This window comes from Artibeus jamaicensis, unplaced genomic scaffold, assembly GCF_021234435.1.
Source record: "Artibeus jamaicensis isolate MK-2021 breed Jamaican fruit bat unplaced genomic scaffold, CSHL_Jam_final contig_465, whole genome shotgun sequence".
Taxonomy (NCBI): Eukaryota; Metazoa; Chordata; class Mammalia; order Chiroptera; family Phyllostomidae; genus Artibeus; species Artibeus jamaicensis.
The window spans coordinates 7,212,409-7,356,587 of NW_026521843.1; the positions used below are offsets into that span (position 1 = coordinate 7,212,409).

The 144,179-nt window shown below is 44.8% G+C and overlaps 1 protein-coding gene across 3 annotated transcripts; it reads right to left on the reverse strand.

Moving 5' to 3' along the window:
* Window positions 1–23,919: 23,919 nt before the first annotated feature.
* CYRIA (CYFIP related Rac1 interactor A) lies at window positions 23,920–116,951 on the reverse strand. 3 transcript variants are annotated; one of them, XM_053666940.1, is made up of 12 exons: window positions 116,868–116,951; window positions 72,708–72,861; window positions 48,684–48,763; window positions 39,207–39,328; window positions 37,864–37,969; window positions 35,903–36,039; window positions 35,348–35,425; window positions 35,052–35,168; window positions 34,882–34,961; window positions 33,335–33,461; window positions 29,059–29,129; window positions 23,920–26,958 (listed from the first exon to the last, which is right to left on the reverse strand). In XM_053666940.1, exons 3-12 carry the CDS (start codon window positions 48,751–48,753, stop codon window positions 26,895–26,897), a joined length of 972 nt encoding a protein of 323 aa, XP_053522915.1. In that variant the 5' UTR covers window positions 48,754–48,763; window positions 72,708–72,861; window positions 116,868–116,951; the 3' UTR covers window positions 23,920–26,894. The 3 variants fall into 3 exon arrangements, with proteins under 3 accessions (XP_053522915.1, XP_037007626.1, XP_037007625.1); XM_037151731.2 differs by lacking the exon at window positions 116,868–116,951 and adding an exon at window positions 75,096–75,236; XM_037151730.2 differs by lacking the exon at window positions 116,868–116,951 and adding an exon at window positions 74,497–74,538.
* Between the last annotated feature and the right edge of the window lie 27,228 nt (window positions 116,952–144,179).

Consider the following 144,179-nt stretch of genomic DNA (forward strand, 5'->3'; position numbering starts at 1 on the left):
TGACTCTATTTCTCACCACTCATGATTCTTCAAACCAAAATGTCCTATCAGTTCCCAGAAGCTAGTAAACATTTCACTTCTTCGCCTCTGCCACTTGATGCCAGGTGCACAGCCTGTGTCCCTGCCATGACTGCTAGTACCTGTATCTAGGCCTGTGGTTCAATGTGAGCCCTGAGGTGTGAAGCTTCCTCTGGGTGTGAAGCTTTGGTCCCAGCAGACACAGAGCACAGACTGGCATTGCTCTTGTGTGACTTTTCACTGGACATAGAGCCTCTTCATTCTGGCTGCCAAGCAGTGGACTGGGCCTTCATTAATTTAGCAGATCTAAAACCACATTAGTCTTTCCTGTAGGGCAACCCCATTGGTCCAAACTTAAGCTGATTGCTCAGCAATAAAGACCAGCATTTTCCTATGGCTGCAGTTGCTGCCATTGGTCCTAAGGACCTTCTAGACTGGGATCTACCTGGAGACCATCCCCAAGCTGGCTCACTCAGTGAGAGGTCACTTGTCACTCACAGACTGCCTTTTATTTTAATGCTGTTTTTCAGACCTGCATCAGTACAAGAGTTGAGGCTGTGCAGACTGACAATTAAGAGGTCTAAGGCAAATGGGTAAGAAGACCTATACTTAGCTTGACGAAGAAAGGCAGAGTGAAGCGAAGAAGTAAAGAACTACCAGTGAGTGACAGATGAAGTGCACGATAGTTATTTGTTCTTAACCTTGCACTGTAAAGTATCTCCATAAATAAGAGGCTTTAAATGTTATACTTAGCAGATTTTAAAATTCTACTTTTTCAAAGAAGACAGATAAGCTAGGCACTAAAGTTAATTACAGAAATGTCACTAGCTTGTTTATTAAACATCTTCAAATATAGTTTTCAATGAGGCTAGAAGGCAGACTGCACTGTATATGAACTACACAGGCAGGGCATATCCCATGCCAGGGCATCAGGAATCAGAGAAGAGTAATTTGTGAAGTCATTTATTGAGACTTTAGTCATGTTCCTTTGGGGAAGGCTCATCCTTTCTTGACTCAAGTAGGAGAGCTGATGTCTTGATCTTAGGTGGCTCTCCCAGCAAGTCTTGGCCAAGCCTTGCTCCCACTTGAGCAAGGCAGGATGTGTGAACTTCAAATATACATGTGCCCTGTCATCTTAGTCCCTCTATTGACTGTCCAGAAGTGAGTTTAATGAAGACAGAATGTCTCCTGTAAACAAATCATTATCCCTGATCAAGGAAGTGTAAACAGAACCTGGCCTGGGAAGCAGGTTCTTTGTCTCTCTCTACCACACACATGTAAAACGCCCAGCTCTGGGGATTTGCCTGAGTCTGGAGTCAATAATGCAACTTCCTGATTTTAGGGGGAAGACCCAAAACCAGACGCACCGAGGTCTCCCAGAGTGCCTTCCACGTCAGATCTTACTGGAAAGATTGAATATAATCAGGAATAGGTGAGCCTTACTAAAAATAACTTAAATGCTCTTAAATGAAAATGCTGATATATAAAGGAATGAAAATATATCACAGAAGCATTTGCTACAAGAATACTTATGAATTACAGGACTTGGAATGGGATTCAATTTACTTAATCTTACTTAAATCAACACTTTACTTTCTCTATGGCCTTAGACAAATCATTAGAATCTTTTGATTCTTCATTTATATCAGACATGGTTTACATTTCTAATTACTGTATAAACCTTATTTAGTTTCTTTTTTTATGATGACAAAGCTGCTTAGACTATTATAAAGTGCCAGGTAAATGTAAGGGGCTATTTACATCGTCTAGAACATCAGCTCTTAACAGGTGGTTGCTCTCATCACATTATTTTAATTATCACAATCACCATCACTCTCACCGTTTAATTACCTCTGTGTAAAGTGAAGGACATAAGTATGTTCTAACTAATAAGGTAACAGTGGGTGACTCTTGTGGATTACAAACTACAAATCAAGCCATACTTGGTGCTTCACATGCAGACTAACATTTTAGTTACCCCAACAACTGGAAGAGAACATTGGAGTCATGATGTTATGGAGACTCAGAGAAGTAGACAGCCCTCGGGGTCGGTCTGGGAGAATCTCTGGTTCAAAGCCAGGTCTGTCGGACTCCACACACCTTTCTCTTTCCACCGCCCCGCACTGCTGCTTTGGAGAGACTGCCCGTGTATTTTAGAATTATTTTAGGTTGTTCCTCCCGCCCCCTCTAAATGCACATCATTCACACCCAACTCTCAAACTATCTGAAATACGGAATAAGCCTCCTGTCTGAGAGGCAGGAGCCTAGAAAAGTCCCTTAGAAAGTTCCAGATCTTTCTTCCCTTTTCATCACCCCCATTGTCGTTCAGACTGTTGCCATTCTCATAAGTGTTGGCTCCATCTTTGTTTCCTGAGCATGGTCCCTGTGTCAGCTGTTTGTGGGCATTTACATTACAAACCTGCCTTCACCTAGACCCATCCACCAGCTGCCTGAGGGGGTCCAGTGGCTCCGGGCTCCCCTGCAGTCCTAAATAGCCAGTGCCCCGGGAGGGGAAGAGCAGAGATGCCCTGTTCCACACTTCCTCTCCAAACTCAGGAGATGGCTGCATCTCAGTTCCCACTCAGCAAAGTTCTCTTTAGATATACTTGAATTCCTCTACTAAAGAGAAGCTCCCTACCAGCAAGGTAGCCTATTTGGTGATTTTAAAGTTCTGGTGGTTTGGAAGTTTGATACAGACATGTCTATAGAAAAATTAAGGGAACGCAAATTCGTACACATTCTCGGGAAGGTAATTTATTAATATATATCAAGAGCTTTAAAATTATTATTTCTTCTCAATCAGCTGAGTCTAATTAGTTCAGGTAATTCTATTCCAGGAAATTTATGCTACCAAAAGAATCCAAACTAGTAAGAAAACTGTTATATTTATAGATGTTAAAATTACATTTTTCTAATAGCTTACATATTAATGATGTAATTAATATTTGTAGATGTTAAAATTACATTTTGTAATATTTGTAGGTGTTATATTTGTTGATGTTAAAATTACATTTTTTCTAATAGCTTACATATTAATGACATAAGCATAATTAAGGATTTTAGTTATCTTAATTCTTGCTCAGACTACATAGTATGTAGCTCCCCAGAGGAGTCTTCCTAGTGTTTTCTCACTGTGACTCCACACTAGCATGTCCAAGACCAATTAAACGAAAAACTAAGAATAAGCCCAGGAATCGGTATATTTTTCAAGTTGCCTGAGTGATTCTCACTGTGTAGCCAAGGTTAAAAGCCATTTTTCTAGAAGTTCGCAGTCATCAAAACAGCTTACATCTAACGCCTATTTTTAGATCCCCCCAAATGGATCTAACACCTGTTTTTCAGAAAAGGAAGCAGGCAACAATGCATGTCACCTGCTTTCTACAGAGCTGTGCAACAGGGAATCACAGTTTGACACCGGTACCCCAGCGGCTGAGGGTTTCAGCTGTAGGATCTTCACATTACATCATATTCCCACCCAAGTCCCTTCATTAGGCCATACGGACATGAGTCCCCTGGCCCTGCTGGGAGGTCCAGGTCATTTGGAAGAGAGGCGGCTTGGTGGCACAGGCAGGCTGAGTCTCTTTATCTTGCAGTACGATCCTGAGAACGTCACTTCCAAACCCTGGGCCTTTGTTACTTTTGTAATGAGGAATAATGAAGAAGATAATAATTCCTGCCTCACCAGGTGCTGCAGTGTTAGAAGCAGACGGTGTGGATGGAGCCATCTGCGTTTAGTACTGAATAAAGTGCCCACATGCCCTGCCGGTCGGCTCTGTGGGGCAGGAGAGAGGGTGGGAAGCCGAAATGATGGAGTGAGGAGACCAGGGTATGGGTGGGCTTTACTGACATCAGCCCCTAATCCCCTCGACCAGCGCCTGCCCATTTCCTCCGTGGAGCCTGGCCACACCGCAGCCTCCCTCCTGTGGTTTCTGTGCCAACCGGCCAGGTTCCTGGGCCCTCACTGCCATCCGCATCTCTTTCAGGTACTGGCCTCTCTCTTCAATTCCATTCAGGGGGGTCAAAATTCCCACCTTTATTTTCTCTGGTGAGTTCTCGTGTACAGCTTGGAAAAAGCATCAAAAAATGAAGTCACCCAGCTTTTTTTCCTTCTTCAAACACAGCCCTGCTTGTCTCACACCACTAGGGACATAATTCAGTTTCTTTTGGTCTGTATGTCCCTCTAAGAGGCAGGTTAAAGCCAAAGTGGGATATTTGAGAGTATGTTTCTGAGAACCAGCATCTAGATCCTCCAGAGCTGGTGCATCTGTTCATTTGTTCGTTCATTCATTTGTAATAGAAAATGTTTTCTCCCTACTGTGCAGTTTCGGGTGAAGAGCAGCATCTTGGAGGGGCACCTGCCTGGAGTCAGAGGACAGACAACTGGGACAAAGGCAACATGCATCCGGGATCCCTCCATTTCTCAGAGCTCCCACCATGCGCACTTGGGTCCAAGCCCCCAACCCCTTCCCTGCATGACCGTGGTAGTCTCCTAACCCCTCTCTTCACATCCCTTCTTCTCTCCTGCCCCCAGGCCAGTCTCAGGGGAGAAGACAGTGTTCTTCTAAAATGTGATGCATACTATATTGCTCCTTTGCTGAAGACTCTACAATGACTCATGGTAGAAGAAGTCCACATTCTTACTACGTCAAATAAGGCCACGGGGTTGTCCCCTGCCCAGGGTATGGCTCTTAGCTCTCTGATCACTTGTCCTCACATTCCAGGCACTTGGCTCTTCTCACCCCCCAGCACGAGGATGGCACCCTCCTGAGGGGCATGGGGACAGGGGTGGGGATGTGTGCTACCTCTACCCGCCCTCCCTGTCACTCATTTCTCGCAATGCCATCCAGGGCACTCCTTTGTGCAGCGGTTTAAGAATGTTGAATTCCCTGCAGCTTCGCACAGGAGACAGCCGGGCAGTCTGGGGGTTGGACACGTTAAGAAACACTAGTCTGTTCATTAAGGATTTCCTAGTCTGCTTCTACCTGAAGCCAAACATCTGGATGGAATATGCAAAAGCCAGACCACATATTTGGGTGTTCTTCACATGTGAGTGTTTGCTAGCACAATGCAGACCATCTGGTGACTTGCCGCTTCACTCTTTATCCTTGGGTAAGGTTCAGTTACTTTAAATTCAACAAACACTTGTTTACACCAGCTTTTTGCTAGACCCCCCTGGTGGCATGGGATACAGAGGTGAATGATCCTCACCATGGAGGCACTGACAGGCTGGAGGAGTGGGTAACAGGGTCACAGTTAATTCAGCCCAAGGCAAAAGAGCCATGTGAAGGATCCAGATGCGAATTCAGTCACTTCATGGAGGCGTTCCTGACAGCCAGTCACAGACAATCGGTGAACTGGGGCTTTGGAAGTCTTAGTCCATCAAGGTTGTAAGATGGAGCCCAGAGCTCAATTGTTTCACCTGCAGAATGGGAAGAAGATTGTGGGATTGTCCAAGGTCAGGGTGGATGGTGAGGGAAATAATTTCAAGTCCATGGTGCAGGGGCACTGCTATCCTTCTCAGCAAATGGGGCTGGATGCATGTAATTTAAAAAATCCTCTTTGTGTTTGAAAATATGGCCTAACATGAGTGCCAATCAAATACAGGTATTTGTCCTCTTTTGATAGTAAGTCCTTCTACTGCTCTATTTATTGGGCGGGCACTTGCTTACCACTTAAGACACAGCATGATTGCCCCCACCCCCCTGGCAAGCCTCCTCTGATTGTGAGTTTATTAGCCACTTTCATGAGGCTGCAGCTGCCTCTCACCTGGCTCAGCTCTGCCATGGTTTCCATCCCACCGTGTTCTCATGGTCTGCCCAGGATCTGACACATGCAGATTGAATGTGCAGCATCCTTCATACTCCAGCATAGTGCCTTCTGCAGACACTCTAAGGAGCAAGCCCTGAGCAGACCATGGGGAAGGGACATAAGGACCCAGAATGGGTAGGATGGGGCATGGCCAGGGGTGGAGGACAACAGTGGCATTGTCTGAGGGCAAATAGTGCCAAGCCCTTTGGCCTCCTTTTTCTTTATTTCTCATTTACTTTCACCCTGCCTTTCTTTTTACTTTTCTTTCTACCTACCCATTTTACTCCTGTGTGTTAGGAAGGCCTGGGCTACTATGGCTGAGGGGGCTGAGGAAGAAGAGGGGGCAGCCCAATTGAGCTTCCTATGGGCTCAGCATAAACTGCAACAATGCTAAATGTCACTCCATTGGGCAGATTTTCTTGTCTCCACTTTGCAGATGAGAAACATAAGGCTGGAGGGATCAGAGGCTGTTTGCAAAGTCACATGCCCAGTGAGAGATCATCGGGCCATTCTTTGAGTGCCAGTTGCATCCTCGCTCCTGTGCCAGCTCTGGAGTACAAGGCTAAATACAACACCTGCTGTTAAGGCCTACAGACCAGCAGCAGCAGAGCCCTGTGACTCACAGTTGGGGGAGGGACATTGCAGGTAAAAGCGAATGGAAGTTACAGGTGAAGCAAGAATGGGAAAATATTAGTCATTGTTGAAGCTGAGTGATGGGTGCCTGGGTACTCATTATACTACTTCCTACACCTAGTTAATGTTTGAAAAACCCCATGTCAGTGGCTCATACTTGTGTGCTCTCAGTATCAGAAACTCCCAAGTTCAAAATGGAACATCTCTCCTCAGAAATGAATACTTCTAGAAACTGAGCCCCCCACTATAGATTTGATTTCATAAGCCGTGCTCTGTCGCTGTGGTTTATATAGGGTCCTACCAGTAAATGTGATCCTGGGAAAGGAGACCAAATGTCATGAGCAACCTACCCCTGTGGTCAAAGACAGGAGAGCCATGTGGACTGAGAAGGCTCTTATCCAACCAGGACATTGTGGCACTCTATCCTCTGTTTCCAAGTCTTCATGATATATGCATTATCTATGACGATTGTTTTAGAAGACACAGGAAAAAATAGAACAGTCCCAGACACACAGATCATTGTTCTTTGGTCTTGCAGGAAGTCATTCTCCCCAATATCAGAGTACCCATTTCTGAGAAGGCAATAGCATCATTGATTTCCTACAAGGTTGTTTTGCACAGGAAAGAGTTTCATTAAAAACCAAAACACTAATTCTACCTCCTAGCTGCTCTGAACAAGCTTTTTTTTTCCTGGTCCTTTGAACCCTTTGGCCATGATGTAGCATGGGTCCATCTCTTCCCTGGGTACAACAAGAGACAGTCCTTGGCCAATTTCACGTCTATTTCCACCCAGAATGTGGCCATGTATCTGTCTCAGAAAGCCGCCCCTCTGGTTCTGTCTGGATTTGGAAACTGGTTTCAGCTGCTGAGATGGTGCTTCTCCTGCCTGCAGAATCTGGTTGCTGAGTGTGGTCAAGCCCAGCTCTGTCAGTGGGTCAGGACTGTTAGGCCACAGAAGGTGGTGTGATTGTACTAACCTGTCATTCTAGTGCTTTTCCCTGAGCACATTCTACACTCTGAGGCTTGTGCCAGAAGCCTATGGAAATAGAGAACTATGATGGTGTCCGTCCATGTGGGAGCCAGGAGACAGAAGTACCTTAACTCAAGCTGAATACGTTCAAAAACCACTCACTCGTATTGCTCACAAACTCACTCTTATTTCTGTGAATGGTCCACAACCTCCACCGCCCTGTGTCTCTAGTCACTTGCACAGAGACATGGGATTCATCGTGGATTGTTGTCCCCTACAGCCCACCTCCAACCTTCTAAGCCCACATCACAACCAGCCACCAAGCTGGCTGGATTATCCTGCTCCTGCTTTACCATCTCCTGGGCTCTACCCTCATCTGGCCACCTCTCCTGCTCTCCTTCCCTGAGTTTCTGATGCTACCCTTTCTCAGATGAGAACTCATGGTGCTTTACTTTTTAAAACTTGACAATAACTTTCTATGTCCTTCCGAGTCAAGCTTGCCCAGTCATCTGAAAATCAGTTGTTGTCCATAACACAGACTCAGGGGACACTTCCCTTACTTCCTACTCTTCTCCTTTGGGAGTCAGACCAGGCTCTTTACTCCTTCCAGGGTCCAATCCACATTGCCCTGATGTGTCCTCTTTCCTCCTGACTTTCGTTCTGTCTGGAACGTATCTCCCTTTGCCCACATGCTGCCTGTTTCATACTTAGCTCAAATGCCAACTCCTACGTAAAGCCTTCTCTGATTTTCCAGTAAAAAGGCATCTTTCTTTTCTCCAAATCCCTTGAAGTTTTTCTTTTGTAGGAACACTGTGGCTACAGTGGAGATCTGGGGCAAAATGGGTTTGGGCTTGAAATCTGATGAAGCCACTGAATAGCCGGGGTGCTCTTAGAGAGTAGGTTTCTGTGAGCCTTAGTTTTTGCATCCATGAAATGGGGCATTATCATACTTCATGTATCTGTTGTGAGGGTGAGAGAGAATATACCCCAAGCCCTTAGCACGATGCCAATGGTAGGTGAGCACTAAGGGAGAGTCACTGCTATCATTGATGGCTATTATTCCGCACCATCTATAAGATATGGGGGTGTTGTCCAAGCCTTGCCCCAGAGACCAAAGTCCTTTCCACAGAGTGGCTGCCCTGGGGCCTGGCCCTCGAGGGCGATGGGGAATGACTGAATTTAATACAGGGCCGGAGGTGGGCCCTGCTCTGGGACGGCTGTGGGCACAGAGCAGCCACAGAGAGCAGCAGGCCAAGGGCCCACACTATCAAAGGCCTGAGGCCCCACAACAACTAACTTCTTGCATCAAAACAAAGGCAAGGGTTCCCTTGAAAATCCCACTTCTCCCCAGATTTCCCTCTTGGCTGCTTCTGTGGCCACACATGTTTCCGATGAATCCACATTCAAATGAATTTCGGCTGACAAATAACTCGATACAGCTCTTTGGTGGGAGAGAATTCCTTCAGGATGAGGTCATGGTTTGGCTACAGTAAAATTAAAAATAACCCAGAACCCCCCCACCGCCCAGCCTGGCATCCACCCAGGACAGTGCATTTGGGAACCATTATTGGGTTTATCGGGGTAACGTATCGCAGAAAACCTGCTTCTGTTTATAGACCGTTTTATTATTCTGTTTTGACATTTCCCTTTTTTCTTCAACCTTTTTTTCCCCCTTAAGCAAATATCTATTAGACTGAGTTGAAATGTGATCCAACCAAATATACTCTTTTTCAACTTCAGGCTAAAGCAGGTCTGACTGAAAGCAGAAATGCTTAAGTGAGAAGTTATGATTTACTTTCTTTCTAAAGGGAAATGGTGTCAGAAGGAGAATTTTATGTGAGAAGGGCCCCCTGGGAGCACAGACAGGGGCTGGCGGCTTACCCAGACCTGCGTGGGAAAGAGTGGTACCTCGAAGGCTGGGCACAACCTTGCCCAGCACTACACCCCTAGAGCCCCACCGCCTGCCAGATAAACCCTGAATCAACAGCACCAGAGTCAGTTCCAAAATGGCCAAGTCCACAGATTAGATTGTAAGCATGTGGATGGTTGAATCAGGAAAAGAACTTAGAGATTGTACATTCCACTCCATTCCCATTATTTCACTATTAACCAAGGCCCAGAAGGATGCAGTGACTTGCCCAAGGTAACTACACTGAAATATGGTACTAGAGGGAGTAGGCCTTAGACTGGAGTTCAGAAGGCATGAGTAGGAGAACAACTCTGCCATGTGATCTTAGGCAAGAGACTTGACTTTGTTGTATCTTGTGTCCATCATCTATACAATGGGATAATCATCTGTGTCTTGCCTACACACAGTGACGAAAGGGCCCAGTGAAGAGCAGATGTTTACTCAGTGCTCTGTATGTGCTATGCACTGTTCTACATGCAACCCATCTGCTGCTCACAGCAGCCCCACCAGTTAGATACCAAAACAACCCAATCCTGAGGATGGAGAAGCTGAGTGAGGCTCAGGGACCTCTGTAACATGACCAAATTTACATAGATGGAGGAGGGTAGAGGCCTGTGTCCGAGGCCAGCGTCCGTGCTCCCAACTATGACACGATTGGGTCTTTGTGACCAATTAAATCAGAACCCAGACGTGAAGGGAAAATGTGAAATCTGGGCTTGAGCTGGAAGAGAGACCCAGGTCTCCTGCTTTTGCTCTCCTGTTCTTTTCCAGGACCCCGGACTGCCCCAACTCCTAGACGGGGGAGGCGGTCAGGCTGCCTTCCTGCCCTTTCTGTCCACCCTGGAGCAACAGGCTGAATTATGAAACAGAAGGATGGTTTGAATTCTCTTTAGTTGCATCAAAGTAAAGCCCTGAAAGGAATGCATGCGAGCGAGGGTGGGGATTTGTGAGGCAGGCCTTCCCTGAGGGTTGACACATACGACAGAGTTTCCAGGGCAGGGTTAGGAGGCTGTGAGGTCCCCAGGTCACTGAGCTCTGCCCCTGCGTTTGCTCCCCTCCCCCACCTCCTTCCCTTCCCCTTGGAGGGGTCACAGCCAGGGCTCCCTCTGCAGTCCCTTCACAAGCTCCCGGGTGATCTGAGGACCTGGTTCCAGCTTCCTCTTTAATCTCCACGTTTGCCTCCCATTTGTGCCCATGCCCCAGCTCCACTGGCGTGAGTGTGACTGCATATATGTGAGTGTGTGTCAGTGCCTGTGTGTGCATACATGTGTATGCGATTGTGTGAATGTGTGTTTATGTGTGTGAGTGTACATTGTGTGTGTATCTGTGAATGTGAGTGTGTGTGTGAGTGTGGCCCGGGTTCAGAATGCTCTGTCCTCCACTCTTTGCCCAGCTCATCCTTCAGGTCCCAGTCCAAATGCCCTTCCTCAGACACAACCTCCCTCGGTCCTCATTACTCTCCCCGACAGACATCTCCTTACCTCTCCCCAGGAACATTTCTTTTCCTTTGGCCCTTCTTACACTTTGTACTCACATGTGTATTTATTCTTCATCTCTCTTTATCTAGACCAGAGATCACCAAACTTCCTATTAAGGTTATAAACTGTTTACTACAACCTACACAGCCTGAGTTTAAATGATATTTACATCGTAAATGGCTATATAAGCACCTTTGCAATGTCCTTGATTTTGTTTCTTCATCCTGAAAAATATAAAATATTATTTTTGAATGTCTCTTCTAAGATAAGGTTCACCAACCCTGTTCTACATCATCAACTCCAGGAGAGCAAAGTGTTTCTTTCCCTGCTCTGCAAACCAGGACCGGACTCAGCACCTGTCATACGCATGCCTTCAACAAGCATCTGTCTGCTGCCAGTGTCAACGGACTCTCCCTTTCTTCTAGTCCTGCCAGGGGAAGGTGGCAAGGTCAGTAGGAAGAATTCAGGTTGCCCCCAGAAATCTCACTTGAACTCCAACTCTGCTTTTTACTAGCTGTGAGACTCCAGGTTAAAGTCAACATCTGTGAACCTCAAATGCCTTATCCTTTAAGTGAATAATTGAAAGGATGAAATAAGGTGATTTAACAACATGTAAAGATGATGTAAAATGCTAACTGTTATCAAAATACACTGATGAATTGTGCCAAATATCAGTTTATGGTCTCTCAGCTCCCAATCCACCTTTCACTGCCTGCTCCGGGGCCCTGCCATCACTGGCAGGAGATGGATGCTGGTTGAAGGCACACACATGCCAGGTGCTGAGTCGGGTCCCAGGTTTGCGGACCAGGGAAGGAAACACTCTCTCTGCTCTCATGGAGCTGATGATCTAGAACAGGGTAGGCGAACCTTATCTTAAAAGAGAAATATAAAAATAACATTTTATATTTGGGGGGATGAAGAAACAAAATCAAGGACATTACAAAGGTGCTCTGTGATAATTTAGGACCTTGTAAATAATTTTGCCAGCTCATGCAGTGTTTAGCTCTCTCTGTAGAGGGTGCTGGAGGGGACGGTTCAGAGGAAAGAGCTTCTCTTCTTGGTTCTGTTGCGCTGTTTTGTGCTCTCATCACTCTGCTACCAATGGCACACTGGGGGACACCCACTGGTGTTCATCCCCATCAAGTTTGGGTGGCATCCCTGTGGACAATGTTCCCTTGATTTTCAGTGGCACTTCTGTGGGCAAATTCCCACTGAGTCTCACAAGCATTTCAGGGGCCAGCTTCCCAGCCTTGCCTGCTCCGTGGTAGGTTTCCAGCTTGTCAGTCATGGCTTCAGGTCCCTGCACAGTGGTCTCCCTGTACCCAGAAGAATACTTCCTGTTTGCTGTTTTTAGCTGCAGTTCCCTGCCCACCAACCTCAGCCTGGTGTCTGTGGACCAGCTCCGACCTGGGGCAAGAGAGTTTTCCTGCCATTCAACAGAGCACAGATCACGCCTTCTCAATGAGGTGGATTCCACCCTTGGAGAGGGCCCTCTGCCTTTCCCATTTATTTTTTCCTTAGTTGCTTTCCATTACCCTTAGAGATTTCTTTAGAGTACTCTTTACTCTTTATAGATTAACTATGACTGTTAGAGTTAATAATTCCTTACATTAAATCTTCTCTTTTCAAATAACTGTATTTGTCTATCTACTGATTTGCCCCTGACTGATACAGAGTTGTTACTGAAAGTTGCTTCAAGAGATGGACACACAAAGATGGATTTAGGGATTGGTTTGGTTGTGTCTTTGAACTTGAATGTAGAGTTTTAGATTTTTTTTCCCAATGAAACATAAGGTCCTGGTAACCCACAGCATGCAATGGGATTATGGCTGGCCAAGCTACCACCTGGGACTAAATGTGATGAGGTGCCAACCAAGGACATGCCCCAGAAGCCCAAGTGGCTACTGCACATGACCCTTACGAAGGCAATGATGACGTTAGGGACTGTGGTCTGGAAAGATTCTTCTGAGGGTCCTTGAGAAACTATAGAAAGAAAATGGCAAACTCTAGTCTTTTATGAGCCCAAGACACAGGCAGGAAAGCACAGAGAACTCCCAAGGTAGCTCTAAAATATGCTCTTATTTCCTATAGCTGCAGGGCTAATGTTGCAAAAATCAACAAGATAATTCATTGTGCAAGTTGCTGAATTACAGTAACAGTTGAATTCAGAGTCTTGCCAAGTTTTTCCTTTAAAAGTTAGGACACTCATTGGGAAAGATTAGGGGACTGAAACTTGGAATGAGAACATCTGGTTGGACCCAGATGAAACTGACCATTGCGAGCTTGCAAGTCTCTTTGCAGTCCCCTGCCACTGGACTGATCTTGTTCTTCCTCTATGCTGAAGTTAGACTCACCTTCTTATACCCGAAAACCTTATTATAACTTTATTTGTGGTGGTAGGTGCCTTACTAGATCAGCAATTTTCATCTCATGGCACACATAAATGAATTACTAAAAGTCTGCAACACACCAAAAATGTATTTTTTGCTGATCTGATAAAAAAATAAGCATAATTTTGATTAATTCACACTGGACAGCTATTGTGTTGGCTGTTGTCATTTTTTTTAAATTTGACATTCTAAGGGAAAAGAGGTCAGTGCCCCTTACTAAACAGTCAGGGATTGCATGTTTTAAAAGTTCTTCTGGCACGCTGGCTAAAAATAGCTGTAGTAGATGAACAAACCCTTCAAAATCCACCACACTGTTTCCAGTAAACCCAGAGCAAGTCACATCACTTCATGCTCTGGAAATATATGTACACACTAAGGGCAGGTAGAAATTATGTACAACAGGAATGATGGGAATTGTGCCAATATATGACTACATTGGCAGAAACGTGGGGAACATGAGTGTTCGTGGAACGTGGGGGACTTGGGTGTTAGAGTAAGTAAGAATTTAGCAATAGACTGGGCCAAATCCATTCATATTGCTAGATATCCCAGGTAAGGTGCTAGCTCACACATCTAGAGGTGCTCTGATAGCTTATGTTGGAACTATAAGCCTATAGGAGGGCGGTGGGTTGTACAGTGAAGACATACATCGAATTTCAGGCCTCTTCCCCACCCTCCTAAAGACCATAGCTGTGCTGGAGAGAAACACAGAAATCCACATGAAAGGTGAGTTTGGAAGGCAGCCCCCATGGAACAGCAGAAAAGTAAGCAGCCAGGGCTGTGGTACTCAGGTGAGAGAAACTCTGATGGGCTGGGGGAGCCTGAAACTGCTCCTTGGAAGGGATTGGAAAGGTTTTCATTAGAGCTGGGGGGACACCTGGGCTTAGGAGGCCAAGGCACTGGAGTGGGGGGAGTTGAAAAGGCAAGGCATGCTTCAGAACAAGAGTGAAAACATAGCTACAGATCAGAGGTCCTGAGGTCAATGGAGCTTGACAAACGTCCCACAGATGCTCTGGATAAGTCAAGGTCCCAACAGGGCACAGAGAGCCAATATGTAGAGTAGACCCTGTGACCTCAGCATCTTCAGCCTGTGCCCAGGGCTATGGCACTTCTTTTCCAGATCCTTCCTGCCACTGGAGTGTGCAGACATCAGCAGAATGACCTTCTCCTAGGAATGTCATAGAGGGGCATTTCTGAATGTCACAGAACCCAGGAAACACAGCCAGACTGTCACCATGTGAATTTATGCTGATTAAGCTATGAGATATATGTGTGTGCTGGTGACTAGGGGTTGCCTTTCTCCACCTATCACAGCAGGGAAAGGAGGACTCCCTTTGTTCATGGGTCCATCTGTGGATTTCATGGATATTATAACTCTGATATATCAGCACTTCAAGCTCTTTTCTTAGGTAAAGCACAGTCTTATAAGAAGAAATAAGAGACAGAAATCTCAGTGGCTGCACTAGGCTAAATTGGATAATAGTAAAAGAAAGATAAAATATGCCTTATTATTTGCAAATTTTAACTAAATCTATTAGAAACACTTAATTATAGCTATAAAAGTTGTCATCAAAGTGACCTAGCTTAATGTGAACATTGAAAGAGTAGACAATGAAATCTTCATTAGTTAATTAAAATTTCTTAATTTAATGAAGTGTCATTTTGATGATTAAGTGAAATAAATCACATGCACTGTAGTTTACAAATGAAACCCTGAAAATAAACACGGTTCAAAAGAATAACATTATGCTTTGTTTTGTTCATTCATTTGCTGCCCTCAATATAGTTTACTACAGTAAGTTGAATATCGGAGCTGGCAGGATCCAGGACAATGGTTGGAACTCAGTGACCATTTCTGCATGCACACACTATCCTCTACCTGGGTACCCAACTATCACACACCCAGAGGAAGAAGCACTTGGTGCCAAAAGCACTTGCATTTTACTGAGGATAAAAGGCCTCATTTCAAAGGAGATTGTTGTAATGGGGACATTGTAGACGTTATCTGACATCTGTGAATGAATTGCTCAGTGGAGATGCCAGAGACTGCACTAGGTTGAGGCTGGGATGAAAGAATGAGGCTGATGGGATGCCTGCCCCTCCCACTACTGCATGGAAGCCATCCTTCATAGATGGCAAAGTGAGTTTAGAAGCTTCATTAACCGATAAAAGTCCCAGAACAGGGCTTCCTGCAAGTCAATGCAGTAACACTGGCTCTTGTAGGAAAATGGGCTGACCCCAGGAACCCAACAGGAGGCATTATTTTGACCTTGGGATGTGTGCTGCATTAACTAGCTAGCATGTCCAGATCCACCTGGCGAAGGAGTCTGTTCCTCTTCCCACACACACCTGTGCTTTGAGTGGTAGTTGTACGTACGCACCACTTGAGCTGAAATCTATCCTGGATATCATTGTGCAATGATTAGAGATTGAAGTCACAATTCCCAGTCCTCCATTAGTATCTCCTCACTACCTTATGGAGCTGTGTCAGATTAATCTATAGGTAGTGGAGTTCCCAAGCCCTGAGATCCAACTCTTAGTTTCTTAGGGCTGTTGCAGCTGCCCCCAACTGTCACGTTGAGAAGAATCCCAGGAGATGTGTGATGGGAACCATGCAGGTGGAGAGAGAAACAATCCCTCACTTCCCTTTGACACCACGGTGATCTGCCACTGAGCCTGGCTGACTGATGGGCACTTCAATCTTTAAACCTTCATATGTATGAGTTGTGCAGATACCTGTGTTCAAAATATTGCCCATGTTTCCAGTCCCAGTTTGTGAATCATGGCAGTAGGAACTATATCCTCACATCATCTACCTTCTCACTCTTTAGGCAGTTGGACCTCAGAGCTGCTAGGAAGCTTCCATAAGTTCTGGACCAGTAGTTTCTAATGTATGAACTTCAATAATTTTGTTCTTTAGTGTTGCATGCAGATCAGGCAGTGAGCAGCTAGGTATGCAGACCCATCATCTCCATGCCTCCACCTGCTTGTGCGTGTTTCACCTGCTGGGATTCCAGGCAAGCTTTGGTTTGACCAAAGGGATTTTTAGGCTAACGTGTAGAAAACTGAAGGTCCAAACCAGTGTTTCTTAAAAGAAATCTTGTAGGTGCATATAAAAAATGAAGATTTCCTAGCTCCCTGCAAAGAAATTCTGGTTCAGTAGGTCTTGAGTAGGGTCCAGAAAACTGTGTTGTAGAAAGCTGTGCAGGGGGTGTTGACACAGACATTTCAGAGGCCAGGAAACTTGCCGTTCCTTCAATAGAGCATTTTGCCATGACAAGAGTGTTCCCTATCTGTGTTGTCCACTACAGTGGCCACTATATGAGGCTACTGGGGTTTTGAAATGTGACTGGTAAGACTTAGAAACTGCACTCCAAATTTTGCTTATTTTCGCCAAATTTAAATTTAAGTAGTCACATCTGATTAATGGCTGCTATCTGGAAAGTGCAATAGCAATGCTTCCCTTGTGACAGTCTTCCCTGTAGCACCTTAACAGGCAAACATACGTCCTTTGTTCAAAGACTTGTTTGCCTATGCTGGAATAGTCCCAGGTTAAGTAGCATTAATTAGTATATCTGGGACTATACAAATTAGGGTCCCTTTTCTCAAAAAGGTCAGAAATGAGTAAGAAATATTTCAAAAATGAACAAGCCCAGTCATATCAAAGGATGTAAAGAGATTCTGATCTTGGCACTTATTTTAATCCATTCTGCATCCTTCAGCTCCTAATGCCCATGATGCCTTTCTATTAAGTAGGTTTCTGCTTTGGTAATAGTTAGAGCAACTGTGGAATTACAGCAAGCTCTTCCTGAGGGGGAAAACCACAGTGACTGAAGCATAAGCTCTGGAATGAAAGAGCGTGGCTCCTAATCCACGGTCTGGCCTTTATTAGCATTGTGCCCTTGGCGAACCTATCCAACCTCAGTTTCCTCATTAATAAAATGGGGATAATACTTTTACCTACCTATAGCCATTGCTGTGCAGAGAAATTGGGATAATGTCAGCTAAGTGCCTAACATCATGCCTAAATGAAGTGAGTGCCCATAGTCAAGGTTTTCAAGTTTCTATAGACCAGTGATTGAAAATGAGCTGAGGTTCAAAGGCCTGGCTTAGAATCCTAGACCTGCCACTCACAGCTCTGAAAACTTAGAGCATTTACTTAACATCTTTGTGCCTCAGTTTTTCCCTCTGCAAAAATGGGGTTCTTTTAAATGGTTGGATATCACATACAAAGGTTAATATGTATAGTTCACTTAGTCTAGCTCTTGGTAAGTGCTAATATAAGCATTTATACTTATTGGTACACTTACTACTTAATTGCTGGTTTCCTCTCTAAACTCTACTTTTCTAAGTCACCCTTTCTCCCAGTGGTCAGAATAACCTCTGGGAGGCATACAAGGGGGACAAAAAAATCTTGAATTTATTTATTAAAAATTTGTATTTATTCTTACATGGTTAAACTTTAGTCACCTTCAAAGCACTCTCTAGTTGATGCAATACATCTACTGAGACTTCCCCCCCACTGCTCAACGATTTTGAATTTGTGGACTTTGATGCCTTTTAGTGCCCCTGCTGTTTTTTGTTTCACCTCTTCCATATTGGCAAAATGTTTCCCTTTGAGAACTTTATTTATCCTGGGAAACAACAAAAAAGTTGTTTGGGGCAAGCTTAGGTGATTAAAAAAGGTGGGGACACAGGGTTCAGGCCATTTTTGTTCAAAAACTGATGAACATTCAGCACAGTGTGGGTAGGTGTGCTTGTAAATCACTTACTGTGAAATGAACAAATGCATTGAAGAGTCTTCAAAGAAATTCACTGAAGCGGAACACAGCCTCTCACAACAACGCCAGTTGGTACACTGATACAGATGGGTTCCTAGAACACTCACCTTGTGGGAAAGTCTGTGCAAAAAAGGGGTCTGCCCTCCAGAAGATAATTTCAGTTTTTTGGGTCCCCCCCATATATATGGCCACGTTCTTTCTCAGTTTAAAGAGTTCCCATAATTTGCTACCACCATCATATCTTTTCACTTTCTCTCTTTGCAGTTCCATCTGCTATTTTCTCTCTCCCCACTCTCCCTAACCTCCCCTGCGCTGCAGCCATCTAACTCCCAGATGGTGTCATGCCTTCTTGCCTTTGCGCATGCTTCTGCTTCTAACTGAGTCACCTTTTCGACCTTGCTCCTACGGATGCACCCCTCCAGTCTTCAAAGCTCAGCTGCTGTCACCTGGATGACCTCCTTGCTGTACTCAACCCAACCAAACTAGATTAGGTTTCCCATGTCCTTTATCACGTGACACTGTGTTTATCTCCATCATAAAAATTGTCAAGTTGAATCAAATGTTATGCCCCCCACTACAATGTGAACTCTCTGACTTTCATACCTATATTCTTGATCATTAGTACATGGCCTTACTTATATACAATATAAATGACTCAGTAACTGAGAAATAAAAAAAAGCAGTGACTGAGTTTCAGAGAAGACACGCAAGATGTTTTCACTGAGAACTTCCTTCTTCTATCCCTGAGTCAATGGTCCTCATTTGTCGCCACAGGAATGCAGAGTTGTTAATTTGACAATCCTTTGGGGAAAATGTGCAAGAGAAGCTATATGCCACAGGTACAACCTCATTATCATGAGGTGACAAAATGAGTTAATAATAGGTAGTTTAAGTCAACATGCCGAATATTTCTGCTTCTCAAACAACCCAACTCTAAAGCTAGAATGGGACATTTATTAAAAACACTAGCAAAGACTGTCAAAGTGAGACCTTTCATATCCATAATTCCTACCATCTGTAACATCTTATGTTACATAAGATCCCCAATTACCAGTAGCGGTGTTAATCCATCATCTGTCCTAAATATTTTTAGATGTTCTCTATGTACTTTCTTTAGCTCCCCTTTTGTTTCTGTGAATGTATGTTCTTTACTTGCCACAATTAATTTTATGCTGACTTTATCATATCAGGGATCTATCCAAAATCCTTTGGGAATAATTTTTCAGAAGTAGTATAGGATACAATAACAAGGTATATTGAAACCAAAGAAAAAATTACAAATCTCTTAATTAAGGAGAGGCAATCAAGTTTTCATCTCCCATCATATAATATTACATACTTTCTTACACAATTATTATTTCTACCTAGATAAGAAGTAACTATAAGTCTGTTATTATTTGTAATAATAGAAAACAATATGTGTTCAGGAAATCACTAATGCTAATTTTTTCAGAATGAATCTATTCTATCAATTCTTAATCAGTACTATGGTACTGATTTATTCAAAGGCTTATTTACTCTCTAAGTTCCAGTTGGAATACAGAAACTGTGAGCCAAGAAAACATGAGCAATTATTTGCCATTTGTTAGATAAGAAGGTATAGAACTGTATCTCCCTTTCTTTTCAAATCGTAATACTATCATTTATCTCTATACAGAACTGTATGCCTTAAGAGGTATTGAGCTCTCCATGATACAAATTTAGAAGCAAAGACTAAATATCATATACCAAAGAGCCTTAACAAATAAAATCTTACTGGTGGCCCATTTTATAAATGAAGACAGTTTTATGTGTAACACATATGGTGGGTCCCCACGCAGATCTCCTTGGCCTGCCCAGAATGATACTGGCAGCAGTTGCCCAGGATGGGCAGTTACCATGGCAATGTCAGTGTTCAACCTAGGGACCAGCTCTGTCCACTTTTCTGTCCCTGGCATGCATGTTTGTACTCACACACACAAACAGATAGATCACGTATTTGTCTAATCAAGGTACAAAAAAAAATACGTTCAAAAGGAATTCCTTCCAAAGAAATGGATACACCCATACATTTAAAAATATTGAGAATTAAAATACAATAATATATAAAAGTTTTGCTAAAATTTATAAGTGTGGATAAGATGTATGAAAATGCAAGGTACTAAAATAAAAATGTATAGAGTACATAAACAAGTCTCACAAATATTGAAGAAATTGAGCATACTGACAGCATATTTTTGAATGGCTTTCAAAAATGTGGATTGAAATGGTTTCTTAAACAATTGTTTTAGATCTTTAAACAACATATAATTCATCAGTTTAAAAACAATTAAATCCATTCTCACCACTTCCACTTAACATTGTGCTAGAGGTTTTAGTTAGTGTTATAGGGCAAGAAAAAAAAAATAAAAGGAATTCTGATTGATAAAAAAAAATTATTCAATAAGGAAATGAAATGGAAATAGCCAAGGCTAGTTTGATAAAGAACAAACAAATTTTTAATGGAACAGCAGTAAAAAATCTCGGAGCACATATTTCAGAAAACTTCCTAGGATCAATCGTTTGGCACTGCCATTGTCAATACATGTCATAAATATGCTCATTGGCTGCACAGAGAATGCATTAGAAGAGAGACAGAGTAAAGTCTGGGAGATTTAAGGGGCAGATGATGAGGCTTGGAGTGTAGAAAGCCAAAGGAACCAGGGAAAATTTGATAGTTTTTGAGAACTCTTTAGAAAGAGTATTTGTTAGGTCTCAATAATCAGCTAGAAGAGTAGGGGGTAAAGAGAAAAAACAGTCATACCTATGAATTTGGCTTGAATCTGAAGACACTGTGGCAATGACAACTCAAGACGATACCCGGGGGGCCTTTCCAAACTACTTTTGGTTCATCTTATGTGATATTCAGAAGCCTCAGGAAAACGAAAAATGCTTTTTACAGCCATCTAGTGACTTCATTTTTAGAATGAATGTATCACCTTTGCTATCCAGAGCTCTGGAGACAAAGTTGAACCAACTAATAGTGCTTAGAGATTCTAGGATGAATGGCTGTGGACTGTTCAGACACTTCTAGATTGCTATCCAAGGTGCTGAATCAATTTGTCTGGTTTTTGAAAACTGCTTCTGTTGCCTTTCTGCCCCTCGCTTTGATGGAATAGCTGCTTGTCCATGCCTGCCCTTGCAAGAGTACTAGCTTGTTCTGATTTTTTTGATCAAGATGTCAGCCTGATTTCTCAGCTGGACTCCTAGCAGATCAATAGCTAGCTGCAAGCTGTCTCTACATCCATGGAAGTTAAAACTATCCTGACAGGTAGGTAAATATTTACTTTAGGAACAAAGTCAACCAGCCAGCAGAGTAGATGACTTGTTACTGTGGATGGTTGTGAGCTGTAAAAATTAATTCTCAAGGATTCATTTCAGCGCACTCGGGTTTCAGGACCCTGAGGTTTCCAGTTTGCAGGCAGCTTCTATTGGTCACTAGCATGTGTTGAACCTGACCCTCTAGGGGACATTTTTTCTGTCCTCAAGAACTTAGAATACAGTGGAAAAAGCAAACACATAAATTTAAAGTACTGTGCGTGGTGACCTATCTTTAGCATTAAATGCATTAGGGACCAAGAAGAGAGAGGATTAGCATGGACTGGGGTAGTTGGGGAAAGCTTCTTGGAGGAGGTGGAGTATGACCTGAGCCTTTATGTAATGGCAGACTTCAGGTAGACAGCGAGGAAGAGGGTGTGCATGAATGACAACCTGATCAAATGGGAATCCCCAGGGTGCATTTTGGAGACAGTAAATACTCACCTGATTCAACCTAAATCTCCCTATCCTTTCATCCCCTCCACCTGTATTCACATTAATATCACTTTTCCACCACTCCCCATCATGATTGCATTATATTTTTATATAAGAGGAAGAAAATTCTTTCAAATATATTGACTTTTGGAATGAAAAAATTTCATAGCTGCCCCCAAGTACTTTTGATATGCTCTAGAGACATGTGTCTTTGAGGTATAAGGGGCCTTTTAAAACCACTGGTCCTCAAGCCCCAACATTGAAGACTTTAGCTTTGGGGTGGCTTAGGAATGGTTAATAAAATATAGCTCCTGACTTGAAACAAAGTTTGTCATGGTGCAAAAAGGACAAATTTAAAGTGAACAGGAAGCACAGGTGAAGAGGAGGGATCTGGGAATGTGCTATTTAATGGGGAAAAACTGGAAGATTTCATTGAGAAGAGACTTTCTTAAGTGAGTTTACAGGAACTTTCAGTCTAAAAGACTCTTCCTAAACTAAATTCTAGGATGTCTAAAATCTTACCACAATTTTAAATAGTATTTTGATGGAGGCATTTTACAGAAGGCACACAGTTTCAGGATATCCGCCTCCAACATTTCCCAAATATCTGCACTTTGTTTAAGAGAACATAGGCAAGAAAAGAGCTACAGAAGTAAAAATACAGTCCCAGAAACTTGATTTAACCAGGGCAGAAAACCTCCCTCCTTTGGAGTTTGACTTGTGAGTTGAAACAAGCAGAACAGCCAAGACCTCTCGTTATTTAGATACCACATAGATATGATCAGGGTGTGGGGTGAGGGGAGTTCTACTAATGGACATCAGGATTTGGGCATTGGATAAATTAGTGTACTTAAGAAATGTAACTAGTTTAAATAAATTGAACAATTATTTAGTATTATTTAATCAATCACTTAGTTTGTGATGAGTAACTACAGTACAGACTCTGCAAACGGAAAACATTTAGAAATTCTATCTACTTACTGATAACCTAAAGCACAAAATCATGTGTAAATACAAATTGAAATATTCACCAGGTTTCATGAATGTAGCCAGCTAAACTCCTTTCATCCCATTTTCCCAAGAGAACCCTGATTAACAATCAATTTTCTGGTTGCTATGAAGGGCGTTCAATTCCTCACTACTGGTATTCTTTTTGATAATCACACATTTACTCTATTCATTTTTTCTTACACTCATTTAATTAGGATCTCTCTGTCTCTCTCTCTTCCAGCTTTTGCCCACTTATAACGTGTCCATATGTCAGTTTATAGAAAATGTCCCATTTCTATTCATTTCTCTTTGCTTTTTGTACAGGACACCATAGGCTCCTCTTGGAAACTCTGACCTATGATTATGACACATAACTAGGTCTCAGGTGATCAGCTTAAAAGGTACAGGCATTAAAAGTAATGCTTTAGGACAGTTTCAATGTTCAATATTCAAGAGGATCTCCTTAGAGTTAAAGTTGCCTGAAAAAACTGTACTTACAAGCAATAGGTTACTAACTGACTTTGCCAAATTCATCAAGTGCTACAGTACTTCAAAGAGTGACTGAAAGAGCATTTATCAGGGTTTCTTAGCCTCCTTGGATAAGTATGTCTCATGCATTTCTAGACATCCATCAAGTCTCTATTTTATGTTTTTTCCTTAATGAGTCTTTGCTGAAATGAGTAAGATATAGCTAATACCAAGAGCAATAACATTTTGGGTGTGTCATGTTGTATATAAAGAAACTGAGGCAGAGAGAAGTCAAGGGCAGATGGCGTGGTTTTCTGGTGCCCGGAACAGACATTTAGCAAACATCTGTTTGGCACGTGCCTCTGATCATGTGCTTTCGCCCACTCGACCTTGAACGTCATGTAAAAGGTATGTTTTTAAATATATGTACCAAACTTTAATTTTCATCTCACACCCAAAACTTCTGTATAAAAAGAGGCAAAGCAGACCAAAAAAAATTACAGTGACTTTAGCAAATAATACATGACAACTTTAAAACAGCTTTGTGTATGCAACGACCTTTACAGATATAGTGGGGAAACTGAGCTTCGAAGTGTTTGTTTCTTGAAGATAAAGTTCCCACATTTATTATTAACATCTATAAAAGCTCACAGCTCTCTAGAATACAGGATTGAATGAGAGGTCTCTAAGTTCTACTAGATAATTGGATTCCAAAATGGAGTAAGTTTTATTTTCCTTTTGAGGAAGCACAAAATTATTTTTTACTTCAATGTGATGATGTATCAAATGGTAAACGCAGCTTACCATTAATATCTCAACAGAATGATGATGTCTATTAACCAATATTGTTTAAGCATGATATTAACTAATAGGCGAAAGATAGTATCCAAGACTTTTTCTGTTTGATAATGAATCTGTCAGCCTGAATGGATCACCACAATTCAAACATTTATTGCCACTTCTTTTTTTTCTCTTTTACTACCAATTCCTTGTGGCACATGAAAGATTTCCGAGAACAAAGTTATAATGCGAAAACAGCAGTGGTTCTAAGAGATGTCATTTTCATTTTGTTGCTTGCCCCCCAAATAAATAGCTGAGTAATGAAAAATGCTGCTTATCTGAAAATGGCGAGACATCAAATATGAAATATCATTGACATTGACATGGACACTGTCACCAGCACTTTTCCCCTAAACCACCCACAGGTCTTGGATGCCCGTGCAGGCAGCACAGAAGCAGGATTGATCAAGGGCCCCTGGTGCCTGCAGGACAGTCTGTTAAAAGAATTTGTCTCCCACAATAGCCTGGAGTGGACCCAAGGCCCACCACCTGTTAGTGATCACAGACACTCAGTTAACTTGTCCTGATATTCCGAGGCACCAGTTCAGACCCTGGGCTTTTGAGAATCCATACACTGGTGACTGCGTCTTGGCTTTGAGATAAGATGACCTGGCTCAGTTGGGGCAGGCCAGCAGCCCCTCCCTTATATTTGGTCCCATTGGATAGAAAGTCTGATTAAAAATTATAAACGTGCTCAGCGATTTACTCCCCAAGTCCATTCCTCTTTCCAAGCCTTAATCTTCTTTCCTGATAAAGGAGGAAAATGGACCCACTGATGATAAACATTCACTGCCTCTGTATTTCTAGTCTGGACAGTTGTCGCCCAAGGATAACATGTGGCTGCCAGAAATAAGAATTTTCTTAAGCCGAATGTTTATTTCAACAATAAGTTTGTTCACCCACTGGTGCCTAGGGATTTTAGGATCCCTACACTTGAAAAGGTTCTGAAGGCCACCCAGCACATTTCTGTTCTGGAGAACATCGCATCCAAGCAGCTGCTCTGGTTCAGTTTGAAAAGTTTTAGGGACCAGGGTCTTCCCTTCCTCTGTTGACTGACATTTTGATGTAGACCACAGAATCTGTTCTTCCACTTGGCTGGGTTTCTTTGTTGTAAATAAAACAAAACAAATGCATGTCTCTCCCTTTCTTGGAGGACTCAAGGGAATGCCAGCTGGCCACTAAATTTAGAAAGCAATGGCGTGACAGCTCACTCATTTCTTGGGACGTTTGTGAATGACGTTGAGCTCTAATGTACTCAAACCTGACTTCTGGAATGATCGTTCACTGGGCAAGCCTTCCCATCTATCAGAAGTAGGTAAGTAATCACACCAGCCAGACTGAGGACTTATTTTAAAGCATCCGGCCCCATCCCATCATAGGTAAGCACAGGCGATGTTGTGAAACAGAAGGCGTGGCGTTGGGAGTGAGGCATCCTGGGTTTCAGTCCTACACTGGGGCAGGGGTCTCGAACTGACTTTGCTCATCACCTCATTTGTTCCACTGGAGAGTCTATTTCCACGATTTCATTCTAAGCTCTGATCTTCAGACAGAGTGACTCTAGGCCTGGTCATATTGTAAATCATCAGGATGAGGTGGGACTCTACCCGCTAAGGAAGGATGTAGGAGCCGGTCATTTTAATGATTCACAGCCCTGGAGGGCTCTTGGAAACTGTCTGTTTCCAATGTTCATTTTACAGGGGAGAAAGGTGAGACACAGAGCTTGCGTGAATTTCCCAAGATCACACTGGGAATCAATAGGGCTGGAATGAAACCCAGAATCTAGGACCAGGCTTTACACATTGCAACAAACTAGCAGTGGGCTCAGGGAGGAGTTGCATTTTAAAGACCAGGTAACCAGAAAATGATGCTTTCCCCTCCAAATTCCTCGGATTTTCTGATGATTAGTGAAGTACCCCAGACCTCTGTTGTTGCAGGAATGGTCCACAGAACAAAGCTCCTATTAGGAGGGGCTGGGTGACCCACACCACTTGAACTGCTGGGATGTCCACAAACTTACCCAGTTTCAAAACCAGAGCTCCATTTCCTTGTCCCTGTGGACAGAGGCTTGAAGCAGAGAGATGACTGTCCTATTGCTTGGGTGTCCTTCCTCCCAACTTGTCCCCCACTTCCAAGACAGCCACCTTCCTCAGCCCACCTACGACAGCACACCTATCCTTGTTTCTCTCCACTAACTGATTGAAACAGAGGCCATGTTCCTCTGGAAACATTGAAGTGGAACTTCAGAGGAATCCAAATCCAGACAGAAAGGGACTATGCTTGACGGACAAAACACCTGCAGGCAGAAAGGTCGCACGCGGGCCGTGCAGTCTCGGGAAGGAGGGGGGCCTGCCGAGTTCCACAGGCTTGGGCTGGAATCACCGCACACGTTTTTCCTTTTCTGAATCCCTCTCTCCCTCTGTCCGGACACCAGTCCTGTTTCTTGCAGCTGAGCCGACACAGGAAATCAAATACTTCATGTTTCTACAGCTATGCTTCCCAGAGAGCTTACACATTTAGAATTTAAACACTACCACAAACTATCAGCAATTTCTGATGGTTACAGGTCTGGTTACAGGACTCCAGTGGCAAAGTTCAGAGTCTCCACGTTTTGCCTTTGCAGGAGGGGGTTTGTTTTAGACATCAAAGGTAAGGCTCTCAAGTCAATTTATGCTCTGCTGGGTTGAGTCAGTCAGGCTACAAATTCAGGTCCATATATTTCAGTGACAAGAAGGAAACGGTTATGTAAATACACAAGTATTAACATCAATCTGTATTAAATTATGTAAACATATACATCTTCTGAGGTCAGTACATAGATCCTCTTCTTGGAGCAGACCTTTACTGGAGCATTGCTCGAATCTGTTTGGAAGTCGATTCATCGTTCAAGTGCTTTGTAGTGAACCTGGATGGAGAGAAACCGATGGAGTTCACTGGACAAATAGTGCTCTCTGAGCGCATCAGTAATGACTCACCAGCCCATCTTTACCTCGGGAGACACGGGTAGTACTTATAAATCAAACTTAGGCTTGGTTCTTTTGACAGAGAGCCACATTCCAAAGCCCAGAGTAGTCTCATATGGATTGAGTATTTGGTTCTTCCTTCCCAAGGAATGTTGTCTTATGGTTATTAAACAAGTAGATCAAATAATCACATAATTTCAGAGGACATATTAAGCAATCACATTTTTCTGGGGAGCTAGACTTCACATGCTTGAATGCAGAACCTTGGCCATCCAGGCTATAGCCCTGTTAAGTCATGAATTTCAAAATACAGATTTGCATAGAGACACAGAAGTACTAGCAACACGTAGTTTTTTCCCCTTCCAGGCAACACCTGTTCTCATTGCCACCACCAGGGGGCATACGTGCAGGAAAACAAAGTGATGCAATCTGCAACCTCACATTACTCTGGTGCAGAAACGGTTTAGGAAGAGGAAAGAGAGGAGAAGGAATGTTTCATAAAGTCTTGACCACGTGTTAGGCTCCCCATGCTAGTTTCCCCTTCACTCACACTCTTCAGAGTAGAGGTTATTTGCCTCCATTTCACAGATGTCAAAACAGAGGTTTAGAGAGGTTAAGTGAGCCATTCCAGATCACAATGGGGGCGATGAAGGATTTGTGAACCATTGGGATCCAGCTCCAGCTGCCTCAGAAGCCTGTGCTGTGCCACTTTATCAAAGTGCCTACAGGACATGCATACGCCAGCCCTCGGAGGGGACCACAGCCCACCACAGTGCCCTGTCTAGAAGTCTTGCTTGACTGAATGAAGCTGAAGCCTCCTTTCTGAGACAGAAAGCCTTCTGTGAAATGGGCACCTTGGGCGAAAACCTTGGTTGACCCACAGAGTGTGGAAGGCTCTTGTATTCACTCTACAACTGCTTGAACAAGGATGGCTTAGGAGCAGCACAAAACAGAACCAATGTCAGTATCTCGTTTACTCATCTCATGTGCAGACTTGTGTGTGTGTGTTTATTCTGAGGTTCCCTAGGTGTCCCATGTGCAGCTGCTATAACATTTCACATATCTGGCATTTGGGGGCAAAGACTTGAACATTTGACCTTCTTGTCTTACACTCAGTTTCTTTGTTTACGGACACAGTTTCTTCCTTTGCTCAATGAGACAATGGGACTGGGAGCGGGGCATAAAGCTTAAGTGTTCTGTGTGGGCAGAAAATCACGGATCCATCCCACTTACACCTATTGAACACATACAGTATACACAGTGTTTGGTGGAACCGAGGGAAGTCAAAGATGGAGAAGCCAGCAGAGACTGCACACCTCCCAGACTGCGATCCAGTTTCAGAATGACTTAACACAATGTATGATTTGACACATTGCTATAGCTGTGTCACAGCTTAAAAAAAGAAAGAATCTGTTTCCTGAAGGTGCTTTGGCATTGCTCATTAGCAGTGAGGAGCCATTACGAACCACAGCTGCCAGTATACTGGAGCATACAGAGACTGTGGAATGGGGTCCCCGATTATAGCAGCTGCACATGGGATACCTAGGGAGCCTCAGAATAAACACACACACACAAGTGGATGCCTGAGCCCCACCCCATCCTCATTCACCTGGTCTGGGCAGGATGCTGAGCATCATTGAGCATCAGTATTTTCTAAAGCTACCCACATAGATGTTACATGCAGCCAGTTTTGGGAGCCACTGGTGAAGGTGGAAGTGATACCTGGGAAGCTGCTCCATCTAATGCGTCCCTGCCAACCACAGCCACAAAGCAGTGTATGGCCCATGGGGTCACCCAGACCCCACGTTGAGGTCCTATCTTGGCCATCTGCTGTGTGGCTTTTGGCAAGTTATTTGACTTCTGTAAATTTCATTTTTTTACCTTCTGTTAAAAGGAGATGATAAATGACCTGAATAGGTTGTTGGGAAGAAAAGGGGTTAAGCCTGGTGCCCCAGCCCTCAGTCCCTAACAGCATCTAAATTGGCCAAGGGTCAGAAGGATTGGCTGCCCCCGGCAAGTCTCCCCCGGGGGCAGAAGCTCACCTGAGGGCATTCAGCAGCCCCTCCACACTGTCCGGGGCCTGTTCCTTCAAAACCTTTATGCAGCCTTTCATCTGAAAGGAGAAAGCACAGCATTCCATTAATACCCCAGTCATTCTGTCCATGATACGATATGTCCATTATAATATTTGCCCACAATAACATCACATTATTCCTGCTCACAGAAATAAAACACAGTAATAAGCAACAGACCCTTCCCCCCCTCCTTTACACCCCTGCCTCCAGGGCCAGTGAGTTGCTCCTCTGGGGTTCTAGAAGGTTCCACATCAGTTGTTATACTCTACTACAACTGAACATTTCACATATCTGGCATTTGGGGGCAAAGACTTGAACATTTGACCTTCTTGTCTTACACTCCAAAGCCAAGTGCAAGGTCTTCCCTCCAGGTGGTGCTCAGTGGAGACTGAATGGATTATAAACCCGATCACTCCATCCATCCCTCTGCCCAGAATGCTTTTCCTTCTTTGGCTGTTTGGGAAACTCCAAACAAGTTCTCTTCCAAGCAGCTGAACAGCTGAACTTCCAAACAGCCGAAGATCGCTCACACCAGGAAGCCTCTTCTGATGGCATTATGCTCACCAGGTACAAATCACCACCACCTTTCTGCATTCGCAACAGGATGCTGGTATTTAGAGAACCTTGGAGAGTTTAGTGCCCAGATTAATGCATCCCCCTCACTAGACCAGGACAGGACTGGGGAAGAACAGCAGTTGGGAATGTAAACCACACGGAGGCAGAAGAACTGGGTTTAATCGGTGCCTGCTTATACATATTATGCATATCCTGGCTTTTTTTTTTGACAAAGGGAAAATCTTTCTGCAAAGAATAAAATCACTCATTTTAAACTCGAATGTTCACGCACTACATTACATTTCAGTACACCACGGGCATCTTGTATAATGGTCACTTATAAACACTTTCTGTGGGTTATCTCTAGTACACTGAAAGTTTTCCTTAAAAGCCTGATAAACCCTGATAGATTGATGGAGGCAGCCAAAGCACAGGGTTGAAAATCCTTTGGGGGCCTTGTAGAGGCTCATCGAGAAAGAATGTCATGGTCAATCAGAGATGTCAATCATGAGTGCAGGGTGGGATCAAGCTGAGGGATGCAGAGATTTAGTCCCCCTCTCAACAGAGCTCATAGTCTAGTGGGAGGACAGAGACAAATAGCTCATTATCCTAGTGAGATATGTGTTGTCGTAAAAAATGCCAAAGGAGCATTGGAAACATAGATTATAACACGGCTGTAAGAGCAGTGGGTACCCTCTGGGAATGTCTAGTTCTATTTCAGGCTGATCGAAGTTGTGGGCATGAGTAACAAGATGCAGTTGGGGATGTAGACCAGGCCAGTTTCAGTGTGGGTTTCATAGCATGTTTGGAAGTTAGGGGCATTTACCTATAGAAAACACCCTTGATAGGTATTACACAATCTAGCACTGTGACTCCTGTGGAAATGGATCAGAAGAAGCAAGACTGGAAACACGAGGACCTGTGAGAACTCCTAAGGGAGTGGACTGTGAGAGCGGCCGGGGGCATGGAGAATCAGGGGCAGCGTGGAGGATGGATCTGAGGTCCAGTCCACAGGGCTTGGTGACTGGCGAAGGTATGGGGGTGAAAACGAGGGAAGAAGACAATTCCTAGGTTCTGAGACAATGACAGCTTCCGGTGTAGAGACTGGGTTGGAAGGTGAAATACCTGAGACAATAACCCAGGAGGAGGAACAGCATTGTGGGTAAAGGGTTGCCTTTGATTTGAGGATGGCCATGTTTCAGGTATCCAGAGGAGGTGAAGTCTGGAATGCTGAGTGTAAGTTGAGCTAGAGGTGGGGTTATGGATCATTCCATACAACTCTAGGGAAATCAGTTGAAAACGCCATCTCATTTAGCTGGGCTTTCCTTGCGGCCAAGAGTAGCATCTGTTCTGTAAATGATACATACCCCTCACCCTCACTGTGGGTCTTGGTGACTTTGCTCTGATGATTCCTTTTGCCTGGAAATTTCCCTTCTCTGTGTCCATCTGATAAAATTCTACCCCTTCTTCAAGCTCTACTTCAAAAGTTGATGGCCCACCATGACCCTCTGTTTCTACCTTTAAGCAGAATGAGTATCTCCCTCACCTGGGTTTCTAGCACTCACCAAACATGTGTTTTGCACTCCAGGGCATACTGTCTGGAAGTGAAGGTAGGAGTTCCTATGTCATGGCCCTACAGGTAAATATTTGTTCTTTCACAGCTGAAGCCGACTCAGAAGGATTCATAAACCCAGGGCATGTAACTGCTGGCTTACAAGCAGACTGGAAGAGATCGTCTACGTCATCAAGCCAAATGGCCCACCAAATCCATGTTGTATTTAGGGAGGCCAAAACTTTCTTAAAAGATACATGCAAACTCCAATATGAAAACTTTTCTTAGTGAGACCTACCTGAACAAATAAACTTCCTCAGGATGATGTATAGTTAGAGTTAACATTATATAATGCTTTCAACCTCAACAAAAAGACTCAGTAAATAACAAGCAAGGACAAGACTTTTTTAAAGGTTAGGAATACAAGACATAATTGTACCTTGTGTATTTTTAATTATTGACTCTGTGACAAGTTAGCAAATGGCTATGGAAAATGAGAGTGTCCTGTGAGTACCAGGTAATAAACTCAACCCATATTCAAATAATACTCATGGAGTTGTTAATAGAATTATTTATACTCTATAGTATAAAATGTTAAGCTTCACAAAGAACACAGTAAAATATTTATTGCCATGAAAATTTGAATAATATACTGTCATATATGTTAAATGGTTTAAAAATAGCAATTATCCAGGGGTGTCAATTTGTGAAGTATGTACACACATACACACAAACATCGACATAAACAGAAAGGAACTATGTATATGGACAGTGGTCATCAATTTGTTAGGAGGATACTACAGATAAATCAAACTTTCTGTATTCCGATTTCCTCTATTTCCCAAAAGCCTTCATACTAAATGTTTATTTTGGGGTTAGACAGAAATAATTACATTGAAAATAATGAAGACTCTGTGAAGAGCCATGTGTAGATATGGTAGGAAGCTGGAACCTCAAAAGGACTAATCCAGGTCTCATTTTTAATTGATAAACTTTCTTACAGACTCGTGGCCACTCTGGGCTTGTAGACTTTCTGTGTCTCCAGGACTAAAGCATCAAAGATTCTGCTCTGTGAGAGGAAGAAGGATAGAAGGTACTGCCACACTCAGCATGTCAGAATGTTAGCACGAAGAGGTCCTATTCAATGCGTGGGATACACTCCTGAGTGATGCTTGAAGCAAGTGCTGGGCTTTATCTCACTACCAATCAGAAATCCCCTGCACACCAAAATCATTTGTTTTCCAGTTATATTCATACTTCGAGCAAAAACCCTATGGAGCACCTATTAAGTCCCCTGCTCTGGGTGCCAAGGATGCTGCTAGGCAGCAAAGGAGACATTAGGTATTCAGATCAATAGAGGTCCCTGCTCTTGTCAATGGACTAAATCTGCAAGGGAGTCAGAAAGTCCAAATAGTAAGTGCTCTGGGAGTCAGTGAAGTGCTCAGAAGGCAGGCCCTGAGCCATGCAGGGACAGGATGTGTGCGACAGGTCTTAAAAGAACCTGCCCATCAGAGAAGAGCAGGGGCACTCTGGGCTGGGAAAAAGGGTTCAGGCATGGGAACCTGGTGGAGCTCCTGGAAAGCACGGTAGGAGAGGAAAGTGGAATGCTGTTTGGTATTTGAGTGTGGTGTCTTATAATCCAGAATCTCCCAGTGCTTTTCCCATAGACACTCATAAAACATATTAAAAATATACAGGGTCTGGCACAAATAACATCCCACTGTTATTACAAAATTACAAAGCATATAATTCTATAACATCACAATATCACACTCAAGCACACCATATGGCATCTTAAGTGAAATGTTCACATTAAAGCTATAAATAGTTGCACCCATATTATTACCCTGTTGACCACACCGAAGCAGGTGTTCCTTCGGCTGGACCCTGCATTTATATAGCACTGCAGGTAACCTGAAGGGGCGGCTTGCAGCTGAGTGATTCTTCGTCTGTTCAGCCCCCCTACAGGCGGAGGGAATCAGCACCTGAACATTCCTGCTACACCCCTGAGGTCGGATGTTCTGTTGTGAGCCATAAAAAAGTGGGAGCGAAAGGCCGTAGGAAGACCTAGGGGGGAGGAAAGGGCAACACTCATGCTCTCTCTCATTGGAAAACACATTTTATAACTATTCTTACATCGATCTTGGATGTCTTGCAGAAAGCACCCACAGGGTGGACGTGGTCATAGAGGATGATGACCCCCACCATCACTCTCATGCAGAACATCAGGGTTTCCTCGCTTGTGAACCTGCTCCTGTACTCCCTGGGAGAGAGAAGAAACAGCAGCAGGGTTACTTCCAGGCTGAGCGTGCTCATTTCCAGCCCCACGCTGGCTCCCTTGGACTTCCCGTCCTCTCCTGAGAACAATCTCAGACCTGCACCCCCAGGTTAATATGCTCTTCTCGAAACCCACAATGATAATTCTCCTTGAATCCAGCCAACCAGCAATTCAGTGTGAAAATAAGGTAAATTAGAGGGCAGTCAATTCTCTTCTCTCCTGCCCTTCAGCGAGCCAGCTCACCGCGTACATCACTCCCCACCCATCAATCTCGAATATTTTATAGCAGTTCCCTCTGGCTGTCCAAGATTATAGAGAATAATGGCTTCATTATAGAGAAAAAGAATCAAGCTCATTTCCACAGGGCAGCTTTTGTGTCTCCAGTCAGGGTAACTTGCTTTGTTAAGATACGCGCTACAGATTGAATTAAACTCTGGGAGATACCTAAACAAAACGATGTACCATTCACTGGGCTGAGAGCACTTGTGAAGTCTGAATTTTGTTCACCTCCCCCGTCAGGGTGATGATTCAGATAATGCAGGCCAGTACTAGAGGCTTTCTTAATATCTGTTTTATTATGAACTGGCCCCACAATGAAGATGATTACTGTTTTTGTCCTGGAATAAAGCTTAACTTTGATATAAGCAAAATATTTGAACTGAATATTCAAATGCTCAACAGATGGTATTTGAACAGATGTTCAAGTGCCATCTGACACTTGAACAGAACATCAAATTTTATAAGGCGTCCTTGAGGCCTTCAGGCCTCCCCAACACTCTGCAATTTGGATGGCTGTGTGAAAATGTCATCGTGTGACGAAATGCGAGCCCAGGCAGTTCAGACCACTTGTCTGCAGGCCCAGAGGGGGCCACAGATGTCAGGGGAATCCTGGCGTTTGGGTGTGGATTTCCTCATTTCTGTGCAGCCTCATCCTCAACAACCTCAACCTCTTTTTAAATCTAGTAACCAGTTCAAATACAAAAAAACTGCTGAGAGGGAGAGAGGGAGGGAGAGAGAAGAGATCTTCATCATCACCCTTGTAACTTCTCTTAGTTCTAAATCTTCTGTCAAATCTTTTTTCCAATACATGTACAATCATACCCAGTTACCTCACCCAATCCTCCACTTGATTCTTACACAACCTCTGTAGCACCTTTGATGTGCGTCTTGGTCCTGCCACCTGGCAAGCTATGCAGTCTTTGGAAAGCCAGCCTTGGCTTCATCAGCTCTAAAATGGGACAACAACCCCTATCGCCCAGAGTTCTTTATGAAATCAATTCAGATAATAGACGTGTAAAGGATAGTGTGCTGACCCGGGGGTTAGGTGTCATCATCACTGTGTCAACAGGCTCTGCCTGGGTGAGGCCCCCTCCCCCCACACATGGACACTTCTGGTGGAACTTACGGTGTTTCCAGCATGACCTTACAGACGCTCGTCATCGTGCTGAGGCAGTCTGTGGTGTTCTCTATCGGCAGGGTTTTGTTCTGAATGGGGGACACAAACAGAGGTCAGCCCTGCTAGCAGCTTTCACGTGCAATTAAGAGAAAGGCACCTCATTGCTCAATGCCACTTACTTCGGAGACAAAGTGCATTGTGGCATTGCTAAGGGTTTTCAGCATGGGAGTGGCTTCCGCGTAGAAGAGGGACATTCGATTGGCCATCTCATTATTAACTTCATTCTCAATGTCTAGCTGATGAAAATAAGAAGAGAAGATGCAATTGATAAAGAGATGGTCAAAGTTCCCCAAAGACGTCCTCTGGAAATTGAATTGCAGACAAGACTCTGTCTTCTCCCAGCCCCCTGCCTGATGCAGACATCAAGAGAGACGTGGAGATAGGGTATCTAGAGGCAGGAGACCTGGGGACTCACGTGCATGTTGTTAATGCGATTGCGACTTATTGTCCTTCTGTAGTAGCTGAAGTCATTCTGAATGGCCGGGTTCCTCATCTGAAATTCAGAATAGAGGGAAGAAGGTCATCTCTCAGCAGAAGATGGGGAATGTGCACAGGGAGCCCAGCACTAGCTTTGTAAATACACCAGGACTCGTCTTTGTTACACAAGAGTCAAAGCAACTTCTGGTTAAAGAGGAATGCTCAGAGTTTCATGATTTAGAAATATGCCCTGTTTTTCCCTGCAGACTAGACTTCAGAATATTTGTTCTCAATGAGGAGCAGACACTCAAAAAGGTTTTCCTTTACTGCATTAGTCAGATACTGAATTTTCACATAAAAAACGCTATCTTGTCACTTACATGACAATGAGTGCAAATTCCCACCACATGCTATGTCTCTCGAAGGAAGAAGCTACGCCTCCCTCATCTCTCTACCCCACGCCCCCACCCCACAGCTCTGCAGAGAACCTCTACATAGCAGGGCCTCAGTGCCTTTTGTTCCATTGTCCCATTGTCAGAATGTGTGGTCTAACCTTCAGCTCATCGAATCGCAGGGTGAAATGCAGAATTTCCGCAAACTCCTTTGCCAGGGCCTGCTCCCGCTCCAGGTGTTGGGTTGGCGTGTAGGGTGGGCAGGTCAGAGATTCTAGTAAACTCTGAAGAGCTTTTTCTGGAAGTCAGAGGGGTAAACACATATTTGAGGTGGCCTACAGAGATCCTTCCAAAAGCATCCTTTGCAGCCCCAACGGACATTCACAGGGAGAACCTGCTGGGGTCCTTCCTCTCTCTGTCCTTCCCTGTAACTGTGTGCAATGTGAGGTGTGTAGATGAGGAAGAGGAGGAGCTTGTGCTGAGCAGGCTGTGTCCACTGCAGACCACCCCCAACCACACAGTTATACAAATGCCTCTCAAAGCTCAGCTGTACCTTCACCTGTTGAAGTGCTAATGGTGTTAGAAAACCATGAATACATGTTTTGGATTAAGGGCATGAGATAACCACTCATGATCCAGGATGAGACGAGGTGACCTGAACAGGTGGGTTAGGTAACCTGCTCTGCAGAAAGAGACCTCAGGTCCCCTTTCAGCTCTTCTCTGCATCTAGTCTCACCTAATCCCAGCAATATTTTTTTTATAAACCCATTGCTGCATCTATGCAATAACGTCCATTATTGCCCCTGAAACAGTCTCATTACTCCCACTTGTCTGTTTCTAAACATTCCTTCCACTTTTTACTTAGATATATTTCTAACAACACAGTCATTTCATCAATCCTTTATATAAGGGGTTGGTAAACTATGGTTCCCAGGCCAAATCTGGCCTGCTTTTATTTAAAAGTTTTAAATAAAATAAAGTTTTATTTAAAAGTAGCCACACTCCTTCTTGTATGCATTGCCTATGGTTAGCTTTGTGTGGCAATGGCAGAGTTGGCTAGTTGCAACAAAGACAGAATGCCCCACAGGCCTCAAATGTATATTATCTTGCTCTTTACAGAAATGTTTGCTAGCACCTGCTCTATTGTCCTTAAATGTCCTTCACGGCATCTGTGCAAGGGCATTTCCAGCCTTTTCCATCTCTGGGAATGCCCTGTCTTCTGAGGCAGTTAGTTCTACCTTGTCCTGCTCTGGCAGGTAGATCTGTTTCCTGCTGTTGAGCTGAAATGTGGCTCCTTAGGGTTTCAGTCCATTGGGTCTAGATATAGACTTTGAGGAAACAGAGAAGTTGATCCTCCATCAACCTGAGAGTCTTCAAAAACTGGTCCAGTTCATTCAACTACTCCCTTTGGGTCTTAGCTTCCAGTTCCCTCAATATCATGGCTGGTATTTTCAGTTTCTCTGTTTTCCTCCTAAAATCTTCCATTCACTAATGGCAAAAGTAGAGAAGAATAAGACTAGCCCCTCCCTCACTCTAGGTAGCTAATGAAACCTCAGATATATTAGCTAATGAAACCTCAGATAGCTTTACTGGTGAGGGGAACGGTTACATCATATTGGTGGTCAAGTTGAGCCTATTATCAAACAGACTTGACTATACTCTTACTTCTGCAAAGCCATCCTGTACCTGTATAGGGGTGTTCTATTGTTTTGTTTGGTCTAAAGCTTAAGGGCAGAGCATTTTGTTTGTATTAAATTTATCACATAAGTCCACACAACCAATTCTTCCCTGGTTAGTGGTAACCTGTATCTCCCAACTTCTCTATCATGCAAAAATAGGGTCAGACCACAGTGCAACCATAAAGAGTCATGCTTAGCTGAGAACAAGAGCATAGGAACCACCAACAGAGACACTCTACATGTGCCAAGAAATTCAGATGAAGAGACGTTGAGGTGAGTTGAAAGAAACGAAAACAACATGTACAGTTGTCCACGAATGGCCTCTGGTGACACAGAGGATGGATGTGGGACATTTCCTAAGGCACCAAGTACTTCCCATGATTTTCACAAACACCCAGTAGAACTTCACACGTGGGACTTGAAAACTACAAACGCAAACTTACCTAGCCTTATGGAAAACTCATAAAATCTCTTTAGCCTCACAACCAGAGGACACACTGCATTCCAAGCTTTTTCTTGAAGCTGGATATCATTGGGATTTTGAATTGCCTATGAAAAGAAACCACAGAACTGTTTAGGAAGAAGGAATAAGCTCCACATCAAAATGACTTAAGACTGAGAGAGGATTTAAAATTTAAAAAGCACAACTTCTGATGTAATTTGCTAACATGTACTTCTTAAATGCAGCATCAGTTCATTGGACTGTCCTTCAAGATATCAGTTAGAACTTGAATATAATGCAAATGACTCTACAATTAGATCCTGTGTCCAATTACTTGTTTCTCTTATCTTAAATGTAAAGAAATGCACATCTAATTGGAAGCAATGCAATGCTCCTCCATCACCATTCATTCTTTTAAAGCAGAGCTGGTGCTCATTATGAATGGAAAATTCTGTACATCTTTCCTTTCTCTGTCATATGTATTACAGCTCTGCAAGTCTGTGATGTTGCCTAAATTGCCAAAGTCAAGGTGACTCCCTAAGTAGAAAAACGACCTTTTAACAGGCTGCTCCTTTCTTAGAAATGCTGTTTTGTCTGGGTTTCAGCAGCTGGAGAATTGTGATCTTAGCTGTGTGGGTTTTTTTCCCCCAGAATGAATTTGGCAGGGGCCACAGGTGTGTGTGAGTGTGTGCGCACATGTACACATGCATGTATGTGTTGATACCTCCACAAAACTATTTCAAATAAGAAGAGTGAGAAGTTTCTTGCCCTAAGGTATTTTGATGTTTCAAAAGACACACTGACAATTTCCCTTTTTTGTTTTGGTTGTTGTTTTGTTTTTCATGTACTTATTTATTTTTAATCACATAAGTCAGTTCAAAATGACAGACTTGCAGGCTACTAAAACTGAGATTGTTTATGACTGTTGTTTGTGGCACCGGTGGAACCTGCCCAAGTTATTACAAAATGTTGGAACGTTCATGTAATCCCAACCTCGTGACTCGTATTTTCAGCTGCTGCCCATAGACTTTATATGTACATTTCCCTTGAATGAAGCAATACACTGGCAAATTATTGTTTCAACGGGAGTCCTGCAACATCATATGTATGTCTGAGAAGAGAATGGCTAATGTTTGACATGGTCCACAGCGGTGTGTGCTCAGATTAATGTACTAGAATAAAGGGGGCCGTTCATACATTTTTTAAGGACACATTACCATCCTTGTTCTTCCTAGCACACTAGGTCTATTACTTAATGTTGTTGTTGTTGTTGTGTGTGTATGTGTATGTGGGTGTCCCTTCTCCTCCAGGGGTGCTGTCAGTTCAGTGGTATCACTGGCGTACATCTCGGATCTCCGGCCCTGCGCCCTTGTAAGCCTGCAGGTCTGCGAGGATGCTCTCCGAGTCCTGGAGGACGGCGCTGATCTGGTTCCATACTTCCCTCTCTCCTTCTGTGGGCTGGGCATCTAAGCAGAAGGAAAACCAAAAGACACAAAGCGCTTGTGTTTACAAATATCTGGGGAAGAGGACTGGCATGCAGTTCTACCTGTTAGACAATCTTATTTTATTCCTGCAGGGTCGGCATTTACTCTTCAGTATAACAAGTACTGGGAAGGGAAAATGAACCCACCTTCTGCCCATTACTGGGTGCAAACCAGTCATCAGTCATTCTGCATGCATGAAACCGAGCATGCTGGACTCAGGGCGGGTGCTCCTTTACTCGTTGAACACACCGCTTACACATCTACAATGTGTCCAGTGGTGCACGGGGTGTTAGAAGCTATAATCATTGTATTTTTGAGTCCACTTAAAATAAAACCCAAGGATATGTCTATTGATTCTGTTTTTGAAGAGAGAGACACTGATATGAGAGAGAAACATCAATGGGTTGCCTCCTGTATGCTTCCCAAACAGGGATCAAACACACAACCTAGGTATGTGCCTTGACCGGGAGTTGAACCCACAATGTTATGGTGTAGGGGACAGCGCTCCACCAACTGAGCCACCTGGCCAGGGCTGAGTCCACTTTTAATAGGAGAAGCTACTGAATTTAATTAGGATTAAAAATCTGTGAATCTGAGTATAGGTGAGAAAAACCACCTTCCTCATATTTCCATATAAAAATCAGCTTAAAAGATTAGATAATTACCCTTCAGAACCATGACAGAGCTGTATCTTTGCAGAGCACAGAACAACAAAGCACTGAGATTTCTCATTGAACATGAACTCAAGAAGTGTGGGAGTTCGCTTTAGAGACAGACACCTACCTGTACTGTTTTGACCGTGAATATTACCCACAAAAAACAAGTGGCATATTCAGGTTTACCTAAATGAAGAACATACTGTAACAGTCACGGAAGCATCCCCTTAGCAATTCGGTGAATTTTCACTTGGTTACACCCCTGCAGTCGATATATGCTCTTGTCCCAGGAGTGGCTTATGCAGGCTGGTGGTTGAAAGCTGAGTGGAATTCAAGACTGGGCTTTTCTTATCTCACAATACATATACAATGGTTACTTGCCTATGCTAGTAAGAACACTAATCTCCATCTAAAACAAAGGCACTGCTAATGAAGAACAGAGATGTAATTTCCCAAAACTCTGTTTCCAAAAAGCTAAGTCCCAAGGCACTAAATTCTTTCAGAAGACCTCATTGATGAAAGCGCTAGACAGAGTCACTCCTGGTCTAGCGCTGCCCATATCAAATCCCAGTTTTGCTACTCTTGCTGGAAGCACAAAGGGTTGGTCCTGCAAAATGTAATAATTCATGGTGTTACTCTGGGTGTATGAGACAGAATTCACAAGACAGGCGATAGCTAAGCCAGGCACTGACCAGGCTGACCAGGCCCTTTGGAACGGCTGTGCAGCAGAACGGGGTTGAGGCCAGCCATGGCTGCTCCGGCTCAGGGACCATCTGCCGGTCCTGCACTCACCCAAGGCCAGACCCCTTAGCAGCAGTGTCCACGGGGGAATTTTAGACCATTTATTGACCAGGTCCTGCTAAGACCCAAGGGATTGGTAGGGTCATCTGGGAAATGAAGGGTGTAATAATTCTCTTAGAGAAACAACAACAACAAAAAGACCCTGTAGATTCTCCAGAAACTTTATAAACTATACCTTCCTGGAATGAGATGGATTTCGATGAGGGAATGAGGAAGGATTAAAGAAACCACACCCCAGGGTTCAGAGAATAAGAAGGCAAGTGTGGGCTGGGAGGAAGGGAATCTATTTCATGGAAGGGATGGGACCTGAGTAGGGCAGGAGGAAGGTGAGGGGAGTGTGTTTGTGGACAGCATGGGCAGGCTGGCCGTTGGGAGAGCAAGGCTGGTCATGGAGTGAGGAAGAGACCCACCAGACTAGAGACCTGGCTGCAGCTCAGAAACAGGCGGGAGAAGGGATGTGTTGCCCTTTTACATTTTTGTGACTGTCCATGGCTTCCCACAAGCACTTGCTAAATTTTCTTGGTACCGTGTTATCTACAATATTAACCACTTTATATCTGAGCTTTCCCTGCATTTCCAAAACTTTCTCTACGAGCTTGGGGTGTCTTAAAACAGAAATCTAAAACCTACCAACTAGAAAGCCCCCAATTGAAGAAAGCATTTCTGCGGAACAGAATTCCAGGGTAATGCTGGCAATTTTCAAGTAAGAAGAAAATTGGGGAAAAGAACACAGACAAAAATGCAAAGCAGATATACTGGAAAACAAATAAAAATCAAATCCTTTCCCTCTGATGAATGTATTGAAAAAAATCACAAGCTAAACAAAGGCAATTCTCTTAAAGAGATATATCTTTGAAGAAGTGAGAAGAAAAATGGGTCCTTGACCAAGATTCTGAGGGGTAAGTCTATTTGACTATAATGATAAAGTAGATATAAAAGGAGAAGACTCTGGGGAACCAGAAGGTGGAGCCTTCTAATCTTGGCTGTCCCACGGCTCTAGCGTAGCAAGCCACCACTCGGTAAGTTTTAAACAAAACAGAATTAAAGCTGAGCGGACTGGAAGAGGGGTGCTGGGAAATAGAACCTCAAAACCCATCCTTTTGATGATTACTGAAACACAAAAGGAGAAAGATTTCAAAGTTAGTTTTTAAAAATAGAGTTCTTAAGTACTTCCCAAATAAGACAGCTTCTGATAGAGCAGAGTAAAAGTAGCACCGGCTGTAGTTAAGTGGGCTTTTTTCTCCAAGCCAGGTGAAGGGACACTTTATGAGACCACAAGGAGTCAGACAAGGAGTGGTCAGGGTGGTGTCCCTTCTCTCCCAGAGAGGGCAGAGTGGAGGACTGTGGGTGTACTTCCCACCACATAGCACTCTCTCCTGGCAATGGGAATGATCTGAGAAACAGGGCCCTCCATCCCCAGCCAACGTCTCTGGGAAAACATTTCTCTTGGCAGATGTCCTCATGTCCTGTTTCAAACGTTTCTCATACAGCCCATTTCCCAGGGGCGGGGTGGGAGAAATCCATCCACCTTTCTTTCTTTCTGAGTTAGAAGTGAGCTGGCTCATTTTCTTCCATACTTTGCGGGGGTCATTGCACACCCTGTTTTTCCTCCTCCCCCTGTTACGGGCCTGAAGTTACCTCTTCTTCCAGTTAATAATTAGGCCCTCGATGCCATAAACATGGTCACTGCCTTCTGGGACAGGGTCAGGGTTTGTAAGAGTTTCAGGGGACCCAAGTCCCAAGTGGCATCAGTTTTCAAGGTAAAAAAGTGCTGACTGGGAGAAGCTGTAATCTGTTTCTCTGTTTCTCCTTCCAATTGGGAAAAGGACTGGTAACCTTAAGTGACATTTGGCGTTGGCCCATGTCCCTGTGCAAGTCCATAATTCATCCTACTTTGATCCTCCAGGGAAATGATCGGTCGGGACTAAATAATGAGAATGTCATCCGTTAGGACGTAGGACGCTGTCCTTGCTTCATTTCACGTTGAGTCTCCCAGGTCTAGCAAGTACTTGGCACATAGTAGATACTCAAGGAAGATTTTGCTGAAGGAATAGCTGAATGAGTGATTTAAATACATTTCTCACAGTATGTTCTCGTGATGATTTTCCTGCTTGTCTTTGAATGAATTCTGCGATCTTTGGAGACGAAGTTGGTATTCTTGTCCTCAGAGCCCCCACATGTGCTACCGATCAGAGACTCTCAATAAACACATTATGAATCAATGAACAGTGAGGCAACTGACCAGGTGGCAGAGAATGTGGCTGTTGGGAAGCAGTGAAAAAAAGTCCTGTTACTTCTAGGTGCTGCCCTCTGTCTCTTCTCCTCAAAGGTCTGTCGTACCTCTCAGTTACCATTAAGATACATGCATTTGCTACAATCGGATCAGCTGTTCTCATTTGCCTTATGCTGTGTTTTTAAATCATCCACCATTTATCTGCGGCCTCAATGTCTCCTTGGTTGAGTTAACAGGATATTTGTTGAGTGAAAAATTGCAATTACATTTACTTTCCCAATCTGAAGGCTCTTATCCTTTTACTTTCTGGAATATTCCTTTGAGAGACTTTGGGGCTTATACTTTTTGAATACCCCATATTGGTAACCATATTTTAAAAAATGTACTGTGTCTGCAGTTGACAAGGAGAGACATCTTGAAAAAGACCTTTATGAATTACTGATTAAAAAGGTTACTATATTTAACCTATCAGCAACCTGACAAAGCATTTGCTGAGTGGACATGAACTCTGAATGACAGGTATTGTTTTTTTTATTTTAACACAAAGACTGACATTTAATCAAAAGTACTCATACACGCACAATGTCCACCGATAATATTACTGATGGAAATGGGTCTTTATTTCCCGTTGCAGCCAGTGAACTGTTGTTGTGATGTCTCATCTAAGAATCACATTCTAAACTTGTAATCATCTCCCATGATTTCATTGAAATTGAGGAGAATGGTTACATAAAGCTGGGCCGCTGCTGCTAACAATGAAGCTGTTACAAATCGCCATGATTTACACAGGCAATTTCAGGAACCAATACTTTCAGGAGCCTTGGAACCAGCCCATCCAGGCCATTCCCGAAGCAATGATTTAAACCCCTGTCCTGTACTTGCTATTGTGGAAGGTGTGAAAATGTATCATGTGCTCTGTGACCTTGAATACATGCATTCATTCTCAAGAACTTACTGGATGCCAAGCACCTTGAATTTGTAATGGAAAAGAATTCCCCCATCAATTAAGAGAGTGAAACCGGTATTCATTTGGTTTGCAGGGGAGCTGTTTATCCCTCTTTGGCTCAATTTGCTAGTGACGGTGGATAGTAACTGTCAGCATTTTGGTGTCACCGGGGTCAGGTGGAAGACTGGGGTATTTACTGGAAGCAGAATGCTTGGCATTCCACTGTGGGGCGGGAGAGGAAAGTGGCTATGTGTTTTGTTTGTCAGGAATGAACATCTTAGGTGAACATACCCCGGGGGGGGGGGGAAGCAGGGCTCAACCCAGAGCAGGCCTGTCACATCAAAAGGTTCTTATCTTTGTGAATCAGCCAAGGATGCCATCTGTCTTCACAAGCAGCAGGAGCTCACATACCTTCGCCTCACAACCTACTCGGGACTGTATAGATGATTTGACAGAGAATCAAACAAATTCACCAAAGATAACATGAGGGGACAACACAATTTATTTGGAGATGTCTTTGGCTTTGAAGGAATCCCTGGCATTTCATCAACGGGATATATCACTATCTCTTTGCACCACCAGCTGTTGTATAAACACCAGGAAAGGTATAGCAAAAAGGATTTGCCAGAGCCATAAATTAAACCTATAGCACTTTTTCCCAACCCACTTCCTCACTCCTCCACCCCTCTCTCTTTCAGGGGAAATGAAGAAACATAAATAACTATCTATCATTAACATTTGGGGATGTTAAAATGGCAATGATTTACAGCACCATACTGCAAGTGCTTACAGAAACAACACGAAACTGCACAGGTCCATTGGAAAATGTAAGTGTGGCTGGAGTGACACATTTATTTGTACAGGGACATCAGTCATCCCACACCCGAGCCCAGAGCCCTTTCCCATGGAACAACCCATGAGGCACTGCAAAGAGCAGTGACATGAGAGGTGGCTGAAGGCTTGTCTGCTTCGCTCACATGCCATGGGATCCCTGTGATGTCATGGGGGGAGGGGGAACTCCAAGAATGGAGTGTTTTGAGACCCAGATCCTATTGCCCATTTTGCCGTTCACTATTAGACCCCAGGGCAAACCAATTCATCTCTCTGGGCCTCAGATTAATCCTTGATGTAGAGAGAAGCTAACAAGAACTCCCTAGTAAAGAGGCCCTGTCTCCTCCCTGTATGGTCCTTTAGGGTCGTAATAAAGATGTGGATGTAGATGAAAAGCACTTAAGAAGTGAAAAGTACTAGAAATTTAAAGAATCTGCAAAAGCAGATTCTGAGGACTAGACCACTGAATCAGAACCTGGAGGTAAGGCTCAGACAACTACATGCCGATGTCTTGCTACGTGTTTCTAATGATTATTTCAGTCTGGGAATCACTGGCAAGATTTCACTGGAAGGCTAATGGCTGCTGCCCACTGGGCGGACCGTAATGGGTGCATTCAACTGAACGACTGTCAGCAGGTCTGCAGGCACACATCTTTCAGTACACTGTCACCCCAAAACCAACACTCATGAAAGATTAGGTTGCATTTCACTCCCCCTCTGTCTCTCAGCCTTCAAAGAGGAAACGTAGACATGACAAGTAGAGAGAAAAGAAAAAAAAGTAGTGAGATGAAAAAACGACAATGAAAAAGACGTTAAGTGGTTGTATAGAAACGTGAGCATAAAGTATGGACCTCACTACAAAGGTCAAACAAGAATTTAAATCAGATCTACACAACGGGAAACCTAGGGACAGATGTGTCTAATTTTGTATTACATTTTGACCCAGCTTAATTATATCTATTTGACCTGGTTCAATTATATTCCATCACTGACTTCAAAAAGAATACTCAGCACTCAAAGCAGAGGTGCCAAATTCATTTAAGCTATTGCTACATGCTGTTCAGCCTTGCATCCTCCCTCCGCTGCTTGCTCCTTAACTCTTTGCAATCCAGCCTCTGTACTCAAAGTGATCAATCTTAAATCTGTTCTGCCAGTGGCTACCAGAAGTGGGGCAGCTCCCTGCCAACTCATCATCCCCCTTTCAAGTGTGTCCTTCTTGACCATGCTGCATTTGAATCCACTTATACTTCCTTGCTCTTGAATGTCTGTGCTCTCTTGGATCTAGCCTGTTCCATTCTGTTCCTTCACATGGCCAACATCTGTTACTAAGTTGTACTCAGTGATCAATGTTCCATGCTCAACACGAGCTAAGTTCTGGGTCACAAAAATGAGTAGGGCCCAGATTCAGCCCCCGAGATTCAGTAAGATACCTTTCTTCCTCTACTATGTGGCCTCTTTCCTGGATCTTCTAACTAATCAACACCTCTTTAGGAAGGCTGGAGTTGACTGGGTTTGACTGGGTTTCATTGGATTTGGTTAGGCTTGGTTGGGATGAGTTAAATTTGCTGGGGTTTGGTGGGGTTTGGTTGGATTTGGTTGGGTTTGGCTGGGTTTAGTTGGGTTTGACCTGGTGTAACTGGTAAGCCTTTTTCAAATCTAATTTTAAAAGCTGTTAAAGTGATAAAAAATAAAATCTACAGGGATTTAAAGTGGTGGTGGTTTCCAACCAGTGTTCTCTGGAGCACCAGAGTTTTGAAGTTATGTCTACAGCCATCATTCCATCCCTGACCAGAGTGGACATCTTAGTCACCTACAAAGTAACATATTTTGTGAAAAAAAAATAGTAATTTTGGTTTTTTGATTCTGCAAATCCTATTTCCTAAAGTTGGTTTTTAAGAACCATCATGGCCTAGAAGGGCAGGGAAGGAAGGTTGTAGTTATGATTCTCTTTGAGACTATAGATTTCAGCTCAATAGTAACAGTATGTTGACTGTGTTGAGCATCCAGGTCAACCAGGCAACATTACGGAGACACAGGTGACCAAGAACGGTCACTGCCTAATGAAGTCTTAGGTTAATGTGGGAGACAATATGTGCAAGCAGGTCAACACAAAAGATAAAATAAAGGGCTTAAGAGAAGCACAGTGTGGCCTGAGAATAAAGATGGGGGAAGAGCATACCCCCAGCTTTGGGAAATTGAAGATCATGGAAGGAATTGAAGCAGTCTCCTAGTAAGAGGTGGTGTTTGGAATGGGCTTTAAGAATGAGTGTTTTTTCTCATAGATCGGGAGAGGAGATTTCCAACAAATGGAAGTGAGCACAGAAATAGGAAGGACATGTTTGAAGACGAGCAGGAGGCCCAGTTTTAGAGCACCAGGTGTTTATTGAAAGGAAATGGGCAGTGAATGGAAAGGTTGGCTTGGGTTAGACCATGAAAAGTACAGCAGCCAAGGGCGGGAGGTCTACAATCATGGTTCCTCTCCAAAGAAAATAGCTGGTATCACTGGGGGGAAACTAGAGAGCAGACAAGATCTGAGCAGAAGGGAACTTAAGGTGCATTTATGTTTAAACAGGGGTTGGTTAGTTAGTGGATCCAGGAAGGAGGCTCCACTGTAGAGGAAGAAGGATATCCAACCAAACAAGAACAAAAACAACAGCAGCAGCAGCAGCAAAATGAGTTAAATTAGAAGTGGGGTGTCTTTCACTGAATGTAATCTAGATGAAATACTTTTTCTTTTCAGAATACTTGAGTTTTGGGATAACTTTTCCTGATTTTCAACTAGTTATCTTAGGCCCAGCAGAGATCCTGAAAGGATCTATCCAGGAGCTTTGACCTTTTCGGTTATTGCACTCTGACAGAGTCTTCCAGCATTTACCTAGAAAATGTCTGTTAGGAAATTTAATCTATAGGTAAGGAAGTTTTCATTGATTTTTAGTGTAGGTAAAATTTTTGAACAATTAAAGTTTAAAACAGAGTAAAATCTGCAATAGACAGTGAATACTGGCAAAAAGGCTTGCTCTTATAGAATTGTAATTCAGAAAATGGGGACACAGGAGGAAAGATAGAAACATAAGCTTAGTTAATTAGACATGAATGTGTCACTAAGTTGTAAATATATTCAATCAAGAAAATAAACAAGATGAAGAAAGAACCTCTGTGTTTATTTAGTTGTGATTCACTAACTACTTTATCTTAGAAAAATATTTACAGTTTTTGATAAAAGGAACATAACCTTTCAAATAAAAGGACTATACCTCAAAATTCTGAAATAGTGGTGTATTATGAAATAATATATAAAGGAGAGACAGATGATTAAAAAATATATCATCTGTAAGCCTTATTCCTAGTTTGATCCCTTTTTCTTTCATGTCTGGTGATAATTTGCTGTACATCAATCAATCTGTGCAAATTACTGTGCACACTATTTTTCTTTGGTATATAACATAGAAATTCATGAATATTATTAGGAAAAATACATGATGATGATTTATGCAAAGCCTACAGAAGCTACGCACTTCTAAAATCAAAGAAAACAATGTACATATTTTTAAAAGATGTTTCATTTAATTTTTAAAAATATGTTATTTATCTATTTTTAGAGAGAAGGGAAAGGAGGAAGAGAGGGAGAGAAACATTTATCACTTGCCTCTCACACACACCTGACTCAGGACCCAGCCCACAAAAAGATGTTTCATTTAGTTTATTTTTAATAAAAAAAAGAAAGAAGGAAAATGATGTTTGAAGACAGAGAAATTCACGATGACATCTGAATGCTTAAGTATCATGTAACATTTTCATGTTATAACTTCCTTATCAGCACACAGCAAGGTGAAAACTTTTCATGATTATCTTTTAATTTTTAAAACTTACTTTCAAAATCCAGGAAAAAATGTGGGTAGTTTTCAATTTCTCTGGTGAGGACTTTGAGCAGGTTTCCCATGCCAGCAAACCTAGGGAAGGCAGCAAAACCAAGCACCATTAGCCATGTGGAAAAAAAAACTTCTAAAGGGTCAACCATATCTGACTAACTTGCACAAATACCACTGGACCCCTATAGCTATACCGTCACACTGTATAAAAAACATCTTCCTACTGGGAGATGAGTAATAACATAGCCACTGTTCCCGTGAAGAATCAGGTATTTTAGTTACAGGCGGCAGAGTTTAGGTATATTCTACGAAGTGTTTCCTTTTCCCCCTCCACTAACTCTCTGAATCCTCAAGGTTAATATTTCAGCTCTGCTCCATTTCTGTTCCATTGACATGAAGACCTACCATGGCAAAGGACAAGCAAGGGGAAGTTTCTTAAAGTTCCTGAGGAAGAGTTTAGAAAATACAGATGTGCCGCCAGAGACCCTTCCTAGCCTCCACAGAAGGCCATGTTTCCCAGAGGCACAACTTCCAGGAAACTTAGAGGCTGTCAAGCTTTGACAGTTCAGTGTTGACTAGATGGGGTATTCATGAAATGTAAAAAATAAAAAGGTATAATATCCAAAATGTATTCTCAATGAAATTGCAGCCTAAGGCATTTGCAAAAATAAATCAAATCTTCAGAGAAATACAAATTTGTTACCTATCTGCAATCTCAACCTAAAAAAAAAATCAGGCCAAATGTAGTTATTATTTAAGAACACAGCAAAATTTCTACAGTTCTAGGCTCTAGACATTAAACCATGTTCCTCGGGAGGCCACCCATTTCTTCATTCAGAACATAGTGGTAGAGCTGCAGTTCAATGCTGCGGGCTGTGCCCTTTGCAAGGCATTTCTCTAAGTCATGACTCACACACCTCAGGTTGGGAAAGATCAACTTGAAAAACCCCTGGACTTTAAACAAGCAGTTCCCCTGGTTTCAGGATGTGGTGTAATCTGGTGTCCATAATCCACCCCCACCCCCAAGAAAACACCCCTCTACTTGCAGCCTCCATCTGTGGAATAAGTCACTAGTATGAAGCCTGAAAAGAGACCATTTAGGGAGGCCTGCTTGCAATCCTAGCTGCCTCCTGCTAGTTCTGTTGTTATCCAGGGCAAACTACGTCACACTCTAAACCTCGGTTTTCTCGTCTATGAAATGAATTGTTAAATGTAGCTATTTTATCCAATTGTGAGGATTAATGAGACAAAATATAAAATGCTTAGCATAGCACTTATAGGAAGTGTCAAAAAGTGTAATGTGCTATTACTATTGATGATGATGATGATAAATACCACTGCCATCATCATCCTCATTATCACAACCACCTTCAAATAATTATTACTGATTGTCCTATGAAATGTAAGTTAGACTGGTTGTATGTGGTTTTAGGGAAGAGGAAATAATGAGGAAGACCTTGTTCAAGGTCATAAAGGTCATAAAAACTTCTAGCTATTACAGTTGTCTGAATTTTAAATCATTTGCCTTGTGAAATAGTGAGCTTCTTGTCACTGGTGGTGTTTCAGTAGAAATGTACTATATCAACCCTTTAAAGTATTGTAAAAATGAGTTGTGTTGGGCAGATACTTCTTAGAACTCTCTCATCTTGAAGTACATACATACCTGGGCACTCAAGCACGGGGGCACACACACACACAATGACAGCCAATCACCATGCTTCTGTTTTACAAAAAATCTTCCCTACTCTTGCTGTCGTTCTCCTTTTCCTCCCTTGCTTTTACGCACATCTTCTTTTAAGACACTTTTGAGTGGAGCCCTGTGTGGAGAAATTTCCACCAAAATAAAATTTGGGGCCGTTCCAGTCCTTCCCTGCCGCTGGGCAGTTTCACACACCCTGGGGGTCTCGAGGAAGGAATCATTTTCCTACTTAATGAACGATTCCAATCCAGACCTGGAGGCACTTCCTGTAGGAAGATGATTCTACTGTTTAGTACCAGCTGGCATTCAGATAAAATGCCTCCATGGAAGTTAAATGTTCTTAATTTCCCTCGTTTTGTGCTATTAACGTGTCGCAGGAGACCTGAGTGGATTTCACTTTCTCCTATGATTCTGTCCTGTGCATGATTTTACTGTCAGAGGGCGTAGGAGAGAAACATGTCAAGGCTTTAAAACAGTAACAGACTGAAAGGAACACACATGGACATGTACCCAAAGAGTAGCTGGCTAGAGAATTCTGTCTATCTGCAGGTCATTTAATCTGGTTGGCTGGTAGGGTCAAATATTTTAGAACATGTATCTTGTATCTTACATCGACCCAGGTCAATTAAGGAATTCTCACTATGCTAGATGTTTGATATCAGTGATTGTGGGGCATGATGTAGTATCAGTTTTATGCAACACAGCTCTTTGTATCAGTACAGAAACATGTTATCTCCTTCATGGCGAAGGTCTGATGCATCCTGCTTCCCTCCGAGGTTGACAAGAATTCATGCAAGTATATTTTGGTTTCAGGTGGACACAGTGAGTTAATATCACACAAACGGTCACCTGAGTAGAACACTTGTTTTTGTTTTTTTTTAATTGTACCCAGGGCTCCATTTGGAAAGACCTCTTGTCCATGGGACTTCCACTACAGCCCCAGACACATTCCTTATGACAGGTGCTCTCCAGTCTTTTCAAACAGCTGCTTAGTGTGGGAAAACTGCATTGCCATGCACCACACTCCTAGTGAGACAGCTTAGTTAATTCATATGGAGACTATTTTTCAATGTTTTATCTTGTTCAAGAAAAAAATTTAAAAAACTTTTATACCACACAGAGTGCACATACTTGGATAAGAAAAATGGGGGAAAGAGAAAAGTAAAATAGGGAGAGAAAGGTAAAGAGGCAAGTCGTGAGGTCCTCACATTCGCTGGCAATGGTATCCGTTTACAGGTGTTCAGAAAATAAAACAAACAGATTACACTACAGAAGCACAGCTTTTTATGATTAAAAAGAAAAAGAAAAGTATCATATGGCTCGGAGATAGTTGGAGAAAGGAGAAATCTCCAGGAGAGAGCAGTCATACACAGAAGAGGTCGATCAATAACACATAGAGCATGTTTATTATTTAAAACTAGTGTGTTGTAGATATGGTGAAGTTGAGATTTGTTCTAAACACATACACACACACACACACACACACGCACACCTCCCTGGGCATCTGTGGAAGTCACTGTCAGGTGGCGTCTCCCTGGGCCGGGATCTAGTAACTGTGCTGCAACTGAGCGTTGCGATGTCTGAGTTCACTCCCGTGAGGAGGGTCTGGTCGGGGCACAGTAAGGGAGAGTCTGAGCCACACCAGCCAGGGTGGGACACACGTCTGTAGGAATTCAGAGAAGAGAGGAAACTGTGTGGCATGGGGTCTTTCAGAAAAGCTGGCTTATAGGAGAAGTGGGGTGCCTCCAGGGAAGGGTGCTGGGAATCTGGATTGGCCCAGAGAAGCCCTCCAGCTGGGGTTGGGGGTGCGGGGAGGAGAACAGAATACACAAGTTGGGTGATTCTACAAATCTTCCAAACACAGAATATGTACTCTTCAAGGTTCATTTACTGTGAGATAATTTTGAAATGGGCCCTTTCCCATTATTTTCCAAGTAGGCTAGAAAGAGGGTGTTTCCCTATTCCCTGCAGGAGGGCTACCAGAGCCAGTTAAGACTGCCCGCATGTCCCCGCCGAGGGCGGCACTTGTCCCCCAGGGGTGACAATTTGGGATGTACACATGGTATTTTCTATGACGACTTTCTTGGCTCTGATTCCAAAACCACTTCCAAGTAGTTGTTTTCCTCCAAGGCTCCCTGGCGGAAAACAACTACTCTCTTAAAGAAATAGTTTGCTGCTAATATTTCCAGTTCTAAAACAAAGGAGAGAATTAAAGCACGTGTGTACAATACACACGCACACACACACACACACACACATGCTCACGCTCTTCCCTGCTCCCCCCATTCCAAATTCTGTTTTCTTTTGGGAGAAAGACATTCAATAACAGCATTCATTGTATTCCCAGAGTGTAAAACCAAATAGAATCAACCAGGGCTTGTGTTAAAAAGAGGTGGCCCCAGTTCCCTGGGGAATTTGTCTGCTTTGTGTAAACGTGAGGAAACAAAGGACTTGGGCCCAGAGTGCGGGCACCGTGAGTGCTGGCCTTTGCCTGCAGACACCAGAACGTCAATGCTTGACTTTTATGAATAGAGATCAAACACAAAAAGACCTTTCCTGTAGCTCTGACTGTTGGAATGGAGAATCCCTAGCCAATACCACCTCTGTCAAGAGAAAACAGAAGATGAGGAAATAAATAAGTCAATAAATACAACAGCAGCCCTACAGAGTTTAACTTTCTGATATTTTCCTTAAGGTCTAAGATGATAAATAAGCAATGCCAGAAGGCATGGGATTTGTTAGCACTTTGAATGAGCCATGCCCCCCAGAATCCACAAAATTTGGCATCCCTGGTGAAAAGACTTTAACGAATTAAAGTCTTAGGTTCTCCACCCATAACTCAGTATTTTGGGGATTAAGAAATCCTGGCTGGTACAAACATTTTTTGTCAACTTAGTCACCATATAAACCACAGACCAATCACAACTATGACAGTGACATATGTTTATAGAACATCTCATTTTTGACAAAGATCAGTCTGGCCATATTTGTCCTCAACCTGAGTGAGAGTCAACGGTGGGGAAGGTATTACTGAGCCCATTTTACAGATCAGAACTGGTGGGTCAGGTATTGCAAGGGTCCTTCCCAAAGTCTTAGGACGGACTCTGAACATCCTGACTTGTATGTAGTCCCACTGCACTGCCACACGTCATCAGAATTCATGGTGCATAGAACCGGGATTCACTTTTTAAAACCCTTATTTTACAAAAAAGCACTTGCCCAAGGACCCACAATACATTAAAGCCAAGGGAAAGGGCTAGAATGGGGATGTCAGGTCTGTCGGCTACTAGAGAAAGTAAATACAACACCAATTTCATTTTTTAAGACATAAAAGCATCACACACCGTGCATTGCTGCCATTAGAGTTTCTGCTTTGTGCTAGTAGCGTCTCACCAGGACAGGCGAACAAGGACAGCCTCCTGGTCATTCACAAAATCATGTGCACTCCCTCCATCCCCACCTGGACTCTCCCCATTCAGCCCCCCAGTAGACTGTGCTTGTGTCCTGGAAACTGCCTCCACACAATCTTCCTGACCCCAGTTTCGTCTCTCTCCCACTCATTTCCATACTTGAAACACAAATCTGATGATGTTAGTTCCTTGCTTAACATGCTTCTGTGCCTCTCAGGTGCCAGCAGGGTATAATGGATTCAAGTGCATGTATCGGGTACAGGACACCAGGCCTCTGGCCTCTGCTTGTCTCCTCTGTTCCCTCTCTTCCACCATTCCCCTGTGTCCTATACCCGAGCCTCATCCTGCACGGGCCAAAGGAGCCCTGCTCTTTATTGACTCGGGGCCTTTGTATGTGTTGCTCCTTTCCTTCATAGTTTATTGACAGCTAGCTTTTAAAAAAATGATCCACAGGACATAACAGCGAGCACTTTTCATGTATATATTATTTTAACTTTCTCAACAACCATATGAACTAGGAATTCTTAATATCCCAATTTGGGAGAAAAAAAACATAATCTTCGAGATTTAGAAACTTGTTCAAGCTCATGAGTGGCTGAACAGGTCTGGAATCCAGTTGCACCCGACCTCTAAGCCTGGGTACTTGGCAACAGCCTCCCCCGAATTCCCCTTCAAGTGCAAGTGTGAAAATCAGGTCCTTCAGAAGGAACCCTGAGTCCTTCCTAGTCTCTGACTCTTCCTCAGAGAGAACAACGCCCAGCCCCTGGGGGGCGAGCTCTGCTTCCCTCTTCCGGCTAACACGCCACATTGACCGTGCTACAAGGCCCATCAGTGTGGACCATAATTACGTGCTTTCATATCTCTGTGGACGGCGGGTCTTCATGGGCAGGGCTGTTTCCACACCTCGTGGTATCCCCAACAGTTAGCACAGGGCCAGCACACGGCCCTGGAGAAACAGTCCTCAAGACGTCTCTGTCTGGTGGCTCCATGGCAAACCGAGAAAAACAGGAGCCAGGTCACAACACGCCTTGCAGAAAGCTAGTCCAATGGTTTTATGGTACAGTGGTTTTATTTTACAAAATGAAGGAGAGAGTTACATCCGGAATCCTTAAAGTTCACTTTGAAATTTTACTGCTTTATGAAATTCAAAAGTCCCGGAGCTACTCACAGAGTCAGTGACTTGCCCGGGCCTGGGAGCAGAGCTAAAGAGGGACCCGGTCCCTGTCTCAGGCCAGTGCCTCCGGCTGTGCCCTGCTACATGCTGTGTTCTTAGTCTTCCCAAAAGTATGCCTTCCTTACGGCAACAGTGCCCGGCACAGTGGGGGAAAGCAGTCCCGTTCTGGTGTAGGATCGTTTCTGGGGGCTGGCTGGGATTTTAGGAGGGCTATTAGGTCAATCTACCTTTTAACTCGATCAACAAGGTTCAGAGTGGGAGAAACCGTGCTGATGACCCTGAGGTTTGCATGGTCCCCGCACTGCCCTGCAAAGCAAGCGGCACCTCTGGCTTGCCTCCCATGACCACTGGCAGTGTCCACAGCACAGCCCTAATATACCAGCGTTCACACAGCTCGGAGATTCTCTCCCGATAACCAATGAACCCCCTCATACGACATTTACACTACTTACTTGTTTTGAATTATAAGCAAAACCAGTTAGCTGTAAGCTGGTGATATGTCAGATATAAAACATGCCACTTTGTAAAGGCATATTTCTTACAAGACATGAAGCACCTGCTTTTTCTGCCAGGGGGAAATGCACCCCTGTAATGAAGTTGCTCAGCTTATAAATCCTGGGAGAGTGAATTTGCCAAGCCAGGTTAGGGCTGTTAGGTGACTGGGCCAGGCCAGGAGTCCCTTCCCATCTGCCACTTCTGCAATGAAGTCATAAGGTTTTCTGTTCTGTTGCTGAATGAGTTGCCAAGAATCCAACAGATGATTTCATTCCAAGATGAAGGAGGAAAACTGAAGTAGAGTGAGTCTATTAAGCACTTTCATCTGACAATAAAAATGAGTTAATGGCTAAAATGTGTTTTCAAAACGTTTTAACACTACAAGTAATGGCACTCAAATGGGAAAATGCTTTGAATATTCTCATCCATCATTAATACCATGGTGTCCCTCAAAAGGACTCAGCGTCCCTGTGGAATGCAAGTCGTCAGAGTCCAGTGGGAAGGCAGTCCATGGGAATTCTCAAAAAAGACAACGGTATCACTGGGAGACCATTATGGAGCTGAACAATTAAGGGCAGGTTGAAAATAGCCCTATCGATATCTGAGTTCAGTTTCTAAAATAAACTATTATCTCATCATAGCTAATTTCCCCCATAAACATTCATATTATAGCAGCAAAAAGTCTCCAAGACATGAGGGCAATGTTAGACTCATTTTTAGGGAATGCAAGTCAATGGCCCCCCAATTTCAAACGCTGGTGAACATGAAAACGATCAACCGAGGGCTGGGTCCTGGACCAACCCATGGCTGGGGAGTCATTAGTGAATTTGCTCCCTCTCCCTTGTGAAATCAAGAACATAGTTGGGAGGAAACTGCTTGGTAAGTCTGTCCCATACTGAGGAGGACTAACATCGTCATCCCACCCAGGCCAGTTCTGCCTGATTTCAAAGGGAAAGAGACCTGCAGAGCCAGCAGCCCCAGGCACCCCAGTGCTGGTCTTGGAAGTGCCACAGGCTTACTGAGTGCTGGTGGGCAAGTCATTTATTTCACCTTTCTTGTATGGCCTCACTTCAGTCTAGAAAATGGAAGGAAACACTGAAAAGTGATCTAGTTTGGGTTGTTCTCTCCATCAGTGATTTAGATTAAACAGACTGCCAGCTCTCCTGGATTACAAACCTCCTTTTTCCAGAACTCCTGCTGAGGTGTTTAAATGAACAAGAGCCAGACCCCTCTCCACGGAGCGTGGAAGTGCAGGGGAGGCTGCCATGAGCACTGTTGGCCAAACCCTCCTCCCCGAGACACTGGACAACTTCCGTCTTCTCTGTCTTCTCTTATCTCTCTGTCTGCTTCTTCTTAAGTTCCCACTTCCCTCATCTGACCTTTAAATGTCGGTCTCCAATCGTCTTTTTTCCCAGGTAAGACCTTCTGGACTCCAGTTTTTATCCATATGCTGAGGACTTCTCAACCTCTAGCCTCAAATCAGAACACCCCCTCCCAATTCCAGGTCCATACATTAAGTGAATTTCCTGCAAGCTTAGCAATCTTGGGGGGCAGGGGGTGGTTAATACCCTTCAGTGCTGCCCCCATGGTTCTCCTCCCCACTCCTTCAGTGCAAAGCATCATTACCTACCTAAGTGCATAAGCCAGAAACCTGAGATTTCTGCATCTGCCGCAGCCCTCAGATCCACTCTCTCACCAAACTCTATCCACTTAATTTTCCACGTTGTCCTCAGACGAGCCTCTTCTGTAGGCCCTCCCCTTGCTGCAGTCTGTCCTTAGGGTCTCTGGCCACTATCCTCACCTCTCTCTCACCTCCCACCAACCTGACACCAGATAACTAAGTGCCTCAGATCGTGTCATGTCACATGTGACATGAATGCTGGTGAATGAAATCTTTTGCACTGCTGTTATCTTACAATATAACCTTAAAAAGGGGAAGAAAGGCTCTCCCCTTGTCTCTGCTTGCCCTCCGTGCCCTGGGCAGATGTATCACGCATTTGTGCTTGAAGTTCCTCTGTGTCCATAGTTCACTGTCAAGTGGTGAAATAGGCCCAGTAGATCAAGGCCCAGGGAGGCATATGCTATTGGAGGGAGTCCTTCTAGGGAGGGAAAGCCCCCTGAGGAACCACACCTGCCTCAGTGTTGTGGATTGACTTGATTTGCAAAGCTCCCCTCTGTCCACCATGTACAAAAGAGCTTTGGGAATTGATGAATCAAAGCATAGGGGTATTACTTCCCAGGTCAGATTTATTTTGGGAAGTGTGGCTTGTCAAAAATTATATAAGCACAGAAACACCAAGAGATACCAGTTTGCACACGCAAATGATGAAGAATTTGAGCTCAAAGGAGACGGGCAACTCCATTACAATCTCAGGACCCGGGCATCCAGAGCGCCAGAACCACCCTTGAAATCCCCACCAAAGCAGGAGTGTTTCTGGGTTTGTTTCCAGTTTCTGAAAGGAGCAATTGGCTTGATTTCAAAGCACTCTTCACTGCAAACCAAACTTAATGTTTTAAAATAAATTCCCTGGCTTGACCTTCAAGCAAGTTATAAAGACCATCAAAACAGACATTGGGTCAGGCATGGTGGGCAAGGTGAGTTTGCTCAGGGCTGGGAGAGCTGCTTCCCAGACAGACTCCGTGGCCGAGTGTGATGCGGAGTTAGCTGGGTAGAAGGAACTGTGTTTTAGGGCAAATAGGTTCCAAGCTGGCAATCAGATAAAGAACATACATTCTTTACAAGGCATTCAGGGCCATAAAATATGCCCTGCTCTCTCACCTGAGCTTCAGCTCCTCTGAACGTTCTGTACTTTGGTCACAGAGCAGAGATAGTGCCAAGGTCTCTAGCCTCTTTTGTTCTGCTCCTGGGTTGTTGTTTTTTTTGCTCACGCTTTTCCCTTTGGATGGAATGCCCTTCTCTTCTCCTCTGCCTTTGGGTGTCCTGTCCATCTTTCAAGGTCCATATCAAATAGTATTTCCTCCCAGAAACCTCCTACCCCTTCCCCAGCTTGCACTAATAACCTTTCTTGCTATGAATTCTTTCAAGGGCTATGTCTTCCTCATTTTTGGAATGCCACCCATTTCCACCCCCTATCCCGCACCCCAAACACCAAGCACAGACCCAACATACACCCTCATCCTGTATGTCCCCCGAAATGGCTTGGAAGCATTAGATCAGTAGTCACTGCACAGCAACAATGACAAGATGCCAACTGCAACCAAATGGAGCAGAGAAAGCAGTCATTGGTAAGAAGAGCAGGTCAGGGAGAATCAGTATTTCCCCAGATAGAAATATCTAGGGGTACATGATTCTGTTGTTTTACAATCATGGATGACTTTGAGAACCTGATGGGAATCAGCCTTCTTAGAAAAAAATGCACATATGCATAGACTCACATATTTTTGCATCTAATTCTGGGAGGTACAACAAGCACCCAGAGGCCCAGGAATGAAAATTCCTCATCAATTTTCAAATCACCAACACTGGGCAGGATGAGAAAGGTGTTTCCAAGTGTGTGGACCACAGTGAAAGGGTCAGAAAGTCACTGATTAGAAATAGTGGGAGCTGAGGAGACCTTGAGCGAGTCATTCCACTCTTGTGAGATTTCCTCATGTGTAAATGTAAATCATAATACTTCCTTTGCAGTGTTTTTATTGAGTAAAGAAGGTAATGCAGGCAAAGCATGTAGTGTCCTACCTGGCATCCATTCAGCTAATTTATTGCACCTCCTGTCCTGCATATAAAAAATTGCAACCACAACGCAAACAAGTCGTTTCCCTTTTACAATAAATTCTGCACCACTGCTTTGGAGTGAGGGAAGAAAGGCCTTGCTCAGACCACCACCCCTGTGAAGCTGAGGGCTGAATGGCTGCTGCGGGCTCGTTCGCATGGCTATTAATCATACAAGAGCCCATTTATGACAAACGCAGGTCACTCCCTTTGCATGACAAGGCATATGGGTCCACAGAGCCCCATTATCCAAGAAAACAGAGCATTGTGGGCGACGCAGGCGAAGCCGAGTGCATACACACAAGCGGACATTGTAAGGCTGTTTGCACAACCCCGCAGTGCTCCTCGCGGATTTCCTGCCAAGGAGACATTTAGATCTCACGGAGTCTGCTGCAGACATTTGCTCATTCAACATGGCTTCAGGTCGCGGGCCGGAGAAGCCCGGGTGCGCGACGCCCTCTGCTGGCGGTCCCAGAACTGCAAGCTGGGATACTTCAATGAGAAAGCAGACAAGGTGCTCTCAGGACCCCAGCCTCTTCTTTCCCTTTCTGAGGAGTACAGTGCAATGGACATGAGCTTCGGGGTCTGGAAAACCTAGCTCAAACCCGAACTGTAACATGGGCTAGCTGTGGGACCTTGGACTTGTCCCATGCCTCAGATCTTATTTTTCTAGAGGGTGTTCCCTGCACTCATTTCGCTGAGGCAGGAGTAATGGAAATCACCCAGCAGCCCAAGGCCTGCCACCACTTGGCCAGAGTGGAAGAACACCTGCACTGCCCCTTCTCCACCTGCCTCCACAGGGCAGGCACTGTCGAAACTGGCAAAGGAAATCAATAAGCGCCCTGTGGTGATATTTCTGCTGAAACTGCAGCCAGTGTATAAAGCAGAAATGTGACTTTATCTTCCTAAGGTCTCATCTCTCTAACCTCCTTTCAAACTGCCCTCCCTTGCTTTACATCGTGTGTTTGTGAGGGCTGGGGCAGCACCTACGCACAATGTCACCTGGCACCTGAAATGCCCGGCCTCCAGGGCAGGCTCAGTGGGAAGGTGGGGTGTGAGCTGGCAGAAAGTCTCAGCTAAGTTGTATCTCTCAAAGATGAAGGAAAAGGCACTCCACTGAACTTCCTAAACTGAGCTGTGGTCTGGGTCCTGTGGGTCAGTGTAGCACCAAGAACATGAACTTGGATTTGAATCCCAGCTCAGCCATTTATTAGCTGGATAGTCTTACTCAATGTTTTTAGTAATATTTACCTCACCTCCCCTGGAGTCTGAGCTTCAATATGAGTAACACAGGGATTATTTCAACCTCTTCAACAGTGGTTCTTAGAAATAATGAGACAACTTATGTCAACAACATAAGTGGTAGTTGCTACAGTCACGATTGCTATTGTAATTTTTATTGTTCTACCCACTGGCCTTAGTTCTGTTCCCCTGGCCAGGAAGAAGAATCCCCCTTTCTATGTAATATGAATACCTGTGAGGGCTTTAAATACCCTCCTAGAGTACGTATGCTGATGACTTCCAAATTTATAACTGTCACCTGACTCATATAACCAATTGACTACTTGACTTCTAATAGACACTTCGACCATAACACATGCAAAATTTAAGTTTTGGTTTCTCCCCTTAAAATCTGCCCCTTCCCAGGTCTTTCCTGTCTGAGTCAACAGCAATTACAGCCAATCCATACTTCTAGACGCTCCAAAAGGACTGGCATTACCCGTGCCTCCTCTCTTCCTTCCAAATGCCATATCCAAGTAACAAATCCCGTCAGCTCCACTTTTAGCATATATCTTGCATTCCATCATTTTCACACCCTCCCTCATTGGCGCCTTACATCAAGCAATAAGCCATCACCATTTTTTGCCCAGAATATCATACTTGCCTCCTAGACAGATCTCCTAGCTCATAACCACTCCCAACACTTGGTCAATGATGATGTTACCATGATGCTTTAAAAACTTCATTACATCACTCCTCTGCTTCACTCCTTTCAAGGACTTCCTGTTTCACTCAGTAAAATGGACGATCCTTTTCATAACCAACAAGGTCCATGGGTGATGCTATCCCAAGGCAGCCCATCCCCGACATCTCTCCCTCCTTCACTATGCTAGTCACTGCTTCTGGTCTCCTCACTTCTTCTTTCTTGAACTTGTCACATGTTTCTGCCACAGGACCTCTGCCCTTGCTAGTCCTTCTGCCTGAAACATACCCCCACCCCATATATCTGCATGGTTTTTCTTTAGGTCTCTGTTCAGGGTTTATTTTTCACTGGAGCCCAACTTAACCACTCTGTCCAAAACAGTATTTCACCCCACACCCCAGTCACTGTCTTTATTGTTGTAAACCTCCAGCTCCATCAACTTATGTACCCCTGACTCTTAGACTAGGGCTCGGCCCATAGCAGGAACGCCTGTATGTGGAACAAATGAAGTTATTCATTTGGAAACACAACTCCCATGATCCTTTAGAGTTTCTCTTTCAACAAGTGTATGCTTCTTCCTCCTTATCCCCTGGGAGGAGGGGCTCTCGGGACACTTGATATTTTGGTCACACACTCTCACCTGGATAAGAACGAAAGAGATGTCATCCTACCAGGGGATGGGGAAATGCATGGTTGGTGAGCATGGTCTTCAGGAGGGGCACTGCGGGACCATAAAAGACAAAGTGCCATTGTGGGGGGCAGTAGAAGGTGGGATGGCCAGGAGCATTCAGCTAAGGACTGATTAGGTAGTAATTCTGAAACTGGAAAGCAGAAGCAGTACCTTCCTGGGCAGACTGCAGCTTGGCCCCTGAGGTGGGTCAGACAGTTCATGTGTAACCCTGGGCCTGAAGAACAAGGGAGATACCAAGACTGGTGTGTCTGTGATGCCACCGACTGCATAGGGAGTCACAGGCTCTGTGTCCTAATCTCATTTCAGTCACCTATTTGCTACAGAACCTTGGGGAAGGTCATTTTTCTCCTTCTCTGAGTCTCATCCTTGTCACCTCTTAACTTCCTGGTTAAATGATCTGGAACATGCCTCTTTGTTCTGAGAGACTCCAGTTTTATGCAATGAGAATGTTCAACATGACCAAATACATATGCAGGTAACCTAATGCCAAACCACGAGCTAAGTTAACAGAAATGGGATGCAACCTCCACTTAGGAAACAGAACTGCCCCTGCACAGCATGCTTGCAGAGCATCTCTGGTGTTGCTCCTTGAAGCCCTTGGATTTCAGGGTCTCTGGGAAAGACGGTGATGACGGGGTCCCAGCACTTTCAAATGCTTCATACTCTATAAAAACTGACCACCACTACGGTCAAGGAGCGCTACCGAGTTTATCTCTGCGAGTAAGCGGGGATTCTGAAGTCAGGGAGAATGTTTAAACCACTACACAGAAATTGCTCTCAAGCCTCTGGTATTGGAAGCATCAAATGCCATGAAATGCACAAATATGCCAACTACAAATAACTTTCACATATTTAATAAAGGGGCCCTGTATTAGGCAACATTTGGACAGCTTGGTTTAATCTATCATGTGTATTCAAAGGTCTAATTTGATGTCTCTAATTCAGACTCTTTTCTTCTGGAATTTGAGAAGCCATAGAGGACCCGCCATGGTCCCAGCCCTGGAAGCCCAAATCAGGTCTCACTGCAATTATAATAATAGTGAGATTGTAACATTAAGGCACCAGGTTGGGGATGCCCATTGGCTTGTACAACATTCCCTGAGATGATGGAACAATACTATTAATACAGACCCTAGGGATTCGGACGTCTATTTACATGGCCCAGGGAATGGCTGCATTTAGATGGAATGAGTAATAAGCTTTTTCAACATTTCTAGAAATTACTAGTCTAACAAAAATTCTGTTTAATTGGAAAATTTCTGTTGGCTACCCACCCCCTTCACCCTTGCGTTTGCTCTTGAGTTAGCACTGACCTGTGTCTTCCTATGGCTCTGATGTACAGGAGTGGGCCAAGGTAGGTTCACAGCTGTGAGTGACAGTCCTTTGAGCTAATAAAGCTACTGTAATCATCGTGACCTGCGTGTCTTTTTCCACACGTACAACTGTAAACCTATTTTTGCTTACTTCAGCCACCTCTTCTAATACCTTTAAGAGCTGGCCCGGAGGGCCCTGAACCCGAAATCCTGAAAACTCAAAAGATTACTCCATGCCCTGGCTTGTGTGGCTCAGTGCGCTGAGTGTCCATGCGTGAAGAAAACAGTTGCGGGTTGGACTCTGGTCAGGGCACATGCCTGGGTTGTGGGACAGGACCCCGGTCGGGGGTGCTCGGAAGGTGACCAATCCATGTGTCTCTTGCACATTGACTTTTCTGTCCTTCTCTTTCTCTCTCCCTTCCCCCTCTCTTAAAAATAAATAAAATCTTTTAAAAAGAGAGATTCCTTCACTCAGTGCCCTGCTTCCAAAAATCCTCATTATCAAATAACCCTGTAATTTTAAGTGCTTCCCACAAATTGTCTCAATGAATTGTCACAGTAGCTCAAAAGCAGATAAGTAGTTTAGTTTTGAGAGTTACTAAAGCCATATACTACTCTGTTAAAACAGCTTTTCTTTGCGCAAATTCAAGAGCTTGCAGTTAAGTACTTTCTCCACTGAGAGGCAATATGATCTCATATTAAAAACTCCAGGCCCAGTCTGGGTAGGCACTTAGGACAAAAACAGAAGTTGGTAAAAAAAAAAAAAAAAAAAAAAAAAAAAAAAAAGGAAAAGCAGAGGGATCAGTTTCAGCATCCTGAATATTTTCTGAATGTTATTCCTCTTAGTTGTAAAATTTGTAAAAATCCCACAGCTGCAGCCCCAGTGCAGTAACTCAACTCCTGTTCAAGGTCATTTCAAGAGGACTGCTCGTGACCAGTTTGCCAGAAAAGGAGCCATGACATTTGGAAATGAAAAGTTAATAGATCCAGTCATGCGGCTTAGTAAATGTCCTCCCCGGCCCCTTCCGCTAATTTCTTAAATCATGTTTTCTACCGAGGGAAACATCTGTCTTGTGGCTGAATCTATTTGACTTGGCTTGCAAAGAGTAAAGATTTTTTTTTAACATTAAAATCCTATTCCAACCTTATCAAGATGTGTTTCTATCACTCACTTTGAAGAAACACGCACTTACAGTTGTATTATAGACCTGGAAACTAATCTGAAATGCAAACTAAGAAAGTAGGAGATCATCTATTGGGGAGCTGTACTACTACCCCTGGGCTGATGACAGGGGACAGAGGGACATTTCTGTCAGGGGCAACTCCTGCAGGAAACTCACGATACACAGAGCAGGCAGCAAAGCCACTGAGGGACTTCCCTGTTTGGACTGAACAACCCAGACCACAATTGAACCAAACAAACAAACTCACCAAGTTTATCTCCAAATTTATGTTTGAGCCCAGCCCTGTTCTTGATGACTAAACCATGTGTTGTCCTGGTTTCAACTTGACCCTGCAGCCCGGGTTCCCAGGCTGGTGTCTGCGGCCACAAATGACTACATTGGAAAGCTTTGCCCTTCACTCGCTGTAGGGTCCACAGGCCCCACAGGCAGATCAAATCCTGTTTAGGCTACTTCTCAATTCCACTGGAGGATAGTGAGTTGTTACACAAACTTGAGGTCTGGGGCCGCTCCTCAGTTCATACCATCTGAGAACCCAGCTAAACAAAATGACCTCAGCTCATTTGGTGTCCAGTGGAGTGTGGTAAGAACACTGAAGACACGGTGGAGATGCCAGCTCATCTTTCAATTCCTAGCCTAGGACCTTGGCCGTAAGTTTGAGAACCACTACACTAGACTACACACTTGAAGTTTCAATGTCAAATTCCCTGTTCATCCTGTATCTATAACTAGATGACTGTTTTAGAACTCGTTGGTTTAGGATGAAGAAAACCAGAAGTCCCCGTTTTGTGCTGGCTTCGTAGACACTTTTGTTTTATGACTCAGCTCATTTATTGATTAGCACAAAGGAAAGTTCATAAAGGAACCAGGAACAGCATTTACTGAGCCCCCACCGAGGGCCAGGTCCGTGCTAAGTGCTTGACAAACATGCCCCAGTCCTGAGGTTGAGATTATATGGCCCTAAATTCTTCACTCTCCATTTTCAGCAAAGCCTTCTACTCTCCTAGACTCGGTTTACTCACCTGAAGGAAGGATCAGACAGAAGCTAGACTAGACAATCTCACAGATCACTCTAAACAGGAAGCTTTTATGAAATTTCCAAGGCAAAACTCTCTCTCTAAGTCTTTGCTAAAACAGAAAATCCAGGTGTTTAAATACAATAGTTGCTTACTTAAACAATCAACCCACTGTATGCAGCAACTACTTAATCTGACCCTTGAACACACTGTCCATTACTGACCAGACAGCTAGCATCTCTCAGAACCAATACCAGTGGCTTCTGCTTCACTCCCACCAGAAGCTCAGCAGCGTGGGACCATCCTGGGTGTGGCCTGGCAAGTATGCACGTGCCCATGGCAGGCGCCATCTTCCTGCCCTTCACTCTGGTTGGCATGGCGACGCCTGAGCCAGCCTCCACTCAGGCCTCCCTTCCCTTTCACTCCATTATCCCTGTGTGAGATCTTTCCCCAGAAGGACAGAGAAATCCTGAGGGCAAGGTCTGATGTCAGGGGAGAACAAGCAAGCCTTTGTGGGGCCTTCAAGGGGCTGTGCCTGGGCCAGGCTCTCAGCAGCACACAGACGGGCCTGTGCTCACTCTGGGGTGGGGCACAGCTCTGTCCTGACAGTTGGGGCCCCCACATCCATGCCCTGAGCCTTCCTCCCCACCCCCACCCGACACTAGAGCTGGGCCAAGTGGCAGGATCTCAACCTGGAGCCTTTAGGCATTTTACATCAAAAAGGCTTAAAGCAGAGCTTACCCTCTGCACCCAAACCAAAAAATCACTATCAAGCAACTTCTCTCTCCTTTGCCATTCTCCTGCCCCCCTTTCGGAATGGCACTCCAATCCCTAAGTCACCCACAGTCAACTCCACCACCATCTCTCAATGCACCCCCATCTTCTGCCTCTAGCGTTCCTCACTCCACCCCTGCTCCGCTGAGAAGTCCCCGGGCTCCTAAAATGCTTCAGTTGTTCACATGGCGCAGCACACTGGTGATGTCTGTGTTCATCAGAGTTGCTGACTTCAGCTTTGAACCTTCATCTAAGACTAATTCTGCACAGAGAACATGCTTAATAAACAACCATGAAATGACTGAACTCACACCACATCCCAGAAACTTATTTGTAATAGGAAATTCAACTGAGGCTTCAGGACAAAGTAAAAATGGCTAACACTTACTGTGTCCTTTCTACGTGCTAGGCACCACTCCGAGTGCTCACGCATGTTAACTCATTGAATGATCAGAGTGCCTTGTGTGGCAGGCTCAAATGACCGTGTCACTTTACAGACGAGGAAACTGGTGAGTGGGAGGTGAGATGACCACTGAGCACGCCAGAGTATGTGGCAGAGGAGGATTCAGCCCAAGAAGTGTGGTTTCATCTGCATTCCTAACTATATCATACAGCATGTCATGAAGACTGCAGTTAAACCAACGTCACCTAAGTTCCACTCTCGGCCACAATATTTGGTATATGGCATTCCTTCAGACTGGGGACACGTGCCTTTGCAAATGTCACCACATTTCCAGGCTCCTTGTGTCCCACACTATGACAACTGAAGATGATCAAGATGGCTATTTCCAGCTTTCCTTGACCAGCAGCAGAGTCAGGAAAAGAGAAATAAGGGGATCTTCTGGGGGACACTGATGGCCAAGCTGAGGTCCTCAGAGGAAGCACTTTCTGGGTCTGCTCTCAGCATTAAGAACTCTAAGAATTCCCCCGCTGGTTGGCAGCCCGGTCCTGACCCCTGGGTTCTTCCTGCTTTCCAGGTCACGCAAAGTGTCTACCCTGGGACTCCTAGGCTAGTCACTTACAAGACCCAGCCAGAGAAAGGCAGGCTCGATGTCAGGGGCAAACACTCCACACTGATTGTCCTATTTTCCAACCCAGAGAAAAGGCAAAGACAGAGCGGCAAGGAAGCCAGAGACCAGAACAAGAGAACAAACCAAGGCCATTAGCTACACCAGGGCTCACAGCACAGGCTGGACAGGGTGGGGTGTAGGCTGAGCCCCCTTTTACTCTGTGAACCAGATCAGCTGTTCTGTACCCCGGGACTGATGGAGGCCCCCCTTCCATGAAGAGATGAAGGGTCTCTTTTCTCACCTTCCAAAGTACTTCCTAGCAGTGGTGATACAACACTGAGTCCCGCACTAGGGTCCTGCTGGACCACCTAGGAATTCAGTGGGATTCAAAGACTGTCCTTGAGGACCAGTTTGGAAATGGAAGCACCTGGATGATCAAGGCTAAGTCCCTTATAGTGACGATGGAGAAGGGAAGAGGGTGTCCCAGGTCACGTGGCGGGCCAGTGTGAGAGTGTGGCCTAGAAGCCAGCCTAACACTAAGGCTACAGGCACTTCTCTTTCCTTCATTACTCCCCTTCTTGTCTTTCTTTATTTTCACTTTCTTCCTTTTCATTGATTTTTCTTCTTATTATTATTTTTTTTAAATTTTACTTTATGTCTGCTAAAGGCATTCAAAAGAAATGCTTACTTTAGGCGTAAAGCCAGAGTTCTAGACAGAAGGAGGCAACAGGAAGTTCATGTTGAGGCCTTTCTTTAGAGGGAGAAGAGAAGAAATCGGATTCTGTGTCTTCTACTCAGCCACACCAATCAGGAAGAGCTAGCAGGTCCTCCAAGAACAAGAGACCAGAAAACCCCTGCTCTGGCGAGGGCAACTGGTCTCTGAAAGGAGAACTGGAGAGCCTCCAATCAAAGCAAAGCACCTGCTCTTACGGCCATGGATGTTGAGATGTTTAAGCCAAGCAGAAATGAGACATGGTTAGGTTTGAAGATGGATCTGTGAAGAGGGAAGGGTGGTGACCAGTGCCTGGAATTGGAACTAGCTGCCCTGTTAAGTAGTGAGCTCCCCATCTCTGGAAGCATGTTGAGAGTTTGCCAGCACCAGAGGAATCTGGAGAGGACTTTACAGCACATGCATCTCTGACTCCACGACAGGATGTCACTGGTCTGACCAGGACTGAATTTAGAGCTCTAGGCCAGGACAATGTCCAAGGGAGGCTCTCAATTGCTTCTCAATGGTTTATCAGAAGCTTCACGTATTTATCTGAGGGTTACATGGAACATACTATGGAAGGGAAGACAATTAGAAGAGGGTGTGACTCCTGACCACCTGTAGCTGTGAGCCTTGGACTAGCTCCCTCATCTCTTCTGTAACCGGCTCCAAAACTCCCTCCCACTGTGCTTGTGAATGACCAATACCACGAAGTGCACTGACCTGGGCACATCTAGGAATGTGTGATCTCTGCTTGGAAGGTCAGTAAGGTCAGTTCTAACCCTTCCATTCATCTCCCAGACAACAAGTGTGCCTGGAAGTCATCAGCCCCAGGTTCTCCTCTGGGTTAAAATAAATTCTATATAACATATGCATATGTGTGTATATGTACATATACACACATGTAGCATACACATATGTACATGCCCATAAAATATACATTTTTTTCTAAGAGGAAGAAAGAAGGACAGACAGTTTTTTAAAAATCTCTCAGTTTTCATTGGGAAGAAGTAGACCCAGTTCTCAGAGAAGTTGACTTGCCACCAGAGAGCTCTTATGCAATCCATGCTGCTGACTCAGGGTTTGGGGGTGATGGGGATGGATCCCCTCTCCTCTCCTCTCTACTTCTTGTTCCCCCTTATCTTATTCTGCTCATTCACACCTCCATAGGGTCAGAGAAGAGATCAACTCAAATTAGTCTGTTTAATTATTTTCAGTCACTGTTGGGAACAAGGTGGGAGGGTGAGGAGGAGGCTCCTACTGGGTTTTAAAAGGCAGGGTTGAGGCCTTCTCTGTGCCCGACACTCACTCTGCTATTCCCTCCCCGCCATCATCACAGGGCATCAGTATCTTCCCTTATTCACTGAGTGCCGTTCAGCACCAGGAGTGCCTCTCTCCCAGATCCCAACTCGTACTCATCCTTCAAGGCCCAGCTCATATGGCCGCTCTTGGAAGCCTTCCCTGTCTTCCCTGGGCAGGGATGATCCTTCTCCACATCCACATCACTTTGATCAGGCCCAAACTCTTACTCGCTGTCTGCTCCTGTGACTGTTGCCTCCTTTTTTCCCCCACAAGCTTTTCCACACCTGATGGAAAAGCTTCAGTCCATCTGGAGTGACCTCCTTTATAGCTGAGGGAACTGTGGTCTCAGAACATTACAAGAAATGGGTGTAAAATAAGTGTTTTAAAGAACTGGGCGGGAGACAAATACAGTTTGACCCTTTGCTTCCTAAAACTCCAATCTTATCAGACCATTGATCTCTGCTTAAAGAACTGTTCCTAGCTCCGTGCTGTCCTCAGGACACACTCAACCCTCCTGGACTGACATTCAAGGCTCCAGCCTCTCACTGTGAAGGAGTCCCTTGGTCTCTAAGTCACTTCCCGTCACATTCCACAGCCGTGGTGAATGGCACTGCACACGCTCCTCCAAGGGGCAGCCCTTTGTGCTTTTTCTCTGCCTAAAAACTCTGACACCCTCTCCCAAGAGTGTCCCACCCTCCACGCTGTTCACCGGCCTCACGACCCTTCATCTCTAGGACCAGGTGGAGACAGCATGTCTCCAGGCGACTTACTTTAGCATGGGTCGGGGGCCCCTGCTCTGGGCTCCCCCACACCCACTCTTGCACAGCACTAATAGATGTATGTTGTCTAGTTCCTAATAGGTCTGCCAGTGAAACCACAGATAACTTGAGGACAGGGGCTGAATCTAATCACGATTTACTCCTGGTGTCTAATACCATCGCTGACATAACAGGCACTCAAATGTTTGCTGAGTGAATGGATCTTTCCTTTCTTCTGAAGCCAAGACTTGGCAACAGCCTAGGCGAACAAATTTCAAGAGAATTGGTAGAAATGACCTGTGGGTGGTTCCCGTGGAAAATTCCCACTCTGGCAAATTGGTTCCACAATGACCAAATTAGGACAACTGTTCGCTTCAATCTAATTTATTGATGCAACTTCCCCAAGCAACCTTGAATGAGAGCCAGTCCATGGGCCCCTGTGGCATTCACTTCCAGAGTCTCAGTACCTGCTGCCAGGATGGGTCTTTAAGTGAATAACTAAAACTCTCCCAGACAAGAGCATCCATCCTTATTTCTGCTTAGGATGCTTTATGCAGGGGGCCTTTAAGATGCCTCCCTCCCTCACTTCATTCAGGTCCTGCTCCAATAATGCCAGACCAGGGAGGCCTTCCCTTGTACCCTATAGAACAGTAATGTCTGTTCTCCCAACTTCCTAGCTCTCTATCTTGGATATATTATTTTTTAACATAACATTTAATAAACACTTAGTGCTGCCTGATACAATGTATGTATGTCCATTTACCTGTTAACAACCCTCCAACCAACTAGAATGCAAGCTCCATGAGAATAGGAACACTGTGTTGCTCTGTGCTGTACCCCTAACACCAAGAAGGACACCTGCCACGCGGTCCATGCTCAATAAACATTTGTGGAATGAATGGATGCCTGCATGAATGAATGCCCCCACAGAGCAACAGACAAGAAAGAAAGAAGACCAATGTCATGGTCCTGGATGAACATGTACTTGAAGCTAACTCTTTCTGAGGGCCAGGCCAGGACACTTGCCCCAGATTAATTGATCCCAGCTGTCAGAATATTCCCCTGGGTCTTGAGACTCTGCTCATGTAGAGGAAACAGAGCCCCTGGAATGGAGTTAGTTTTCACTGAGCACTTCCTGTGACAAAGGATGGAGTCAAGGGTGGACCCTGAAGTCAGCTCTAACAGAGCAAGCAGTCCAGAGGGCTGGGCTGCAAAGGGGACCCTGGCCAGGGCTGAGGCAAGGGAAGGCTGCTATTGAAATCAAGAGCCTGGTAACAGCTCCTCTCTTCTGTAACTGGTTGGGACTTAGGTTGCATGGACACAAGGCCCGTCCCTGGATTTCAGGCCCAAGACTCAAATGGATCCCAATGGAGGATAAAAGCCATATGTAAATAGCTCTAAATAAGGCTGGACAGGGAGAAAACTTAACATTTGTTGAATAATAACATTTGTTGTCGGATATAAGCAAGAAACTACCCTAATGCATTATCTCCTTCAATTCTCACCACAAGCCTACAAATTAGAGTGTCCTGTCCCCACCCTACAGATGGGGAGACAGAAGATCAGGAATCCAAAATGATCCAGGTAAACTCACTCAGCTAATCAACAGCAGAACTGAGATTTGAAGTCAGGTCTGTCTAATTCTGAAACTCATCTCTTCCTTCTGAATGAGGCGACAACACAGGGAACCACACTAGGAAGAGAAAGAAGAAGGGGAGCCCAAGGTACACCCCATTCTCCAGTGAATAAGGACCTGGTATGAGGAACAAATCTGGGATAAAAAGATCTTGGAACACAGGACTGGAAAATACCTTAGGAACCACCTGATCTCACCTTCTACACTGTGCTCAGCTTTCTAAAAGGTTCTGGCTATAGTTTTCGAGGAAACTCAAGATATCTCAATGAGAAAGGACTTTAGAAAGGAGGACAGCAGAGGGTGACACCGGCGACTGGTGAAGGGTAAGAGGTGTGTGGCCAGCCCGGTGTATAGGTGTGTCCTTCCTGACTCCTGATCACAGGCCAGCTGAGAGGACTTGTGTTAATAATACAACATAGTCTAGGAGTGAAATTCTCAGTAGCTCTCTAGTCTTCAGGAAGGAATGTCATCTCACATCAGGTCCAAGTTCAATGCAGAAGTTCAAGTACATGTGACTCTTGCTTTGTAGATAACAAGAAAAGTGTCCATAACCAACTGGGGGAACGTGAGAGAGGAGGGAGGTCATGAGAGAGCCAGCGCATTGGCAGTGAGGGGAGAGGGCAAGGGGAATGCTGACCGGCAGCTCGTGCCCTGCAAGCGCTCTTGGATGACAAGTTCATGAACTCAATTTGTCTCTAAAAATGTTACAGTGAAAGAGACTCCAGCAAGACTTCTCCCCCTGCTTGGCTAAATCTGGATGGACAGAAAGAAACCCCAAGTGTTTAATCCAAAACGGATTCTGCAAAAACAATGACAACAACAACAAAAAAGCCCAACCTAAAACAGCTCTAACAAGCTCTCATCCTGCACATAGTTCTAAACTCCTCTGTTTCATGCCCAAATGCTCAACAGTCTCAAGGCAGCTCCCACTCAGAATGCACTTACAGAACCCAGGGACCTTTAATCACTTCCTAATGACAGCTACCTTGAAATGCACATCAGTTATTAATTAGGTCCTTTTTTCCCCTCTTACATGTTTGTGGTGTTAGGAGGCATGGTTTCCAGTCGGATGACAAATCTGGTGAAACCGCCATCCCTAACACTTCTACGTACTCTCTAAGCGTGCCTATCATGCGTTCCCCACCCTAACAGTGCTGGTGAGGACTGTGGGGCCTGCCACCACCTACCCCCCTTGTTTCTTACCTGGAGATAGCTCTTGTGACTCAGATGCACCAATCCAGGCCAGTGGAATGAACCAGCTGAGCTGCCTTCAGGCCAAGACAAGCCTGGCTCCCCCAAATCAGGGCTGTGGCCCCCTTGAGTCCTGTGGTTTTTCGGTCCTGAACGGAGTGATAATCTGTGAAAAGGGAATTGAAGTCTTGTTACTGTGAGAAGCCATTTCCTGTTCTCCTCTAATAACAATACATTTTTTAAAAAGGAGAGCAGAGTCCCAGAATCATAGATTCCCGGGGCTGAAAGACATCGATGCGATAACCTTATCTCACACTTCCCTTTTGCGGTTGAGGAAACTGAGGCTCAGAGAAGAAAACGGCCTCCGTGAAGGTCTGGACACTTGGAAGAGGAATCCAGATGCGAGTGTGTCTCTGGCCTTTGGAATTTTTTAAAGAGCAGCCACATGGTCTGGCCGAATTCTCAAACAATTGGTCACTGACCCTGAGTGGGAAATCTTTCTTTCTTTTTTTTTTAAACAGATTTTCAAAAAAGGGAGGTGGCACTTTTTCCAGATTGCTGTTTTTGTCATTTTTACAGTTTTACCCCTGGGAGCTGAATTAGTAAAACAGTCCACCTCGGGCATGTGGTCGGGACGGTTCTCCCTGTTTCCCTCAGAAAAACATTGTTGTGGAACAACGTGACCTGTGAACACAGAGGGGGGTGGGCTTTGCTTCCCAGAGAGAGGCGTGTTTGTGGCCAGCGGGTAGGTGTCTTATTCAGCCTTTCCCGCTCCATCTCTCCCTGGCTCCATCTCTCCCCACATTTCAGGAAAACACAACAACAGACAAGGGCTCTCCTCCCCCGGAGATTGTTAATTAGGTGATTTTTCTGGCTACTGTACATTTGAAGAGTCATTCCTCTGTACAGAAAACCAAAACCAAAAGAGGGATCTTCCATTTGTTAAGCAAATGATATCTGCCAAGCACACCACGTGACCCTGCTACACGTATTTCCCTAATTTGCCTCCTAACACCATGAACTTCATTTTCCCAAAGGGTTAGGGACCCAGACTTCAGAGAGCTAGAATGGTCTGCAGAGTCGTAAAGAGAATATGGTGCAGAATCATGAATAAACTCGTATCTCACTGACAAATCCAGGTTTTGTCCATCTAAACCAGACTACATGTACTCAGAGAAAACACTAGGAGTTTCGCGGTGTTTTCGTTCAACTGCAACAGAACGTTCTTTGGAAGTTATAAATTGTTGGAAGGGCATGAAGGGTTATTCTTCTGAGATTCTCTCTCTGACAGGGGCTTGTAAAGGCCACGGCTTCCTGCCCTGCTCCCAGCCAGGGCTCACGTGCCCCAGAGAAGCCCGGGCTCTGGCTGCAGCCCACAGCAGCTCCGAGGGGGCCAGTCAGTCAGGAAGTCATGATGTTCAATGCTCCACACTTGTTCCTGTTCTCAGACAACAGGGACAGGGCTGAGAGATGGGCTGGGGGTGGAGAAAGAGGAAGAAAAAACAGGAAGTGAAGCAGGGAGGGAAGGAAATGATAGAGAAAACACAGCAACTCTGAGAAGTCCTTGGCCTGATGAGAAAGTGATTTCTGAGCTGATGTTTGTGGGGCTGGCTCTGCAGTTTGGGAAAGCTGGTCACGGTGGTAGCAGGGAGAGACTTGGGGTGCACACCCCTACTCGGCCCCCCCAGCACAGTCCCAGGAAAGGAGCCTGACACAGGGACTATTTCCCACCAGCACTTGGGGGTGGGCAGAGAATAGAACAAATTCCCAAAGAATCCTGCGGTGGGGCCGTGTCTCTCACCTTTTGGCCGTGGCTGAGAGGCCAGGTGTGCCCCACAAGGACCTGGAGACGACAGAGAAGGTGTTGAAGTGACAGTATCTCAGGGGGTGTTATCCTACCCTGCTGCCCTTCTCAAATGTTCTTTAAATTGTAACCTGCTTTCAGTCTCTATGATTAGGACCTGGTCTGGCCACTGGGCCCAGCAAAAATCCCACTTTCTTCTACCACAAAACTAAGAGGACCAGGCCCGTAGAAAGGTGAGTCTCCTCCAGACCACGATTCTAAGGTACTTCCACAGTATTTTGTCCACTTTACTCGTTTATGGACTCTCATAAAAATCTCCAAACTCCCAATGGGCATCATGAAGGCTGACAATCACCTGGCAAGTTGAACAACCACACAAATAGACACCCCTAATAATAATCAACTAATCATCCTGCAGCACTAATACTAATAATAGTTAGGGCCCCCTGATGGGTACCAGGAGGGGGCAGTGAATGCACAGGCCCAAGAGGTCACCTTTGTAACACTCCCTCTCCAAGCAGTTATATTAAAAAGAAAAAATAAATAAAAGGATGGGCCTTAAGAAAGGCAAATTAGTGGAAAGAAATAAGGAATACCGTAACAACACTGTGGACAGATGACACCTTCATTCATCTGTAGAGGTAGAGGAAGGTGGCCAGTCTCCAGGTGGGAATATTGAGAGGTGCTGAGCAGGCAGGACTGGGAGTTTGGTCCCCAGCCTCCCTTTGGTGGCAGCCAGCCCACCCTCCGAGTCAGCCAGCAGCAGTGAATGACATCTGGCCTTGGCGTTTACACAGCATAGCTTGGTGGGAGGGAGGAGGAAGTAGGCTAGGCTGGGGAGGGGACGGAAGGAGGGCCCAAGAAGGCAGAGTCCTCAGGGTCTCTTAGGAATCCAGAAGGGAAAGGACCCACTGGTGGGCGAGCAAGATGCTGTCCAAAGTCCCCACTTCAAACACTGCAATACTCACAGGGACCCTAGGGTCTGGTTTCGGCTTCATAAAGACCTGGGGAGCAGGGCAGGACAGGGGTCATCTCTCCCCACTTCAGACATGGGGAGATTAAAGCCAGAAGAATAATAGTGATAGAATAATAATAATATTATTAATAATAATGCCATTTTTGGCAATTGATTACATGTCAGGAAATAAGCTAGTATATTACATGGGTTATTTAGTAATTACACCAACTCTGTGAGGGTTGTGTGGTTTTCCTAATTTACAGCTGAGCTACACTAAGCCATTTCTCAAAGGTCTAAGAGCTAGTCGGTCAGGAGAAAGGATCTGAAGTGTGGTCTCTGTGACATTTTGTCCCAATGACGTCGCCACCTGTAACCCACACGCGCAGTGAAACGGGGACATGCCTTACCCTGGACTCCGCAATGGTGCTAACCCATGGCCAACTCGTGAGCTGTCAAAACGTGTGGTGATGGAAGAAGGCTTGACTTGGGGTTGTCAACACACAATACAACATACAGATCATGTATTATAGAATGGTAGACCTCAATGTAATTTTATTGATCAATAGATTCAATAAAATGAAAAAAACCCACAGTACAGGTTTTTACTAACATGTATTATCCACATTGCATGTACACTCAGTGCATGTCCACAGTCCTGTGCGATCAAGGAAATAGTGTAATTAATCGTCTAAACCTGGATACTTATGGGAGTGCAAAGGGAACTATTAATGCCACGGGGACAACAGGCATGAATTGGGACTGTCCCAAGCACACAGGCATGTGGTCCCCCTAATATAATCCCCAGTCGCATGGACCCGTTACTTTCATGCCTCTCTGTTGGTAGAGAGCCGTCCTGGACAACCCCCTGCTTTCCAACCCACACAGGTATTCATTCCTTTGCAATGCTTCACTGTTTGCTCACTTGGCTCCCCAGAAAGTCCTCCAAAACTGCTGGGTTTCTAGGCTGATGCAGCTTGGTTATAAAGCAGTCATGCCACGATGTTAGCAGCGGGGTGTGACTCGTTTTAGCAACGCATTTTAAAAGGACTGTTGGGGTTCCTGTGCCCTGACACCCAGAAGCTGAATGTGTAGCTGTTCCAATAACCAGCCAGGCCCTCAACATGAGGGTGCCCGGCTGGCTGGGGGCTCTCCAGTCTCACACCACCTCAGGCAGCTGGAGGGACAACCTGTGTGGGAAGCGGCTGCTGCTGCTCCGACCCCCTGGAGACCCAATAGGCCACCTACGGGACACAGGACTCCATGTCCTCAAGGGACGGCATGTTGCTAATGCAGGCCAGGCCTTTCCCCTCTGCCAGCAGGTACTGAGCCTGCCTGGTGGGTGCAGAGCTGGGCCCTTTGGCCTGGGGTCTCCTCTTCCACTCCACTAGTTCGGGGAGGACAGAGGCAGCAGCTCAAGCCAGCTTTGGTTTTTCCCTAAGAATCTGCCTTCTTAAGAATCTCTGCCCAAGAGGAGAAAAAAATCAGCTGTTCTTTTGAAACCAGGACATAGTCTTGACTCAAACTCATCCAGCAATACAGGCAAAGTAAATGCAAATAAGAAAGCAACAGCCTTGGCCCATTCTCTGAAGAGGGCACCCCCACGGTCACTGAATCACGAGGCATCACAGGACATGAGTGTAGAAATTTTGTAACAGTTCCACGGAAGCTCCCAGGACAGAGGGGACCCAAGATGCCCAGAGGGCTTGGTGGTGGGGCTATGGGCCCTCCTCCTGCCTGAGCACAAACAGCCAGGCTCCTTATCTGTTTTGTGCAGGACCTTCTGCAAACAGTCATATCTGGTAAATAGATTAGACCCTTATTCCAAACAGGACCACGTCCACAGGTGGTTGTGGCTTAGCACATGGACTCAGCTTTGGTGGGGCCAGGGGGACACCATTCAACCCATAGCTACTATTACCATTAATTACAATTACAATGACCATTTCCACTGCTATTAATATTATTAATGTTATTCCAGAGATACCTCTGTCCTAGAGAAAGGGAGAAACTCGTCTAATGCCACTCGGCGGGCAGGTGGAGAAGCCAGGACCAGAACCCAGTTCTCCCCACCGACTCACTTCCCTCCAGCCTGCTGGGAACCCAGGGTGGAGAGCCTGCCATGGGAGCAGCCCAGAGACCTGGTGGTGACCGACCAGAGCGGCCTGGCTCAGGCAGTCCTGGACTGTCAGAGGCCAAGGAGTGGGCGACGGCGCTGGGACGGAAGACGATCCCTCTGTCTCACCTCGCACGGACTATCCCCAAGGCCCTGTGCTGCAGGCACGGGGCATGACTATTTCTCGGCCCTCCCTTCGATCTGTGGACTCCCATCAGCCACACCTTGCAGATAAGGCACTGGAGGGTGACTCGGAGAGGCTGAGTGACCAGCCCACAGTTAACAGCAACACATTCATAACAGTTGGTAGTGAAGTGCACATCTGAACCAAGTTCAATCTCAAGGCCTTCACTCCAACCACTGTGCAGCACAGCCAAGGAGGAGCCTGTCTGTCAGTCCAGATGGGGTATCTGGCACAGGGTGGGAGGGAGGGCAGGGGAAGTGGTCAGGCATAGCAGAGCCGCAGACCTGGGGCAGGAGCCCAGGTCTCGGCTCCGAAGTGCCGTTTGCTCCATTTCGCAGGGTTGCAGTTCACCATCTCTTCTGACTTTGTCCCACCTGCACAGCCATTAGGGTCAGTGTCTCCATGTGAATGGTGGGAGGACACTGGTCAAACCGGCTGGTGAATTCAGAAAACCCCACCTGGTTTTTCAACTGGACAAAACCACCAAGGTTGAGGCCTTCTCTGTGACAAAATTTCACATCAGGCCCTCCTCTGGGGTGGGGAGTGGGAGGCTCGTCAGAAACCGCACAAGATCAGTGTCCTCCTCTCTCCTGACAATGGACAGCTGCGAACATTGCAGTTGTACAATCAAATCTCAGATGGCCTGGGGCAGTTCACGGCCCCTCCCCCCTCCCTAGGGCAGCAACCGAAGGAGTGTCGGCTTAATGACTTAACAGGTGGAGGCACCAGCAGCTGACACTGCCTGGTCTCCAACAGGCAGGCAGCAAAACGATGGAGATGAAGACATACAAATTGCCAGTTACAGTAATGGCCACGGGGATGTAAAGGACAGCACAGGGAATGTACTAACTATGGGAGGTGTTCGATGGGTAAGTAGACTTATCTGGGGATCACTTTGTAATGTATATACATGTCTAATCACTATGGTGTACACCTGAAATTAAAATAATATGACATGTTAACTGTAACTGAAAAATACATTTGCAAATTTCCTCAAAGACAGAAATAAGCAGCTCAGGCTGCAGAAGCTGTGCCTGACCACAAGACAGGATGATGTCTTGTTGTAGCAGCAGTGAATGCCTTATGGTGAGGCAAGGCGACTGGGCTCTACCCCCAACTTGGCCTTGGGTGAGCCATGTGACCTTTAGTCCCTCATTTCTTCTCTCTGATCTTCAGATGCAAAGCCTGTCAAATGCAGATCTTAACAAAGAATGCTCTGCACCAGCTGGCCTCTCTGGGCTCCTCTGAAGACCCAATGAGCTTTCTCTTCTAAAGTACCATAGCTATTCATGTTTATATTTTATCTCTGCCACCAACGGAAAGTTTCTTGACAGGAGGGGAATGTCTTACTTACCCGGAGCCCTGTACAAATGACAAATGTTGAGGATTGAATCTGCAAACTTTGGCTTCCTGGAGGACAGTGGGAAGCTCAGTGTGGCCAGGGAGGCAGCAGACAGGTGGCAGGGGCACAGTTGAAAAAGAGGCTGGTGTCAGTCTGGGCAGGACTTCACGTGCCCCAACGTTGCCTGTGATGCCCAACAGTGAGCTGGTGTACGAAATGCTTTTGGAAGTATCAGTGGAAGGACGGGGCCGTGGAAAGAGGGTGGGCTCTCCAGCCCAACACTGTAACTTCTCTGAGCCTTGGCTGCCCCGTCTCTATGATGAAAACAATAGCTCCTCTTCAGGGTTATTAGGATTACCCAGTGGTGAAAGTGGTCAGTGCGGTACTGGGAACCTTTCCGAACTTCAGCAAACACAAACTGCCCCTAAGTAAGTGGGGCAAAGCTGACCTAGACTATCAGCGTAAATAACTGTATGGAAGTCCAAGGCCAGTGCTGCCGAAGAGGAAGAAACTAAGAACTGGTGGCATGGCCAGACTGCACTGCGTACGACCCGAGAGCCAGTCTGGCTGGAGCCATTTGTTTCCCACGTTCCTGAGGACTGTAGGCTGCCACAAAGATCTGCAAACACTAGCAGCACCCAAAACCATATGGGTCGTACACGGCCAACATCACCAAGTGCCACAAACCACCTGTGAGCTCCCCGGGGGCCCCTGGCCTAGAATGCCACCAACAAAAGCCTCCCCTCTGGGTGGCTTACACTGGTAGGTGGCAGAACACTGTGGGTTGAGGAGCAGGTGATCTGGGCTCCCGTTTCCGCTCTGACCCTAAATCTCTCCACAACACTGGGCAAGCCACCCAATGAAGTGGGCTTTGCAACCTGGGACCCTCATGGCCTAGAACAGCCCTTCAAGCACGTGTTCCTGTAAGAGCTGAGCTGATGGTACACCCTGCCCTCTGAGAAAGTAATTTTCTACAAGGCAGCCTTCTGCTAAAACCCCATGAAAAGGAGCCTGTCCCACAGAGGGCCCCCGCCAGATCCAACAGGAATGCACTGAAGTCAGCAGGTAGCTGGTTTCTAGTCTTCACCCCACCAGTTCTTGGCTGTGCGACCTTGGGTGAGTCACTTCACTCCTCTGAGCCTCAGTTTTCTCATGGGAAACTCAGAGGTAATGATGTCTGGCTTGTCCCACTTCCCTGCAAACTCTGCTTTACTTCACAGACAGTACCAATCTCCTTTTCCTCAAACCGGACAAGGCTAACCATCCCTCCCCTCTGTGGACAGACCCACATACCCTCTCACGGGGCAGGCATGGGAGACAACTGGCAATATGCATTGTTCTCAGTAAGGGGAGAGAGTCAGAGCTGACGTAGGGGAGAATGATTGAGAAGGTACCTGGGACACCTGGGAGCCGGCTTATCTACATGGCCTGCAGACAAACAGTCACCCTGGCCTAGGCAGGCAAACACTGGCGGGTGACTGAGATAATAGCACAGCTGCTCCCGACACCTGGGCCCTGCTGCGAGGCAAATCAGGAGTCATATGATCAGCATTCAGGTCTCACTCATCCTCAAGACTCAAGGCAATTCTGCCTTCCCCAGAGCACAGGGCTACAGGACTTCAGGGGCGGAGGGTGGGAAGAGGGTGCGTCATAAACCCCACACCAGGGTCAGGGTCCCAAGAACCCTGCATTTGACCACTGGAAAAACAGAGGTGGGAGCCGAGAACAGGAAAATGCTGGGGAGAAACTCCCCACAGAAATCAACAAAGCTCATATTCCTAAGCCTAGTGTTCAAGTCCGTACAAAGGAAGAACCACCCTTTATATAATCTCTCACTGAAGCCCTATATGATTTACTGCAGCCTTGTTTCCTTGCCCTGATGTGCATACACGCTTACACCTCCATACGCCCCCGTTCTTTCTGTCATCCGTCAGGGCCTGTGGCAGCCTCACTTCCTCCATGTCTCCTCTGACACCGCTGACCCCCCACTTCACCATGTCCCCTCCTTCTCTGAACTCTCAGCACTTTCCATCCACATGCACCACTCAGCCTTGAGCGCCCATGGGTCACCTCATCACTTTTTGACTGAACTGTTGCACCAACCTCCTAATTGTTTCCAACTTGCCTGGGCTCTGGCCCAGGGCCCTACAGAAAGAACTTTCTAAAGTCACCTCTGATGATACGTCTCCTATTCTTAAAACCCCTCAAGTACTTTCCACTCCCTCCAAGATCACATCCAAACGCCATAGCGTGTCCCCCACCCCTCCTCTGGGGCTACCCACATCCAGTCACAGCAAACTGCTCCCTAAAGTTATGTGATGAGGTGGGCACCAAAGGTGGGATGAGAAACCAGGTCTCCTGCTAATTAGAGGAGGGTTCTTCCCACAGTCCCAGGTTCCCCCGGGTCTAATGCTAGAATGTGGAGAAGATGCCTAGGAGCCTATGGCACAGAACCATGGCCAAGGTCAAAAACACAAGACCAGCTAAGCCCTTAGGCTTGATGAGTTTTCAGTATTATGACAATCAGCCAATCCACCAAACAGCCAACTGGAAGAGTAGGCATCTGAAGCTCAGACATTAGATAGTGCATTTGCTCTTTACATTAACAGTGAGGAGAAGGTATCATTTTCCTTTTCACTTGTGTGGATACTGAGGCTTAGGGAATTCACAGCTCCTACCTGGACTGAAACTCCAGCCAAACACCCTTCTCCCATACTCCATCCCGCTCAGTACATCCAACAGCCCGCTAGCCCTCAGTACATGGTACCTCCAGGTGCTGCACACTTGACATATCCAATGCTGATCAACCACCCTCAGTTTCTGCCCAGGGATTCATTCGGTCCAGGAGATCCCACTGATGAGCTCCCCAGGGGAGTCTGCTCTGAGACCAGGACTGTACTGCTTTTGCAACCCTTAGATAGAAAGATTATGAAAAGAAATGTTCACTCAACAAAAAAGGGAGGAAAAATATTCCATTCTAACAGCTGTATATTTATCCAGACAATCAAAAAAACCCTTATGGGGCTAATGCTTCCCTATCACACCTCACAGAAATAACTGTGTATGATTATCAGAGAAGGGGGCAGGTGGAGGGACAAGGTCCAGAGGATGCAAGATGAACATCTGAGCAAAGTGCCCGTGGATTCAGTGTGTCCTGGAGCCCAGGGACACTGGCTTAGCAGAGCCAATTATACGTACCTCCTCCCAACTTCATGTTCACTGAGGTCCGATAAGCAGAAACCAGCAATGGTGGGAGCACTTATACCCCAGCTGGCAAACACTCCTACTCAAGTGAACCTTGTCTTTGTTTTTCCCAGGGCATCAGGTACGAGACATTTACCAGCCCACCACTAAATGGGTCCACGAGAAGGACACTGGGTTGGGGAGACAGGACTTTCACATTGTAGCTATAGCTCTGCTTCCGACTCACTGTTTGATGGGCAACTTTCTTCTCTCTCTGGTCCTCAATTACTTTACTAAAGGGGAACAGGAACCCTTGCTTTCCATACACATACCTTTATAAACCAAGACAGGAGACAGAAGGACATTATGGTCCATGCGAAGTCACAAGGACATATTTGGCAAAGTCCGCAGACATTTTTGGTTGTCCCAGCTGAACTGGGCGGTGCCTGCTGGCACCCAGAGATACTGCCACCATCCAACAATGCAGGTGGCAGTCCCCACAGCTGAGCCTTATTCTGCCCAAGATGTCAGGGGTGATGAGGTTGAGAAACCTTGACCTGAAGAGATTCAAACCCAGTGGCCGATTCAAGTTCCTTGAACACATCAGCATCCAGGAGAAAACTAAAGGGAACTGGTCAGTTCTCAGGAACCCTGGAGGTCAAAGGCAGAACACTGTGAGGTTTGCTACAGGTGACAGAACAAGAATAAGCCACAGCTCTTCCCTAACACGGTGCCGGACACACAGCAGGTGCTCAATTCTGGTTTATAGGAAAACCAAATGGGTTCAGTTGAAACCATAACAGGCTCTGTCTAGCAGGCCCACACTCCAGGGAGGACAGATGACCCCACACCCCAAATGACAACAGGCAGAAGAAACCGACAAGTGCCATGTCCCCTCTTCTGTGAGGAACAGGGACAAAAACAGTGTGACATTCCAGGCCTAGGTCCTCCTCCACTTAGACAAATAATCACCAGCCTGGCAGTCACCACAGCAGTGGTCAGAGAGCAATTTCGTTTAAGTCACTTTCTAATACGAGTGGAAACATCTTGAAAGGTGAGGGTTTCAAACCCTTCTCTGGGGAGGCAGTTGCTAAAAAACACACCCTGGGCAGCCCTTGTTCTGACACAGCCTCTTTTTTTGCAGACAATCCTTTTATCCCTTGTACTGCTCAAGACTGAAAATACATTTAGCACAAACCACCCGAAACGGAAACAGCACTGGGTTAGAAACACTCCAGGCGCCGTGGAGACCACGGGGAACCGTAGCACAGTCGGACTGGGCCGACAGCTCAGATGCTCACCAGGAAACATGTGTGGAACACACGGACTGGCCCTGGGGGTTGGAGTCGGGGTCTGAGAGGGAAGCTTGACCACAAGCCTCCGGAAGAAGTCCCCTGCAGGGCTCCCCAGCTCCCATCCTCCCACGGAGAGTAGCAGCCGATTTCTCAAGGAGTAGACAATGATGACGGGACAGAGGACCGCCCTTGGTGTCTCCCTGAAGATCTGAATCGCCCCATAAACCATCTGACTCACAAAGCCCTTTAATTAAAAGCCCAAGGGTTCAGAGCTAATTCTAGACGTGGCAGGATATCCAGTGGCTTCCCAGGCACCAGAACTACGAGCAGAATAATGAGATGATTTGCCCTTTCTGGTCTGTGAATGACAGCTCACTCAGCTCTAATAAATGAGATGCACAGAATGCCAGAGCTGGAAGCCACCTGAGCACCTGTCCGCCAGCCCCTGTGCTTTCTGAATGCGGGGCTGCAGCCCAGGGGAGGAGGAAGCTGCCCCAGGGCCGCTGAAGCTCCTCACAGACTCCCAGTCCAACGCAGGTGTTGCACCTGGAGAATGTGTTTGTTCAGGTGTCTGACAGCTAAGCTCTGAGACTTACTTGGAGGCTCAGGAATAAGCTGGTTACAGTCCTGGTAGAGCACGGGGACACAAGGTGGAAGCAAGAGACATTCAGAGAGATATATTTCACAACAACCACTTTGTCACCACCAGCTCCATTCTTGGCCGGGCTTGGCCTCTCATGCACTACGGCCCCCAAGACCGTGCAGCAGGGGCCTTCATCATGCCCTTGATAATGCAGAGGGGAGAGCCTGTGACCAGAAAAGCTAAAGAAACGCCCCGAAGGCTGAACAGCTAATGAATCCCTTTGTTTCTGATGCTTGTGCCTTAAACAAATCCTTTTCTTTTTTATGTAAACAAATCCAAAGGAACAACATGATAACTCTTTCAGTCATGGCAACATAATTTTGCTATCTATTAAAAATTTCCTGATTTATTAGATTGCAAGCTTTACTTTTTTCATGTCTACAATGGCCAATATTTCTGAATAGCCTTCATGAGCCAAATTTTTACAAAATAATTTCTCGTTGTTTAGAAAAGCTTCACACAACCTGCATCCCCCCTCATTTTACTGATTCAGACACAAAGACTCAGAGTGTTTCGGTGAATCTCCTGAGATCACACAGCCCACCAATGGCAGAGCCTCTTGAATTTGGTGGTCCTTCAACCCTAGGGACTTGCTTGGCCCCTGTGGCGTGTTGACTCAGTGCTGGATCAAACACCACAGAGTTGGGAGAGCAACCTCCTTCTTACATGTGTCCGCTGGGCACGACGATGCCCAGGGCTGGGTCTGTGGACATGATGCATGGGACAGCGGGTGCGACTTCATCTTGGAGTCTGCATGCACCACACACCTGAACAGCATGCAGGGCTGTCACCGAAATCTACCTGGCGGGTTGAGTCCTTGTTTGGGGTACACTCGAAGGGACAAAAATAAGGAGGAAGAGTCCCACCAAGGACCACCCTGCAGCATATCACTAGCTTCCTGTGTTTCTTCTACTCTGCAGATGAAGATACTGAGTGTCCCCTCACTGGTGTTCGCTAATGGCTCACGTGCTACCAGAAAAAATACACATGTAAAACAGCAATTAAAATATAGACACCCCATGACTTACGATGGAGTTGCATCCTGATAAACTCATTGAAACGTGAAAATACAGTTAAGTCAAAAATGTATTTAGTATACCACATCTACCAAGTATCGTAGCTTAGCCTAGCCTGTCTTAAATGTGGTCAGGGCACTTACATTAGCTTACAGTGGGCAAAACCATCTAACACAAAGCCTGTTTTATGCCCTGGCTGGTGTAGCTCAGTGGACTGAGCGCAGGCCTGCAAACCAAACACCCATGGTTCGATTCCCAGTCAGGGCATGTGCCTCAGTTCCAGGCCAGATCTCAGCAGGGAACGCATGAGGGACAACCATACATTGATATATCTCTCTTTTCCTTCCCCTCTAAAGATAAATAAATAAAAATTTTTTTAAAAAGCTCATTTTATAATCAAGGGTTGAACATCTCATGGACTTTATTAAGCGTGTTGCCTTTGCACCACAGGAAAGCTAAACTCTGGTCTGGAGCCACCCCTAGCCAGGGACCACACGTGCAGGGCAACAGCCGCTGTGGCGTATGCACGCCAGGGCTCGGGTATGGCTAGAGCGTGAGTGTGGGGGGAGAGAAGACCAGACTGAAACGGGAGGCCAAACCACTGGGCCAAGCCTCGTGGAGGAATCTACAGTCTAAATGGGGGCAGGAGGCTGGATCATAGGGTTTTCCCTCTGATTAATTGACAGTAACAATGTTCTTCCATATCATATACATACTCTAGTGGTAGTAACCTTTGTCCAGTGACTGCTCTCCTCTGGCTTTGATTATTTTATCTCTAAAATGAGAAAAACACAATGTTCCCTCTGTATCCCAAAAGCATGATAGTAAAGTGGGATGGTGAATAAAGGGGCTATTAGAGATGAGAGACATCTATGGTGAATTATCCCTGATTTCTCAAGACTGCATGAAGGAGAGGTCCGCACTGTGAAATAGCCACCCCAAGAGTGGGCGCATGAGCTCAGACCACTTCCTGCCCCTGCAGGTGTCCTGTCCAGAGGGCCCCAGCCAGGGCTGTGCCCGGGGCCTGCCTTGTCCTGGGAGCCTGTGCTCTGGGCTAACTTTCTGACCCATGCAACAGCTATAAGGCAGCAAAATACCAAACACCAAGAACCCACCTTTCTGATTTACTGAGCTAGTGTTTCCATTTTCAGTCACAAGAATTCTTTTCACAAAGCCCTTCTTGAATCCTAGTGAATGCATAGGTGAGTAAAGCACAGCTGGTATAGAGGGAATGAGGAGATCTTGGCCCTGGCGGTGAGCACAGAAATGCCAGGTTGGCCCCAATTCCCCCCTCCGTCAGTCTGGCTCCGTGGCTGCCTGGCTCATGCCGAACAAGACCAAGCCTCCCCGGCAGTCTGCCTGCCCAAGTACTTGGAGCGCAGGCCAGCGTCGGGGATGAGAACTCCTTTCCGAGGGACCTTGTCAACTCTGACAACCATCGCGCAACTGCCATTGTTAGCATAATGCCTCCTCCTGCATTTTGTAAAATGCTCCTTCTCCATCTCGGGAAGAATGCAAAGACAGAAGTTGCTGCCACTGAAGCAAGGGTGGGGGTGGATGCGGAAATGTCTACAAAATTTAAACCATGGGGCATTTGTTCAAGACTCCTGGGTAATGATGTCTCTTGATATATAATTCATGATAGCCTTAAAGCTTGGCCTACTTTGACAGAGAGATCATATATTTTTGGAGACGTCAGGAAGGGGGAGGGAGAAAAATCACTTTTAAATGGATCTTCTGTATTTGCCTTTTGGGTAAAGCCAGACAATATTTTGGACCATGCTTTTGTACCATAAGGTCTTCCCTTAAAGCCTTTTTATTTTTTTTCCTTAAATTGAAGAGGCAGCACATCCTGCAGTTTCAGTTTTATCTGCTGTAACACTAGATAAAAGATGAGGTTGAATCCATCTGTTCGCACATACAGGCTGCAAACTGTGTGAAAACGGGGACACACACACACACACACACACACACTCCCTACAAAAAGGGGAAAAAAATATCCACACTTTAAAAAAATTTGTCATCAGCAAGCCTACCCAATGCCGACCAGATAGCAGCACTTTCATCCTTTTATGGGCAAATTCAGGAGGAAGCCAGCCTTGCCACAAAGGCTGTTCCCCCAGCGCCACATGAAGCTGGATGCTGAGACTGGCCACAGGCCAGGCCCTTCCCCCACAGCCTGGGGTTCCAGTCTGACCAAAATCATCGATGATCCCCCTCTGTGCCATTACCTGCCACATCTCAGCTTACCCGAACTGATACTGAGAGAATCCGAGAGCAGCTAGAAGGGCTTCCATCCTCTGGTACAGAGGCCATGCTCCTGAGGGTGCATTTCAGGGGAGGGGGGCAAATGAGCAGCCAGGCTGCCTGGGCACCATCTGAGTTCCTTGGCATTTCCTGTGGCCTGCTGGTTGGGGTGGCACCATGAAGTGCCCCTCTGGGCTTTGAGAACTGCTTTTGCTCAACGATGCCTGAGAACGCGAGTATGCAATCGATCAACTCAGTTGCCAGCTGATCGGCTCAGATGCAACTGATGATCAGAGACTGGAGGTTGGGGGTGACTTGGATGGGCCCTGGCCAGCATTCACCATGACCTCTTTAAAGTGGGCGCGGTGCAGGTGGATAGTCCTGAAATGCTCAGGGTTCCTTTGTTTCTGAAATGCAAGAGTCATGTGAATCACAGAGTTCTAAAAATAAGCAGCTTCAGTTCATTGCTCAGGTGAAGCTTAAACATGCCCGGTTTGGGAGAAGATGGGGGTGGAGGAGACCAGTGACCACCTAAGCCACTGCACTTGGAGAGGCTCATGTGGTTTTCAGGGAGGGCTCAGAGCCAAAGCCAGAGCCGAAGCTTCAGCCCCCACAGCCCATTCTCTGGAGTGCTCTGTCCTGCAGATTCCACTCCTGTGGTGCCTCGTGGCCCCTCCTCTTTCCTCCCACGGCTGCTGGCCTAACTTAGGCCTTATTATCTTTGCCCAGGATGGCTTTGCACACGCAGCCAGACCACTCTTCCTGAAGGGGCACAGCTATCACTGCGCCTCTCCATGGCTCAAAAGGCATGATTTTTCCACTGGCTAAGAAATAAAGCCCAGCCCTAGAGGCCTGCGTCATCAGGCCCTGGCCAAAATTCTAGCCTCATCCTCTGGCTCCTTCCCACAGCCCCCGCTCCAGCTCAGGGCCGCCTTTCCCACAGGCCCACCTGCATGGCCTTGCTCTTCCAGTTCCCTCTACCTCAAAAAGTTCTCTCTCCATTCCATCTCCTTAATTTCCAATCCTCTTCATCCTTCAAGACCAAATTCAAAGGCCACTTCAGCCATGGACTCAAACTTGACCCCCTGGGAAAATGTCCCTGTCCTTCGAACTCTTAACATTTTATTATAATATATCTCAATCAATTTCTTTTGCTATCATGGATTCTACAGACCTTGTTCTTCTCCTTCCACTGCAAGGTATCCAAAGGCAGAGGAGTTCCCAGTTGACCTTGGCACATTCATTCAAGACAGGTCCTGATACAAATAGGGTCTCTTACACAAAGTTCATGAGGATGGCTCCAGGGTCACAGACATACAGCTATTTTGTGGGAGGCAAAGCTACCCACATAGACCGTATCACTGCGGGTGGGAAAGTACCACTGCAGGAGCAGGCGAGATGCTAAATCCAGCAGTCGGTTCTCAGTCTTCATCTTCACAAGGCCATCAGCACTTTTGACACCATTGAGTCATCATCCCTTCTAGAAAACCTTACTTAAAACGTATCTGACTTCTAGGAAAACGCAGTGTCTTGTTTTTCACCCTGGTTAATGCCTGCTCCTGCTTAGTCTGCTCAATTTTTCCTTCTTTTTCCCAAAACACTTAATATTAGTCTTCCCTAGGACCCATGCCTTCAGTCTCTCCCCTCTCTGTCAGGGCTTGCTCTTGGGGTGACCTCCCCCAGTTCCATGGCTTTAAGTACCATCCACATTTTGATAAATCTCAAATGCACATTTCCGGCTTTGACCTCGCCTATGCTTGCAATAACCAACAGCCGTACTCGAAATCTATGCTTGGATGCCTAACGCAAACTGGACGTGGCCTCAGTCTGAACTTGTCTCCCCTCCCAGCCCTGCTCCATCCACAGTGTTTCTCATCTCAGCTAATGGCAATTCCATCCTTCCAGTTTCTTAGGACAAAACACTGAGTCATCTTAGCCTCCTCTTTATTTTACATCCCACATCCAACCCTTCGGGGAGTTTTTCTGGCTTTATCTTTAAAATATAGTCAGCAAAGATCAAAAGATAACCCGTTTTCTCGCTTCATTTTTTTCCCCATTTCTCTTTTGACCTTCCAATGTACTAAATAGCAATAAATACCATTTTGTTACACATACTTGAGTTATGCTCAGTTATTATTATTATTAATTTATTCATTATCTAATTTCTTTCCACTGATATGTCCCTTGTGCCTAGAACTATGCAGGGCACAAAGTTGGCCATGCCAACTTTTTAATATATATTTGTTGAATGCTCGATAAATGACTTTATCTGATGATCTCTGAATTGTAGTTTAAAAATTAAACAGCATTTAGCCACAGAGAAAGGCAGCTGAGAGGCATGTGTAGGTGGGAGAAATGCAAGAAGCAAGGCCCTGGAGATACAACGTTCTCCAACGTCTTAAGGTGCAGCAACATCCCTAAAGTCTACCTGAGTTTTACCAACCCACTAAAGAAGGAGAGTTGAAGCAGTTTCAACTTGACCAGACCAGCCTAGGAAAGTTTCAAGGACTTCAATGGACTATCTTTTTGTAAGAAAGACATATAGTCAATATGGTAATGAAACACACTCAAGTTGGTAAATAACTGTATATAAACATTCTTCTACAAAGGTATTTCACATTTTCATATGTTTTTCCTAAAATATGATGAAGATAATAGCCTTAGTTCTATCCATATTCCCCCACAGGACCAGGCCAGGTCAGTCCTAGTCCCTGGCTACCTTCAGTGGCTGCCTAGACACAGTGTTTTAAAATTATTTGTTCAATGAATGAAGAAATGAGTAAATGCCTTCTGACTGTCTCCTGCCAGGACCAGTTGCAAGATGTAAGAAAAGAATCCGAGAAACAACCCAGCACTAAACTTGTTTTTGAGGCAGAAAGTGCATTCCCTCCCTTCAATCCTAGCATCTAGCGAGCGCCATGCCTGGATTCCAGCAGACATTCAATGAGGCTTTAATGCTGACAAGTCAAGTTCCCCCCTGCAGGCCTGGGGTTGATAAAGGACGCTAATGTCCACCCCTCTCTTGACTCCCTGTGTCAGGGTCTCAGCATTCTCTACTCTGATGCCGGTATCTGATCCGAACCCAAGCTGTCGTGGGGCCCAGTGGAACACCCCACTTAGTTACAGGGTCCACCTGGGCATACAGAGAGGCTATGACTGCAATCAGAAGGGCTCTCCTTTAAGATCAGTCCCATTAGTGGATGGACTGAGTCATGGAAGCCTCAGTATTTGCATCCATGAAAAGGGATCTGCAGGCCCCTTTGAAGACTGACCTCATGGAGGGCTAGCCCTGGATAACTATTTCCTCTGCAGGCCCTCCTCCGCCATGTCCCCCAATGAACTGGAGCTCACCAAGCTATTCAAGAGGCATGTGTCAGGCGGGTGCTGTGTCTTAACTACTGCTGTCTATCTCAAGCTTCCTCTAGGCGTGTTTTCTTGGCAGATGCATGTGGAGAGACTGGCCATTACCCAACTCAGAAGCATGATTAGGGGCTTGTGAGCTCTGATTAGAGTCAGGAATGAACTGGGCTTGAGAACTAACTTCCTCAGAGGCCACACTTAGATAATCACGCAGCAGATGCATTTGGTATCGCTGTGCATGTTCCTTCTACCTTTGGGGGCTCGTTTACATGGAAGGGGGTCAATTATTGCTATGGGAAATAAGAAGAAAGTAGAGCAGAAAACTAAAGCAGGATGTTCACAGCACTGCCACACATGCACGCACACACATACACACAAAGCCATAGCCACTAAGCCTTCCACTGGAGAGCAGCTGATTGGCTTTACCTGAGAAATGCAAGACTTATCAAGGAAACTGATGGATTTAAATATGAAAATGTATAGATCCCAGTTTTTATTGTGGTGGAATTCAGGGGAGCAAGTCTTGGGACAGTTAAAGCATTCTTTCATCTGCAAGTCATATTCCAGATGAACTTGCAGACATTCCAGGGGGCAACTGGCAGAAGACAGAACACATCCCTGAGAACCAACATTCTTCTCATTTTTTCCAACACGAGGGCACTTTCAGAACTACTAATAAAAATCATACATGAGTTACGTCCAGCATTTATTAGCTGCTAAATTAATTAACTCCTCTCTTCGTGGCTTGCATGTTTATTCAACAAGCATTAGATAAAGGGAGCAAGGATGTACCCTGGGCTGGTACAAAAGGTACAGGGTTTGCAGTCAGAGGTCTTGGCTTCCACGAAGAGTCCCGAATAGGTACTGTCCCTCTTGGAGCCTCAGTTTCCTCACAGAACAAAATGAAGCTCGTATGTGGATGCCATGCCCACCTCCCATGGCTGCTGAAGACGCAGTGAACTGCAGGCCTAGTGCAGCATCTGATGTGCCCTAGGTCCTCAAAGATGCTGGTCTGAATGGAATGCCTGTTGAGTCAATGCCACTCTGAGAGGTGAACGACACCTAGTGCTGCTTCCAAAGCAGTCATGTTACTGGAAGGGAGGTGGACTACATTCACCTATGACTCTAACATAATAAGGCAGAAAGTAGTAAACAGCTCTAAGATATCACAGAGAAAATGCTCTGGAGGATAAGGCAAAGCAGAGGTTATTTAAAGCCAGGGACATCAGGGAAGGCTTTCTGGAAGAAGGGACATGATGTAGAAAAATGCCACAGTTTATTTTAAAGGATAGGGATGGATGATTATTCATTGATATACATAGAAAAGTCCAAGCTATTGTGCTTGCTAGTGTGAAAGGTTTAAGAAGAGAAAGACAACATGGCAAAGACTCTGCATAGATAATTTATAACCTAGTTGGAAAGAAGTAATGTGCGTACACACGTGCACACACACACACAAGTCAGCTGCCCCTGCCAATGTGTGACAAATGACTGATGAACATCAGAGTGGCTAAAATGGTAAGGCAGGGCAGGTCATGCAGTTCAACAAGGAGTGCGCAGGAGAGTCTCAAATAGGGACCAGATAGCTCTAGTTTCTCCCTCACTGACCCTCAGTATTCCCATCTGGAAAATACATGGCTTGATCTAAATCAGATGTTTCCAACTACGTGGCAAAGATGTGCCACTTTATGCCTCAGTCTAGGGGGACAGCTGGTGGTGCCAGGGTGGCCAGAGCCCTGCTGGCCACACCCCCTGGCCACAAGCAGCTCCACCCACTTCTTACATGTATGCTGTACAAGCATGATATTTTCCATGTGGCCATGACAGAGAACAGTTTTTAAACCTTTAGTCTAAAAGAATCTAGTGATCTCTTAAGAGCATCTGCCTGTTGGGCAAACCTATAGAGTGGAGCTGGAGCATGACCTGAAATGAAGAGGGTTTGAACTGGCAAACAGCAGAGCCTTGGGGAGGTGCCAGTCCATGCAAGGGGAGGCAGGGACCCGGGCACTGTCCTGGCAAGTGAGCTCAGGTCTCCCTGCAAGACCAAAGAAGGCACACTGTCTGATGTTGAAGCCTCCTCACTGTACTTTCTGCTTTCTTTAATCATATTTATATTTATAAAAACGGTCTCCATGATGGTTAGTCTTACCGTCAACTTGTGCTGGGTCATGGGGTGTCCAACTATCTGGTTACACATTATTCTGGTTGTGTCTTTGAGGATGTTTTCGGATGAGTTTAACATTCACGTAAAGCTCGCCAGTGTGAGTGGGCCTCATCCAATCAGTTGGAAGCTCGAATAGAACAAATTCATTCCCTTTGTCTAACAGTCTTCGAGCTATCACATTGGTCTTTTAACTGGAACCATTGGCTTTCCTGGTTCTCAGGCCTTTGAACTTGGACTAACACTATACCATTGGCTATCTTGGGCCTCTGGCTTGCAGACTTTCGGAGCCTTGGACTCTTGGGTGTATATATCTCTCCCAAGAGTTCTGTTTCTTGGGTTCTGTTTCTCTGGCAAACCCACACTGACACATACCAGGTAACGGGATGCATTAGTTTGCTCAAGCAATGAAACCACACCTGGTACTATAAAAACATCAAAAAGATGTTTTTATAGCCAATTGCTGTATTAATGCAAATCAGCAAGTAAAAATTGAGTTTTCCTGTATCATCAGTTTCTATGAAGCAAAAAATAAATGAAAAAGCATATTCAAATACTGACAAGTTAACAAATGTTTAAAATTGATGCAGGTCTGGGATATGCTCTAAAATCAAAGACCTTGTCTAAATGTTGGCTGTGCCACCTGTGAGCTGCGTGAGCGCAGGTAAGCACCTCAGCTTTCCCACCTGTACCACCCGTGGCAGCTACTCCTGCAGAATTATTAAAAAGATTACAGCCTGCCCAGAGCTTGGAGCATACTTGGTGCTTGGTAAATATTCCCCTCCTACGGTTAGAAACCCGTTCCCTAAGGCCTTGCAAATCTGTCTGGCCTCCACCTGGCCCCTTGCCTCTCTGGCTTCATTTACTCCTGAGACAGACCACTGGCTGGCCTTCTTTGCCTGCATTTGCACCAGCACAGCACTCTCCCCTCGAGTCCCCCGCTTTCTTTTCCTTCTGCCTGTGCAATGCACACTGTTCCTGCAGACATGGGCAGGGCTCATCCCCTCCTTCTCTGAGTGTCTGTTCCTCAGGCTGCTTTCTCTGAGCCACTCACACAAAAGCGAACCTCCTTCACTCTCTGCCCTATGACCCAGCTTTACCTCTTTTCACAGCACTCACCACTGCCTGGCATTGTGTGCGTGCATGCGCATACGTGCAAAAGATTAAAGCCAGAGCTGTGTTTTGTTTGGTATCAGGAACATAGTAGATGCTCAAGAGATATTTGTGAACAGAGTAAGGGAAGGAATGAATGACTGAACCAGGCCCAGTCATCACATCCCTGTTGCCCCGGCACATGCTCAGAGGTACAAAGGGTAGGTGCAGATGTTTAGTCTCGGGTAGAAGCTGACAACAGGATATAGGGGAGAAGAGTTCACCTACCAGGCACCTCAGGCTGGATCTACCCTAAACTCTCCCCACTCTCCACCCCACTGCAGGGTCGGGAGGGAGGTGGACTCTACAGGGGATCATTTCTCCTGACCACTAGGCACCCCCTCCCATAAACGCTTTGAGCCACACTGTAAAGGTTCCCACGAACGCCAATCATCACCCTCTCTGATCCTCAGAAAGCTCGATCTGACCATCAGCCCACTGAGCACTGTCCTATGCAATGCCAGGGACACATGCTCTGGGTCAGACATGCTTGTGGTTCAGTTCCCGGGCCCTCCTTTCACCAGCTCTTGTAACCCGGGCCCAGTGCTGGTGTGCCTGAGCCTCTTCATCCCTCTTCCATCAAATGGGCCTTACTAACGTGCAGTTTCCAGGACTGGTGTGAAGAGTAAGAGAGAGGGTAGGTGGGAACCCGCCTGAAAACCAGTGTCCTCGGGCCCTTGAACACATCTCTGGAGCTGTACAGGAAACGCTTTAGCCCACTAAGCTGGCAGAAGGGAAAATGATTAACATGTCAATAAGGCCTAGATTGTCCTCGTTGTTACTAAAACACAGCATTTTAGATGAGTTGTTTTGTCTTGCTAAAACCTGTTAATCCTGGTGACAAAAGCCTTAGATGTTGAGATGGATTTTGAAATGTCTGGGTGCTCAGGATGAAATTACTCAAATGTGTTAGTGAAAAGGAAAACTGCAATTACAGAATAAAAGGCAGCGTGACGTCGTATTATTGCATGTTCATACTGCAGTTCACATCAGCCCCGTGGAACGTTGTCCACTCAGGGTCTTGGGGGAGACAGATGAGCACGGTTTGTCAGAACCCCCGAGGAGACCGTACCCGTGGAGGAGACTGTAGCCTCGGCTGAGGGGGGCCCTTTGCACTGTAACTGCCCTCCTGGAATCCGGGGCCGCTTCCTGAGCTGTGGCTCCAAGGTCGTTTCCTAAGCTGCACTTCACACCAAGGCGCCACACCTTTGACACACTGGCCTGGCACTGCCTGGCCCTGGCCATCACGTGAGACATCATCAGAGGTCCCGATGTCACTGTGAATGTCCCTTGCCCAGCCTCAAATGAGGATGGCTTTAGGAAGCTGCAGTCCAGGTCACCACCATAGCAGTTTCAGGCCCAGGGCTGGAACTGGCTAGAAGCCACGCCCAACCCAGAGGTTCACTGGGCCCCTGACTGGCCAGGCTCAGGCACAGCAGTGCCCAGGATGCTGAACCTGAAGAGTTTCTGGGTCTGTGCACTGAGTGCTGAGACTGTTCAAGACGGATGTGGCCACCTATACTGCGGGAGCATGTCCTTCCTCACCACCCCTCCCCCTTCTCAAAAGACCAGCAACAGGCAGAATGGTCCCTGAGGGGCCAGCAGCTGCTCTGCTCTCTGCCCGCTGCTCTCTGCCAAGGCTGGTCAGAGCTAATAACTAAAACAGATCGTGAACGCACTGAACACTCACTACATGCCAAACACAGCTCCGAACGCCGCACATGCATCACCCAGCAAGTTCTCACAGCAGGGAGAAGACACAATTCTTATCCTCTGTATTTTGCAGAAGTGAACAATGAGGCACAGAGACGTGGGGTAATTAACCCGAGGTCACACAGCTGGTGAGTGGAGCCAGAGCCCACACCCCCTGCAAGGCCTTCCACAGGGGCCCCTTTGCATCTTAATGCCTTGGTTTTCATTTCTCTAAATGTAAGGAACTACCACTGCTTCCAGCAAGACAGGGCAGGAACAAAAACAGAACAAAAGATCTGAAGAAGAGTAAGTGTTCTGGACAGCCCCAAAGAAAGATGCAAGGATGGTCAAGAGCCCTGTTATCACTGTCCCTGAAGGGTGCTGATCACCAGCAATGCTGGAGACCTTGAGTCATGGAAGTTCTTTGATGTAATGGGTTCCAACATAAGGGGGCAAATGGCTTCAGGGATGTGATTTTGTTTGAATTTAAGAAATAAATCGAGAGACCTGTTTATGTAGCACAAAGTTGACATCCTTGCTTTGCCATTGTTTACATCTTCAACAGACTGCAGAAACTTTCATTATATTTGACTTTTGGGTGTTGGAGCAGCTGTGACCTCATGCCGCTCTTCAGAATAACTAGTATTGCATCAAAAACCCACTCTTTGCCACAGCTCTGGTTTTAACCCATACCACATGGAGGTAAATGAAACAAGATTTCTTCCAGCGTGAAGCAGCTATGTTCTAGGATAACTGAATATTGGCTAGTTGACTAAAATATCAACACCATATAGAAGCTCAATTCCCACAACACCATTCAGTATTATTTTATTAAGAACATAATACAACTTGGTTAACAAGTTTACAGTACACGGGGTGGGCTGCATAATTTTGTCAACTGTAAAAAGATTACACAGCTTTTCTGGTTGCCATGGGACTTATATGTGCCACCCACACATACACACACAGGACAGGACACAACTGATAAGGACTTGGCTATTCGCCCTGTTTAGCCAACAGAATGTGAGGAGAATAGAGCAGAAGCTTCAAGAAGCATCTTGACTTTCTACAACCTTGTTCACTTTCTTTCCTCTGTCAAGAGCATGACAGTCCCAGAGGCAGCTGTCCCTTCAGCTCAGGTCCCCAAATAGGGAGAAATGTGGAGCAGAGCCACAGAAGCCAACCTGCAACCCCTGCTATGTGACAATAGCAAGATGCTTGGTGTTGCCAACTACTGAAATCTGGAGATGGTTTTCTTTCCCTTTTTTTTTTTTAAATGGAAGGTCTTATTAGACAGAGGGGAAAGAGGGGATAAAGAGAAGGAGAGAAACATTGATCAGTTGCCTCTTGTATGTGCCCGACCAGGCACAGAATCTGCAACCAAGGAATGTACCCTGACCAGACATAAAACCAGCAACCTTTTGCTTTGAGGGATGAGGCCCAAGGAACTGAGCCACACTGGTCAGGGTGAGATTATTACTTCTGCAGCAGAGCTGGTGAATAAACAACATTTTCCCAGACAAATTACTTCATTTGCAGGTATTTTGTGGAGGTCAGCAAAGAAGGAATTATATCCATTTTATGATGAGGTCCCCAAGGCCCAAGAGTGGTTAAATGATGGCCCAGAATCAAACGGGAAAAAGATGAGAGCAATGGGAACAAAACCTTATACTTTATCACAGCCAAGTGTGATTAAAAACAAGACTGACTCAACTTTGGTGTAAAAAGCTCTTGCAAACTGCAGACTGATTAAAACACTAGCAAATACTAAAGGTTTCACTGGTCTCTGGGCCAGTTCCTGATATCAGGGTTGATGGAGCAAAAAAACCAAGAGATCAACAAACAGAAGATAGAACTGAGTGATAGACAGAACCTGCAGATCCGCTGCACAGAAGGGACCAAGGGACCTTGAACTCCAGCTCCTGCGCCCCGCAGCTGAGAGGCTTCGCCTATCAGGCTGAGACTTCTCAGGGACTGTGGCTGTTCCCTAGCCATGGCCAGGCTTCCTGAGCTGAGCGGAGGAGCCCTGCAGTGTCTACAGGACACACTGCCCCACAACGCTTGTCATGTGCCTGGAACCAGCACTAGGAGTGGTGTGTTATTTCACCAGGAAATTCAAACATCAGGTGACCCTGACCTTAAAACCCAGGCAGGGAGGTAGTTATTCAGGACAGCAGCTGACAGGATCTGACTCGAGTGACTAATTCAATTGTCTTGTTCCTATTGCTTTAAATGCAAACTCTATTGCTGTTCTTTTTTCCTTTATTCTCTTCTTTCCCTCTTACTTTCACTTCTTTTTTTTTTTAAGCTCCTTCCACCAGGAGTGAAAGAGTCACCTTCATCATTGATTTAGACACATTTCAGGCTCTTTGTCGGGGTTGCTGACGTGTCTGAAAGGCGTTCAGAGCCTCTGATCTCTTCAGCAGAAAGCTCAATTTTCAACAACTGGTTTTGGGGGACTCTGAGAGAGTTGTCACCTTTCTTGCTGCTTTTCACGGCCATTCACACTACTGGCACCTTCCCCTGCCCAAAGCTGGTTGACTTCTGACACCTCCCTCCCCCTTCCACCCATGGATGCCCTTTTCATATCACACCCAAAGTATTCACACCCCAAGCAACAGTTCTGGCCTTTTTCTTCCATTTGTATGGTACCATTAACAAAGAACCATCAGCCCCACTGCATTTAGGAAACACATTCATGTGTACGACTGGAAAGCAGACACCAATATGAAATCAGGAAAAACACTTCTGGAAGCTGGAAGAAAGTCCCAGCAGGCAGCCCGAGACACATGGGGGGGGTGGGAAGGGAGGCTGGTAAAAACTGAGCTGTGGGCAAGTGTTAGACTTCACCCAAACCTCTCCCAAGGCACCACCTTGCTAACAGAGGTCCCTCACTGACATGATAGTAACAACCTTGCAGTTCGGATAAAGCTTCTCACTAGTTTTCGAACTTGTTATCAGCATAATCTCCTGAGAGGCAGTGCAGCTGGACAGAAGGTCATCTCTCTTGGGGGGGGGGCGAGGGGTTGGTGAGCAGAGAAGTGCCCAGGAAGCTGCCTGACCTGCTTTCCCCAGGGCCCTGGCAGGTACAGAATGTCTCTCCGTTCTCTTACTATCAGGTACAGTGGATTTTTATCCACCCACCTTGAAACATCCGCCACACTCATTTGAAGTCAGGACATTCAAGTGTTCTTACCCAAAGGACTTTGAAGTATTGTTCTTCTGGCAAGGCTCAGTAAGGGCCAAGTTCATCTGTGACGTCTGCATTAGCACCTAGCACAGTGCTTGCACGCAGTTAGTTTCACAAAAACAGGCGCTAAGTAATCACAAAACATCTTTTCTTTCTCCGTTTTCATCATTTTTAAATAAACCCACCACCCAATGTGCCAGCTAAAAATGATTCCTTCCCACCTCAACTCAACACTCCAGAATGTTATAGCCATGTCATGCACCCCGGACACACACCCCCCAATTGAAAATAGCATGCCACCACTGCCTGGCCTTGTTAAAATTCTTGGTTTCCCCAACTTCATAAAGACCCCAGCCCCATGCTCCCACCTTACTGAGATACTTGGCCCAACTGCTACAAGGGGGGACGAGCTGCTCTAAGGTCCTGGACATGAGGATTCAGACTGGAAACAAACATGCAGGTGGGTACCGAGAGCCTGGGGAGGCCCCGGACCTGGCCTGGCATGTCACAGGTGACCCAGTGCTTCCACTCAGACCTCTTCTCTGCCCCTCAAGCCCACCTGCACTTCCTATGGCCTCCCCTTGCCTCGGAAGAAACCCAAACATCTCAGAGACTAGCCTATGCTCTGTGAGGAGAGACCTCCTGCCCGGGAGAATGCTTGTTTTTTTTCCCCCAAAAAGTCTCCAAAGGCACAGCCCTCCAGGCGCCTGGTGCCCACAGCAGCCCTCTGAATCAGCAAAGTGGGGTGTGGGAAGTCCTGGCAGGGGTCCTGACACCCTCCAAGGGTTTTTCAAGAGGCGCCTAGTTCCAGTCCTCAGCAGGGATGCGGCAGTCCTGCTGATCCCAAGGGTTTCTGGTGGAGCCCCTCCTCCCGACGCCATTTAAAGCTGTCCTCCCCACCTTCTGCACTTGCAGCTTTTGCTGGCACCTACCATCACCCTCCTGTGATGGCTGTCTAGAAAGGAACTGGCTATTTGGAGTTTAGAGGAGCTATCCCTTCAAAATTCTCATTTATTTAATCAAAAGAATAACAAACAATCTTTAATTAGAACTCGTGGCCATAAAAAGAAAGAAGAAAAAAGAAGCAGAGTTATCATTCTCCTCCTGTCCTGGAGCTCACTGCTGAGATGTGAGAACTAATGATAAGTGCGCCTTCCCTTTGGAGTACCCAGACCAGGGTGGGGCACATCAGTGAAAAGGGAGACTGTGAAAATACAGTAAAAATTCTCTGTCAGAGGGCACCGAAGTCACAGGCTGGCCTGTGTCTATGTCCCTGACTTCACCACCTGCCACCACCCACTGTCTACTCTGTTGCAGCCAAGCACACTCCACACTGGGTCTGGTGCTTGCTGACTCCCTGCCTGGAACATGGAGCTGGCACGTAGTTCCTTCTCTCGATTCCTTCAGATCCTCACTGCTGGTCACCTTGTAGTCCAACCTTCCTCGACTGACTTTCTCCCAAACTGCCCCCTCTCCCTGCTTTTGGGTAGACTCATCTCTGCTTTATTTTCTTCATGAAACATATCACCATATAACATAATGTACATTTATGATCCACATTTCCCCAATAGAAAATAAGCCCCATGGGGGCAAGGAGTTTAGTCTTGTGGGTTCACTGATAAATATCCAGTGAGTGACCCACAGGTAAAGTGCCTGCGTCACTGTGGGTGCTCAGTAAATATTTGTTGACTACGTGGATGGATAGATAATGAATGGATAATGTATGGATAGATGGATGGATGGATGGATGGATGGATGGATGGATGGACGGATGACAAATGGATGGATGGATAGATAATGGATGGATGGATGGATGGATGGATGGGTGATGAACGGATAGATGGATAAATAATGGATAGATGGATGGATAATGGATGGATGATTAATGGATGACCAGATGGTGGGTGGATGGATAATGGATGAATAGATGGGTGGATAGATAAATTTGGTGGGGAGTTGGGGGAGGTTTCCAGGAGACTGTAATACCAGAAGTGAATCTCAAGGATATGTTTGGATTAAAAAAAGACTGTTTTGGAAAGAGTATGTGTACCTCATGTGTCATCTTGGTAAATGCACGACTGTTTTCTGTTCTGTAATATGAAGCTCATGCATAATACTGGTAAGTCTCTGATGAGCCATAAAACTAAAATAGGAGTTTGGGCCAATGAAAATGAGCCAAGGATGGTATAGGCTGGTGCAAGAAGGAAAAAGACAAGAGGAACTGTGCTTGTCTCCACAGCCACCAGATCAAGTTATGACTGCAGCAGACAGAGAGAGAGGAAGCCAGGCACAATGAGGGTGAGAGCCGTGTGTGTCAGCGGGACTTGACCATGCCATTCAAACAGGGGTGCTTTGGCCCTGGGCCAAAGGCAAAAGCCCCAGAAACATGCAGAACTGTACTCTGAATTGTTAATTCCCAAAGCAAGCCACAACCTCTCATATGCTATCCGTTTTGGGGTAAATAATCGCATCTCTCAGTCTAAGTCTGGCTCCCTGTGCAATGAAGTCCATAACACCTTCTCCCTTTAAGTAACACACCACAAGTTTCTAGAACAATGTCTGGCACTTTAGAAGTACATGGTAAAAGTCGCTTAAGTGGAAATCTATTATTTGCATGAAGTTTGCATTAAAGTAGGAGGAAGAGCCATGGGACTTCATTCTGGAATAAGGCAGAGAAATCCAGCTATGATTGTATTTTCTGAGGCTTCAGTAGACTTATAGCTGGAAAAAATATTTTATTTTCAAAAAAGGAATAAAGAAAAGAAGAGAAAAACCACTGTGGCCTGGAAGCAGTGTGAACTGTGTGGTGTATGGTAAAGTGCAGGACTTTGTGAGCCAGGCCGACTTGAACCAAAATCTGGGGCCCACTGACATTCCTCTGTCTTAAAGCAAGTTTTAAAACTTACTCAGCTTCAGTGTCTTTATCTTCAAAAAAGAAATAAATATATCTACCTTGCAAGGTTGTACAGTAAAAAAGGCATACAAACAGACTAGCAAAATAGAACAAATCAATGCTAATGAGCATAATTCATTATTATTAAGATGATAAAAAATTGGGGCATGCTTTGAAAAACTAGAGACTGTGTCAGTAGTAGGTAACCTGTGAGTCACTAGGTCAAAAAAAAAGAACTCATGTGCACATACCACAAAACAGCAAGCACACTGTAGTTATTTTAGTTCCTATGAGCTACTCAAATTATTTCCTGAATTTGAGGTTAGGCAGATAAATTTATACAGCCCACAACCTCACTAGCAGGTCACCGCATGAAAAGAGTGAAGGAACAAAAAGATGGGGGGCCTTTGACACACAGGCAGTTTAATGGGAGAGAAAAATAGGGAAGGGTCACAGGGTAGAACAGCCTTTCTGGGGAATTGCCTTTCTGGGTGGTCACTGAAAGATGAGAGGTCCCTCGGCTCTGAGCCAGTGATCAGTTCCGTTCCTGAACACAGGGTTGAGGCACAGCCTTGTCCAGAGGGCGACTGGCAGGGCCTTGGCCTTGGCAGCACCTGCGGGGACCTGGAGGACCCCCAAGACACTCATGCACATGTAGTCACACATGCTCACACACAGGACCAGCCATCCCCAGAGGTGTCCTCATCTCAGTGTGTCCCGGTGTCAAGCACATTTAAAACTCCTGAGAGGCTCCAATGATCTGTGTGAACTGAAGGCCTTCAAGATCCTGAAATTCAAGGTCACTTCTCCATTGTGGAAACCCCCTCTCAGTGGTCAGGCCCCTGGTTCCCATCATTGTCACTGCTGCATGAGAACCTCCTGGAGGGGCAGGGTGGGTGCTTAGAGAGGCAGCCCCACTGGCTTTCCCAGCCTCCTTAGATTCTGGAGGAAATGCTCCACTTTCTAGCTGGCAGTCAGGGTGATGGTGCATTAAGCATAAAGTCAAAAGACAAAAGAATGAAAGAGAGAATGAGACAGAGAGAGAAGGCTGCGGGTCTCTACTCCCCTTTACCTAAATGTTCTACATTTTTTTTCTTTTTAAGATAAGTTTATTGATTTAAGAGAAAGAGGAAGGGAGAAAGAGAGAGAGAGAGAAACACTGATATGAGAGAGAAACACTGACTGGTTGCCTCCCATTTGCACTCCAACTGGGGATCAAACTCACAACCCAGGTGTGCATTCTTACCAGGAATTGAACCCTCAGCCTTTTGGTGTGTAGGACGATGCTCCAAGAACATGCTCCAACCAACTGAGCCACACCAGCAAGGGCTATTCTACATTTCAATACCTAACCCACAAAGACACAGGGAAGGACAAGGGCCTTTTCCATTTCCTTGGAGACATCTTGCTTTGGTCCTATGCTCTACCCAGGGAACGTTCACTGTCCGTCCTGACATCCCTCGACAATGCCAGCACCAACTTCAGCCCTGATAATGCAGAGCTCTGGCGATGATCATCACCAGCCAGGCACACTGAAAAGTTTGGTTACACAGTGAGTCCTTCCTGGGCATTCATGGAGGTGCTGGGGCCAAAATGAATCCAGCACAAACCAGCCTAAGGCCTCAGATCAGTGTTGTGAAAGAAGGAAAGAAATGTCCAGAGGCAGAACGCATGGAAGCCTTTCTACATCCCTCCGGTCTGCCCACAGGCTTGACAGAAGCTATAAGAATGCAGCCAGGCAGGTTGCTCAGCACGTTTCACAGTCCTGTGGGGCCCCCAGCCTCAGAGTCCTAGACCCTCAGAGAGAGAGGAAAAGAAAGAATTCATTTACTTAGAACTAGAGTTCCTAGGGGCCCAGAGAAGGGAAACAGCATGCCCAAGCTCACTCAACAGGTCAAGAACAGGCCCAAGATAAGAACCAGGACCTTCTCACGATCTGCACAGGGTGTTTCACTTCCCCATGCTCATGCTACAAGCCCTGGTTCCTCCTCACAGGGCTAAAATGATGAGTAAGACTTAAAAACTCCCTTCTATAATACCTTCCCCCAAAGGCCACTGATGAAACCTGACCATAAGCCACACTAGATCAAAAATTCCCAGCTCGCTTTTAGTTCTAGGGAATTTTTGAAAAATTCCTTCAGGACAAATACTTTGTCCCAGTGAAATTTTGGAACCCAGGATTTGAAGTCTTTTGTTGTTGTTGTTATTGTTATTATTGTTTTGTAGCCAAGCATGGTCATTTAATTCACTTCCTATCATGTAAACTGATGAGATGTACAACTGGTTTTTGAAGAGCACTAAGCAAAAGCAGGTCACCACACCATCTAGTATCCAGAGGTAGGAAACTCAAGGGCCCCACCCATGCCTTCCCAATGCCTGTGGGCTCATTGTTTTTATTAAAAAAAGAGGTCCACAAACCCTTTTCAAAAAAACTGTTTGCTCAGATGTGTGTCAGAAATTTTCAGAGTTTAGAAAGGTAATGCAATACATATAGCATGTTATGTATACCCCTGGCAGGCTGGGGCACTCATCTCTTAAAAGCTTTTCATCCCAAGAGGGGTGAATAAAAAGCATAGAGGCCCACCTGTTTCTATTGCACTGCCCTTTATCACGCTTCCCAGATAGTACATGTGTTACAAATTCAAAGGCATGCGGTAACCCCACAGCATTTACTCACTTTGTGTCTGTTTCATGTTTTGGCAATTCTTGTAATATTTTACACTTTTTCATTATTGTTATATTTGGTGACCCATAATCTTTGATGCTACCTTTGTCATTGTTTTGGGGTGCGACAAACTGCACCCATATAAGATGGCAAACTTAATCGATAAATGTTCTGTGTTCTGACCGCTCCACTGACCAGCTGTTCCCCCGTCTCCCTCCTTCCGCTTGGGCCTCCCTATTCCCAGACACACGATAATTTTGAAAGTAGGCCAATGAACCAGCCTACACTAGCCTCAGAGGATTCAAGTGAAATGAAGGATTGCGTATCTCTCACTTTAAATCAAAAGCCAGAAATGATTAAACTTAGTGAGGGAGGCATGTTGAAAGCCGAGACAGGATGAAAGGTAGGCCTCTTGCACCAATTAGCCAAGCTGTGAATGCAAATGAAAAATTCTTGAAGGAAATTAAAAGCTACTCCAGTGAAGACAGGGATGATAAGAAAGCGAAAGAGCCCTATTACTGATAAGGAAAAAGTTTTAGTGATCTGGAGAGAAGATCAAACCAGCCACAACACTCTCCTAAGCTTGATCCAGAGCAAGGCTCTAACTCTCTTCAATACTATGAAGGCTGAGAGGTGAGGAAGCTTCAGAGCAAAAAAAAAAAAAAGGACTTCTGGTCAAGATGGAGTAGGTATAGAAACACTTCATCTCTTCACACAACCACAGAGAGAATTACAACTATTGCTCAAAACAAATATTAACCAGAACCGTCAGAAAATTGAGCTGTATGGAAGTCTGACAACCAAGGTTTTAAAGAAGGCACATCCATCCAGATAGATGGGAGGGACAGAGTTGTGGAGATACAGCATGGTGCAGAGAGGCCACAGTGGTAGAACAGGGGGTCCCATATCCATGTGTGGTGGGTAAAAATCAGGAGGAATACAATGGGAGCAAGCAAACCCAGCCCCAGGCCATACCACACAGCCCGGGGTTCCAGCGCTTGGAAGATAAATCCCCGTAACTCCTGGCTGTAAAAACCAGTGGGGAGTTGGGGTGACAGAGGAACCTGCTGGATTTTCAGGACAGTTCATTTGAAGGGCCTGCGTGGACTTAGAATGAATGCAAACCCGCCCACTCTAGAATTCACCACCAGGGCAACACCTGGAAGGACGTCAGTCGCATATGGGTAAAGTAACTAGAAATGGGATAAGTGCTGGGCAAACCTTTCCAGAAGCCAGGCTGCAGCACCGTCCCCTCTCCGAGCCCTCTCGCCACAAAGTGGTCAAATGGGTTGCCCCACCCTCACAATTACCTAAGGCTTCACCCCACACAATTACTGGTGCCTTTTATAGGGAGTCAAAGCAGCTCTACCTAATACACAGAAACAAACACAGGGAGGCTGCTGAATTGAGGAGACAAAGAAATATGGCCCAAATGAAAGAATAGAACAAAACCTCATAAAAAAGAACTAAACAGAACAGAAATAACCAACCCAGCAGATGCAGAGTTCAAAACACTGGTGATCAGGATGCTCAAGGAACCTCACTGAGTATGGCAAAAACATAAGGGAAGAAATGATGGTTACACTAAGTGAAATAAAGAAAAATCTACAGGGAACCAACAGTGGAGAGGGTGAAGCTGAGAATCAAACCAACGATTTGGAATACAAGGAAGGAAAAAAAAAGACATTCAGCCCTGGCTGGTGTAGCTCAGTGGATTGAGCACGGGCCTGCAAACCAGACAATCGCGGTTCGATTCCCAGTCAGGGCACATACTGGGGTTGCAGGCCAGTTCCCTGCAGGCCAGTTCCCAGCAGGGGATGCATGAAAGGCAACCATACATTGATGTTTCTCTCCCTCTCTCCTCCCCTTCCCCTCTAAAGATAAATAAATAAATAAATAAATCTTAAAAAAAAAAAGACATTCAATCAGAACAGCAAGAAGAAAAAGAATTTTAAAAAATGAGGATAGGCTTAGAAACCTCTGGGACAACTTTAAACATATAAACATCCAAATCTTAGGGGTGTCAGGAGAAGAGGAAGAGCAAGAAATTGAAAACGTATTTGAAAAAATAATGAAAGAAAATTTCCCTCATTTGGTGAAGGAAATAGACAACAAATCAAGGAAGCAGAAAGAGTCCCAAACATGTTGGGCCCAAAGAAGACCACAACAAGACACGTCAAAATGTCAAAGGTTAAAGATAAAGAGAAAATCTTAAAAGCAGCAAGAGAATAACAGAGAGTAACCTATACAGGAGTTCTCATAAAACTATCACCTGATTTCTCAAAAGAAACTTTGCAGGCAAGAAGGGACTGGCAAGAAGTATTCAGAGTGATAAAAAGCAAGGACCTATAACCTACATTACTGTATCCAGCAAAGCTATCATTTAGAATGGAAGAGCAGATAAAGTGCTTCCCAAACAAAGTAAAACAAAAGGAATTCATTGTCACCAAGCCATTTTTACATGAAATGTTAATGGGGCTTATCTAAGAAAAAAAAGAAGATCAAATCTATGAACATTAAAAGGTCAAGAAATTCACAACTATCAACAACTGAACCTAAAAAAGAAACAAAAATAAAAACAAAAAACTAAGCAAACAACCAGAATAAGAGCGGAATCATAAATACAGAGATCATTTGGAGGGTTATCAACTGAGACGAGGAATGGGGAGAATGGAGGAAAAGGTGCAGGGATTAAGAAGCATAAATAGTACAAAACAGAGAGGGGGATGTCAAGAATAATATAAGACATGGAGAAGCTAAAGAACTTATATGCATGACCCATGGACATGAACTAAGGGGGAACTGCAGGAGGGAAGGGGGTTACTGGGCAGAAGGAGGTCAAAGGGGGAAAATTGGGACAACTGTCACAGAATAATCAATGAAATATATTTAAAGGATTTTAAAAAATGAAGCTAGCAGAGGTTGGTCCACGAGGTTTAAGGTAAGAACCCATGTCCATAACACCAAGAGTGCCAGGGGAAGCAGCAAGCGCTTGCTGTAGAAGCTGCAGCAGGTTATTTAGAAGATTCAGCTAAGACAATTAATGAAGGTAGCTGCACAAAACAATATACTTTCAATATAGATGGAAAACTGGTCTTACACTGGAAGATGTCATCTCAGACTCACATAGCTCGATAGGAGATATCAATGCCTGCTTCAAAGCTTAAAGAACAGGCTGACTCTCCTGTTAGAGGCTAGTGCAACTAGTGACTTTACATGGAAGCCAATGCTCCTTTATTATTCTGAAGGTGTTAGGGCCCTTAACAATTATACTAAACCCACTCTGCCTGTGCCTGATGAGTGGAACGACAAAGCCCGGGTGCAGGACATCTATTTACCACATGGTTTACTAAATACTTTAAGCCACTGTTGAGAACTACTGCTCAGGAAACCAGTTTCCTTTTAAAATATTACTGCTGCTTCACAATGCACCTGGTCACCCAAAAGCTCTGATGGAAGTGTACAATGAGATTAATGTCGTTTCTGTGCCGTCTAACACAACATCCATTCCGCTGCCCATGGATCAAAGAGTAATTTTGGTTTCAAGACTTGTTATTTAAGACATATGTTTTGTAAGGCTATAGCTTCCATAGACCGTGATTCCTCTGATGGATCTGGGCAAAGTACATTGAAAACCTTCTGGAAAGAATTCACCATTCTAGTGCCATAAAGAGTATTTATGATTCATGGGAAGAGATAAAACATCAGCATTCACGGGAGTTTGGAAGTGGATTCTAACCCCCTGGATGACTTTGAGAAATTCCAGGCTTTAGTGAAGGAAGTAACCACAGATATGGTTGAAATAGCAAGAGAACTAGAATTGGAAATGGAGACTGGATATATGACTGAATTACAATCTCATGATAAATCTTTAAAGGACGAGCAATTGCTTCCTATGGATGGACAGAGAAAGTGGTTCCTTGGCAATGAAATTTACTCTTGGTGAAGATCCTGTGAAGATTGCTGAAATGATAACAAAGAATTTAGAAAAATCACAAAAATTTAATTGATAAAGCAGTGGTTTAAAAGGATTGGTTCCAGTTTTCAGAGAAGTTCTACTGAAGATAAAATGTTATCAAACAGCATCACCTGCTAAAGAGAAATTGTTTGTAAAAGGAAGAATCAATCAACGAGGCAAATTTCATTATTGTCTTATTTTTTAAACTTGGCAAAAATAAAAAAGAGGAAAGAAACTGCCACAGCCACCCCAATTTCTGGCAACCACCACCCCATCAGTGGGCTGCAGTCAACACTGATGAGTGGAGATTACAATTCACTGATGGCCGGACAATGGTTAGCCTTTTTTAGAAATAAACTGGTTTTTGAAATATATACAACTTCTTTTAGACATAAGGTTATTGCACCCTTACTAGACTACAGTAACTGAAAATTTTGTGTGACTCCCTTTATTGCGATACTGTTTTATTAAGATGCTCTGGAAATGAAGCCACAATGTCTGGAAGGTTTGCTTGTAAATGGTTTTGTGTACAATCAGGCCAGCTTTTGCCTCCAAATGAACTATGAAAAAACATTAAATGTTCAGAGCGCTTTGGATTTTGGACTTATTAAAGAGGGAAAGTCAGAAAATAGTTTATTATTCCATTCAATTCTGAAGGACTCACCAGCCCAGATTTGAAACCTCAACACTCGAGAAAACACGCGCGCACACACACACACACTCACACAGTAAGAAAAAGATCAATCATACGGTGAGTGCAGTACTGCATGCTGACCGGAATCATTATCCTTGCTACACTCCAATAACCATCATGTCCAAGCTCATCTGAAGTACGAAATGATGGCTCACACACTGGCTGCAAGTCCAGCGCAGTGCGTATGGTGGGCTTTGCCATGATATCTATCACAGAAGGACAGGTTCCCATTTTCTACCTGGAACAACAGACAAGGAGGAGCCTGAAGGAGCTGGCAAACACTTTTCAAACACGTTTTCTTCAAAGATTAGGCAAAAAGAAAGACTGAGATATGTTAAACTTATTCTTTGCAATATTCCTCCTGAGCCACAGATATTATTAACTTCAGTTCACAAGCCTGAAGAATTTGCCCCAGGGGGAGGCAGGATTCCAAGTCAGCTCTGTGTTCTGTTTGCTTCCAGAGCAGCCTGTAGCCCTGGGGTATTTTCACTTCCACAGCACAGCTCACCTCTCTGGATTTCAAAGAGTTAGAGTCCAGCTGTAGCCTTTACAAGGCTGGGTTCTTGTCCTGGACTTGGGAAAGCCTTTGATTTTGGTTTCTCTCAGCTTGTCTGTCTATCTATCTATCTATCTATCTATCTATCTATCTATCTATCTATCTATCTATCTATCTATCTTTTTCTTGACCTCAGTTTCTTTAAAATAGAGAAATTAGACTAAAGTTGTTCATCCAGCTTTGACGACAGAGGAGTCTGCCATTCTGTAAGCTGAGACCAGCCACCCCTGTGCTCCCATGACCTCCAGCGGTCCCAGGAAGGGGTATGAAAAATAAGTTCTACACAACCCGCTTCGACTTGGGGTTCCTCAGGTCAGCCAGGCCACACACCCCACACACCAGGGGCCCCACTTGATGCTGCCCCATGGCATTCTCCAATGTCATGGCCTCGAAGGACATCCGTCCAAAGCCAGAGACACCAGTCACAGGGAAGCTTAAAACATAGCTGTATTTTATTTCATTATTATTGGTCTTTTTGATTTTAAGGTGGGCAGGCACATCTAGCTCTTTGAGATGAGAATTTTACCCAAGGTACATGCTCCTCACCTGTGCACAGGTCTATCACTGGTGTGGGTGGCAGAGAACGATTAGGCTTTGAGGGCCACGCAGACGTGGTTTCAGATACCGGCCACCACGCACCCTCCCTAACAAGGTGACATTATGTGAGTTCTTTAACACCTCTGGACTTCAGTTTCCTCATCCACAGAATGGGGATAATGTCTATTTCCAAAGCTCTTCAGAAGGTTGCTAGAAGTAGCCATTAAATGTCTCATATTCCTACTTATAATGCCTACATGGCTCAGAGGTAGTGCTGCCCGCAGTGACCCAGGGGGACACGAGACCCACAGAAGGAGGACTGGCTAAAGCTCAGGCTGCTTGGCTGTGGGCAGTGTGGGTGTAAGACCCTAGGTGGTCTCCGCCCCCCTCTCTGCTCTCCCCCTGACCCAGCACGCTACCTCTTCACTCCAGGCACCCGGATGTCACGCTGGGAAAGTGTCACCAGTGGGAAAGTGAGCGTCTGACCAGTGTGCTGAAACAGCCGTGTGTTTATCATTCTTCCTCACGACCCTTAGATGATTCTACATTTTAATTCATTCTAAAACCTGGAAATCATCAAGCCCGATGATTGTTTTCGAGGACATTAACACAGCAAGAACGCATTGCAGTAACCAAGACATCTGCAAGGTCAAGCCCTCAGTGACCATGACAGTGGAGGGCCTGGACCATGGCAGGAAGCTGGTGACTCGCTCCCCCACCTCTGCTGAGCTCCTGCATCTCTTTTGTCCCCGCTTTTGTCATCTGCTTGACTTCCAGTCATTTATCAGATGCTCGACAAGAACGCGGTTCCCTTTCTGGGAGGAAAAGCAAGCTTTCTCCGTACTGTGAGAGAAGACTTTTTAAGCACACTTGGCTGTCCCCATCCTCACCTCTGTCTCGGCAACCCGGCTGACAGTCAGAGGCTGCCAGCGTCTGCTTCTTCACCTGTCACTCAGGGAAAGGAGCGCAAGGGCTTATTAGAACCATAGGCCCAATGTGGAGGGGCCCTTGTAAGTTATGAAATCCAACCTTCAACAGTGAACCAAAGTACAGAGACCTCCTCCTCTCCCGCCCTTGCCCCACCCCCAGCGCTGAGGAGCAGAGCCCATCCTGGGTCATTCGTTGTTCAAACCACATGCTTTCCAGTCCCAGGTCACCCCTCCCTGCAACATGTCAGGTGCAATTCAGGCACTCCACAGATACCACCCACAGGGAAAGCTGGGCCGAGCAAAATGGGGACAAAAATACATTTCCAGATTCTCCGTTCCCCTGGCACACTGCACTCTGCATGACACCAGCCAAGCTCCACCTGGATCCCGGTTTCCTCCTCTGCCTCCCCATGCACTGGGAGCTACCTGCAGGCAGGGACAAACCATATGGATTGCAGTGTCCTGTCTTGTGCAGCACAGGGCTAAGAAGCCACCCTGCACACACTTGTCAAATGAACGACTGATCTCATTTTTATGTTTGATCCATCATACAACTGCAGTCAAACTCCCAGGGGACACTGCATTCCCCGGTTTCATTTTAAAGATCTAATTACCCATGCCATATAGGACTTTTATTATAAAGGGAAGTCATTAAATAAGCAGACACCAGATGCAGGCCTGAGATAATTGCATATAGAAGCGCATCTGTCTGCATTGCCAAGGTGGACCTGGTAAGCTCACTGCTGGCAAATGCAGCACCCACTTCCCAGCACCTGGAGTCGCTGGGAAGACGGGCTGCTTACACCAGACCAGTCAGGCTTCAGAGTTCCCTGAGAGAGGTTAGTAGGTGATTTTGTAATTGCTTTTCAACACTTCCACCTTCCTAGACGGGAGTTAAACTGCCTGGATCCCAATCACCCTTGTACCTGAGAAGCCACCCATGCCCACTTTCTGCCCTCTTGAAGGCTTCCCTCCCTGTATCCTTGGGACGTCCCTGTCATGCTTTCCCTTCCCACGTTCTGTCATGCAATCAGTTCACTTTATTTCAGCCACAAGCCAGCAAGCCATGCTTGTGCAAAGAAAGCTACTTCCAGCATCATCAAACGTTTCCTCCTAACTCAGACACATCAACCTCCCCTTCTACCCATCGCTTCTAGAAAAGAAGCCTCAGCCAACTGCAGAAAGCCTCCTGAATGCTGGCCTGAGAGCAGAACCCAGTAAAGTCTCTAAATATCTACCACGAGTCTGGGTTACAACACTGACCAGTTCCACCCCCATTGCAATCAGCTCGCTTTCTTCAAACACAATTATTTTAGGTCACGGACACGCCAGCCAAGGAAATGACCAGACTACGGGCAAGGGCACAAAGAGCGAACAGGACCCCACTCTAAATTCTGGCCCTGCCACTTACTGACGGCTGGACTCTGTGCAGACGACCTCACCTTCCCCGTTTCCTAAGGGGTGATAACCCTTATGCCAAAAAGTGGAACTGATGATTTGAAAAAAATGTATATACACATATATGGTCATTTTTTCAAAAAAAGGAAACTCAACATGCCCAGAATAAAAAATATGGAGCACTTACTTTAAAGCATTTTTTGATGGAGAAAGCAAAAATATACAATAGGGCAAGCACAGTCTCTTCAATAAATGGTGTTGGAAAACTGGACAGCCACATGGAAAAGAATGACACTGGACCACAGACTTACATCACACACAAGAATTAACTCAAAATGCATTAAAAACTTGAACATGAACACCCCAAACCACAAAATTTCTGGAACAAAACAGGCAGTAAGCTCTCGACATGCATCTTGGTGCGTTTTTGGATTTGACACCAAAGCAAAGGCAACAAAAGCAAAACTAAACACATGAAATTCCATCGAATTATCTCATTCTCACAGATAGTAACATGTTTCTGAAATTCAGGGCATTTGTTGCCATTTCCAATTTGTTCCGCTTGGAGAAAACAAAGGCATTGGTGATTTGCACAGTGTCCTGGTGTTGTAGAACATAGCTTATCTGGTAAGAGATAAATAATGCACAGATTAACCAGCAGTGCGAGGAACCTGAGCATGGGGGATTTTTTAACCTTCCCAGATAATAAATGGATCTTCGAATGCCAGAACTCGTGCAAAGAGCTTCCCACCACATTTCTAAGAGGACCCAGAGGCCCAGTAACTGAGAACTCTTTTCTAATCAATAGAACTAAATAACAGCATGTCTACTGTGAGGTGGGCACCACGCCAGACCCTATAAATACATGAGACCAGTTACTTCTTAAAAGGCAAGCATCATTATTACCATTTTACAGATACAAGCATTGAGGCTCAGAGAGGTTATTCTTTCAGAATCTCACAGCTAGGACCTGACAGTAGTAGAGTCTGAACTCGAAATCCACTCTTTCTGGTCACCATGCAGCCCCTAAGAAAGGATTTGGACCAAGATGAAATAGGAACCAGAGGCTACTCTGAGTGGGTGAGTCAAAACTCGGCGAGGAAGGCAGGGCTGGCTCCCTGCCTGTCTCTCCTGTCCCGGCTCACAGAGCTGAATGAGGACTTCCGCGGCAAGCAGCCCATCGCTATGAGGGCCAGACCAGGCCTTGCCAAGAGGGCAGGGGCAGGACTGCTGTATTTCCGCCACAAAGCACAGGCTGCCTGATTCAACCTTAAAGGGAGACTAAGTCAAGTCGCCACCTCTGGGGCCCCCATCACCCTGCCTCTTCCTTCATCACACCTCCTCTCTGAATGCACCAGTTGCAAGGATCTCTTTCCACACCCTTCTTCACTACCAGACTGCATGCTCTGAACAGGAACTGTATTTGTTTTTTTAATCCGCAGTTCCCCAAACTAGATTTGGTACAGAGTAGATGCTCAATTAATCTAAGGTGCATACATAAAAAAACAAATTCGGTATCAAGACTGGACAAGATGACTCAAGAATGTCTCCAACCCTGAGATTTTACAGCTCATAATTAATTCCTACGTCAGTTCTCAATATCTCAGCAGTGGTTCAGGGTCCCTGTAACAGCGAGGCCTCCCGACAGAGAGAGAACATAATGGGTTCTTCTGGCGTTCAGCCTTTCAAAGCACTCTCTCTAAACTGCTGCATGCCGTCCCCGCTAAGAACACGCCAACGTGGCCATTAGGACGGATGCTGTCAACCCCATTTTAAAGGCTGAAACCGAGGCCCATACGAGTGAAGGAACTTCTTCACGGCCAACATTTGACCTTGAGGCTTCTGTTTCTCTGGTCTTTCATGTCACCCTAACGCCTCTTCAGCTTATTAACAAGCCCGGAGCATGGGCACGTGAAGGGAGAAAGGGGAGGGAGTGGGAGAGGAGTGTGCACTGAAGGGAAACAGAACAGAGAAGAGGAGTAGCTCTTCTGGAGCACCTCACTGACAGTGGACAGCGGGTGGCCCTGAGGCCTGGCGCACTCTAAAGGAGGGCCGGCTTGGGAGGCGCTGATCGGCTCTCAGTGTCCTTGACTCATCCGGTTGCATCTAGTGAAAGCAAACTGCATGCTGCTCAGTGCTGAGTAAAAACAGGAAGTCACAAGCGGCTTCACTCTCCTCTCAACTTGGGTCCCAACTTGGGGTCAAGGGATCTGACAGGCAGTCCCCTGGCAGCTGGTCTCTGTGGGAGTCCAACAACAGTGAGGGGCAAAGAAACTGGGAGTCACTTTTCCATGAGCCCCCCACAACATGGCTTTCGGGGGTGTTGCTGCCCCTCTGGGAGCAGGACCAGGAAGCCCGCCCACGGGGTGGCAAGCCAGAGAGATGCCAGCTCCATCACCATCCATTCATTTAGCAGAAAGTGAGCACTGTGTGCTGAAATCAGTGTGACCTTAGGGAAACAGCTCACTCTGCAAAGTGGGGGAGCCCCCACCCCACAGGGCTGTCATAAAGATGAAAGGAAATAACACCAGTGAGCTCCTCCACTGCACTTGAAATCTATTATTAGCCCCAAGGCAGGATGCGACCCACTGTGTGCCTGCGACTGTGGTGCCATGCTGATGCCCCCTCCGCAGAGCTGGGGGCAGGTGGCAGTGCTGGCAGTTCTGTCCCCATCTCTTTGCCCTATTTTTCCCTCCTTCATAGGAGCACAGGGCCAGGGTGAGGTGAGGTTCTGCCAGCCCCCAGCCTGGGCCCAGTGCCCATGTTTATGACTGTTTATTTCAGAGCAAGTAGAAAGGAGAAATTAAAGCCATAAAAGACAGGACAACAGACCAATAAAAACCAGCTCCCAGAAGAGTCAGAAGGAGGAAGGGAGGCAAAACTGTCACCATAGCAACAGAAGACAGTCGGAAGCATGCAGGAAAAACAGCCCCGGCTCTCTACCTCCTCTCTTCGCAGCAAAGCGAGCCCCCAGACCCCACTAGCAGTTCAGGGACAGCCCTGCCCACCCCACCCCAGCCCAGATGCCCAGCCTGACCTGGCTGGCAGCCACCCTCCTCATGCCGGTCCAGCGCTGATCCCAGCCCAGCACAGTGCCAGCCCCACTCTCTGTGCCCTGGGGACTCAGTGCTGTGTAGATGGTCCAGGCCCAACCGGAGTGACAGTGACCAGTGAAAGGGGGCAAGTTTTGAACAGGGAAAGGAAGGAGGGCCCCAGATCTGTAGGGGAGACTGAGGCCCCAAATACCAGCCCTGTAACTCTGCCCAGGGTTCCCCAGGGAGCAGGTGGGGAAAACAAGGCGGTGGGAGGGGAGACCAGGCCCGGAACTGTGGCCTCATCTCCGCTGAACCCTGTACTCCCAGCACAGTGGCTGAGGAAATGCTGGGGGTCTGGGGCGGGGTTGGCAAATAGCTTGGGAGGTCTTAAATGCCGAAGCTCTCGGTCCTGGGGTCTGGGGCTACTGGCAAGTAAGGCAGGGCAGCTTGGAGGAGGACCCAGGGACCAGCTGGCCCATTTTGACGGAGGCTTCTAGGTCCTTCAGCTGGCTGGCAGGCAAGACAGGTGTCTCCACCAAACAGCATGGCTGGCCTAGGACCAGCCTTTTGGGAAGTGGGTAGAATTGTTCCCAGAGCTCAGGACCCACCAAGTCAGTCCTTTTCTGCAGACTGGGAGGGGAGAAGGGAGGGGGCGGCAAGGAAGCCTGGGTCCCAGGCACAGCAGCCTGCTGCCTGGCTAAGAATCTCCCAGGCAGGTGGCAGCAGAAGGGTCCAGGTGTGCGGGAGCTGGGGAGGGCTCATCCTGCCTCTGAGGCAGCAGGGATTGGTGGGAATCCGGGTCTCTCCTGATGGGAAAGGGGAAGCGCAGGACTGGGGTCTCCTAAAAGAATGCTTTGGAGCTGATGATACCTGGGGGGGCGAGGAGTGGGAGGGGAGTGAGTGAGGACTAAGGGGGTGATCTGGAACATATCAGGAGGCTGTCTTGGGGAGAGGGGGCAATGGGGCACAGAGACGGCCCTCTGGACAGAGACCGCAGGCGAAGGGCTAAAGGACTGGGTGCTGGACTCTCCCTCCCTTTCCCAAGGCTTCAGGGGCGTCGGGAGCTGGGGAAGGATGGCAGGGTTCATCAGGAGCCTCAGGAACCCACTTCCTTGGAGACCCGGGCCGCGTCCCGCCGCGCCCCCGCCGCGCCCGCCTTGCGCTCACCAGAGCCGCCGCCGCCGCCGCCGCCCTGCTCGGCCGCCCGTCCGCCGCTGCCCCAGCCGCTGCGCTGTGTACGCCTCTCCCGCGGCCGCCGCAGCCTGCGAGACGGTGCCGGAGCCCCGCCCCGCCCCGCCCGGGCCCGCCCCCAGCCCGGCCCTCTCTGGTCGCCCCGCCCTGGCCCCTGGGGATCCCCACCCCCGTGGTCACTTGGCCGGGGCCCCTCTGCGCCCAGCAGCGAGTGCTGAGCACTTCCACACGCGGTAACCCCTGCCCTTCTCTCGGCCTTGGTCACTGGGCTTCGGTCTCTAAGAGGAAGTCGCGATCTGCTGTAGATATTTCTACACGTCAGATTCTTCCACACCCATTATTCCCCTCCAAAAAAGAGAGAAAGAAAGAAAAACACAGGAAAGACCCTGCTATCAATTCCTAGGTTCACACCCACCCTCAAACCAGGGCCCATGTACCCAGTCAGACCATGGGAACCCGTACCCCCATTCCCAAATTACTTTGGATTCTGAACCCAGCTTCTGGGTTCTCACTCTGAACAGGTTCCCAGCCCTGGAGGGGGGCCGGAGGGGGGGTTCCGGTTGTGTGATGAGACCACCAGAAAAGTCTTCACAAATGTTTCATCCAAATATAATCACCCTGAAGGGTCAAGTGTACAAAAACACTTCTAAAAATTCTGTGATGCAAGGGGAAAGCAGGGGACTACAGTGTCATTGTCATGATCATTGTTTTAAAACATCTGCCATGGAGGCTTTTTGCATTAAAGAGAGAGATTCAGGAAACCAGAGAGGGCTGCAACAGTGCCAAACAGGTTGTGAGTCAGCGCTCCTGGTGGGGGGGGGGGGGGGGTCCTGCAGGCTGGGCTTCTCCAGCTTCCTTTTCCAGTCCATCAGCTGGAGCATCGTGCACCACTCAACAACCCCAGACAACGGGCCAGACCAGGTGCCTGGCGCTGTGGCACTATAGCAGTGTGTGGGGTTGGCAGCACAGGGCAGGCAGATCTGCGAGTGCAGGCAGCTTCAGGAGACCTTGGTCAAGTCGCTCCTCTTTCTGAGCTCCCATGTCCCCATGCACGACTTAAGGCCACCCTGGCCTCCTTGAGACTGATGATCTGTGGGTCTGAAAAGCCACCATGAGCTGCCTAGCACGGCTTCTGCTCTGGGTTTTGGCAAGAATTCAGACAGGAGCCAGGAGGGCACAGTCTAGTCAAAAGTAGTCTCCCTGCCGGTAGGGGTTCTCAGGGTCAGAATAAACACCTCCCCAATCTTCATCTGTGCTGCCCAGACCCCCCAGACTTGGCCCGGCCACCGCTGCCATTTCCTGCAAAGATGGCCCATTTTATTCTGGGGTGGCTTTAATAGAAAATTCTTCTCATCCCACCTCCACAGTACACACCAGAATATCTAACTTGTGCCATCTACCTTGAACCTGGTCAGGCTCTAGGAAAAGAAAGGACAAATCAGCCACGGATGCTATTCACCCCATAAAACACTGACATTTCAGACAAAAGGACACCTACCCATCTCTAATAATACAACTTCAGTTGATGAGAAGAGACTATTTGATGTATGGAATTTCACTTCCACAGAAGTAGAGACAGCTTGTGTTTCAGTGATTGAGGGTTACCTGCATGGTGTTCCCTAGCCCATTGTGGAATAATAGGGTTTCTAATTACCAGTGTGGGATTTAATAATTAAGTGTTTCCTAAGACAAAATAATCAGATGAAATAGTCTTTCAACTTCATCAGTAATACTAATAACAAGGCCAGAGGTTAGTATAATAAAGATTACAGTGAAATTAAACACTCATTGAGGGGGAAGGTAGGTTGGGATAAAATTTCAGATGGCTTTTGTTCCCAATATACATTTGCTAAAATGAACCTTAATATCTAGTTAAATTAAAACAGAACTATTTTCATTTCAAGGGCTTCCTCGTCATTTGTGTACTTGGATTTTTTGCAAAGAGATTTCTTGAGCTTTGGCCAAGTGCCAGGTGCTGTACTAAATGACGGACACATGTCCCCAGCCTGGAGGAGTACACAGACAGGTGGCCAACCCAGTTCAGGACAAGGCAGAAGAGGCAACAGATTAAAGAGGGTATTGGCTGTGGGGTCCCAGCACAAGAGGGAATTCATTGTGATTGGGGGAAATCAGAAGCAGACTCTTGTAGGCGGAAGTCTGAGGGACAAGCTAGACTTCATAGGTAGAAAACGGGGTCGAGGGCACTCCAGGTAGAGGAACATCGGGTCCCATGTGGCTGCAGTACCAGGAGGACTGGACAAAGTAAGGCTGAGACTAGAGAATTGAAACACCAGCCTGGAAGGCTGCACTTGACCCTGGGGGCCTGGAGCCTCCAGTAAAGAGAATGATGACAGGCTAAGGGCACTTGGGGGCCAGAGATGGGGGGGGGAGAAGGGAGGCTGCAGTGAGAATAATATTTAGCACAAATCAGTCCCTGAGAATATTTTTGAATATTCAAATGATAGGATCATGAAAGATGAACATCCACTCTGGAGGCAAAGCAACGAGAGCTGATCCCTTCCAGGGCTCCTCTCCATCCACGGAGGTCCATCCTGGGGCAGGCAGAATGTTTGCCCTTTCTCAGCATAAGTCCCCTATTCTTCAGAAGGTCATTTCCGCTTCTGTACCTTTGTTCCTACACAGACGCCTAGAAAAGCTTCTGCCCGCCGATCCCCAACTATCAAAGACAACTGGACGCATCTCAACGCTAACGAAGCCTCACACTCCTTTCCTCTGAATTCCTGTAAAGCTGAGAGTATGAACCACTTCTTCGTGTTAAATTCAGGTTGCTTGAGGCCGAGGACCTTCTCTGAGACACAGAGAAAACCCCCACTTGATTTGGAGTCAAAGTTGAGCATGCCACTTACTAGCTCTGTAATAGACGTGACTTCAGCCTTCGGAGTTTCGGGTTTCTCTTCCATAAACCGGGAGTCATAAAACTTGCCTTAGAAAGTTGATGTGAGGGCTGATGTAAACTGTGCTGTAACTGTGAAAGAAGAAACGTGTGTGCTCGCGCACCTGGGATAATGCTGGGCATCCAAAAGTGCTCACTTCAGACTTGCCGCTTAGTGGGTTGTTTCATAGGTGAGGACTTGGAGCGGAAGCTGCAGGATCCCATGTCACGAAGTCCCACAGGGCTCTCTGCTTGCTGCTCTACAGGAAGGAGTTCTTGTTTTGAACTCCTGGTTCACTCATTCCCCCAGGAACCCTACAGAGCTTTCCCTCTGGCATTACTATAATGGCTTCCAAAGGTGGTGGATTTTCTTGCCAATTACGGGCCAGAGTTCCTTTATGTAACCAGGGGTTTCTAAGGAAACATGGCCAGGCTTCAGAGGGAGCATAATAGATTTGATTATGAATATTGAGCCAATTTTCACAGCTGACATGCTACATACTTGTTGCAAAAATCACAGCCCAAACTCTATAGAGAAACTTGGCAATGGCCGAACATCCTTGCCTGTGGCTGCATTGGAGCCTATGACTTAAGAGATCTGACTTTAAACTCTTCTTTGGTCACTGAGATTGTCAAGGTCTTTCAGACTGTCCGTTCTTTGAACATGGTTCTCCTAGGTCTTAAATGGCCTTTCACCCTGGTGTATTCACTAAGCTTCTACCCATTTTTTAAAATCCCAGCTCAAAAGCAACCCTTCTTTAATTCCCCCCTCAACTCTCCAAAGCTGTGTCAACTGTTCTTCCCTGTAAGCTCCCACACCTTTGCCTACACACCTTTATCGTCGCACTCACTAAGCCATGCTGATCACCGCAGATTGTACATAGTCAGTCGTTTTTATTCCCAATAGCTGTGTTTTATGAAGCTGTCACAAACGCTGAGCTAGCAAATAGTGACACATCGCTCCTAAGGCAAATAGAGGGCTGGGTTCCTGTGAGCCTCTCTGCTCACAGCATTTTCATCAGCGGATCAGTACATAACCTTGTTTTACATGTTTCTGTTTTTTAAAAAGCCACACCTTATTTAATATACATTGTTGACATTGAACTCGCAGCCAGTGGCACTTTAACTCACGTAACTTTGGAACTCACAGAAGTTTGCCTAACACAGGCATGTTCTTCGTAGGGCACACCACACAGCCCTCTCATACTTAGAAACACTACACAGCAGTTCAGCATTGTGCTTGCGGGCCATGTTAAACAATGAAATCAACAAAAAGCCCACAAACATGGAAAACACAGCACTAAATAGATGACAAAAAGCATGATTGCTCACAGTATGAGAGCTGAAACAAGGCAGGATTCTCCTTAAACTGACCTCAGCTAAGAATATGCATGAGCTATTCGACTTGATGAGTAGAGTTTTTTGCTGCACGGCGCCCATTGGCAAATGACACAGAGAGTTGCCAGGATATTAATTTTGATGTTACTAATATATTTTAGTGAGTAGGCAGATTTGCAAATAGAGAATCTGCAAATAATGAATGCGGACCACATGTGCCTCCAGACTGGGCTATGAACTCCCTGTGGCCAGAACCTTCCTGGTCTTTGCACCTTCCCAGCACCTCCAAGAGCCCTGATACATAAAAGAATTGATGCTCAATAAAAGCCAGTCAAATGAGTGCACCATGCAATCCAGACTTGTATTTCTTTAGAGATTTTCCCAGCGACTTTTAAATTTATACTAATAAAATACCCAAATATGTCTGGTTCTTTTCAATGTAAGAAACATTCTGTGCAGAACTCATCCCTCATGGGTGGCACACCTGGATACTGCAGGTAGTGGCTCCCAAGGTGAGCAGGGATTATGAACAGCACCATCCACCCAGCGCCCCCAAAGAGAAGAGGGGGCAAGAAATTTGAAGGGTCTAAAAAAAACATAGTCAAATGGCCAACCATGAGAAAAATGACATAGCCCAGGAACTGAAAGGTGATGGAGTGCACAGTGGTCAGAGGGAAGAAAAGTGGATAATTGGAGGCAAGGAAGTCACAGGGACCATGCAGGACCTTGGCAGTGAGGTTGGGATTTAAACCTGAGCCCTGTCCCTCACCTACAGCAGTGTGACTGGGGGCAGCTGTCTCAAACTTCCACTTTCTTCTCTCATTCATTTTATATACACACACACATATGTATATATATACACATATAAATATATACACACATATACATACATAAATATATAAATATATATGTGTATTTATATACACAGTATGTATGTATGTGTGTATATGTGTGTGTGTATAAAACTAGGACTTCCCATAAAGGCTATTTATGCAACTGACGTTTACTGAGTGCCTACTGTGTGGCAAAGAGAAGCATGAATGAGGTCATGAATGGGCATATAATGAATAACTACTGAGCACGGTGCCTGATGTAACTTAGCTTCCAAATTTAAAAGGTGCTTTTAATTATGTATAATTATCTCTACTTTTATTCTGCCTCCTCTTTCCTTCTCTAATTGGCAAAAATATCTTTGTATGACTTCTACGCTGTTTTTAGTCCAAACCCTCTGATACTTTTTTTGTAGGTCAGTGAACCAGAGTTTTGTCTGGCCAGGTGAATCCAGAAAGTTTTGATTGCATCTGTCTTTTTGGCATCTTGACGAAAGGAGTCAGCCCCTCTCGGGGATTCAGCCTCACCACCCACAAAGCTTACACCATCTCTGGAGTCACCATCAACAAAGTCATAATGCATATAATAGGCTGAGCCAAGGCTGAGAGCGTTTTATAAGCATAGGCCAGTCATCTGGGCAGCATCACAAACAGGTAAGTAGGGGTGACTTCTGACTATACCCATTTTATGGCCAAGCAAATGAAGGCTTGATATAACTTACTCAAGTCATCAACTGAGTTTCAGCCACAACCACAAAACTAAAACACAGGTGCCTTGGCTCCTTGAATTTAGAGCCAAACATTGAATTCATTGGCCCACCTGATCCTCTTCCTATTCTTTGCAAATCCTTCCTTTGCTCTTCAAGAAATGTATCAGCGATCAAGCAGGCAGGTTGATTCAGGCACAGGCCAGGACTCTCTTTCTTGCTATCAGTGATTTTATCCAATTTGGGGAGCTGAACACCCAACTAGGTACTAAGACAATGTTAAAATTCCCATCAAACAAAATGGTTGACTCCGTAGAGCTGTTTTACAAGTCCTGCTAGTAACACATGAATATGTTTAAATGAACAAAACTGTTACATGTGGCCATCACATAAATGGCCCTTTTAAGTGTTGCACCTACTGTGCTGACTCTCTAATCACTCAAGAAATAAGGTAGAGTAGTGATGCAGTAGCTCTGATATATTTAGAATTCACATTTATCTTCTTTTTGTTGTTCACCCTTGAGCCACTGGGCAGAGCAACCCCTTTGGGTTCTCGCCTGAGTCATTTGCGTTATTTGTAACTGGTCCCCCTGCCCTCACATTGAACCCACCCAATCAACCAATCGCCCTGGAACCCCAGTGTCCTAGGAGACGTCTCTTATCATGGCAGCCCCTTTATCTAAACCCTTCAAGGGGCTCCCACCACCTCCCCACAAAGGTCTTACCTTGTCTGTAAAACTTACATGGCCATTTGTAATCTTTCCTTGGTAGTTTTTCTTTTACTTCTTTTCACTCTGTAACTCAAAACTCCTTTGAGAGTTTTCTATCACTCCTTTCATATCTGCTAGTTCCTCTTCCCAGAATGCCCCACTCCCCTCTCATTATCAAAGGGATAAACTCCCAGTTACCCTTCCTGGTGGGAGAAACACCACCTTGTAGCAAAGTCATTGCTGAACTCAGATCCTCAGTATTCCCAGGCCCAGTAACTCAAACACTTTATCTCACAATGTTTTAATTCTTCCCGTCACTGCCTGAGCTCCTGGAATTGAGGGATTTTTGTATACTATGTCTGTAAAATTATACATCTATCTGGATAAGTATGTATATTTAAGTATATATACATGGGTGTATATGTGTGTGTGTGTGTGTGTATAAAACACCTGGGTTCCCAGTGCTTGACAATCTACTGTCCACATGGTAAACACCCACTGAGCCGGTCTGAGTCAAACTGAATCCCTCAGATTCAGAGATAAGAAAAACTGCCCTTTCAGGTTATTTCTGGAAAAATAAAAAATAATCAAGCCTGCGAGAGCAACACAGGAACTTTTTAATAAAAGAGCAATTGCAGGGTCCTTTTTTCCTTCATAGTGAATAAAACAAAAACTGTCACAATGTGCTTTTCTAACTGTGTGATCTTAAAATAAAATCCCCATTAGTGATTATTAATCAAATCCAACCAACAGCTCTCCTCTTCTGTCGCTGAAACGCTTCCTTTCCTCACATGCCAACACCTCTACATTTTCTTTGTTCTAATTATACTAAGCATCTTTTTGTTCTTCCTCTTGGACCTTTGCCTGGGAGGGCGGGGCAAGCTATAAATAATAGCCATCATCATTATAAAAATATTATTGCACACTCTATTTTTAGAGCTGCGGACTACCTCACAGGCATGCCCCGTATGACCCTGGAAGGGCTGCAGAGATGTCGTGGGGAGAGTCTTGGACTCTTGAATATTTCACCTGCCTCATTAGTGTCACTCATGTGGTGTGACTGCTCAGATGGCAGCTGCTCCATCCAATAAACTCCCTCAAACTGCTTCCCATCTGTTCAGAGGAAGTGGAAGATTTTAGAAAATACGATAATTTTTATGTTGTCATACATAAATACAATGGGTTTTCCTATTTCCATATTTCATCTATATATAGGCTTCCATGAATGTACTTAATATGAATTTAAAGAAGTAATTGAAACATTATATTTTGTTACACATATTTAGACATTTCAAGATGTTTAAAGAATCTCAGAGCACCCCTGGCTGGTGTGGCTCAGTGGGTTGGATATTGTCCCACAAATCAAAAGTTCACTGGTTTGATTCCCAGTCAGGGCACATGCCTGGGTTGTGGTCCAGGTCCCCATCTGGGGCACATGCCAGAGGCAGCTGATTGATGTTTCTTTCTCACATACATGTTTATTTTCCTCTATTTCCCCCTCCATTCTCCTCTCTCTAAAAAATAATAAATAAAATCTCAAAGATAATATAGTCCAATGTGTTCATTTGACAAATGGAGACACTGAGGTCCAGAGGGGCCAAGTGATTTCCCAAGGTCATGTGGCAGGTCAGCGATTGAAAGCAGGGTGTCAGGCTAGTTTTCCTTTCTCCCCTTGATGCTGAGCAGATCTGCACCCACCTCCCGATTTGAGCACTTTCAGCCTGTTGTGCATCTAGGATGCTGATCCTCTGAACATAATAATCTAGTTTCCTCCACAGTTTCTCATAGATCCTGAAAGCGTGCAGCTGGCCTGCACTGGGTCTTGTCCCCAAGACGGATGAGTGTAAGTAGTGAAAGGTCCAAGCCAAGTCTGGATGCAAGCATCTGAAAGTGTCCTTCTAAACAGGCAAAGTGGTCTGGAGGGAAGAGCGTGACCTGAATCCTGGCTGGTAGAAACAGCCCTGCTTTCTTTGTTGTGTGATCTGGGGGACGTCCATCAACTTCTCTCATTTCAAAGTTTTCATTTGTTCACCTTACATAATAAATGCCTACCAGAGAGGAATTTTGAGAGAATCACATGAAATGACAGATGTGGAAAGACTGCAAGGAACTAAATGATAAATCATTATTTCATATAAAAGCAGAAATGAAGCACAATATTTCGCTTGTGTTTATTGCCAAAGTGGCATGTGCAGTGATTTGATCCTGATTCTATTCAGCATCAAATGCTGAATGAAGGTTTTCTTTGGCCCTTATTCTTCTCCTATCAACATCAGTGAAGTTGGGATGAATTTCGTATTTTCATGTATCTAATGCTTTACTTAGCACTTACTCTATGCCAGACACTCTGATCGTTGCTCAGTATACCAGGAAGGACGCTCTTGTAGACTTACTACCCAGGTGGGAGGCAAACATGAAGTGTGTAAGGAATCACCTGTTAGTGTGAGAAGCATGTTAAAGAACTCAGCCACAGGCGTTCAACTTAGTCTGCGAGAAGGACTTTCTGGAGAAAACATTAAAGGTTGAGTAGAGCTATTTCTTTCATCTGTATCCTGATAATCTGGTGGGGCTCCTAAAGGTCCTATAAGGGGTGGGTGCCGCTTAAGGCCCCCAGAGGTTCTACCGCTCAGGCTTGTCCTCGCTTAGTCCCCAGCTGTCAGTCAATTACCCTGCACGTGTTTCTACCAGGCTCCGCATGTGGCTCCTACTTCTGGTGACCTGAGACCTCCACAGCTTCTTGTCTCTCCACTTTGGAGGCCCTGTGATCTCAGTGCAGTGCTGCACCCCGGAGAAGTTGTTGCTTTGTAGTTTGTTCAGTGTTTTTTCTTTATTTAAACATGGGAGAGAAGAGTTCCAAGTTCTGTACATGTTGAACTGGAGATGGGAAGTCTCCAGCTTTGATTATTTAAAAAAATATGCATTTTGTTGATTTGTCTTATAATTGCTTTTTGGTCCAAGAGCACATTTTCATGTGTGTCCTAATACATAGTTAATTTTCAGAAATGTTCCTTGTGTACTTGAAAAGAATGCACTGTCTCTGTGCTTGGGGGGGTGTCATGAGTTATTTAATGCCTTACATTTCTAGGATTTGTTTTTCTTTTCTCATATTGACCTTTTCTTACATTGCAATTATATTCCTCTATGTCTGCAAACAATAAAAAATAATCATGTTACAATCTTTTAAGAATCATTCTATTGTCTCCAGGGTTATTTATTATTCTTCTTGCCTCTTCTTCTCTTCATTCAGTTTTCTCATACGGTTCCCCTAATTTTTTTTAAATTTTTATTTTATTGATTATGCCATTACAGTTGTTCTGTTCCCCCCCTTCATTCCCCTCCACCCTGCACCCCCTCACCCCTACCATTCCCCCCTTTAGTTTATGACCATGTGTCTCAAGTCCTTTAGATTCTATATTTCCCATGCTATTCTTGCCCCCCATCTACTTTCTACCTACCGTCTATGCTACTTATTTTCTGTACCTTCTCCCCCCTTCTCCTCGGTTCCCCTAATTTTGACCATGAACTTCTTGTCAGGGAGAATATTTTCAATGGGAAACCCACATGACTGGCTTTGGGTGACAATTTCTTGTTTGCATCTGCTGAGACTTTGTGAATTTAAGTATACTGGACTAATGTTTATGTGAAGTCATTTCTTTGGGGTCCTGAACTACTGAGGTGGCCCTTCCTGTGTTCTGATTCCTTGAAGGTGTGTCATTCCCACCCACCAGCCTAGGGAGGGAGGGAGCTTTTGGGGGTTAGGTGGGCAATGATTGTCCCACAAATGGCAGTGCTGGTGCTGCAGAATCACTCCAGGCCACTTGTTTCCAGCTGCCTAGCCACACGGGGCTGCTGGCTGAGTTTCCCTGTCTGTGTGGGCATCCACCCTTAGTCCCGCTGGTAAAGCCCACTACACGTGCCAATTTCCTGTTACACTTTTCAGTTTTAACTTCACTTACCAATTTTGAGATTCCCTCTCATTTTTTTCACTTTGGAATTTTCCTTTCTTGGTCTCCAGTGAGGCTGTGGATTTACAGTTGCTAGCTAATTTGCATTTTCTTTTTTTTTTGGTCCAATATTTCTATTTTTGTTTTGAGTGAGGGGAGTGTTTTTCCCTTCAGCTCGACCTGCCTCACTTTTTAGTGGTTGGGAAACATACATGTTCTGAAAGGAACGTACGAAAGGCAGGCTCTCGCCTGTGGGCAGCCAGACACTGGATAGATGCACAAAAAACTCTGCATTCAAGCTGGCTTGTGCTTGACTCTCCCATCATGCCACCTACTAAGTGAAGAGTCAGCCTCACCTTGTCACACAACTAACCTGGCCACCACACCTTTCTTTGGGTTTCCGAGGTCACTGAAACCTCTGCCTGGCTCTCCAGGCAGAGACACCTGTTCAGCTAATGCCTGATCTGGATGGTGCCCCACATAATTGCCAGGAGACGCCTCAGCCTGTAATGTGTGCTTAACGCCCACGTGAAGCCCTCTGTCCATCTCTCCAGGAAGACCTGCTGCCTCCACTTTGAATTGTGGCCGTGGGTGTTGTTGGAGGATGTCCGTGCCTTCAAAACACGTGTCCCCTCTCTCTCAGTCTGGGTCAGGCTCTAGGCTTAATGACTTTAGCTAGAATCTGTGATTACAGTTAAAATTACCCAAAGATATAAAAAAATCTATCTCAAAATTTATGAACTTGAAAAAAATAAGTGATCATTATAATTTGATCAGTTCAGGCTTTTAAGGAAACGTATATGTCTTAGTCCATCCACATTTTAAAAACATTTGTTTACAAAAAATACCCATACCCTAAGGTTACTAAGGAATGAAAATAACACTGGGTGAGTTTATTAATCCCTAATAGAATTGTCTCCTTCTTATTTTTCCCAATAAGGAAAGCTTTCTCAAGTGATGGTTTCCAGAGGCAGAAGAGAAGGAATTACAATTGGTTTCTTCATGGCTGTTATCAACCACAAGAGAAAAATTCAGCCAGTTTGCAATTTTCAAAGAAGCAGAGAGATTACTTTGTTAATGTCTATTCAGTTCACTTTCTATTTAGGGAATTAAAATGTGAGGGAGGTTGCAGAGAGGCGACGGCAGAAAGCTTAAATTGAAATGTAGAGGCATCTTCCATCTGCAGAACCGCGTTGATGCTGCTGGTAGTGAGTGTGGGCATGTGAGCGAGAACTAGAGCCTCGCTACTTAGAATTGCACACTTATCCCCATAAAAATCACTATTGTCATTAAAAAAGCATTAAGTGACCATCTGTGCTTAGTTCTTTTAAAAGGCTGAAGTACATAAAGGCCCAATTAGAGAATAATAACTTGTTGATGTTATTAAAGGAGAATAATCATGTTACTCAGAGGACATATAGACACACCTGAACAGGTAAGTCATTCACGGGAAGAACTGGTCTATTGCCATTCTATACAGGCCAAGGGGATATGTTGGCAATGACAGAAAAAAATGCTGGCATGCGAGTCAAGAGACCTGGGCATTAGTCTGGCTTTCCTAACACTCAGCTAAGAAAACTTGGAAATCACCCAGCCTCCCTGGGCTTCACTTTCCCATGTGAAGTTGGACAAAATTAGGAAGTCAGGTAACAGTTATTAATGAAAAAGTCACGTACAGTTTCTTTACATGTGAGCAATAATACACGAGTTCCTGCTTCCAAGAAGCTCAGCGTGTTTCAGAAAAACAGAGCCCTAAGAGAACCCAGGTGGGGTGAGCGCGGGAGAAAAGCCTAGGGGGCGTTGTTGTCAACGTATGGCCACAGGAGGCTGCGCCTGAGAACGAGGAGGCTCCAGAAACCCACGAAAATAATTTTCATAAGGAACAGTTAGACAGGGTCTGCCAGGGAGAGAAGAAAACTGGTTCCCACGTGGCCCCAGAGGATAGTAGTACGGCTGGGGGTGACATTGCAGGGTGGCAGAACTGGACCCGAGAGTGACAGGGTGGCATGTCATGCTCAGAGACTGCAAGGCAGTGCAGCTGTTTGAGCCCTGCAATAGCATTGACTTGCTGAGTGACTGGGTGATTCACTGTTACCATCTGGCCCAGGCTCGCACATGGACCACAGTCAACGCATGTTCCGGGAACTTTACCCGACCCCTTTACTTCTTTTTTGATTTTGAGGAAGAGCTTTCCTTTACAGAAGCCCAAGTTAGAGAGGCTTGGGGCAGCAGGGCTTCCACCATCACTGGCCACATTGAGGCGGGGCTGCTTGGCCGAGATGCCAGAGGGGCCATTTCTACACTGGGTCAGCTCCTTTCATTATCCAGAGTTTCTCTGGGTGTCAGGGGATGTCCAAGACAGTGGACAGGTCAAGGGGAGCCAGCAGGGAGAGAAGCTGGGTCGTGTTGAGTGCGGGTCTGGAAACACACCGCAGGCAGCTGCAGCAAGATCCAAGGGGCCCAAAGGTCTTCTGGCAAAGGCAAGAGTTGCCTACCCAGGATGGGGGCAGAGGAAGGCAGATTCTGGTGAGGCTGTGATGGAAAGGCCCAGCCAACTGGCCAGGAACTCACACAGAGAGGGAAAGGAGAGGATGACAGGGCCATTCCGGGAATGGGAGGAGAGACTCTATGTGGGCGATCACAAACTGGGGAAGACGAACGAATGTCTGCCAAGTTCACTGGGCGGTGGGATGGAATCTCTGCTTTATGATTCAATTTCATGCATCTTTGCAGAGGCTGGAAAAGCTATTCAGGGGGTCACTGTGAGGGCACAGGCACAGCCCACCCAGGACTGGCACATGGAGCTCAGCCCTCTAAGGAGAATTAGCCCATATACTCAGAGCCAAAGCTTGGGTCACACAGGCCTGGACTGAACACTCAGCAGGCTAGTCGATGCAGCTGATGTGGTTTGTCCCTTCGACCTGGAGGCCTCGGAATGTGCACCTTGGTGCTGAGACAAACCCCAGGCTTTCCCTGGGGGCTCAGAGCTGCGTAGTCATCTGCGAGGAATGAAGCTGAAGGGTGGAATGAGAAGGTGAAATGTGAGAATGTTCTGCCATTAGATGCTAAGGAAGACAACTTACATTTTGATGGTTTTCAAAAAAGTGATATTATAGCAACCATATTCATATTCTCAAGAATCTCAAGAACTGCCTTGGAATCCTCATGACTGAATACCACGGACCTGCAGGAGCAGTGAACAGAGGGAAGAGAAGGGATGGGCCCAGAAAGGGTGGTCTGAGGGAGCACTAACCCAGGTAGGCCTATTTTCATAATCATTCAAGAGAAGGTTCATGGAAACTCATCGAAGGTGTAGGAATTTTCTGTACCGACAGTGGACAGTGACCCCCATTCCATTGCCAGCTTGTCCCCGTCTGTGTGCATACATACACCCCTGCTCCCCTCTCCACACACACACACAGTCCCATTGGCATGGGTACCTTTTGATAAAACCCTCTTGCAACTCAGTGTCCCAGCTAAGTGCCAGGCACACAGCAGCCAACGCTCGATGGAAGTTTCTCAAGTTATATTTCTAACAAAACTTGCTTTATAACCAGACTTCTCCTTTGCATAGGGGGGGCACTGTGGCCGATTCCCCACTTAGTGCAATGCTAGCCCGGAGTGAGACACCTGCGGGGAGAGAAAGACGACAAGCAAACAAGGCCAGAGGCCACCAATAAGATGCTTGGGAATTCCTGAAAACAGCCCAGCCGGGGCTACCTCCTCAACTCCGGCGAGGACGGTTCCACACAAAGGCCATTTTTGTGCCACTTGTATGGAGTCCCTTTTTTTGGTCTCTGCCCGCTGGCTCTTATCTGATCCCATGTCTCTGAGAGGTCGATGCTCCAATTTCTGCTCATCTCCACTTTCAGTCCCCATTCTTTGTGCCCACTGAGGCTCAGCCTTGGTACTCAGAGTCTAAGAACTCAGAACAAAGAGAGGGAGAAAAATGGACTTGGGATACGCAGTGGGGCAGGTGGCAGGAGAGGGCACCCCTGCTTCTAATGAAAGAGCCACTTTCTAATTCTGAAGCTGTACTACATGTTCTGAAAGACTTTAATTTTGGAAGAAATTATTCTTGAAAGGGATTGGGTAGATGTAAGGAAAAAATGTGAAATGATACTTGAAGGGAGGTTGAGACCGATCATGGAGTCAGTTAAATGTCAGGTTAAGTAATTTCCTGGGATTCTATCCAGTTTCCTCTTCTTCCTACTCATCTTGAAAGGCTACTGTAGGAGGAAGTCACAAGGTTAGCTCACACAACTTGGATTCGGATTTCGCAGAGAAAATGGCAATTTTTATAAAATTTGCACGCAATCGAATGGCTTTGCTCCCGTCTTTGCATGCTGGTTATCCAGCACAAAACAAAACACATTTGCACACGTGCCCAAACACACGCTTATAAACACGCACACCTTATAGACAAAAGAAAAACCATCCAGACCTAAACTTCAATCTGGTATAAAGCTTAGTCTGATCTCAAAGTTTAAAGCATCTCTGCAGCATTGTCAAACCTCCCATTGAGTAAAACGTGCCCTATCATTTCCATTCTCCTCTGCTCTGGACAGAACCTGGGTAGATGAGGGGACATTGATGTGGGCTTGGAGAAAGCAGAGGCCCCAGGCATCATCTGGTCCTCAGAGTTGTTTTGGGTCCTACCCAAGAAACTGCCCCTCCCCAGGCAATTGACACCAGGAATGTTTGCTAAGGAAGGGGCAGAATCTTTAAATCTACACATTCAAAGACTGTTGCTGGGGTTCAAGTTAAACACACAAACACATAAATAAACAAATAATGATGGACATCCAGACCTATGCTGGTAAATCTCAGAATTAAAATAAATAAAAATTCTTCGAAGATTTTAGAGGTAGGAAAAAAGTAATCAGGACACCTTCAGAGTCTTGACAGTTAAGTTATATTACCTAACTTCCCTTTGGCAGTGTCAGTTGTTAAAACCATGACACATGTTTATTTTCAAAGTTATGTGATAAAATTATTTTGAAACTAGAATCCTAGCCCTGAATCAAACTGAAAGTCAGATCAGAGTGTTGTAGGTGGAAACCAGGCTCCTCCACAGGATGGTGAGGGAAGCATCTGAGGACCCGTGCAGGGGAGACAGTGGTGTGGCGAGACGGTTTATTCAGGTGGCAGTGCAAGCTGCCCCCAGGGTGTCCAGTGTCACCTCTCTGTCTGTCCCACCATGGAAAAAGTCCAACCGTGTCCTCAGCAAGGCCAAAACAATAGCCAGTGTCCAGAGTTTCTGCTTCGTCTTAAAGCTTAGTCCAGTCCAGCAACGGGCTAGTTTAGCTTGTGTTCCTGACTACAATCCGTTGCCGTGTTGAGGTGTTCAAGCTTCCGCCTGGAGCCCGTGTGTGGAGTCCCTCTAATCCACGGCAATGGGGCAGATAAGGCCACGTGTCTATGGACAGAGGAAGTGTGAGTGAACAGGGTGAGTGCAGTACCGGTTGCGGGGGAAAGGAGGGGGGAGTAGAGAGCTTCTTCATTCCCCTGGGAATATATTAGCTTGGGTTTCGGATGGACCAGGTGGTTTTTCAAAAGAACCAATCAACTTCGCAAGCTTTCAGGGGCTTTTGATAGGCACACCCCCTAGTTTGACTGACAGGCCTCTATGGTTGAGCACCTTGCCCTGAACCCCCCTACAATCTCCTGGGGAGATTTCCTGTGCCCCAAGGATTGAGTCTCCTTGGCAGCATGTCTTGGAAGGTGCGAAGCTATAAATTTCCGGTGAAGCAAACAGGCTCATGCTCCCCGGTTTATTAAGCTCAATGCCCACTTCCCTTTGTTCTCCTTTCTTATTAATAATAAGTCAACCACCGGCAGTAATGAGATGATAAAGTAAAATATATTATGGGCAATGAAAAGACTCAAAATTTGCAACTCAAAGAATCTTCCAATAGACTTGGTAAGGCCCTGATTCTGTCAAAATAAATAATGAATTCAAGAAAGGGAAGATAACAGATTTAAACAAAACTTGCCTTATAAAAGAGAAGAAAGAAAGAAAGAAAGAAAGAAAGAAAGAAAGAAAGAAAGAAAGAAAGAAAACAAAAGCACACTATACAAATTCCAGTGACCAATAAATATGGTTTAAGTAATTAGTTTTGCATAATTTTAAAATATTTTAGCACCAATCTAGATCTTAATGTAAAAGGAGGCCAGGAATTGGTAGAGGAAAAGAGTTACACTTTACTAAGGTTTGTATCTCGTGGAGGTTAAGGACATGGATACCAACTGGCTGAGGTTGACACATGACATAATGATTTAAGGGTTTTCAGCGTTGAAAGTTAGAATGTGCAAACATTACAAAACTAGAGGAACAGAATGAACAAAAAAACCCTCCCCAACCAATTAAAACAAAAACAAAACAGAGAAGTAAAAACAAACACTATGAAAGTGTACAAAACAGAAAATATGAATGCCAAGGTAAGTCCAGCAGACAGAATGACAATGACCAGGACATCTTCAGACAGGGTACCAGCTCTGCACTGCTTGTGAGTTGCACACCTAAAATAGAAAGAAATGTAAGACGTACAATGTAAAGTGACTCTTATCTATGCCCGTTATTGTTGTGCAAAAGCCAACATAGCAGTATTCATTTTACAGAAGAGACCATTTAAAGTGAGGATTTCTAAGCAAGGCAACAGCAAGCTATTTAATAAAATCATAATCCTTAAGAAGATAGGGATCGTGGGTTTTTAGATCTCTAACAATCTTGCTTTAAAACATGTGAAGAAAACAGGCAGATTCTAAAGGAAAACCACAAATCCACATTAAAGTAAAACATTTCAATACGTTTTTCTGAAATCGGCAGGTTAAGTAAGTGATAAAGAAGGATTGAGAGCTGAGCTTCCGAGCCTTTGCTCAGCGGGGGACTGCAGATGGGTCCTGAAGTGAGAGCTATTGATCCCCACGGCCATGGAGTGGCCTGGGGGGACCCCAGGCAGCCACAGCCTCGAATCAATCAACTCAGATTCAGGCAGCTTTGTTCATTTTCCGAAGGTGCCATTCAAATAAATTTCTGTGTGAGCTGTGCACTGACCTGAACAAATTTGGGAGGAACTGAGGAAAATTAAATAGGATCAGATTCCTGGTGTAATGAGACATGTATATATGGCATCTTATATATTTGTGTTGTGTATTTACACATATTTTCCATGATTCTTTGTAACTATAAAGAAGCCATTTCTTTAAAAAATATAAGTATTTTAAAAATCGACAATGTGTTATGGCTCAAAGGAAATCTTAACAAAATTTAAATAATCAAAAACCTTTATATGGGTCTTGTTCTCTGGCCATAATGTAATAAAATTAGAAAATGCATCAAAAAGATAGCTTATATTAAAGATATATTGTTAATTTTTAAAAAAGATTTATATACCATCCTGGTAATTTTGTGGAATTCTCATGTATATAAGTTATACTTAAATAAAGACTATATAAAATATTTCAAATGAGTTATTAAATTAAAGAGAAAATTAAAATGTCTATTTAGCAGTGAGTTACAGTGCGTGCACTACATTTTAAAAGCAGCAGGATTTCAGTTTAGTAGTATTCCTAGGAATATATACAGTTACTTTCATTTTATATAAGAAAAATAAAAGATTAAGAATAAAAGAAAAAAGCCTATAATTAAAGGAGGTAGAAAAGAATTTTAAAAAATCAAAATAAAATAGAAGAATATTTTGACAAAGAGAAAAGAAAAAATAAAAATTAGAAAAAAGTGACAAAAAAAGATTAGAACAGTAAAATGAAGCATGGTTTTTTGAAAACATCAATAAAATAGAAAATCCTAACAAATTAACCTAAAAATCAAAAAATCAATAGTAAGAATAATAAAAAGAACAAATATGGAGATTAGAAAATAATGATTGAAATGATAAAAGAATAATACGTTAATTGTAAAGTTGAAAAACTGAAAATCATAGGGGATTTTTCTAGTAACATTTAACTTAGAAAAATGAAATCAATAAGAGTTAGCACACTTGTCTACTAACATGAGAGACATGAAAAAAAAGTAGCCAAGATCTGGCTGTTTGAGAGTCTTAATCCAGGTTGCTTTTTAAAATGAGGTAATCCTGTTATACTATCTGTTCTGAAACACAGAAAACGATGGATACTTCACAGCCAGTTCAATGATATCCTGGTGATAAAACCCAAACAAGGTGCTCTCCCTCCCTCTCCCTCTCTCTTCCTCTCTCTCTTACACACACACACACACACACACACACACGCGCGCATCACTCTGCCGTGAGCTAACAACAGAAGGAAACACCTTTATCCCCATAAAGTAAATCTATGAAATTACACAATTCACTGAGTAAAATAAAATAATCAGAGGCATAAATATTAGAAAACAAAAAATTGATATTTACAGACCATTTAATTATTTAGGTGATAAAGTTAGCAAGAAGAACAAATTGAATCAGGGAGCTGGACTGAAAACCAACATGAAATCTCAGTAAGGTCCAACATAGTATAAGTGTTACTCAGAAGTTCTAAGAAAAAAAATCCTAAAATTTTTATGGCTACATAAAAATGAATTCATAATACCTAGGGCAATCCTATATGAAGAAATACGCACAGCCTATATGAAGAAATTAGGAAAGTACTGAATGGTATTTATAAAGCACACCTGAAGAGAAATGACCTAATATTATAAAAATATCACTTAATGACAGGTCCATTTATAAACTTAAAGCAACTCTACTTGGAATTCCAAGGTTTTTTAAAAAGACATTTGGTGAGCAGATTCAAATGTTTATATAGAATATAAAATAAATGTAAATAATACACTTGACTAAGCATGACTGATGATATAATTAAAACCCAAACCCATTTGAAATGTACTCAGAGGAGGCCATTTTTCTCTGCCTTTCAATAAAAACCCAAGCAGACACGTGCTTTTTCTCCTCATTCTTAGGTAACAGTTCTGCAGTCACTTTGATTTCCAAACATTCTCAATCCAGAAATTAGAATATAAAATCCAAGATACTAAGTGAAACTCCAAACTTGATTTAGAATTAAGCTTTTCCACCCTCACATTTGGATGCTTGGAATGAGGACTAGCGAGGGAGTAAGTTCTCACTTCAACTGGCACCCCGGCAGGCCGGCTTCCCACAGGATCTGGATGTCCGTGGGGGCCTCTCCCTGGGATGTGCTGTTGTATATTTGTTGGGAGTCCCTTGAAGGCTCAACACCTCTCACCTGGGGTTGCCAAGTTGATGGAGTTTAGAACTGCCCCTCTCACTCCAATTTGAAAAATGGCTTTATTTTAATCAGGAAAAGATATTAATTTTATCAAATGCCTGCCTACTCTCTATAGAAATGATCATAGGGTTTTGCCTTCTTTATCTTCTTAATGTATTAAATTGCTTTAATGCATTTCCTAAAGCTGAATTACCTTTTCATAACCAAAATGAATCCTGCCTGTTCCATTTGCTGAAATTGTTCACTAAATGGCAACCATGTGCCCAGAATAATCACACAGGGCAGCTTTGTTTTTTATATAATGAAATACAGAGTTTTATTTGCTAATATGTAACTTATTTATTTATACATGCATCTTTAGGTATATAAATTTTTCCAAATGTGTTAGTTCTGTGATTTTATTGTTGAGGGCCTTTTAAAAGCATTTTGATACTAGTATTCAGCTGTAAAAATAATTAGGAAATGTTCCAACATTTTCTGTGTTCTAAAAACATAATAGCATAAGAATTATTTAACCCATAAAGGTTTACTTTTTAAGATATTTTACACTGGTGCCATTTTATGTCCTAAGTTTGAAATGACTATGTTTTAAGTGTTTTTTTTCAAAGTATAAGTTTATTCAGATTTTTATTACATAGTCAGTCCTGATAATTTGTATTTTCATTAGAAGCAAAAAGATTTTTAAATCCATTAGTATTTTTTATACATAGAATTGTCCTATAATTTTAAAATCATTTTCAAAAGTCTGCTCTTTGTAGCTTTTTATTCTGCTTTATTTCTTTCCTGATATAATTTACTAGGGAATTTTTACTGGCTTATTTCATAAATTCTGCTTTAAAATTTTTTAAGTATATTTTTTGTTGTTTCTAATTTATATTACTTTTTATCTTCATAAATTTCTTTCTAGTCTTTATTTTCCTTCATTTAACATTAAATTTGATACCTATTTCATTTATTCTCAGTTATCCTTATTTAGTAATAAAAAACTTTTCTATGAATTTTCTTTGGTATGTAAATTTTACAGTTTTGCTATGCTGTGTTCTTTTGTAAGAACCTATAATGTCAAATTTCATTTTGTCTTCAAAGCAAATATTATTTAAAAGAGTGATGCTTTCATTTTTTTAAGTTTAACTTTGTTATTTCTTTACTAGCAATTTTCTGTTTCACTACAGAGTGGTTAATAAATATGGCCTGTAAATCTTTATTTGGGGGAATTTTTGGTGTTGAGTATATTACATTAGCAATGTTCAGTGTACATTAGAAAAAAATGATTATGAATTTAAGCTTATCTGATGTTTACTTTAGTCTGTTGTGTTATTGTTTATTGTCTATTGCTAAAGTGTATTCTGAGGGACCTTTGTTATAAATCTTTCTGAGGGTTCAAAAAATGTTATATTCACTGTGAAGTATACATTTTAGTAATTTGTAATGTCCCTTTTACTGCTTTCATAGATACTTTGAATTCCGCCTCATTGTTATAATGTGGCCACCACCACTTGTATTTTATTTTGCATTTATTTGCATTTAATGCATTGTTTCTTTTAACTTATGATATCTTGTTTTGATAACCCAGCCACATTTATCATGGATAACAGACACACCAACCTCATGCCTGTGATGTTCTTTTATGCTTCCTGTTGATTTGGGGTACTGTTATTTCTTTTTCAGTTTTTCCTATATTGATTTGAAAGTCATTAACTCTATTTCCAGTCTTCTCATGATTTCAGCACATTAAATAATGACCTCTATATTTCCATCAATGTCAATTATAAAACAGAATGTGCAGGTTTACTACCTTCAGGCCCAGCAGGTCGACAAGTTGAACCTTCAGAACACAGTTTTGACTCGTTCCATTTGTGTGTGTGTGTGTTTTCCCAGTCTCTCTTTCTGTGTCTCATTTGTTCTGTGTGCTGAGCCTGGCTACCTACAACAACCTCCTGAAAATGTTTGTGTTTCCCGTGGTATTTCTCTGCCTCACTCATCTTCATGGAGGAGACTGAGGCTGTCAGATGTCAGGAACTCAGATGGCACACACAGAGCTTCTGGAGGAAATTTTGCAGTTCCTTCTGCAAACAGAGCTTCTTCCTATTCATCTTACTAATCCAAAGTCATGGCATGTCCTTAGCTCTCTGTGCGTGAGTGTCTAAAGCAATGTGAGGGGACCCCAGCCCTGAAGTGTTCTGACACAGGACTCTATGCTTTCTCTGTCCTTGTTCCCGGTCCTGAAAAATTAGCAGTGAGTTATTGTGATACTGGGGACAATCTAACAGAGATGGGAGTGGGATTGTCTCCATTCACTTACTGCCTGGAAGGACTTGGCCTTGAACATTATAAATTACTGCTCTCTCTCTCCACTCTCACCTATACCTTCACCATACAGTATGAACTGTCACTATTTTCCAGAATTTTATGTTTTCTAAAGTCTCATTGACTTCAGTGGAACATTAGAAAAGGAAATGGGGATGTGGAAGTAGTTAAGTACCTGGGCCATGGAGACTCTGGATGTCCTAACCCATAACCCTATCTTTATGGGTTAATGACTTGTGTTCTGCCTTGTGCTCTCCACTGGCCTGAAGGTTTCCTCAAGGTATGAGTCAACATTGCATCTCTATAACATGTAGCACAGGGTTTTTACTTAAAAGATACCCATTAGTATTGGTTGGCTGAATATTGAATCAACACCTCTGTATTCATATCCTTTTTTACACAACTGTAAGCTGCTTTAGGGGTTGGAAGCTTTCTTATCTTGAGTCGTCCAGAACCCTACTGTAAGAAGAAAATTTATGTGCAAATGATTTATGCAGAATGTGGATAAATCAGTCAGGAAGTGATAAGGGCAGAAAAGGAAATAGGGAAGAGGAAGAAGCCAAGCAAGGATGAAATTACAAGACTGGTGTCACAGGGGAACTCTAGAGTGGATATTATGCTTCAGAGTTTCTCCCTTTCAGTCATGAGTCTCATACTCTGACACCAGTCACTTGACTCAGGGCCTCAGGTGGTTGGGAGTGATGGGGTGATGAGGGAGAATGTAACCCCAGGCATTTTGTCTGAAATTAGCACTTAAAGACAAAGCAGCTGCAGAAACCCAAGGAAGAATCCCAGGTGAAGCCTTACAATGGGGAGAGGGACAAGTAGCCATCCTCAAACAGTACAAAGACCTGAGGGCATTTGGAAAAACCAGTAGTGTCTGCCACAGAATCCTTGATTTGATTCTATTTTCATAAGTCCTTGCTTCCTTGGGTGTCATTGGTTCTGTCAGTATGTCCATCTGAGCCCTCCGAGGCATCTCCCTTTTCTATAAGCAAGGACAGAAGTGGCCATTTCAGCAAAGGGACTGAGGTTCCCATTACTGGTGGATGCTGAGTCAAGCCAGAAAATGCTCACTCTGGGACTTTCCTTTCTGGAAGACTCTTTGGGGTCTCCCAATGGCTCCTGGCCACCATAACTCTGTAATGGAAACTCTGCTTGTTGCAAAAACCAGCAACCACTTCAGTAAGGGAAGGAGTACTGAACATTCACAGTTCCCTTTGGGCCCAGGCTTTGCATGAACTTGCACTGACACAGTAACTTGGGAAATGCCTGGCAGCTCTATGTTTGTTTGGTTTTTTTTGAGGAACCTCATGCTGTTTTGCATAATGGATGCATCAATTTACATTCCCACCCACAGTGCACAAGGCTTTCCTTTTCTCTACTTCCTCACGTTTGTCTCTTGTCTTTTTGATGATAGCCATTCTAACAATTCTAACATGTATGCGGTGTTATTGCATTGTGGTTTAATTTGCATTTCCCTGGTGATTAATGACATTGAGCACCTTTTCATTTGCCTGTTGACCATTTGTATGTCCTCTTTGGAAAAATGCCTATTTGGTTCCTTTGCCCATTCTTCAATTGAGTTATTTGTGCTTTTGCTATTGAATTATATATATTCCTTATACATTTTATTTTGGGTATTAGTCCCTTATCACGTGAGCTTTTCATATATTATTGGGTTTTTGAAAAGAAAATCTTTGGAAACAGTAAGCATTCCTCATATATGTTTACTTGTTTTTTGCATTGTTACTTTACTCTTCCTTATTGTTAGCTCATTTGTTTTCGTTTTCTTCTTATTTTCTAATTAATGCATTTAGCTTTATATTTTTAAGAGCTGCTTTAACTACAATCTTCCAATTTTAAGGTGTAGTATATTCTGTTCACTTATAAATATTTATTAATTTCCATTTTTATTTTCTTTTTAACATGCATTTTTAAAATGCTAATATCTAATTTTGTATACATTTAAATTATATACATTTAGATTTACTTTTATATACATTTAGATTTAGTTTAAGTTTTAACATTTATACTTAATAAAATTTAGTCTTATTAAAACTTGTTTTTCTTCCATTTTTGTCTTTTTGCTGAATCATATTCTTTACCATATGTATCACTGAGTATAAGTTGTCATTTAGACGCTGTTGTTTTTTTCTTTTGTATTTATATAAACAATTTGAAATTGATGTTTGCATAATTAATTGATGTATATAATACAAAGTAAGGGTCAAGGTTTATGATTTCCAATATGAAAATTCATTTGCCCCAGAACCATTCACTGAAAAGTCTATTCTCTTCCTGTGGCTTTGCAGAACGACTTCATCATAAATAAACTCTCTCTCTATGTGTGACTGTTTCTGAGGCCTCCACTGTGCTCCACTCACTTCTTTGACATTAGACCAATGCCATACAATCTTAATTCCTGTAACTTTTCAAAAAAAAATTTTAGTTGTTTGTTAGAGAGAGGGGAAAGGGAGGGAGAAAGAAAAGGAGAGAAACATCAATCCGTTGCCTCTCACACTCCCCCAACTGGGGACCTGGCCCGGCAACTGAGGCATGTGGCCTGACCAGGAATCAACCCTGCGACATTTTAGTCCCCAGTCTGGAGGTCAACCCACTGAGCCACATGAGAAAGGTCTAATTACGGCCGCTTTTTAGTAAGTCTTAATATCTGATGTGCAATGTCTCTAGTTTTGTTTTATTCTTCAGGACTATCATATCATGGCTTCATTGGATCCCTTGCATTTACCCTTCAATTTTAGTATCAGTTTGTTGGTTTTCTCAGAAAATTATACATAGAAAAGAAATAAAAATAATCCATTGTTATGGTTTTGTTTGCAATGAACTTTAAATCAATTTGGTGACAAATAAAATCTTTTGAATCTTGGACATTCCAATCCATGGTATGCTATATCCCTTTACTGATGCCTTTTTAAAAAACCTACTTCAGTAATGTTTTACAACTTTCTCTATGGAGTCTTTACATCCCTTTGTCAGACGTATCCTTAGGTATCTGATATTTTTTCATGCTTTTAAAATGGAATTCATTTTTAATTTTACTAGGGAGTTTTTTATTGTTGGTATTTAAAAACACAATTTTTGCTTATTGATCTGTTATGCAGAGACTGGCTTGATTAACCTCATTTACTAGTTCTATTAGTTCATCTGCAGAGTTTTTGATCTTTAAAAAGATCTACACAACCATGTAAGCTGCAAAAAGTAACATTTTTCCTTTTCTTTTTTTTTAAATTTGCACTTGTTATTACTTATTTTTTTTCTTGCCTAAATGTGTTGTCCAGCACCTCTAATACAATGTTAGATAACTTAACAATAGTCGGCATCCCTGTCTTATTCCCACTTTCCAGGGAAGTTGTTCTATATTTCCATATTAAATGTGATGCCTGTTGACATATTTTGATGAATATGTTTATCAGATTAAGTCTTTGAGTTTTAAATCCTCAGTTACTTGTATTTTTAAAATAACGTTTATGAATATTGGATTTTATCAGATGCATATTTAAAAGTAAATTAATTTTATGCCAATGACTGAAATACACATTTTAAAGCAAAATATGAATTTGCAAATTGATGAAAAAAGACTGAAAACCCTAAAAATTACCATCAAATAATGTTAATTCATGGTTGAAATGACTAATTGCCACCATCTCCACTCTACATTTTCCTTATGCCCATATTTCTAAAAACACTCTTTTTACTAAATGATGAGGAACCCCTAATTTATGTAAAAAATATTCCAGAGAATAGAAACAAAAGGAAAATTGACCATCACATTTTATGAGTCTATTACAACCTTTAAATAAAAAGTGGTAGCCCTGGCTGGTGTAGCTCAGTGGATTGAGCTTGGGCCTGTGAACCAGACAATCGCGGTTCGATTCCCAGTCAAGGCACATGCCAGGGTTGCAGGCAGGTTCCCTGCAGGCCAGTTCCCAGCAGGGGACGCACGAAAGGCAACCATACATTGATGTTTCTCTCCCTCTCTCCTTCCCTTCCCCTCTAAAGATAAATAAATAAAATCTTAAAAAAAAAGTGGTCACAGCTTGTTCAAAATACCAGGTATGGGGCCATCCTTTTTCAACATCTATTCAATGCATGTTAGAATGTCTATTTTAGCCTCCATTTCACGGAGATTCTATTACTTATTTTTTCATCTATCTTCTGAATTTTGAATGATTCTCTTTCTTGATTTTCCCTTCTCTGATTTAATCTCCTATTGCCCTTTTGTAGACTTTATATTTTTTTGAAATTTTCCCATTATGTTTTCATTCTATGCTATTCTTGCTTTATACTTCTCTTTCCTTAATTTATCTTTTAGGACAGGGGTCCCTTACCTCCCTCTTCCTGCTCTCAGGGGCCATCAGCATTACCACCTGAGCTCTGCCTTCTGTCTCCCTCCCACCCCCACCCCTCTCCATGGAAAAATTGTCTTCCACAAGATCAGTTCCTAGTGCCAAAAACATTGGGGACCACTGTTTTAATATACATCAAATGTCCATGAGTCAAGTCTTTTCTCTAGGCACAAATTCCTTTTTTTGTTGCAACTGCTATTACACAATCAGGCAGTTTCTTCTTGTGGTTTCTCACACTCAGTAGAGTTTCTGGTTTTGGTTTTGGTTTTGAATGTGTGTGCATGTGTGTCCCAGTTGGGACTGATTTGCGATTTGTGGAAGCAGCCCTATAAAGATCAGAACCAGGCCACTTTTTACCTTTTTAAAAGTTACCCACCTTCTAAAAAGTGTTGCCTAGGGCCACATGATACCGTGTGGCCTGAGAGCCCTACTTCTCTTGCGACTCTGCCTCCATCTCCTGCACAGGTCATCTGCTTCTTGCTCGCTGTTTGTCCCATTTCTAGTCTCAGTCCGGAGGCAGTACGATTTGTGTAGCTCTGGGTTTCACGCAGTGAGGCCAGTTCAGGGTCTCCTTCAACACATGGTCGTATATTTTTATTCTCTACAGGTACTCAAATCATAGCTCCTGGGGCATATGGCCACACAGCTATTCATGGGAATGGCTTTGACTTACAGCAATGAAAATGAATTCTCCCTTTTGTCTTTCCTCTGTGGGAAGCAGTGTGGAAGGACTTTTCAACCTGCCATCATGCCTGAGTGAATGTCTGGAGTACGAATTAATAAATGCTATTTAAAAATATATTTCTCCCATTTGTAAAATATGTCTATTGTCTATTTTGCAAATGGGCAAATTAACTAATGGATAGCTAAGTCCCTGAACAAAATAATAAAATTGTTCTCCATTCAATTTATAGCTTATTAGGTACTTAAGGCATTTAGCACGTCAGATGCACCACATGAAAGG

Excerpts from the sequence above, each read along its gene's own strand:
- CYRIA (XM_053666940.1), bottom strand. The coding sequence starts at position 48,753 with ATGGGAAACCTGCTCAAAGTCCTCACCAGAGAAATTGAAAACTACCCA. Across the intron at positions 34,962-35,051 it reads CAATGCACTTTGTCTCCGAA|AACAAAACCCTGCCGATAGA; the intron begins GTAAGTGGCATT and ends TCCCCCATTCAG. Across the intron at positions 26,959-29,058 it reads GGGCTGCTGAATGCCCTCAG|GTTCACTACAAAGCACTTGA; the intron begins GTGAGCTTCTGC and ends CTCTCCATCCAG.